A 132,083-nucleotide genomic window follows, 5' to 3' on the forward strand; every position below is an offset into this window, starting at 1 on the left:
CTGCCCTGCTATCAATCACCCCCTCACGCCGATGATTCGCAGTTATGGTGCCATTTCGTCTGAAGGGGCAGCACCATAAGCATACTGCTCGGGAGAAGGCAATGGTAAACCACTCCTACCAAGAAACTGCATGGCTCTGTGGTCACCAGGAGTCAACACTGACTCGGCCGCACAATCTTTCCTTTTCTTTTACAAAACAGTTGCTTGTGTAAGCCTCTTTACTGAAGATTTCTAGATAGCCAAGATTGTTACTGCTTTTCCTACCATGGCATAAGGAGGCATCAGCAGCTCTGCTTACAGATCCACTTCATGTTTTACAGCTGAGTACTTTAGAGAACATGAATTTACTTTGTTGATGCTCACTCAGGGTCTTCAGAACTGGTCTTGTTCCAGTGCTCAGCTGAGAAATATCAGGGAATGAAAATAACTTCATGCAAAACCTTTTCCACTTAAATTCTAACACTCATGTTAAACAATGACAGCAAAAGAATAACACTAGCTATTATGGTGCACGGGTCTTTAAATTACAGTCTCCCCCTTAACATACTGAATAACATACCTGAATAATCCACTTTTTCCATAGAGGTGTTGCCTCACTAACTGTTTAGAATGCTGGCATCATTTGCAAAATTTTAGCTTTTTACCAATTAATCCTGTACAGATGTTAAATTGACAGGTATGTAATTTTCTGGATTCTTTAAAAAAAAGACTGGTGTTACGTTGGCCACCTTCCAGTCAATCAGTAAGGAGGCAGCCTCACAGGCAAGTTACATATTTCAGTTAATAGCTGAGCAATTTCACATTTGAGTGCTTAACGAACTCTCGGGTGAGTGCCATCTGGCCCCGGCAACTTGTTACTTTTTAATTTGCCCATTAGTTCTAAAGCGCCATGCTTTGTCACCTTTGTTTGACACGGATCTTCAGATGCCAAACAAGGAAAACACAACAAGTATTCTGGGCAGAGTGGGGTCAGGAGTCCTACCCAACATCTTCTCCAGCAAAGACCAGGGTAAAATCATGCAGTCTCTCTGCAATTTTTCTGTCTGCCTTTAGCATCAAGGCCAGTTTCAGGGATCAGCACAGTTGAGGAGCTGCCTAAGGCCCTCAGAAGGAACAACTGCTGAATCTTGAGACCACTATTATATCCATAGGGTTCAAAGCATTGTGTTGTGGTGGCAAAGCGACTCTCTTGGGACTCAATAGGAGGGGGGCCCATGGAGGGCAGTTTGGCATGCATTTTGAATTTGGACTATTAATAATTTTCATTCTTGAAGGTTTTGAACCTAGTTTTTCCTGACAAAGAGGGGTATAATATATGGTGCTTCCGTCATTCAGATTTGTTTTTCTTAAAGTTAATTTGCACTCCTCCCCTCAACTTAAGTTGGCCTTCTTGCCTGAAAGCCCACAAAACTGCATGTTCATGGAGGGTGCTCTGTAGGGTGGATCCTTGCGCTCACTTGAAACAGGAATGATTGCAAGGACTCGCCAGAATGTGGTGTTGGGGCTGACAGTTCTGCCACTCTTGGGTTGGAGGTTCTTGTTGGATCATAAGACATCTCATTAGCACTGATTGACACTATGTCTTACAGTGCTGGCTTAAGGAATTGCTCAAATCTGGTGGCAATATTTTTCTCCCAAAGACAGTTAAGTGTTGTATTGAATGCATACTTGGATTATTATTAATCTATGGAATTCTCTGCCATGGGATGTGGTGATGGCCACCATTCAGCTTGGATTACTTTAAAAGGGACTTGGACAAATTCATGGAGGACAGGTCTATCTATTGCTACTAGTCCTGAAGGCTATCTACCTCAGGATGCCTCTGAATACCAGTTGCAGGGGAGCAACAGCAGGAGCTTTTTCAGACACTGACTTAACCCCAACTTAACTTTGGGAGGGTGAATGTGTGTTCACATATCAGCCAGATTTACCCCGAAGTCCATGCAATATTTCAGAGAGCACTTCACACACAATCTGGGTTTTCCCCTCTGTATTGGAACCTAGCCCAATTTACGTCCGGGGTAAAACAATCTTCTTTTTGTATGAGAGTATTCGTTATACCCCAAACTCGCAGTACAGCCTGGCAGAAAACTCACGGTAAAGCCTGTTGCCTGAAAAGCCTCCAAGATAGATGGCATGCCTTCATCTCTTGCCTGTGGGCTTTCCAGAGGCATCTGGTGGGTCATTGTGGGGAACAGAATGTTGGACTAGATGGGCCTTGGGCCTGATCCAGCAGGGCTGCTGCTCTTCTTCTTCTTCTTCTTCTTCTTCTTCTTCTTCTTCTTCTTCTTCTTCTTCTTCTTCTTTCATCATCATTATTATCATTACTGAAAAATCTTTCACAGGCAAACTCAACTGCCCTTTCTTCCTTGTGTCAAATTTTAAGCATTATTTCGATGTCCCTGTGAGCTACATGAGACAGGGACAAGCTTAGGTTTGCCATTGAGTGAATGCTGGTAAGGGGATAGGGATGTGCACTGAACCGTGGAACTGCGGTCCAATGCCAGAGGTGGTGGCTCTTTAAGGGTGGGGGAGGGTACACTTACCCCTCCCGCTGCTTTCCCCCCGCCGGTGCTCCGTTATTTACCAAAATCCATGGGGCGGCAGCATACCTCCCTGCCGCCCCTTCCCTCATTGTTGGCCGGAAAGGCGGAAGTATCATCTGTGCATGCAACTGCTGTACAAGTTGCACATGCACATCACGTGTGTGATGTGCAACGTATGTGGCACGCACAGACGCCTTTCCAGCCAACAACAGGGGAAGGGGTGGCAGGGAGGTATTACAATTGCCATTAGCAGTGGGTACTGGTTGTGGCTCCTTTTTGTTTTGAGACGAGGTCCTCAACAGCATGCATGCAGCCATGGGCTGGAATTCGGACCGTGCCTGCAGCCAGACATTTTTATGTTGCGAGAGTTAGGGAAACAGTGCAGAATAGCTAGAATATAAATGGTCACACAGAAGCGGTAGCCTAATCTATTCTGAAGTAGCTGCATATATTTGTTATTATGGTACGACTTGGTGAGCAGCTGGGTAGAATTCTGCCTGCTTGTTTTTCCTCCACAGGTGAAAAACCTGCTGACTTAATTCCTAAATGAAAGCTGACATTTCAGGAATGTTGGAGGGGGCCGGAATATCCCTGCAGGGCCCAGACCCACCACCTCCTTCTGTGGCTATAGCCCTGATTAGTACAGGCAAAATTAATGCCCACCAATTTTTTCTTTGAGAATTACCCAGAAAAACGGGGGCTGAAGAACAGGTGGCTGGCAGGTTTGACATTTGGAAGATGCCCTAGAGCTTTTGTGAACCTTTTTTGATCTTGAGTTGTCTGTTTTAAATAAGAACAAGCTCCATCTCCCACTGCAATCCAGGGGTGGGGGGAAACCACCCCTCTAAGCTTTGCACTCATTGGCCTGTGAAGGGGGAAAAAAAAGCAAATTACAGGCTCTTTTGTTTTCATTTGAAGCCCTAATGACAAATGAGGAAAAAATGGTAGCAATTAGTATGGTTGGAGTCTGGGCTGCATGAGAACACAGGGTTTCCTTTGCTCTAATGCATAATTAAAAGCTCTCATTGGATTAAAAGGCAGAGACGTGACTAGAATTTACATACTTGGGGCAAGAGTATGCAATTAGCAATTCCATTCCAAACCTGATTCTGAACTTCAGAATAAACAGGCTGCCAACTCTACCTCACGAATAGATTCTCTATCCTCTGATGTTCATCGCTTATTGGTGCCATTATAATTTTCTTCTCAATCTGCCTGCTGTTCTTCACTCTGTGCTGGAGTGAAGGGAAAATATTACCATTCAATGATTCGCTGTCCATGTTGCCTTATAAGGCAGGGCAAGAGCTTAATTCAAACTGCATTGACTGAGGCAGGTGGAGGGAGTGGGACCATGCCCACTGTCTCTGTCCCAGTCCTCCATATATTCAACAGAAGGTGTAGTATTCCCTGCTAAGCAAAGAGGGGCCTTTAAAAAGTGGTGATTCTCTTATATTTAGCAGGGGGAGAGCAACTGGCCCTATCCATCCACAGCACAGCATCCCTCCACTGGCTGTTGCTGGTGTCTGTTAGGGATTTGTACGGAACCGTTCGGGGGCTCCATTCTGGGAGCACCAAACCGGTTCTGCGGACTGGTGTTGGAGCTGGTTTGGAGGGCAGGGGGAGGAGCAGAGGAGGCACTCCTCCCTGCCAGCCTCCACCATGCCTCTTTCCTCCCACTGGCGCTCTCATAAAAAGCGGGCATGAAGGGCAGCATGCCTCCTTGCAGCCCCGCTCAGTGGTGCCCTGGAAATAGTTGATGCGTGCGGCGCCTGCTTTTTACGAGAGCGGCTGGGGGCGGAGAGGGCTGGGCAGGGGCTGGCAGGTAGGCAGCGCCTCCCCTGCCCCTTAAAGGAACCACCCCCACCCTCCTGAGTGTGCACGGAACTGGTTCCATACGCATCCCTAGTGTCTATCTTATGTCTCTCTTAGATTGTGAGCCCACCTGTATATATACTTTTGCTGTATACCCCTGCTAACTGAGCAAAGAGGCACCTTTTAAAAAGTGGTGATTATCTTTATTTAGCAGGGGGAGAGCAACTGGCCCTATCCAACCCCAGCACAGCATCCCTCCACTGGCTGTTGCTGATATCTACCTTTATGTTTCTTTTTAGATTGTGAGCCCCTTGGGGACAGGGTGCCATCTTATTTATTTATATCTCTGTAAACCGCTTTGAGAACCTTGGTTGAAGAGTGGTATATTAGTAGTAGTAGTAGTAGTAGTAGTAGTAGTAGTAGTAGTATGATTATACCAAACATAAGAACAGCCCTGCTGGATCAGGCCCAAAGCCCACCTAGTCCAGCATTCTGCTTCACAAAGTGGCGCACCAGATGCCTCTGGGAAACTCACAGGCAAGAGCTGAGGGTACACCTTCTGTCTGCTGCTGCTCCCCCACACCTGATATCTAGAGGAATCTTGCAACTTTGGAGAAGCCACTGCCAGTCTGTGAAGACAATACTGGGCTTGATAGACCAATGGTCTGACTCAGTATATGGCAGCATCCTATGTTGTCTCTTAAACTGGAGTTGGCCTATAGCCCTCAGACTAGTAGCTATTGATAGACCAGGAATTTATTTAAAGCCATCCAGGCTGTTGGCTGTTACCGCATCTTGTGGCAGAGAATTCCATAGATTGATTTCTGTGTGGTGTGAAAAAGTACTTACCGGTACTTTTGTTGGTCCTAAATTTATTGGCAATCAGTTTTATGGGAACTGGTTTCATGGGAATTGGCAATTTCATGGGAATCTACAGTGCATGACACGCTAGTCACAGAAGTGTGAGCTGGGAGGAGGAGCAAGACTGGTGGCCACTGCCGCCCCTCCATTTCCCAGCAACAGCAGCAGCAGCTGCACATGTGTGTGCCCCTCACCATGGTCTTCTCCTTCTAGCCAGGTCAGTGTCCTATCCAGGGTGGGAGGTGAGAGGCCAGCCCAGGGAAAGTGGCTCCTTCTTTGGCCTCCCTGCATCATCCATCCCCAATGCTATTGGCTCTTCTCCTGAAGCCTCGAAAAACCACCCTTCTCTACTTCCCCTCTGGCTAGCTCTCTGAGGCAGCGGGTGGGTGCGGAGTGGGGCAAAAGTGTGCAGCGACTGAGGTTGAGGGGGTTGTGAGGGAAAACGGGGGGAAAGATACACGCTTTTAGTTAAAAAACTAAACTGATATATTAGAAAGTGTTAGGAAATCTGAGTTATCTATGTAAGTGCTGCCTGAAATGATCAGTTAAAAGATAATTCCCCAAGTGTTGGTGGTTGATGTCCAGAGGGGGGAGACTTCACAGTGCGTCAGTCAACTTTTATACTTTGCATAACATGCGAATTAATTACAGCATATTTTGCATACTATGCAAATTAGGCTACCTGGATTTGGAAAGATTGAATATGGCAACATAAGCATCCCATTCTCAGAGAAAAATGTTCAAAGTTATCAAAGCTCCTCAAATAATCTCCTGCTCTATGAACAGGCCTGGTATCCATCTTAGGTGAAGGTTTGGCTGTCCCTGATACAGATTTAAGCTGAGCCTAATGTTCACGCTGCACCTTGTTATCCATGGATTCATGTATCTGCAGTCGGGAAAAAGACACCCGATCCTGGCATATTCGAAAAGGGTGGGGCATGCCTACCTCGTGTATCCACAGGTCGGAGGTGGCCAGAAATTACTGCGGAGGTCATTTCTGGCCACCATGTTTTTCAACGGAGCCACAAAATTGCTCCTGCCTTTGTTAAAAATAGATAAGGGGGGGTTGCTGATTTTCAGTCGATCTGGGTGCACAACACGACTTGAGGAGCAGCAGAGCATGGTAAGAAGCTCCTCCCTGCAAAAACTGGCCTATTTTCAGCCAACCAGGAACCTAACCCCCACAACCCCATCGCCCCCAATGACTTGATATTCGCAGTTTCCATATCTGCGGCTGCAGCCAAGAAAGGAACCTCCATGAAGATCAAGGTTCTCCTGTAGTGAATGCTTCATGTTCCCACCTGCCTGTATGTATCCCTTCATTGCCCTCATATGACAGGAATTTCCACACCCTGCCCTATATTTCTGGCCTGCATTCCCATTCTATATATATTCCGCTCTCTGACCTTTGCTCCTCCAACTCTACCACCTTCAGCTCCATAAAAAAACACCCATTCTCCCAAAACAACTAAGAGTTGCAAGAGACCATTAAAATTGTTCTGTTCTTCTTGATTAAACATTCAAATATAGCAATTAACCATGCAAAAGATGCCCCAAATAGTTCCTCTACCTTCACATCACCCAACCTTACATGTGCAGGAGCAAATCAGGTGTCACACACCAGAAGTGCCTGGAAGCGGGCAATGGTTTAATAAACCAATGTAGATTACTTAAGCAGGAAGTGAGCCCTTTTCTTCCACTCTGAGTACATTAATGAAATTGTCTGTAATAAATGTTGTAAGGAAATTTGCAAATGCTGTGTTTATTTCTGAATTTTCACCATTATTCTCATTCAGGCACATGCTACGCACTACCTGGAGAAAATCAGCTAGCATCCTGACCTCAAAAGGTTGGTAATTGATGTTTTTATGCTGATGCATTATGACCACCATCAAATGTGGACTTTAACTTGAGAGAGAGCAAGATATCAGTTTGATTCAGTGGTTGTAGAATAGAATCGGCCCTGCCTAGTAGATAAGTTGTATATTTGTTTTTCAGGAAAGGAATAACAGCCTCAAGAACAGATTATTGCTACAGCATATATGTTGCCATGGTCTGTTCAAGGACCATTTCTTCCCTTCTGAGTAATGTTGTAATTGCCTGCAATAGAGTTATAAAGAAATATTGCATGGGTTTAGCTTAGAATTTTGACCATCATTCTCATTTGCTCAATTGTGGTGTAGTGGCTAGAGTGCTGGACTAGGACCGGGGAGACCTGAGTTCAAATCCCCATTCAGCCATGAGACTTGCTGGGTGACTCTGGGCCAGTCACTTCTCTCTCAGCCTAACCTACTTCACAGGGTTGTTGTGGAGAAACCTAAGTATGTAGTACAGCGCTCTGGGCTCCTTGGAGGAAGAGCGGGATATAAAATATAGTAGTAGTAGTAGTAGTAGTAGTAATAATAATAACAAGAAGAAGAAGAAGAAGTGAATACATCAGGAGAGTTAGAAAAATCCTCAAGTCCAAACTCAATGGCGGGGACACCATACAAGCCATAAACTCCTGGGCTATACCTGTTATCAGATACACTGCAGGAATAATAGACTGGACCCAGGCAGAGCTAGAGACGCTAGATCATAAGACCAGGAAAATAATGACCAGCAATCATGCTCTGCATCCCCGTAGTGATGTCGATAGGCTATACCTCCCTCACAGCTCAGGTGGAAGAGGAATGCTGCAAGTCCATCAAACAGTAGAGGAGGAGAAAAGAGGTCTTGAAGAATATATAAAGGACAGTGAAGAAGATGCACTTAAAATGGTCAATAATGAGAAACTATTCAACACCAATGAAAGAAAGCAGGCCTACAAGAAAGAACAAGTCAAGAACCAAGCAGAAAAATTGAGAAATAAGCCCCTGCATGGTCAATATTTGCACAATATAAGTGGAAAATCAGACATCACCAAGACCTGGCAATGGCTTAAGAATGGCAACTTGAAGAAAGAAACAGAGGGTTTAATACTGGCTGCACAAGAACAGGCACAAAAGAACAAATGCAATAAGAGCCAAAGTTGAAAAATCCACAACAAACAGCAAGTGCCGCCTTTGTAAAGAAGCAGATGAAACAGTGGACCACCTAATCAGCTGTTGTAAAAAGATCGCACAGACTGACTACAAACAAAGGCATGACAAGGTAGCAGGGATGATACACTGGAACATCTGCAAAAAATACAAGCTACCTGTAGCCAAAAATTGGTGGGACCATCAAATTGAAAAAGTTGAAGAAAATGAAGATGTAAAAATATTATGGGACTTCCGACTACAAACAGACAAACACCTGCCACACAATACACCAGATATAACTGTAGTCGAGAAGAAAGAAAAACAAGTGAAAATAATTGACATAGCAATACCAGGGGATAGCAGAATAGAAGAAAAAGAAATAGAAAAAATCACAAAATACGAAGATCTACAAATTGAAATTGAAAGGCTGTGTCAGAAAAAGACCAAAGTGGTAATTGGTGCCCTGGGTGCAGTTCCAAAAGACCTTGAAGAGCACCTCAACACCATAGGGGCCACAGAAATCACCATCACCCAATTACAAAAAGCCGCTTTACTGGGAACAGCCTACATTTTGCGACAATATCTATAACAACAGCAACAACATTGATAATAAAATTCAGCCATCCCAGGTCCTTGGGAAGAACTCGATGTCTGGATAAAACAAACCAGTCAATAACACCTGTCTGACTCTGTAAATAAATACATAAATAAACAATAACTCAGTTGTGATTCCTAGAAAGAGGTCAATAAGCACATTAAGACCGATGAGTTATGTGTAAGAAGCATACCAGGATTCTAACATATCCTAAATAGCACTTTTGGAAGGCCCAAATTCTGCAGATGTTATGCAAAACAACCCCATGTGCATGCATATGGCCATCCTGTGCAATTTTCTTATGGGAAAATTTGTGTAGGCTTTTGTACAACTTTATCAAAATTTATCTCAGCAGCTGTGAGGACTGGAAACTGACCACAGCAAGACTAATTCATATTTATATAGCACTTTAGAGTGTTTACAGAATGCTATAACTATGTCAAGAAGGTAGATCAGTATTAATGTTTAGTGATGTAAATCAAGGCAATTTAGATAATTGATTTAAATCTCCAAGAAAAAATATAGGTTTAAATAATGTAAGGTAATTGAGATATACTGGCTGACATGACTGGCAACATTATCCTGTCAGGGTTACCTTTCAAGCTGTGCAGCAGCCCTGGTAGGTCGCTAACACTGACATAGGACTGTCCATCATGTTGGCTGCTAATTTTAGGTTCTTGGGTCTTGCCTGGTCTTTGACCATAATAAAGATTATGTATATATAAGTTAGTGGGTTCCTGCTAACATGTTTGTTTTGGCAGACATTTTACCTGTGGATTGAGTGATTTTTGTGCTTGCTCTTCTATGCCTGCCACTGGTTTTTATTTATTTATTTATTTATTTCATGATTTTCTGACCTTTTGTCTGTTTTTGTGGTGGTGGTATTTCATTGGGTTGTGTGTTTATCAGATATTTGTAAGCTGCGTTGGGCGTTGTTTAAATAACAGATAGGCAGACTATACATGTTTATAAAGGAGAACAAGCAGAGTAGGTTAAAGATTTGTTGGAAAATCATCCTTACCGAGTTTTACACATGCACATTAAGCCACCGAACAGCACAGCGGTGAAATGACTTGACTAACAAGCCAGAGGTTGCCGGTTTGAATCCCTGCTGGTATGTTTCCCAGACCATGGGAAACGACTAGCGATATAGGAAGATGCTGAAAGGCATCATCTCCTACTGCATGGGAGGAGGCAATGGTCAACCCCTCCTGTATTCTACCAAAGAAAACCACAGTGCTCTGTGGGCACCAGCAGTCAACACCGACTAGACAGCACACTTTATCTTTACATTAACCCTGATCTGCAGCATGGCTTGCTGTTCTACTTCAGAAGCAGAAATATCCCCCCACCCACCGCCAATCATTCTAGAGAAATGATGTGGTGTAGAGGGAGAGTGGCATTTAACTATAATAATTAATGTTCATGAAGAATTCAGTATCATAAAACGAGTGTGATGGGGAGAGATTCACAAACAGAACTTACATTTGCTGCCGCCTATAGGTTTTAACAGTATGATAGACACACCATTTCCTCTGATATGCATTTATTCAATGAGTCAAACCATTGGTCCCTCTAGAGCTCCGTATTGTCCACACCAGGACTGTACAACTTCAGCCCTCCAGCTGTTAGCTACACTTCCCATCATCTCCAGCCACAGGGGCCAATGTTGTGCAGGCCTGGTAAACACTGGCTGGCAGCAACTCTCCACGGTTTTGGTAAACACTGGCTGGCAGCAGCTCTCCAGGATTTAGGACAAGAGTCTTTCCTTGCCTTACCTGTAGATGCTGGGAATTGAAACTGGGACCTTCTGCATGTCAAGCAGGTGCACTGTCACTGAGTGACAGCCCCTTCAAAAACCTATTTGCCCAAAGTGGGATTGTGCATCAAGGACAAGAATGCCCCTTATCACGTCACCTTCAGCTGTCTTGAGAAAAAATGCCTATGATCTATCTTCAGCGTAAAGGTGAATTAAGGACTCTCAAAAACAACGAACAGTAAATGCATGCAGAGAACAAATCTGAAAGCTGCTTTCCTCATGCAGAGCACAGCGCAGAAGGAGGATTCTCAAACGAAGTTGATCTGCAGGGAGGGACTGAACAAGTGAAACATTGATTAAGATGTCAGACTTACACCGTGCCTGCAGCTTAGCAACTGTGTGTCCTGGGAGGAGCAGGACTGATCTCAGCACACTGAGCCCCTGGTGAAAGGCACCTTGTGTGTTCTCAATTTCCAGACACCGTGCACAACGCTCTTCTTCTGACAGTTTATGGGGGAGAAAAGCTGGGAAGTGTATATGTATGCTAGTCTACAGGTATGTTTATACAGTATAATCTATGACTAGTCCTCCTGGATCAAGCCAAAGACCTCTCTGATCCTGTATCCTGCTTCCCACCATGGCCAACCAGATTTTTCCAGGAAGCTCACAAGTATTAATGTAGTGACGCTGGCCCCACTGCTGGCCTCCACAACCCCTGCTTACTGCTGCCGCTGCTGGCTACCCCCACCACTGGCCTTTGTGGCCCCTGCTCACTGCCCCGATGGGTGAATAGGGGGCAAGTGGGAACCACAGAGGCCAGGGGTGGGTGGGTGGGGGGGCTGTGTGCTGCGGTGGGTGAATGTGGCAGCTCCCCCCAGTGGCCTGTGTGCAGAGCACAATGTGCAATTGTAGATTCGCCCCCATTCACAAGCATGGCAAGAAGAGAGTAGCCTCTTCTCTGCGCTTCTCTTTTCAGCAACTGATATTCAGAGAGATACCAAGACTCTCTTATAGTGTGCCATATATGACCAGCCATATATGTTTCTATAAAGGCACTGCAGTACTGACTGTCTCATTTTTACTCCGTTTCTTAACAATCCCTAGCATGGATTTGGCTTTTTTGTATTGCCATCCAGTGTTCCCTCTAACAGGGGTTCCCAGATGTTGTTGACTACAACTCCCAGAATCCCCAGCTGCAATGGCTTTTGCTTGGGGATTAGGGGAGTTGTAGTCAACAATGTCTGGAAATCCCTGTTAGAGGGAATATTGCTGCCATCACGCAGAGGCAATGTTTTCATTGAGCTAACAATCTCCATCCCAAGATCTGTCCTCGTTAGTCACAATTAGTTCAGCCCCCGTTCCAGGATTTTTTGTTCCACCCATGTGCATCACTTTACATTTTCTTATTCACCATTTTGTTGCATATTTGGTTAGTTTGGAGAGAGCCTTTCAGGTGAACATAGGAAGCTGCCTTATACCAAGTCACACCATTGGTCCACCTAGCTCAGTATTGTCTAAACTGATTAGCAGTGGCTTTTCCAATGTTTCAGGCCGGAGTCTCTCCCCACCCTACCTGGAGATGCTGCCAGGGATTGAACCTGGGACCTTCTGCATGCAAAGCAGATGCTCTACCACTGAGCTACAGCCCCACCCCTCACTTGTATAATATAATGAAGGATGATGTATAATATGGCATCATCTGCAAACTTGGCCACTTCAGTGGAGGAGAGGAGAGCTGGTCTTGTGGTAGCAAGCAGGACTTGTCCCCATAGATAAGCAGGGTCAGCCCTGGTTGCATCTGAATGGGAGACTTGATGTGTGAGCACTGCAAGATCTTCCCCTCAGGGGATGGAGCCGCTCTGGGAAGAGCAGAAGGTTCCAAGTTCCCTCCCTGGCAGCATCTCCAAGATAGGGCTGAGAGAGATTCCTGCCTGCAACCTTGGAGAAGCCGCTGCCAGTCTGTGAAGACAATACTGAGCTAGATAGACCAATGGTCTGACTCAGTATATGGCAGTTTCCTATGTTCCTAATGCTCCCCACTGTAACATCAGATCATTTATTAACAAATTAAAGTAAATACCAGACCCAGCACAGACCCTTGGAGCCCCCAGTGCTTCCTTCCTTCCGTCAGATCACATTTGGCCTTTGGTCACCTCACTAAACAATCTTCTGCCTTTTTAGATCTGAAACCAGTATTTCCTCTTAACAGGGAATCCCAGATGTTGTTAACTACAACTCCCATAATTCCCAGCCGAAGGCCACTGCAGCTGGGGATATTGGGAGTTGTAGTCAACAACATCTGGGATTCCCTGTTAGAAGGAAGGCTGTCCTCCTTTAATCCCACCTATAATACAACATGAGCCTTGGTGGTTTTTTTAAAGTGTGTGTGTGTGTATCTATAGATAGATATAGATATTCTTTCTGCGGCAATCAGATGCAAAGGAGGACAGGTCACCTGAATCTTTCATTGCTGTATGGAAGAGCAATGGTTAGCTGGTGCATCTTGTCATGCAGGGATGAGGAAAAACGTGTCTGCAGACATTATCTCTTCTAAACAATTATTAAAGGTACAGGACCTTTAATCTGCCTTTGCATCTGGTCATCCTCTCTGGCTTTTGCTATTTCTCTTTACTCTCTCTCTCTTCTCTTAAAAAACTCACAGCCCTCAACAACAATAAAGGCCCAGAAAATGGCGGTGCCAAAAGTGTACCCATCATAGGTTGGGATGCAGACGACTTGTGTGATCTGGACCACCAAAACAAATGAGATAGGCATTGTGCCCAAATAAGAACAGAAGAACAGCCCTGCTGGATCAGGCCCGAGGAGGCCCATCTAGTCCAGCATCCTGTTTCACACAGTGGCCCACCAGATGCCACTGGAAGCCTATAGGCAGGAGTCAGAGGTGGCCTGTGAATGCACCACTGGGAGGGTGGGGCGTGGTGGGAGGCACCTTTAAGAGTAAATGCATTAGGTGCTTACCTCTGCATCCACCGCTCCTGGACGCTGTGCAGAGAAGCGGTGTGCTGCCCAGCAACCCCTGCAGTGGGGAATCGCCACCACCACTCACCTTGCTGACATGGAGCCGAACCCCCGCCAGCGGCCAGGTGAGTGGCAGCGGCAATTTCCCGCTGCTGGGCGGCACACCGCTTCTCTGTACAGCGTCCAGCTGCGGCAGCTGCGGAGGTAAGCACCTAATGCATTTACTCTTAAAGGTGCCTCCTGCTGCCATCCAAGCAATGCGTTCACGGGCCACCACTGCCCTCCCTCCTGCTGTGACTCCCCTGCAATTGGTACTCAGAGGCATCCTGCCTTTGAGGCTGGAGGTGGCCTATAGCCCTCTGACTAGTAGCCAATGATAGACCCCTCCTCCATGAAGTTATCCAAGCCCCTCTTAAAGCCATCCAGGTTGTTGGCTGTCACCACATCTTGTGGCAGAGAATTCCACAAGTTGATGATGCGTTGTGTGGAAAAGTACTTCCGTTTCTTGGTCCTAAATGTCCTGGCAATCAGTTTCATGGGATAACCCCTGGTTCTAGTGTTATGTGAGAGGGAGAAAATTCCTCTGTATCCACTTTCTCCACAGCATGCATGATTTTATAGACCTCTATCATGTCTCCCTGTAGTCAACTTTCTTCTAAACTAAGTAGCCTCAGGTGTTGTAGCCTTGCCCCATAGGTTGGGTCATCTCGGAGTGACCACATTACTCCTTTGCTGATGGAGCGTAACTGGCTGCCAATTGGTTTCCGGGCAAAATACAAAGTGCTAGTCATAACTTGTAAAGCCATAAACAGCTTAGGCTCCGGTTATTTAAGAGAGCATCTTCTTCACCATGAGCCACAGAGACGGGCCTTCTCTGTTACTGGCCCGAGATTGTGTAATGTGCTCCCTGTTGAGATAAGATCCTCCCCATCTCTGGCAATTTAAAAAAAAATCTGAAAACCTATCTTTTCATCCAAGCTTTCCCAGCTTTTTAAAATTGTCTGTTTTAATTTTATGGTTGATTTTAAATTGTTGAATTGTTTTAACTTTTTATATGTGTTTTAATTGTTTTATGTTAACCGCCCAGAGACGAAGGTTTGGGAGGTATAGAAATTAGGTAGATAGATAGGTAGGTAGGGAGAGGGGGGGGGAAGCTGCTCTAGGCCCCTGATCATCTTGATTGCCCTCTTCTGCACCTTTTCCATTGTCCTTTTAAAGATGTGGTGACCAGAATTGTACACAGGACTCCAGGTGTGGCTGCACCATCGTTTTGTATAAGGGCATTAGAATATTAGCAGTTTTATTTTCAATCCCCTTCCTAATGATCCCTAGCATGGAATTGGCCTTTTTCACAGCTGCTGCACATTGAGTCAACACTTTCAATGAGCTGTCCACCACGACCCCAAGATCCCTCTCCTGGTCAGTCACTGACAGCTCAGATCCCATCCACGTATACTTGAAGTTGGGGGTTTTCGTCCCAATGTGCATCACTTTACACTTGCCAACATTGCAGTGCATTTGCCGTTTTGTCGCCCAGTTTGGAGAGATTCTTTTGGCGCTCCTCACAATCTGTTTTGGATTTCACTAGCTGAAAGAGTTTGGTATCATCTGCAAATCTGGCCACCTCGCTGCTTACCCCTACTTCTAGATCATTTATGAATAAATTAAAAAGCACCAGTCCCAGTACAGATCCCTGGGGGAACCCACTTCTTACTTCCCTCCATTGTGAAAACTCTCCATTTATCCCTACCCTCTGTTTCCTGTCCTTCATTCAGTTAGCAGTCCACACATGTACTTGTCCCCTTATCCCATGACTGCTAAGTTTTCTCAAGAATGATGAGGAACTTTGATGAGGAACTTTGTTGAAAGCTTCTTGGAAGTCCAAGTATGCTATGTGAACTGGATCACCTTTATCCACACACTTGTTAACACTCTCAAAGAACTCCAAGAGGTTTGTGAGGCAAGATTTACCCTTGCAGAAGCCATGCTGATTCTCTTCCAGCAGGGCCTGTTCTTCTATGTGCTTTACAGTTTTATTGTTGAGGATGCTTTCCATCAATTTGCCTGGAATGGACGTTAAGCTAACCAGCCTGTAATTTCCTGGATCGTCCCTGGATCCCTTCTTGAAAATCGGTGTTACATTTGCTACTCTCCAGTCCTCAGTACAGAACCTGATTGTAGGGATAAGTTATATATTTTAGTAAGGAGGCTGGCAATTTCACATTTCACAAAATGTCAGAGTTTCACAAAATAACCATCCTGGAGACTGGAGAAGAAGACCTAAATGGGCAGCAAAGTGGTGAGAGTGAGATACAAGAGCAGCTAAGAGCAGGAGTTACAATTTTAAATTACTCCTGAATAGTAGTCATCATGACCTCTAAGCCCTGGGCAGCCGTTATGGGATGTTATTAACTGTTATTAACCCAGTGAGTAATCTAAAGTAGACTGTGTTTGTGCCATAAATACCAAGTAGACCAAACATTAACTATGCCATTCCTACTTCTAAGAGAACCCATGCCATGTAAGTTGCATATATTGCCCAGCAAATCTCAACCCTAATAGGGAGGAGTTTTTAAAATAGCTATGTAAATAAATGGTTTGAGTGCTAGCCCCAAAGAAGAGCTATATGCATCCTAAGCTATGCCCCTATCTTGCATTTTAAAACAGTGGCTGACATCCTAGCAAATGCTGCGCTTGCATCATGAGCACAGTTGTGCTAGTGCAAGAAGATTGCATAGCCATGCTAAATCACTCCGATTTCTGGAATTGCATGAAAAGTCCCCTTTTTTTAAAAAAAAAGGTGTGTCACAGGTTGTGCACCTGTTGCACAAGCAAAAACATGTTTGTGCTAGCACAACACACAAGTTCCAGACCCTGGAGCAGGGCTGCACAACTTCTGCCCTCCTTCAGATGTTACAACTCCCATCCTCCCTGACTACTGCCACTGTAGCTGGGGATTATGGGAGTTGAAAAACAGCTGGAGGGCTGGACTAGCATGTCGGAGCTAGTGCAAGATCCTTGCTAGTAATACTGTTGTTGTTGTTGTTGTTATTATTATTATTATTATTATTATTATTATTATTATTCATTTGATTTCTATACCGCCCTTCCAAAAATTGTAATAACAATTAATTAATTAAACATTCATTTAAAACTATTTAAAAGGTGTCCTAATCATGGCACATGTGTATTCCTCATGGCCCTACCCAATAGTTAAGTTGATCAGACAAAATCATACCCTTATCCTGCTGCCAGAATCCTGGCTTCTCATTGGCTTCCATATGCAATACAAATTATTTGTCCTTACCTTTTAAAGGTAGTAGCAGCAGTAGTTAAAGACTCTCCATGGTCTTGCTCCACGCTGTCTCTTGGCTCTTCTTTCTTGTTACACCCCTGCTTATGACCTTCAGTCCTGCTCCACCTCTATCACCCTTGGCCAGTCAAAGGTCTCCTGCTGCTGCCCTCATGATTCCACCCATTCTTCTTTGGCCCTTCTCCCCTACCATGTGGAACTCCTCCCCTGAACGTTAATCTAACAACCCCCCAAACCAGCAACTTTTTAATGCTGAATATGTTATAGCACTATTTTGCCATGATTTAAATTTGAAGCAAGGCATTAGAAATATGAACGGCACCCTGCTATCAGCATAGGGACTGCGATGTCACAACACAGTAAGTGTGGAAGCACACTTCAGAGATTTGACGTGACCCTGCTGCTGCTGCTGTTATTAATTTGATTTCTATACCACCCTTCCAAAAATGGCTCAGGGCGGTTTACACAGAGAAATAAGAAATAAATAAGATGGATGGATCTCTGTCCCCAAAGGGCTCACATTCTAAAAAGAAACACAAGATAAACACCAGCAACAGTCACTGGAGGTACTGTGCTGGGGGTGGATAGGGCCAGTTACTCTCCCCCTGATAAATAAAGAGACCCTGTTGCAGGGTCTAATCTGGAAAGCGCCCAGGACAAAGTAGCCTAGCAGGAGCACAGCAAGATTGGCTCTGGGAAGAAAAGTGAAGAGGGGCCCCTGCCTCCCCACACCCATGTCCTTGCTGCAGAAGAACAGCAAGGGATACTTTGAGGGCGGGAACACATTCTTGGCATGCCCTTTCTCTAGCTCCTACACAGCTATCATCACACGCTCACATTTTAAAATATTAAATATATACCTACTGCAATCACATCATATATTCATACATCTACAATGTTATATTTGCCTGTTCATACTGCCTGTATGTCTCTCCCCACCCAAGCTTTAAACACATATAACTGCATTCGTTGTTGCATTCCCCATTTTTATATTAAATTCTAAATTTCTATGTAACTCTGTAAGGCACTGATAGTACCATAATAATAAACATCCATTGCGGCAACACTGGTAAAGTTTCTGTGGTCTATTTTGGGCTTTTCCAGAGTACAGGTTAAAGTACTACCAAACCATTTGGAGCAGACAGCGGGATCGGGATGGTAAAAACAAAAACAAAACCCATCCGTTTATTCCAAGCATAGTATGTGTGACAAAATAATTGCTTCAGAATGATATTTTGTAAAAGTTTATCCTCCAGAGGGCTAGCCATGTTCGCCATTTATTGCAAACACATTCACACAACCAAGAGTCTTATAAATGCTCTTAATGCTAGCAGATGTCATGTGATACACACTTTCATGAAGTGGCTGGCATGTGTGGGTGTATGTACACACATACAAATAAATTGTAAAGTGTGGGGCCCAAAGACCATTGAATGCAAGTGGTACGTGTATAGTGTATAGTGTGTGTAATGGCAGCAGTACAATAACCATACCCCATGTTTCTTAAAAGCTATTGTCCGTACCCAGCTATAGCTGCAGCCTTGGCATACACCCTTCAATCTCTTCCCCATGGTGCTTGTTGTTGTTGTTGTTGTTGTTGGTGAACCAGAAAGGTCTTGATGTTTTACAAAATCGCAGCAACCTGCAATTTGCTGGCGTCTCAATTCATGCGCTCCATGCAATCAAACACTTGGTACTTGGACAAATGCTAATGTTAAAAAGGGAGACTTACCAGCAGACCCAATCAAAGCCATTTTTGTAGCTAAATTAATTGAGCTCTTAATGCTTCTTGGAAGCATTTGGGTTTAATAATTACCTTTTATAACCTCTGTACTTAAGTGGTTGCCGTTTTCCAGCCTCCTGCTTTTCAGACATGGGCATTCTTCTACTCCGCTACTAGAAAAACACACTGGGAAGAGTGAAGGAAGACAGCAGGCAAGGTGTCCTGCAGTTTGGATGAGACACACACTGGAAGAGTGAAGGAAGACAGCAGGCAAGGTGTCCTGCAGTTTGGATGAGACACACACAACACTAAACACAGTAAGTGCCATTCCCGCTGCCCTGCTCAGGAAGAAATCCATTTGAATAATGATGAGTCTTGCCATTTGACTTCAGTGATTTATGAACTGTATCTAGATCTCCCACTCTTGCATTCCAAATCAGTGTCTCCTAAATTAAGAGCAAAAGAATACTTTTGGGGGGAACTCAAACTGTGAAATTTGAATTTGAAATGACTGTGAAATTTGAATATGCAGCCAAAGGTGTAATGCAAAGGTGTAATGCAAAGGAGAGGAGAGCTGGTCTTGTAGCAAGCATGACTTGTCCCCATAGCTAAGCAGGGTCTGCCCTTGGTTGCATATGAATGGGAGACTTGATGTGTGAGCACTGCAAGATGTTCCCCTCAGGGGATGGAGCCGCTCTGGGAAGAGCAGAAGGTTTCAAGTTCCCTCCCTGGCTTCTCCAAGATAGGACAAGATTTTTTTTATTGAACCAACAAACTACCAAAGCATACAGTACGTTGCCAAAGCACAATTATATACAAAGTGGTTGTTTGTACATGATATATCTACAAAGATTACACACAAGGATTTGGAAACCCACAAGGTTATGAAGTATATGCAGGTAGTACTGTAACTCGGGGGTGGGGGATTACAAGGCACATCAGGTAATCGGAGGGGTTACGTCCAACGTCCATAGGGCTGAGAGAGATTCCTGCCTGCAACCTTGGAGAAGCCACTGCCAGTCTGTGAAGACAATACTGAGCTAAATAGACCAATGGTCTGACTCAGTATATGGCAGTTTCCTATGTTCCTATGTTCCTAAAGCTTCATGTTTTATTTGGAAATAAGCCACATGGAACTCAGTGGAACATACTTCTGGGTAAACATGCATAGGATCAGACTGCACATTATCATCAAACATTGCATCTTAATTGTAGGACCTTTTCTCCTCTGTACTATGATAACTATATCGCACAGCAGCTGCTGTGTCAGTGACTTTGTCACGCTTAAGAATGCGACTTAACTAACTTAACTGTAGCATAGTAGCGAAGAGACCAAACTCTTCATAAGTTCTTCTGGGTTCAGATCTCTGATGCCATATCTGAAGGTCTTTCTTGGCGTGTGCCCATCATCTTGTTGGTGGTGGTGGCCTGTTTATAGAATGTTACTCCCAGGAAGGTTTGTCTGGTGCCTACTATGATGTCTTGTTGGCATTGGGCAAAAACAGTTTTATTTTCTCAGCATTTTAAACTTTGGTTGAATGTTGATAGATTCAAAGTTGGAAGGGACATTGAAGATCTAGTACAGCTTAGTGCAGGAAACTGAAACAGTATCCCCAACTGATGATTGTCTAGCCTCTGTTTGAAAGCCTCCAGCGAAGGAAAGCCTACTACTGCACAAGGCAGACCGTTCCACTGTCAAGTAGTTGGGAAGTTCTTCTTAATGTCTAGCCTAAATCTGCTTCCTTGTAATTTCAACCCAGCTGGTTCTAGTCCTTTCTTCAGGAGCAAGTCCATTTCTTCCATGTGACAGCCATTCAGATATCTGAAGAAGATGGCTGAAATAAAAGCCTCCCCATCTCTGGCAACAGTTAAGAAGATAAATTTTCCCACCCAGGCTTTTAATGAGACTTACGGTTTTTAACACTGTTCATTTTTAAATTATGTATGTTTTAATGTTTTTTAAATTCTGTTTTCATTTGTATTGTTTTATTGTAAACCGCCCAAAGACAGAAGTTTTGTGTGGTGTATATAGATATGTATTTATTTAAATACATTTATTTGAATTTATTTAAATATTAAATAAATAAATAAATATCTCCCCTTAGCCTTCTCTTGGCTAAACATACCCATCTCCTTCGATTGTACCTCATAGGGCCTGATTCCCAAACCCCTCACCATCTGTTCTCCTCCTCTGAACCTAGGTCAGTTTGTCTGTGTCCTTAAACTGTGGGGCTCAGAACTGGACACGGTATTCTAAATGAGGGCTTACCAGTGCAAAATAAAGTAGAACGATGACTTCTTGCCCCCTAAGATTTTAGCAGCTGCATCAAACTTCTGGCTGATGTTCAGCTTGCTGTCCACTAAGACACCACTAAGCTTCCTTTCACATGTCCTGTCCTGCAGCCAAGCCAGGTATCTCCCATCCTGTACTTGTGCATTCGATCTTTCAAACCCGAACGCAGGACTTTACATTTGTCTCTGTTAAATTTCGCCTGGTTGGTTTTGACCCAGTATTCAAACCTGTCCAGATTGGAGTGAGACTTGATTCTGTTTTCTAAGCTAGCCTCCTCCCACCCGACCCAGCTTCAAATCTTATTCCTCCTTTTATTTGTTGTTTTGCTCCACCAGTTTCATTTCTTTTTTTACTATTGTGGTTTCCCCCATCTTTTTAATGTTGTAAGCTGTCTTTGGAAATACTCCTATATATTGAGGGGCAGAAAGTATCATCATCAAAAGGGGACACATTTTGCAGGGGGTGACTTTTAAAAAACAACAACAACCCATGCTAGCATAGACCAGTGTAATTGTACACTTATTTATTTATAATTTTACTTTGTTCTTCCTTGGCAAACCTCACCAGGGCAACTTACATGGGGCTGTTGTATGATCTCCCATTCGTGCACTGACCAGGCTGAAACTGGCTTAGCTTTAACTATGCAGCTGCACTATCATTTACACTTTAAAACGGAGGAAAATAGGTTTTTAAAATCATCTCTCTGTTGTATATAGACTATATCATATTTCACAATATAATTGTTGTCTTGTCTCTGGCTGAAGGATTTGCTGATATCAACAGGTGTAGCAGCATCAAGTCAGCCAAATGGACAAAGAGAGCATAAGACACAGAAAACCAAGTTCCAACCAAGGAGCCGGTGAACTGTCTGTCGAGACGATGAAATCCAAATCTATGAATCTACAGAAAGAGGCAAGACTATAGCATATATTATCTTCAAAGATGGATTCTGTAATGTTTTAAACTCTGTAAACTGAACACTCCATAAATAGTTTGTATAGAAATGAAATTTTCTTACATTAGTATTTGTGAGTAATAATTCCTGTCCTAGCAATTGACTGGATAATATTTTCAAACGCATTTTTTACAACTCTTACTGGGGAAAAGAAGCAATTTCTGTGGCAATCTACCGGATGACCAGTATTGCACAAGACAGACATGCTGCTTGCTATTGACAGAACCGAACCGCTTTTAAAAAAAACGCTTGAGGATGATAAAACTATCTACTGCAGATCTATTTGTTTGTGTATGCTGTAGATGCCACACTGAATGACGCGTGAAAGGGAGATGTATGTCTGTTACATAGGAAGCTGCCTTATTGTATAGCAAATCAGAGCATCGGTCTACATTAGTCTACTATTCTGCATTGACTGGCAGCTCCAGGGTTTCAGACAGGGATCTTTCCCAGCCTAACCTGGAGATGCTAGAGATTGAACCTAGAAACTTTTGCATGCAAAGTGGATACTTTTTCACAGAGTTGGACCTTCCCCTGTTAATAGGAAGGGGGCGATGTTAGGAAGCCTCAGCTGAACCATGGCTCCCCTTCCCTTTCATTGCCCATTATCTGTCCCAGGATAGATGTGGGAGAAACGTGCCACATAAAAAACAGAAATCAGCCATTGTGCCCCGGTTCCAAATATGTTTCCTTAGAAATAAATCAAGCTAAGTTTAGTGGGACATGAGGCCAAACCAGACATGATGTGGTGTGGTGGATCCATTATTAGGCTCTCCCCTAATTGTTGTTTTGCTAATTGGCTGCTTTGAAGGTTGAGGGAGTGGTGCTTTTGAGTCACCCCTGCTAACTGAGGGGTGCGCTTTTTAAAGTGGCGATTCTCTTATATGTAGCAGGGGGAGAACAACTGGTTCTATCCACCCCCAGCACAGTATCTCTCCATTGGCTCTTGTTGGTGTTTACCTTATGTGCCTTTTTTTTTTTTTTTTTTTTTTTGCTTGTGAGCCATTTGGGGACAGGGAACCATCTTATGTTTTTATTCCTTCCTATGTAAAAAGCTCTGGAAACTTTTGTTGGAAAGTGGTGTATAAATAGTAGTAGCAGTAGTAGAAAGAGTGTTTACCCTTTTCCATGTTGCAAATCCCACCTCCAAGTGGCCATTAGTTCTGTTTTGGGCTGGGGGGAGATAAATATAGATGCTGTACCTGTCTCCCTCCCACCAACCCCTAATCTTCTGAGCCACTAATTAGCAAAACGGAAACTGTGGGAGATCCTAATCACCAAGTATAGTTTGACCCTTAGTATGTTTAGAATTACATCCTGAGACACATTCTCACTCCCACCAGGAGGCGGGATGGCGCTTGATAGCAAAGGCAATGTTAATCACATGCTATCTTGTCAACATCAAATTATCTAGGTAGGAGCTCCAGGATTAATGGTATAAACAGGCAAGCAAACTGTCTTGTGATGTTTGCACCTGAGTTAATAGTAGAATGTCAGTTGCAAAAAGTGGAGATAATGGTGAAGCCCTTTGAAGTCCCAAACAAACCAAAAAAATTTTCTGCTCCCTGGAATGTCAAGTTAATGTTTGCATTGCAGCTCAGGTTATTACTCATAATTGCTTTACCTGTTAATGGAGATGAGAAGCTAAACATATAGACCCATTATTCTTCCCCTTGAATCCATTTGCTGAATTCAAAATTAAGACTGCAAGCAGTTTTCTTGGCACTGAACATGAAACATTCTTGTTCAGTACAGAGCGTTTATAGCTGCACATTCTATACTCATCTCGGAAAGCTGGTTAGGCTTGCTGAAACCTTATGTAACAAAATCTTCCACTACAATATCATGTTCTAGCTGCAAAGCTTTGCAGGAGCAGAATGTTAATGGCTGAAAAGCATGATAGCCGAACATCTATGTTTGACCCTGGTAATTTGGACAGCAGCTTCATTTTTGTTCATTAGGATCACCTTCTTTACAAGGAGAATGTTTGAGCTTCCATAGTCATCTATTTAAGGAGAGCCCTGTTGTATCTGAACAAGAGTTCAGCAAGTCCAGAATCTTGTTTTCCCTGGTGGCCAGCCAGATACTTTCAGGAAGTTCACAAACAAGGTATGAAGGCAATAGCCCTCTGCCTTTCAACAACTGGTATTCAGACACATACTCTGCTATTATGGCTGATACCCATTGATTGACCTCTCCTCCATGGTTGGCTGCCATTAGAATATCTGATTAAATGGATGATGCTATAATCCAGCAAAGTAGTGTTTATGTTCTTGACCTTCATGACAAGTTGCCGTATGAAGAGCAGCAAAAAGTAGCTATATAGTTTATTGTTGTCTCCTGCAGTTTGTTGCTTCTATTTATAAGAAGCTGGCAATCTCATAAGATCTGCAAAATAATTTTTCAGGGACATGAGCGCTTATGAAGAGATGTGATGGCTATTATCAAAAGCTGTTAAGGCTCAGTTTTATCACCTTCCTTTATGAGCTTAGGCTGGTATGGTGTTCTCTCTCCCTCTCCCTCGTTATATTGCATTAAATATTAGAATGACCCAACCAGTGCTGAATTCACTTCCATTTCTTCTCCTAGGTGGGTCTGATAAGTGGAATCTGTGTCATTGTTGGAACAGTAATAGGTTCGGGAATCTTCATTTCTCCTAAGTCAGTACTGGCTAATGTTGGAGCAGTTGGACCATGTCTAGTCATCTGGGCAGCCTGCGGAGTTCTTGCTACATTAGGTAAACCCTCGCTAGTATTTCTGACTTCCTTGTTCCTTGCAGTGTAATGTTTTGTGCAGCCTTGTTATTTCAGCAGCTGACATGTTCCACAGCCTTACAAAGATGGAGAGAGTTGCACCCTCACAGAGAGGCTGCTGCAGAGCTCAGGCAAAGGCTTGCCATGCAACCAATTGTGCGTGCAGGAGATGGGAGAAGGGATTTTTGCTGCACTCCCCTCCCTCTAAAAGTCCTTTTTGGCTTGCAGAAATATGTCCCTGAGAATCATGTGACACTCAGGGATATATTTCTGCAAGCCAAAAAGGACTTTTGTAGGGAGGGGAGCGCAGTGGAAATCGCTCCCCTCCCCTTGGGCATGTAATCAGCTGTGTGGCAAGCCTTTGGCTGAGCTCCACAGCAGCCTCCCTATGGGGCTCCAGCTCTTGCTCTGCCCTCATAATGCTGCAGAATGTTCAATACAACAGCTGAATTAATTCCTGAAAGAATCCTCACCGTGTCAAATGTTCATAGTTTTTAAGCTGTTTATTTCTCCTTTGTTTCCCTGGTTTATGCTACTCTGTGCTGCAGCAAGTGATTAAAAAAAAACTGTAATATGTATATGTGAGAACTGGGCCTAAGAACTGCTATTTCTCATTGTCCTTAATTTGTTGTGCCCCCCCTCCCCTCGGATCATTCACGGCAAAGAATGATGACATGGACAGTGTTCAGTAGGCATCCTTGATTATACTAGCACAACCAGAGCTCTCACAAGTGGGATGGTTGTTGTTGTTGTTGTTGTTATTTTTACATTTATATCCCGCTCTTCCTCCAAGGAGCCCAGAGCGGTGTACTACATACTTGAGTTTCTCCTCACAACAACCCTGCGAAGTAGGTTAGGCTGAGAGAGAAGTGACTGGCCCAGAGTCACCCAGCAAGTATCATGGCTGAGTGGGGATTTGAACTTAGGTCTCCCCAGTCCTAGTCCAGCACTCTAACCACTATACCACGCTGGCTCACTTGATTGTATTTGTGAAGGGCAATGCTGTCTCCTCCATGTCATGCTTCTGTTGTAGGGACACTGTATTTTATCACTATAGCACAATTTTGAATTCCTGGGGAAATGCTATCAGTGGAGGATAGCATTTCCCCAGAAATTCAAAATTGTGCTATAGTGATAAAATGCAGTGTCCCTACAACAGAAGCATGACATGGAGGAGACTATATCTCCAACAACAAAACTAGCATTTAATTAGAATTGGAGCCATTATCTGCTTGTCTGCAGGGTAGGGGGATTTGCCATAGGCTCAGAGAATCTCCTTCCCTTTCCAACTAGAACCCTCCAAGACTCATTCATTCATTCATTCATTCATTCATTCATTCAATATTGACTTTCACTCTTTCTGTTAAACCTTTGGCACAATCTCCTCATACCAATCTCTTGCGGAAACTAAGCATAAGTAAGTTTAACTTACTTATGTAAGTGCAAACAATCCCGTGAAGTGATTTGTTGCCTCCCATGTGTCTTTTTATATTGTAAGCTCCTGAGGGCAGGGAACTGCTTTTTCATTCTCTGTAAACTGCCATGTGCATAGATGGGGTGCTGTATAAATACAATAATACTAAGGTGGGCAGCAGCAGCAGTCAGTGGGCTGCCGGCTTAAAGTATTTCAAAACTACATCTCTGCCTTCTTCAGGGGCGCTATGTTTTGCTGAACTTGGCACAATGATAACAAAATCAGGAGGAGAATATCCTTATCTGATGGAAGCATTTGGCCCAATACCTGCATACTTGTTTTCCTGGACCAGTCTAATAGTCATCAAGCCCAGCTCTTTTGCCATCATTTGCCTCAGCTTTGCAGAGTATGCATCAGCTCCATTTTATCCAGGATGTGACCCTCCAGTAGCTGTCACTAAGTGCCTTGCTGCTGCAGCCATTGGTGAGTACCTGGCTTTTGCTCAACAAGACCAACAGCTTGCTAGACACCGCTTGCTCCAGCCAACCAGCAACCATCTCTGGACAGAACTACAAAGCATATGGGTGAATTCGGCTCCTTGTGCATTGATGCAAATGTGTGGGTCAGTTAGACAACAGATGCATGCAAATGAGAGAGCTGCTGGTGCACTGCAGTGGCCCAGAGACGGAGCTACAAACTGGGAAGTCCCAGTTTGAATGTTCACCTCTGTAAAGCCACACTTCAGCCCTTCGATGTCTTTACAGGGCTGTTCTAAGGATTACCTTGAGACAATGTCTGTGAAGTACTTTTAACACTTGAAAGCAGTATACAAATGCTTTTAAAAAATTTTCAACAAAAGCCTGTGTGATTTACTAAAAAGATTGGATGATGTTTTATCCATTCAGTCTCTGTGAAGTGAGTCATGCTGCAGGTTGGTCATACACTAGTACCCTGATAAAGTGTGCCATCAAGTCAATTTCGACTCCTGGCACCCCTGGCACCCCTGGCACCCACAGAGCCCTGTGGTTGTCTTTGGTAGAATACAGGAGGGGTTTACCATTGCCTCCTCCCATGCAGTATAAGATGATGCCTTTCAGCATCTTCATATAACACTGCTGCCCAATATAGTACCAGCGGGGATTTGAACAGGCAACCTTCTGCTTATTAGTCAAGCATTTCCCCACTGCACTGCTTAAGGTAGTACACTGATGCAGCAAAGCAAATCCAAACACAGATGTCCCCAGATTCCCTTGCATCTGGGAAATCACAAAGTGCATCTGGGAAATCACAAAGTGCATCTGGATTTGTGGTGTGAATGGAAAGGTGTATTCCTATTTGTTACCTTGTCACATCACTTTAACTGACAGTGTGCTTCCTCTCTTTGTTCTGAATACCTTATAGGCCACCATGCACTAGTCTTCATATGAAACGGCCTTATACCAACTATTGGTACATGTGGCTCAGAATTGTCTATACTGAACTGGCAGTGGCCCTCCAGGGTTTCAGAGAGGACTCATAGGGACATAGGAATCTGCCATATACTGAGTCAGACCATAGGTCCATTTAGCTCAGTATTGTCTACCCTGACTAGCAACGGCTTCTCCAAGGTTGCAAGCAGGAGTCTCTCTCAGCCCTGTCTTGGAGATGACAGGGAAGGAACTTGGAACCCTCTGCATGCACACATGCAAATGCTCTTCCCAGAGCGGCTGCTCCATCCCCTAAGGGGAATATCTTACAGTGTTTACACATGTAGTCTCCTATTCAAATGCCAGCCAGGGTGGACCCTGCTTAGCTAAGGGGACAAGTCATGCTTGCTACCACAAGACCAGCTCTTGTCTAAAGACCAGCAAAGGTCTTTCATAGTCTTGACTGGCAAGGCCACAGATTGAACCTGTGGCCTTCTGCATGTGAAACCCATGCTCTTCCATTGAGCTATGTTAATATTTGTATTGTATAACTGTCTTATAATTTTATATTGTTTTAAATGTTTTGTAAACTGCCTTGAGATTGTTTTAGTGAAAGGCAGTATAAAAAACCATCTGTCTATCAATCAATCAATAATGTGAGGCTAGTGGGAGAAATCACAGAAGTTTGTGCCAAGGAGTGAACTCTAGTCTGGGGCACCCTGTTCAAAGCTGGGAGGCATTGTGATTGCTCAGACCAGTCATAAGTAATGCCAGTGTTTGATGCACAACCAGTGAACACATAGCCATCTTGTTCCCAAGATTGCCAGGCCTCTTTCCCTGGACTGGAGCTGTAAGGGTTCCATCAACATAGTGCAGTTAAGTTGCGTCTTTCACCCTAAACATAGTACATTATCATTTTTAAAATAGCACTTTATTATTAATATAACACCAGCAAAAGAGCATATGAAGCTACCTTACATTGTCAGACTTTAGTCTGTCTAGCCCAGTATTGTCTGCTCTGACTAGGCAGGTGACCTCTTCAGGGTCTTAGTCTTTAGTCTTTTGCAGCACTTGTTCTCTAAGAGTGCTTTCAGACAGCAATCAACTAGGCATTGAGAAGAGCTTTGGAGTAAATTCTAGGCGAGAGCTTATTCAACATCCACACATTCCCGTGGGATTCCATTGTCTTTTCCAGGGGGGTCTCATGCACGATTGGCATGGAAAGGCCAATTGCCAGGAACAATGTCCACAGTTCCAGCTGCTGGCCAGCTCTTACTTTCCAAGACTATAACCCACAGCTTTTTTATTCAGCCTTTCTGAGGAATGGGGAAGTGTGTTATGAATTCTTGTATTCACAGAACACAAGAGCTGACTGGCATGTGGTGCTGCAGAAACTGCATGAGGTCCCTGTGAAGAACTAACTGACTGGTTAAGAATTGTGTGTGTGTTTATATGTTGCTTGGTCTTGGGGTTAGTGAGTTAAAGCATGGCAGCAACAGTTGCCCGGTATTTAGATTGAAGTGTGCTGTAGAGTCAGTTGGAAGTTAACGGTCAAGGAAGCAGCTGGGAGAAAGGGACTCGGACTGAAGAACAGTAAACTGTAACTGCTTGTGCTTTGATCTGTGTATTTCATGGAGAGGATCAAGTTATGTTTCTATTTCTTTTTCTTTGTAAATTCATTTTTCCCCAAAAAATATTTTATTTCTTTCAAAAATATTTGGACTTTATCTATTGGAGTAATTAATACCTCATGCCTAAATCATCCCTGCATCATCAAGGGCAGTAGAGATATTATAGGAGAAGATTGAAGATAAGTGGCCGCAGTTGATACAGGTATGGTCCTGATCACCATCTGACCTATGCGTGAGATCCTGCTGGAAGAGATGGCGGAAGTTCACGGGAATGTGTGGATGCTGAATAAGCTTTTGCCTAAAATGTTCTTGCAAGGTCTTCTCAGTGCACCATTTGTTGCCATCTGGAAGAGCCCTTTTGACTGGGATCATCTGTTTAAGCAGGGACCGTCTGCATGCAAAGCACATGCTCTATCATTGAGCTATGACCCTTCCCTAGAGAAATTAACAAAATGGTGTGACATTTGGAAACCTGACACAAATTTTTGGACAGGACTTAACATCGGGGGAGGGGGAGGAAGCAAGGTTCTGAATATATTAGTTAATGAGAAGTGGACGTTGTGCCATCTGATTTGCATCCTTTCTCATTATGCTCTGTTGTTCCCTCCTTTTCATAGTGATAATTACTCTAGTGAATGCACTGAGTGTGAAGTTAGCAAGCTACATGCAAAATGTTCTTACTGGTGCTAAAATGGTGATTGTTGTAATTATCATTGTAAGTGGCATCGTTCTCCTGGCCAAAGGTATGTGAACGTCTTTTTGCAGATTCTAGGGGTTGTTGGTTTTTGTTTTTTTTGCAAAGTCTGGATTTGATCTGAGGGTTTCCTCACTTTCATTTGTTGGAATATATATAGCTTTTTAAAATTATTATTATTATTATTAACACAGTCAGTCATTATTATTAATTCGATTTCTATACCGCCCTTCCAAAAATGGCTCAGGGCAGTTTACACAGAGAAATAACAAATAGGATGAATCCCTGTCCCCAAAGGGCTCTCAGTCTAAAAGAAACATAAGATAGACACCAGCAGCTGTCACTGGAAGTACTGTGCTGGGGGTGAATAGGGCCAGTTACTCTCCCCCTGATAAATAAAGAGAATCACCACATTAAAAGGTGCCTCTTTGCCAAGTTAGCACTTTCCTTCTACAAAAGAAATTTTTGCAATTAGGAAATAGCAATTTCCTTCTACATAAACTGAGAGTTCATCACATATATTGAATATAACACACAATTTTGATAAAATAACATTTTTGAATTAGATTCATTTTAAAATCCAGCATAAATTCATTTTAAAATTCAGCATATTGCTCTAAAAATTGCAAGTGTTTTATTTTAATTTAATTTTTAAAGTCTAAATCCTGCATTTTAGCACAAAAACTTCCATGCCAACTGACAACAGAGATTAAAACAATATAATCAAACAATTGAATATGTGTGGACAGCGGCACAAAGCAGACCTCCTCTGATAGCCCAGCTATTCATTACAGTTTAGGTGAACATTCCACTACACAAAACTTTAGATTAGTGTGGGGAGGGAACAAGCACAGCTTATCTGCAGACTATCTCTGTTTTCTAGGCCTTCTGAGTATATGACTATTAAAGCTACTGAAGAGATTATACAGGCCCAAGTTATCTCAAAGGCCTGCATTGATAAACTAAAATTGTTTCCTCCACTCACAGTCCCTGTCTCATCCTGAGGCCTCTGGGGTTGCCTCTTAAAGAGGCAGTACACAACAGAATTAGCAATAAAAACAATATAAGCAGAAACATAAAACAAATCTACACACTCCAGCAATAAAATAATCAGTAGAAACAGAACATAGGCGATAACATACATAGGCAGAACGTCCGAACTGACCCGAACCACAACCAGTTAATATATTATCAATCATGCGATTAGAGGCTAGTTTGGATGTGGGGACAGGAAGAAGAGGCATGCTCCTATTCTTTCTTGCGTGATGGGCCCCAAACTGGCCCACTGGGTAGGAGTGAGGAGGCCTACAATAGAGAGATGCTCCTGGGAAATTATTATATGTGGTTTGAAACCCAGGGGGAGGGGAGGAAGCACAACGAAACATCACCCATAAAGGAAAAAAGACATTAACAATGTTGGGAAATCACCACTGATGTTTGTTTTGCAGGAAATACGCAGAACTTTAACAATTCGTTTGATGGTCCCCCACTTTCCGTGGGTGCAATTAGCCTGGCATTTTATAATGGACTCTGGGCATATGATGGATGGTAATATATTTTTATTACTGTCATTAGCAGTTAAAGTATAACAGTTTATACCTGACTCTAATCTCTCCTCATCACAGTGCCACAAAGCTCATGTTTGGAAATGTTGACGTTTTGAGTTCTTAATACTGAGAATCAAGATGACCGTGGGGAGTACTGGCAACATATCTTAAGTTTTGATCACTGGCAGAATGAAAAGGAAAGTCCTCATCTTATAAGGGTTTTAAGGGAGAGCCAGCATGGTGTAGTGGTTAGAGTGCTGGACTAGGACTGGGGAGACCTGAGTTCAAACCCCCATTCATCCATAAAACTAGCTGGGTGACTCTGGGCCAGTCACTTCTCTCCCAGCCTAACCTACTTCACAGGTTTGTTGTGAAAGAGAAACTCAAGTATGTAGTACACCGCTCTGGGCTCCTTGGAGGAAGAGCAGGATATAAATATAATAATAATAATAATAATAATATTAGAATACTTAGTATAGTATTCCTATAGATTTTTTTGAGTATGCAAAGCACTTCACATGTATTAATTTGATGTAATCCTTACAAAAACCATTGTGGGTGCAATTTTTGTAGAAATATGGGATATAAATTTAATAATAGTGGCTGACATAATGTGCAGCTTTACGGAGGCATACTACAGCACTGTGGGACTTTTACAGACTTAAGAGAGAGAGTCGGAGCTACTCAGAAGTGGTGGACATGTGGCCATGTTTCCCTATTTGGGACACTGGAGAAACTTTCAGAAGCCCCTTCTGAGCAGCCCTGATGTTCACTTTGAAGGTTGTGACAGCCTTGCAGTGAAGCATTACGCCTCCATAAGCTACCCACCATGTCTGCCTCTATTTTTCATAGCAGAGATATAGCTTGTGGTAGTGACCATGAATTGTCCCCTTTGCTAAGCAGGGTCTGCCCTGTTTTGCATTTGGATGGGTGACTACATGTGAGCACTGTAATATTCCCTTTACAGGATGGAGCCATAGGTCAGTGGAAGAGCATCTGCTTTGGATGCAGAAGGTCACAGGTTCAGTCCCTGCTAGCATCTCCAGGCAGGGCTGAGAAAGACTCTTGCCTGAAACCTTGGAGAATCACGGCCAGACAATGTAGACAGTACTGGGCTAGATGGACCAATGGTCTGATTCGGTATAAGGCAGCTTCCTATGTTCCTATCCCCATATTGTAGCTTGGATGTGGAAACTGAGAAGGCTTACCTAAAGTCACTTAGTTTGCTCATGACAGAGGTGAGATTCAGATGAGGAAAGTCCTGATTAGCCAAAGGAAGAATCTCGTGATGTTTGTGCCTTCCCTGGTGGTTTTTAAAATCAGATATGCTGTAAGCCAGTAAAAGAGATCTGTATGCGAAAAGCGGCTTCTGCTCAAGCAGAGGTGACACAGATGCAGGTATGCAATCCCAACAGTGGTCTTTCAGGTCCTCTTTCTGGCTGGATGGTTCTTTTGATGTGGATGAGGATGCACATTCACACCCAAGACACCACTTTATTCCATATGACCTAATTGTGCATATCAAGAGCTGGATTGGGGCCAAGTAAGGGCTGCCATAGCTGCTTGAAGAGAGGATAACAGTAAACTTTGCAGAAAACCCCAGAATTAGTTTTTTTAAATAATGAAAATGCTATCATTCAAACTTCATGGCTCAGCTAGAAGGTTGGTTCTGAAGGCCAGTTTTATATCTTATAGGAAGATAAGGCAATGCAATTTGTTTATTATACTTTCCCCCCTGCAGTCTTGCTTGATGGTACCCATACTAAGCTGTAGCAGGGTTTGACTGACCTGCACTGTTTGCAACTGCTGATTAACCATCAAAGCATTCTTATTCTTGGAACGGGACTGACTTCTGGACAAATTAAACAATTCTAACGCATGCATAACACTAGAGAGGGAAGCTAAAGTGCAAGCAGAAACAGGTGCAAGTTCTTAGAAGGTGACGGGGGACCATAATTTGGCTAAAACTTTGGGGGGGTGAGGGGCTAAGGCTTGTGGGCTTAATTAAGGCTCCCCTGACTTTCCCCTACCATAACTTGAGCACTGTTTACTCCATAAATAATGGTGTAAAGATGAGAAGATAGAGATGAACCTGAGAGATGAACCATATGAACCTTCCAGGGCCCTCCGCTCAGTATCTCAGGCCCTGCTCATGGCCTCACCACTAGCAGAGATACAGTTGGCGGGGACTAGAGACAGAGCCTTTTCGGTCGTGGCCCTTTGGCTATGGAACGCCCTTGCTGAAGAGCTTTGCCATGCTCCCTCCCTCAGTGTTTTTAAAAAACAATTGAAAACATGACTTTTTAAAGAAGCTTTTTAATGTCTCATCTCTGTTTATATCTGGTAGATTCTTTTGTTTTTATAGTACTTTTTTTTAGTTTTTAAAATAACTTTTAAGTTGAAACTTTTTAAAAAATGTAATTTTAAATGTTTTAACTTGGTCTTTTAACATGTTTAACTTAAAGTTGGTTAACTTCATCTTATTTTACATTGTATCTTTTTATTAATGTTGTGAGTCGCCCCGAGCAGTAGTGTACTGGATGGGTGGGGTAGGCATAAATAAAGAAACAAATAAACAAATTCAATATGCAGCTTGCAGGTCTGCTGATTATAGCTTCGGGAAACTGGGTGAATCCTCTATAATAAAAGCCCTGGGTGTGCGCCCGTGTCTCTGCGCCCGTGTCTCCTTCGGCCATTCTGGGCATGCGCAGAGCGCATGCCCAGAACATCCGAGGGAGATACGGCCGCAGGCACCAGGCAGCCATGTTGGCTCCCGTCTGGGTGGAGGAGAAGCGGCTGCCGCGAAGCCGGGCGGGGGGAAGAGGCGGTGGGGGAAGCCAGGTGAGGCGGCAGCGGAGCCGCGGCCGAGGCCTGGCGGCGGCGCCGAAGCCAGGCAGGGGGAAGAGGACCCCCCCACCCAAAACCTCCGCGGAGGACCCCCCCACCCAAACCAAAACCACCGTGGAGGCCCCCACCCACCCAAAACCACCGCGGGAGGCGGAAGGCTCGGGCGGGAGGAGGAGGCGGAGGAGGGCGGAGAAGGCTACTAGCGCCCGTTATTTCAACGGGCTGAAAGATACTAGTGAAGTATATAGTACCAAGAGGGACTGCTACTAAGTTAGACAAATTGGGTCATTGTTCTTTCCATGCAATTTACTTCAGAGATTGTTGGAACTGTTACATGGAGCTCTATATCCATCAAACACTGAAGGCATGTGCTTCCTATGTGGAACATCAGTTTGCATTTTCATGAGTACCTGTCTGTCTGAATTGATTTCAGATGTAGAGAACTGAGTCTTATGTAAGTGTTGGCATTTCACTTCCGATATTACTGACGTGGAGAGAGGCAAGGAAGAGTGGAGGTTGAAGATTCGGAAGTCAGTCCAGTATGAGTCAGAGGTAGAGCTTAGAACAGAGTTCCTCTATCCTACACCTATAGACTGAAATGAATTTGTTGTTGTCTTAGTAGCAAGATATTTCTGATACAGGACACAGATTCTATAGCTGATAAAGAAGCATTAACCAAAAATACAAATACAAATCCGGAAATCCAGAGAGCTTTCCAATTTTGTCAAGAGTGTTATAAGTCACACTAAAATAATGTCTAGTTACTAAAGTACATTACTTTAACCACATGATTGAGGCTAGCTTGTTTTTCATTCAATAGATAGCTGGATCAAAGCTGTGGTGTGTGTGGGGTTAAACCCTTTGCCTCTACCATGGTCTCAGTCTGGATTGGGGGGGCGGGGGCTTAATCTGTGATGCCTGATGATGTGGACAAGCTGCTTGGGGCGGTGCAGCCTACCGCTTGTTCTCCGGATCCTTGCCCAACTTGGCTGCTTCTATTTAGCAGGGAGATTGTTGGGGATGGCTTAGTTAATATCATTAACTCATCGCTGAGGGAGGGTAGGATGCCGCCTTGTTTGAAGAAGGCAATGATTAGACCACTTCTTAAGAAGCCTTTCCTAGATCCCTCAGTCATGGATAGGTATGGGCCGGTCTCCAATCTCCCATGGTTGGCCAAGGTGACTGAGAGAGTGGTGGCTAACCAGCTCCAGGTGGTTTTGGAGGAAACCGATTATCTAGACCCATTTCAAACTGGCTTTAGAGCGGGCTATGGGGTTGAATCTGTCTTGGTCGGCCTGATGGATGACCTTTACCGGGGAATTGACAGAGGGAGTGTAACTCTGTTGGTTCTTTTGGATCTCTCGGTGGTGTTCGATACCGTTGACCATGGTATCCTTCTGGATCACCTGGGGGAATTGGGGATAGGAGGCACTGCTTTGCAGTGGTTCCACTCCTATCTCTCAGGCAGATTCCAGATGGTGCAGCTTGGTGACAGTTCCTCTTTAAAATGGGAGCTATTAAATGGAGTCCCTTAGGGCTCCATTCTGTCACCAATGCTTTTTAATATTTACATGAAACTGCTGAGTGAGGTCATTAGGAGATTTGGTGCTGGGTGTTATCAGTATGCTGACACCCAAATCTATTTATCATCATCATCATCATCATCAAATGGCATTCACTCCCTAAATGCCTGCCTACAGGCAGTAATGGGCTGGATGAGGGATAACAAATTGAAGCTGAATTCCAAGCAAGATGGAGGTGCTCATTGTGGGGGATCAGAATTTAAGGGATGAGTTAGATCATCCTGTGCTGGATGAGGTTACACTCCCCCAGAAGGAACAGGTTTGCAGCTTGGGAGTGCTCTTGGATCCAGGCCTCACCATAGTATCTCAGGTGGAGGCTATGGTCTGGAGCGCTTTCTATCAGCTTTGGCTGATTCAACAGCTGTGTCCATTCCTTGAAGAGAACCATCTCAAAACAGTGGTGCATCAGCTGGTAACCTCCAGGCTCAACTACTGCAATGAGCTCTACGTGGGGCTGCCTTTGTATATAGTTTGGAAACTTCAGTTAGTTCAAAATGCGGCAGCCAGATTGGTCTCTGGGGTAACCCAGAGAGACCATATTATGCCTGTCTTAAAACAGCTGCACTGGCTGCTGATATGTTTCCGGGTGAAATACAAAGTGCTGGTTATTACCTTTAAAGCTCTGAACGGCGAGGCTACCTTAGAGAGCGCCTTTTTCGGTATGATCCCCATCGCTTGTTGAGGTCATCTGGAAAGGTCCATCTCCAGTTACCACTGGTACGACTGGTGGTGACTTGGAACCGGGCCTTTTCTGTAGCTGCTCCTGGTCTATGGAATGCACTCCTGGCAGATATCCGCAGTTTAGGCTTGCTGTCGGCCTTTAAGAGAGCCCTAAAAACTTAATTGTTTGGCCTGGCCTTCCAAGGCTTGTAAAGTGTTGTTGTTGTTTTTAAGTATTTTAAATGGTTCTAATTGTTTTTGAATTGTTTTTAGCACAGTGTTTTGAATTGTCTTTTTTAATGTCCTTTTAAAAGTTGTTGTAGCCTCTGGATGGGGCGGTTTATAAATGTAATAAATAATAATAACAATAATAAAATAATAATAATGTCACCAGTGAAAGCTCCCTTCCCAGGCAAATAGCTGTGGGAGAGCATTCCAGATTGAGACTGTGGGGTGATAGAGTGAACTCCACCACACCCCATTGAAAATCTGTGTCTGGGCTACATTGCTTCAGATGATAGATGTGGGGTGTGTGTGATGTCACATGACTGAATGCTTCTCTAAAAACTCCCTGCATGTAAAAAACGAGCATGTCATGGCTAGTCCACACTTCCGCCTGATGTGTTAGTTTTCTACATGAAATATCTTTCTTTAAAAAACAAATTGTATGACGATGCATTTGGTCATGTGAGCTTCACTTGCAGTCTGAAGGGATGCAGCCCAGATACAGATGGACCTCGTTATTCATGGAGATTCCATTCCTTGCTTACGACCGCAAATCACAAAATCATGAATAACGAGGCATTGTGTGTATGGGAATCAGGGGGTTAGTTTCTGGAGCCTGGAAGATGATCTAAAAAATCAGTAAAAAGGCAGAAATAAGGAATGCAGCACAGCACTGTACTTGGCCACCTCAGATCTTACACTCTCCCACTCTCTAGCTCCTCCCGTAATGTATACATTACTGTAAACATGAAGCTTCCTTACCCCACAGTTGAAGTTCAGCACTTAGCAGCACAAACTCCAGGCCTGACTGGTTGGCCGGTTGGCCAGAGAGGCATCACAGGATTGGAGCCAGTTCACGTGAACACACATAGGAGTTCCTTCACTACCACCCCCGCCACAACGTTCAAGGTCCATGTTCAAGGTCCAAGATTCAAGTTAAGGGTCCAAGTGTCAAGTTCAAGGTACAAGTGTCCAAAACCACAGAAATGCAACACACTCTACTGCGAATATGGAATCTGGTGCTTATTTTTAAAGCATGGATACACAAAAACGCAAATACTGAAACGGCATTTAACGAGGTCCACTGGTACAGGGGTTACCATATCAGTGGAAACTAGGTATGGAAACTTACAGACTACTAACGCTGGAGGAGTCTCAAAGACTTCAGTGGAACTTCTCAAGTGGCCTTATGAATTGCTTCATTCACTAGGTCTGGTGTGATTGAAATGGAATAGTAATTATGATAATATTTTGTATTACCACCAACAGTATTAATAATGAATGCTGTAGGACATTTATCCAAGGTTACAAGTAAATGTAATATAGGTGAGGAGAGCTGGTCTTGTGGAAGCAAGCATGACTTGTACCCTTAAGCTAAGCAGGGCCCGCCATGGCTGCATATGAATGGGAGACGATGTGTGAGCACTGGAAGATATTCCCCTTAGGGGATGGAACAGCTCTGGGAAGAGCAGATGGTTTGAAGCTCCCTCTCTGGTAGCATCTCCAAGATAGGGCAGAGAGAGACTCCTGCCTGCAACCTTGGAGAAGCCACTGCCAGTCTGTGTAGACAATATTGAGCTAGATGGACCAGTGGTCTGACTCACTATTTTGTTTTTTTATTTATTGTTGCATTTACTGTATATACCGCCTTTCATTAAAAGACAACCCCAAGGCGGTTTACAAAAGTTAAAACATACAATAAAAGACAATAAAAATATTAAGCTCAAAATATATATTTAAAAAATAGACCAAATTTAAAATCTATAAAATACTAGCATAAAAACATTACAACAGGTAAAAACACACAGAAGCAGCCACTGTGCGAAACAGGATGCTGGACTAGATGGGCCTTGAGCCTGATCCAGCAGGGCTGTTCTTATGTTAGCAGTTATATGGCAGCTTCCTATGTTAAGTGGCTTGCAGCATGTTTACCTGGAAATAAATCCCCGTGGGTTCAGTGAGGCTTTCGCCCAAGTAAGTGTGCACATTATTGCAGCCTTACCAAATAATGTCAGTGCTTCTTTGCTTCCAGGAATCAACTCAATTACATCACAGAGGAACTAAAAAATCCTTATAGGTAAGAAAAACTAATCCATACACAAATATATGCAGATTCAATTGATCTATCCATCCATTAACTAATGCTGATTTTATTAATCAAATCTTTCTTTAATCAGGTGACAACCCTACTAATAGCTTTATTTATATTTATATTGCTTAGGAATCTGCCACTATCTATAATTATTGGAATCCCATTGGTCACAGTTTGTTATGTTCTGATCAATATTTCATATTTTACGGTTATGACATCAACAGAACTTTTGCAATCTCAAGCTGTTGCTGTGGTGAGTACCTTATCATTTAAGCAAATGTTTATAGAAAAATGTGTTGTTTTTGTTTCAGGAATGAGGTCATCTGACAGAAATACAAACTTCTGTTATCAGATGTGCAATTCCAAACATGTTTCCTGAGAAGTAGGTCTCACTGAGCTCAGTGGTACTTACACCCCAGTAAATATGCTTTGATTTGTGTAATCCTAAACACATTAGGAAATGAACTCTCCTGGAAACAGTGGACTTCCATCTGAGCAGACGTGTGGGGATTGCACTGTTGATCTAGTTTGTTTTAAAGTACGCACACGTGTCTAAGGTACCATTATTAAAACAGTCAATGTCTAGCTATACAGGTTGAGCATCTCTTATCCGGACTGCTTGGGACCAGAAGTGTTCCAGATTTTGGAATATTTTCATAGTGTGCTAACTTGAGCATGGGATCCAAGTCTAAACATGAAAGGTTACTGTATTTTCCCTCTAGAGCCAAAACAAGAACATGAAAAAATATTAAAAAGCTTCACAATAAAAACAGAGCCGCAACTAGAAAGAATTACAGACAAATTATAGCATGTTTAAAAGCAGCAAAACTTGGAATCTGCGAGCAAGTGAGGGGGGCTCTCCTCCTCTCCTCTTCCACTTTTTAAATATTTTAAATCATCTTCCGCAATCTCAGCAATTTTAGCTGGGGTGACGGGCTCAGCATCTCCCCAAGGGAATGTGCAGCATCCAGCCAGTGGCGTCTCCTCATGCTGAGAGAGGGGAGGGACCCAGGCAGGAGGAGGACGATGAGGGGGTGGGCTTCCAATTGCAAAAGTGGTCTGCTTTTGCTTGCCCGCATGTTCTGCTTGTGGATCGGGCACACTTGAGGAGAGGAAGGCAGGTAGCTGCGCCTTCAGCTAGTTCTGTTTGGGAACTGAAGTGTTTTCCTTTTGCTATTGAGCTCTGTGTGTGTGAGAGCGCAATTATTACAGCAGTTGTCACGGCTTCTTAAATAAATAAATAAATAAATAAAAATAAAATAAAATAAAATTAAATTAAATTAAATTAAATGTTTGTCGCTCGCTGCTTGATGGCTTCTGGCATAAACAAGGTCCATCAGGATGGGACTTGCAATGGGACTTCTAAAGCTACTCGTCATTGTAGTTCATCAGAGGAAGGAAATCAGGAAATGCATATGAAAACGTGTAAGAATATCGCCCAGCTCACCAAGGTAATAAATAAATAAATAAAAATTGTTTGGCGCATGCCATGGTGGTTTCCGGATTTCAGAGCATTCCAGATTTTGGATGTCCGGATAAGGGATACTCAACCTGTATTTGTGCATATTCTTCTTTGCTCGTTCCCTCTGCTGTCTTCCTTGTCCCAAATGCTGCTAAAAATGTAGTTTGTAAGCTCCTTGTGTCGGGGGACTGTCTTGTAGCATGTATACTGGGAGTTGTTCCGTGAACATTTGCGTTGAGTTCTGGTTCAATCATCAGTATTTTATTTATTTTTTGCACTCTGCTTGTTCCAGTTCAGACAGTGGGCAACTTCTTGTCTAACTTTGTTACAATTAAGCATCATTGTAATCAATGATACAGGGTAGTCATGACTAACTTACCTTGTCTCATTGACTTCAACAGTGCTTAGTCATGACTAACTGGTTTGGATGTTGCCTAACTTTTATGTTGCCTAACTTTTAAAGGAGGCTCAGTAACTGGTTCAAACATGTTGAACTGGTTTAGATATCATTCGATTCATGAAGAATAAGATCAAACTCTTTTGCTTACCATGTAAGCAAGTCAGTTCCTTCCATTGTGCCATAGAAATAATAATCAGTTGACAGCCCGAAAGAAAACAAGCGCATTATAACAGAGATATTCTATTTTTTAACAGTCAATGCATATTTTTTCATGAAGCACCTTTATTATTCCTGCATCTCAGCATGCCTGGTTGGCAGGCGACTGTACATAATTCTAATTCCTTCCATCACAGACATATGGTGACAGGGTTCTTTATCCTGCTTCTTGGATAGTTCCTCTCTTTGTGGCCTTCTCTACTATCGGAGCTGCCAATGGGACATGCTTTACTGCTGGCAGGTAAAACTCTCAACTACTTGATATGCAATTCCAACATAAGATGTGAACTTTTTCTCAAACCTTTTAATAGGACTCTGATTTGCAATCTTCTATACATAAAATAAAATTCCCCATAAGATCAATATAAATCACAGTAACAGCAGCTGATGAAAGGCATGTGTGCCACAGAGGTCAGTTGGGCTTTCAATGACAATGCTGGATCTGTCGGCATTTCCAGACTGTGTCCCTGATCCTTTAGATGGAGTGCAACTCCATCTGGAAAAGATTGAACATCACCTCTAACATCAAACAAACCACCCACCAGCAGAACTGTCAGTCTATTTGCCCTCATTCAGTCCGTTATTGATCTCAGACACTAATTCAACACCTCCACTGACTCACCAGCATCGGATGAAAATGAGAAACAGAGCTGGGTGTCATTGGCATACTGATGGCATCATACTCCAAATCTTCAGAGGACCTCACTCGTTAGTTTCACGTAGAAGTTAAATGACATGGGAGCATGGGTAATTAGGGCATTGCTAGTTGCTAAACAGGGGCAGCAGGGAAATGCTTGACTAACATGCAGAAGGTTGCTGATTCGAATCCCTGCTGGTACTATATTGGGCAGAAGCAATATAGGAAGATGCTGGAAGGCATAATCTCACACTGCGCGGGAGGTGGCAATGGTAAACCCCTCCTGTATTATACCAAAGAAAACCACAGGGCTCTGTGAGTGCTAGAAATCGACACTGACTTGACGGCACACTTTACGTTTAAATGGGTGATCCTCAAACACTGGAGGTGTAAGGCCCCACCAAATCTCGAGAAATGGATTGAAGAAATGCTACTAAACACAAGCAACCTTGGAGCGATCCCACATCTATGGAAGCGAGGAAATATGGAAAAGGGTGAGGATGTGTGGGGTGAGTTCTTGGAACTATACACAATCTAGATGCCGCTTTGATCCTGCTTCTAGTTATGAATCAGGAGTGTACTGTACGGTGATGTATTTTTTTTCTTACATATATTTTTGTTTGTTTTTGTGTATGTTTTTGTGTTATGAATATTTTTGCTTGTTTTAACCTATTTTTATACATGCCCAGCTTGATCACTGTGATCAAGCGATCACAGTGCCTCCCCTCTCAGAACTTTCAAGTCTTTTCTACTAGAGAGCAGATTTGTCCCCTGGCTCTCCTTAAACCTCCCTTCTTCAGAGAAGTCTCTTCTGTTCACTACTACTTTCTAGATCCAAGCCCATCTTCTCCCCTCTTCACTGTCTGTCGTCCAGCTAATTTCTGTCCCCCCTCTGTCTTACTCTTAACTGTCTTCTCCCCGATATTCCTGCAGAGGTCTCACTACTACTGCTGCTGCTACTGTCATCATACTTACAATCACAGTTTACACCCAGTTCTATACATTAACATTTAAACACCTATAAATAACACCTTTAACAGTAGCAAAATACAAACTGGCAGTTACTTATGCCAGGAGTTGTCACATTATGTTTTAGACTGTGTCTTTTGGGGGGCCAGCCTTTGCTATCATGTTAAGTAACACAGGCTCCCTACACCCCATTCCTTTGCCATGTGTGGAAGGCTTAGGAGATATAAACAAAAACTGGGGCTATTCTCACGATTAACAAAAATCGGACTAGGAGAGCCTAGCCCGATTTTTGTTAATTGTAAGAACCACCGGGCTTGCAAGCAAGCCCGGTGGTTCTTGAGCGGCTAACCCGCTCAAGTAGCTCGCCCCTTAGCCCAGGTTTGCGGAGCTAACCTGGGCTATCTGCTCGTGAGTAGCCGTGGTGCGGCTCTGCACTGCAGCTACTCATGAGTAGACCCCACCCAGGAGGCGAAAAGCCACCTCCCGGCTCCGGGGGTCTCCCCAGTATGCCCTGCGCGCTTGCTGCGTAGCCCCCGCTCCCGCCAGCCCCTGTCACGGAGCCGGCAATCGTGTGGGTGGCCAATCCAGCCGCCCAGGGCTCTCTGCCTGGTTGTCTGCAGGGAGAGCCGGCTTAGTTGGATCGTGAGACCCGCCTCACTGCCTTACAAACTGAAAAGATAATCTAAGGCGAGTTCATTAAAATTTACAAGCTTCAGAACTTGTCTTTGTTGTGGGAAGCGTAGGAGGAAATGGGGCCATAGCTCAGTGGAATAGCACCCGGATACTTGCATGCAGAAGGTCCTAGGTTTACTCCCTGGTATATCCAGGTAGGCTTGAGAGAGGGTTGAAGCCCTGGAGCTCTGCTGCTAGTTAGTGTAGACAATATGCACTAGATGGACCAATGGTCTGACTATGTATATGGCAGCTTCCTATGTTCCTAATATGGGCTCTATCAAGGAGGGATCACAGTGCAGCTAGTGGTGTCCTATTTCCCAGATAAACAGGTCATTACAATCCTAAAACAAATAATGCTTTTAGCGTTGGAGTTGATTAGTCATATTGTTCTTGGTCAAACTGCTACCAATATAACTGGCACATTTTTTTTTTTAGTTACATTTTTATCCCACCCTTCCTCCAAGATTAGGATGGCATCCATTGTTCTTCCCCCACCATTTTACCCTCACAACTACCCCAGGTAGTTTAGGGCCAACAAAAGTACTTAATTTTCTGCCACAGGATGTGGTGTTGGCCACTAGCTTGGATGGCTTTAAAAGGGGCTTAGACAAAGTCATAGAGGGCATGTCTATCAATGGCTACTGGTCTGGTGGCTGTGGGCTACCTCCAGCCTCAGAGACAAGATGCCTCTAAATACCAGTTGCAGGGGAGCAACAGCAGGAGAGAGGGACTGCTCTCACCTCTTATCTGTGGGTTTCTCAGAGGCATCTAGTGGGCCCACTGTGTGAAACAGGTTACTGGACTAGATAGGCCTTGGGCCTGATCCAGCAGGGCTCTTCTTATGTGAGGTAGATTAGGGTGAGAGATAGGCACTGGCACAAAGTAATTTTTATGAGCTTTTTGGCCTGTTATCCTCCATTGCATTTTGACACCCCATTAAGAATAATTAACCAGAATGATTTTCCTTTTTAGACTTGTTTATGTCGCAGGTCGTGAAGGCCACATGTTAAAGCTGCTCTCTTACATCAGTGTTAAGCGTTTAACTCCAGCACCTGCTATCATATTTTATGTGAGTGTGATTTCTGAAGTGTGCTTAAGACCTTTTATCTGTAAAAATCAGATTTTAAAATTGCTACAATCTGGCTCTGAAATTTAGTTTCTTTGATCCTTGCTCTGTGACCACATGATGCTTACTGTTTTTATGCAAATATATCTCTCTGGAAGCTTTGTATTACAAGAAAGCATCCAAGCATTAGAACTATAAATTCTCAGCTGCTGTGGGAAGACACCTCGTGTGGGTTATCATCCCGAACTCGCTCGAGAGAGGCAGGACTATGTAAATAAGCTACCAAGCCTATAAAAGCCTCGGGAGGATAGCCCCTCCCAGTTTAGTTAGTCCTGCTAGTGCTCCAGAGAACAAGTAGACAGAGAACAAGCCTTTCCTGACTTTTTCCTCTCCACATCTGGTAATTCCGTTCCTTTCCCTTTCAAACCTCTTCAAGCCTTTTTACCTCAGCTTTGCCTTTAAACAAAACAAAACAAAAACAACCACCTTCAATCTCTCTTCTCGTGTTGCCGATCCTGTCACTTACCGCTAATCCTCTCAACTTCTTTCTCCTCCTGCCTAGAAGGGCCGGCATTTTCCAGGGCATTATGCCCAGGGCAAAAAAATTCTACGTCAGCAACGAAAACAACAAAGTCCCTGCACCACTGCGTGCAGGTACTGGCTGGAGAGAACGGCCTGCCCCGGGCCACTGTGCCTTCGTCGGGCGCGGCTGCAAGAGACGACGAGCAGGGCTCTACAGACCTCCGACGGGGCGGCAGCGGCAGACAAAAGTGCGCAAAAACGCAAGGCCCCAGTCTCTTCTTCAACAGACCCCGAGCAGCAAGCCCAGGCCCTCGGCAGGGCGCCACTTAGATCCGCAGCGGGAGAGAAGGCAATGGTAGATTTGGCAATGGGCGCAGCAACCCCCTCTGAGGTCTCTGAAGCATCCGATGAGAAGATATTGCCCAGCAGCCCATTAGGAGCAACCCAGGCGGGGGAACCCCTGTAGTGGAACCGCCCCAGCAATCACCACCCCAACTGCAACCTCAGGCGCCTGTTCTACAGGTAGAGTTTCGCAGCCCCCCTACACTGATTGCAGTGAGCCAGGGGCAGGGAGGGTCAGTACCCCCAGAACTACCCAGGGAAACGGTTGTCTCATGCCCCCCTCCAGTAGGTGAAATATCTGATGAGTTGCGCTCTGTGATAACTACCCACTCTGGAAAGCCAGCATTTGAACAGGAGGCGCCGCAGGCGCAAGGCACCCCCGATCGTCTCCTTTTTTACTTCAGACTCCTCAGGGTCTGGTTGCTCTTCTCCCTCACCTAAAAGGAGAAAGAAGAGTCATAAAGCCAACAAAAATAAGGAGCGCAGGAGGAAACCTAAACAACCTTCCCCTGTCCATTCTTCCAAGGACTCAGACTATGCTTCAACTGATCCTCGACCAAACAGACCGGTGGACCCTATACAACCACAGATCCCACAGAGTCCCACAGGGGGAGGAGGGGACCCCTTGGTCTGGGTCATGATCCCACTGATCCAGACAGGGAGGATGGGGAATGGTCAGATGGGAACAGGGCTGAACCTTTACCTTATTCACGCAGATTGTTTCCAGCTGAAGATTCTGCTAACCTGTTTGTTAAAGCCTTGCATACCTTAGGTCTAACAATTGAAGGTTTACAGGACAATACAGCCCCAACAAGGGAATCTCTGGTGCTTCCGACTACATGTACACCTGAGCTTCTGTTCCCTTTACCTGAGACTTTCTCTGAGGTTTTGAAACAAGAATGGCAGGCACCCGCTATCCAGAAAAAGACTACGTCTTTGGCTAACAAGCACTATGCATTCTCCACCATGGCTAGCAATTTTTTTCAGACTCCTCCAGTTGATGCACATGTCACAGCCCTCACGTCGGGGGCGGTACTTCCCCGGGACGGGGAGTCTGTTCTGAAGGACCCAATGGAAAAGAAGCTGGAGTTTCATCTGAAAAAGAACAACGAGTGCGTATCACCCTCAGTGCGGGCTTCTATAGCTGCCTCTATCGTCTCAAGAGCATCTCTGCTTTGGACAGACGAACTGTTGCAATCCCTCCACCCGAACCATCCAGGCAGAGACAAATTGCGCTGAAATTACAAAAGGCTCAAGCGTTCATAGCGAATGCAATGCTGGATTCTATGCGTTTTGGTGCCTGGGCAACAGCAAATAATGTGGTAGCCAGATGAACGCTTTGGCTAAAGCATTAGCAGGTGGACGCTGCGTCTAGATCCAATCTATCCACGGTTCCCTTTACAGCAACCAAACTTTTTGGGGATGAAGTCCTCAAGGATATCCTGATTGAGACAAAGGACAGGAAGAAGGTCCTTCCTTCAGCCACAAGGAAAGAGGACAAGCGGCCATACAAAAGGACCAATCAGCCCTTTCGATCCTTTCGTCCCTACTTGCGTAACAATGATAGGGACAAAGACAACAGGAACCAAGGCAACAATTGGAACAGACCACAATTTAACAAGTCTGCCTCCTCCAAGCAGAATCAGTTTGGACAACAAGCCAAGCCCTGTCAAACCTTGTGACTTGTCTGGAGTAGGAGGTCGCCTCTCTCAATTCTTTCATGCTTGGGAGGGCTCTGTGTCAGACCAGTGGGTCCTGCAGACAGTGCTACATGGCTGCGAAATCGAACTAACCTCCCGGCCCAGGGACAGGTTCATGCCTACTCCTCGGTCCAAGTCCCATCTGAAGCACTCAGCCATGCAGCAGGCCATCAGGCACCTTCTGGCCATCTCTGCCATAGAACCAGTTCCTCAGGATAAGCTTTGTCGCGGAATTTACTCAATCTTATTTACTGTGCCCAAAAGGGACAGTACTTTCAGGGCAGTATTAAATCTGAAGTATCTCAACCGCTGGGTACGGAAAAGAAAGTTTTGCATGGAAACTCTGCGTTCTATTGCAGAGAACCTACATCATGGGGATCTATTGTCATCCATCGACTTGACAGAGGCCTACATCCATGTGCCAATTCATCATCGATCCAGACATCTGCTTCATTTTTGCTACCAGGGGCACCATTACCAGTATGCAGCAATGGCCTTCGGCCTTTCATTGGCGCCAAGGATTTTCACAAAAATAATGCCCCCCCCCCGGTAGCCCACATTCGACTTAAAAAGGTCAGACTGTTCTTTTATTTGGACGATCTTCTTGTTCAGTCAAAAGAGACTCCAAAAAGGGACATCAACATCACCTTGGACGCCCTGGACTCTCATGGCTTCATAGTGAATGAAGCCAAAAGTCACCTATCTCCAGCTACTTGACTGTAGCACCTGGGGGTCATCATCGACACGATACAGGACAAGCTTTTTCTTCCAGAGGAACGCAAACAGAAGCTCATGGGCCTAATACAAGAAGTGTATTAGCTTCAAAAGATTCCAGTCAGAACCCTTTCCCATCTATTGGGTCTGATGGTGGCAACTCTGGAAGCTGTTCCCTGGAAGCTGTTCCACCTTCGCCCCTTACAATGGTTCTTACTGCCCTTCCAGGAAGACATCACGAGCAAGAGTCACAGGAGGGTCTCTCTGCCACGTCATGTGCAGGATTCTCTGGGGTGGTGGTTGACTCCTCACAACCTGAACAGGGGGAGACCGTTCCTAGATCCACCCAGAATCATCTTAACAACAGATGCCAGCCTTCGCGGCTGGGGGGGCTCACTGCTTGTCCAAATCAGCTCAGGGCACTTGGACCTTGGAAGAGAGAAAACACAGCATGAATTGGCTCAAGCTGAGGGCCATTCGCTTGGCTCTATTGGCCTTCAAGCCTCTGATACGGGGAAAGGACATTCTAATCCGTACAGACAACATGACAGCCAAAGCGCATGTCAACAGATGGGGGGAACCAGGTCTCAAGCACTCCACCAGGAGGCAACGCACTTGCTACAGTGGGCCGAGATCCATTTGGCATCAATAATAGCTCACCATGTCAGCGGATCGCTCAGTGTACAAGCAGATTGGTTGAGTCGTCAGGAACTACATCCAGCAGAGTGGAAACTCAGTCCCAGAGTATTCAGGAAAATCACCAGGAAACTGGGTTGCCCACTTCTAAATCTCTTTGCATACAGTCTCAACAGCCAACTACCACACTTCTTCACTCGATTCCCATATCACCAGGCAGAAGCAATGGATGCCATGTCAGCCCCGTGGCTGCTAGGGCTGTTGTACGCCTTTCCTCTGGTTCCTCTCCTGAGCAGGCTGTTGCGGTGCATTCGTCTGTTGCAAGCACAGGTTCTGTTGGTTGCACCGTATTGGCCCCACCGACCATGGTTTACTGAGTTTCTACATCTTGCAGTGGACGGTCCCTTCTTCCTTCCGGACACGGACGATCTTCTCAGCCAGGGGCCAATTCTGCATCACAATCCCAGCTGGTTCAAGCTTGCTGCTTGGCGACTGAGCACAACATCCTCAGTCGCCAGGAATATGAACCAAATGTCCTGAACACTATTTTGGCATCTAGACGGTTGTCAACGAACCAAATATACCAATCCACATGGAGCGTATTCCTTCGTTGGTGTGGTAGACGTAAGCAATCTCCAAACAAATGTTCCTTGCCAGAACTTATGGCATTCTTACAGGACGGTTTGGACAAAGGTCGCAGCGCGAACACAAACGCAATGCAGCAGCGATAAGCCCTCTCCTGGCATCATTCAAGGGAAAGAATCTATCTTCTCACCCCAATTTGAAAATATTTCTGAGAGGTGCTACACTTATTTCTCCACCAGTGGTTCACAGGTTTCTGATGTGGGACCTTCACAAGGTGCTGAGGGTGCTTCACGCCCCTCCCTTTGAGCCCATATGTTCCATTCCTTTATGCATTCTGTCCATGAAATTGGCCTTTCTGGTAGCGATTACTTCAGCCAGAAGGATTTAAGAACTCAAGTCTCTTTCAGCTCACCCCAAGTTCTGTATATTTTCGGCGGATTCAGTTATTCTGATTCCAGATCCTTAAGTGCTCCCTAAAGTCGCTTCTATTTTCCGCAAATCGCAAAATTTGATATTACCGTCATTCTGCCCAAAGCAATCACATCCCAAGGAAAAAGACTGGCATAGGTTGGATGTGAGACACTGTTTGAGAACTTATCTATCCAGAACTGAAGCCTTTAGAGCAGGCCTGCTCAACTTAGGCCCCCCAGCTGTTTTTGGACTACAACTCCCATAATTCCCAGCCACTGTAGCCAATAGCCAGGGATTATGGGAGTTGTAGGCCAACATCTGCAGGAGGGCCGAAGTTGAGCAGGCCTCGCTTTTTGTGTCATACTTGCCTTCCACCATGGGCCAGTGGGTATCATCAGCCACATTAGCCCGCTGGATTAGAGCATGTATTGTATTGGCTTGTGAGGTTCAACACCTGCCAACACCCTTGAGGATCACAGCGCATTCCACCAGAGCAGCAGCCACAACAGCGGCGTTCTCTACCAACACACCTTGGGAGGAAATATGCCGGGCAGCTACTTGGTCCTCTCCATCGACCTTCACAAAACATTATAAAATTGATTTGCTGCACTCTTCTCAGGCTGCATTTGGCAGGCGTGTTCTCCAGCACGTTCTTCCTTCCCAGTAGCCAGGATGTCTCCCTCCCAGGGTCTATCAGCTGTGGCATGTCCCACACGAGATGTCTTCCCACAGCAGCTGAGAAAGGAGCATTGGTCACTCACCGTGAAGGCTTCTTCTAGCGGCTGTTGTGGAAGACATCTCGACCCACCCGGGACCATACAGGCTTCTGGGACTCGCTTTTTCTATTCTGATAACTGTATTAACTACAACTTGTACTTCTTCCTTTCTAGAAGCTTAGCTTGCCTACTTAAACTGGGAGGGGCTATCCTCCCGAGGCTTTTATAGGCTTGGTAGCTTATTTACATAGTCCTGCCTCTCTGGAGCGAGCTCGGGACGATAACCCACACGAGATGTCTTCCACAACAGCAGCTAGAAGAAGCCTTCACGGTGAGTGACCAATGCTCCTTTTCAAATCAGCCAGAGAGATAAAGACTCTTCTTTATGTTGATTACAGCTCATGTTTGACAGGAGGTTTCCCAGCACAATCATTAACACTAACCATTAATTAGCATATTAATCTTTGTGTCTCTGTACCCTTAACACTGAACTGTGTTTCTTTTTATGCCCTCCCCATCTCGTTTGCTTTCAGGGTGCAATAACCATTATTTATATTATCCCAGGAGATGTCAATACACTGATCAATTACTTTAGCTTTGCAGTCTGGATATTCTATGGTCTGACTGTGCTGGGACTCATTGTCATGCGTTTTACAAGGAAAGAATGGGAAAGGCCTATCCGGGTAAGTATCACACCCTAATGCTTCCCTTACACAGGGCTGTTATGATAGCAACTTGTGCTGAGTCTGGAGCTTACTTTCAGAGTGCTGCAAACATGTTTATGCTTATGCACAAAGTGTGCAACCTGTAGCACGCCTCATCATGTTTTGCAGGAAACTTGCAAACACAATCTTCTTGCATTAACACAACTTTGTGCAGTGTTAGTGGCCTCTCCTGGTCCCTCATATCAGTTTCCCAGATAGCTTTAAAAGATGGGTTTCCTTTTCTGCAACATTCTAACAACTATAACACCCACACAAACAAACCCGCCACAAAGTACTTTGTACATTATTTTGTATTTAGTATTCATTTATTTAAAAGATTTATATCCTGCTTTTCTGCCTGTAATATGGAGACACTCAGGGTGACTTACATAATAAAATAAATGGTTAAAGAAAAGGTAGAAGATGAAGTCAATTAAAAGAGTAGGAAAACCAAGAAACATCAGACAAATGTATTGGAAAAGCAATGTTTTTGCATGGTGGTGAAAACCAGCAATGATGAGGACAACTGGAGCAAAAGCAGGATGTACGAACAAACTATCCTTTTTGTTCAAGCTTTGGAAACATGAGCAGACCTGCTGGCATTGTCCATTCAGTCCTTGAATTTCTCATGACTAATTATTGCATCGTTTTCTATCCTGCAGGTTCCCATTTTCATCCCAGTCATTGTAACCTTAGTTTCTGTTGTATTGATCCTGGCTCCGATTATCACCAAGCCTGAGCTTCCCTATTTGTACTGTGTCCTATTTATCCTTGGTGGACTTTTATTTTATGTGCTTTTCATCCACTTCAAATTCAGTTGGGCTCAAAAGATCTCAAGTAAGTGTGGATGTTTACTGGCAATTTCTATCAAACAAGAATGGGTTGTGACAAACTAATCTGGACCGAGTCATGCCACCTAGATGAGTTCTGCCACCAGGGTACTTTCCAGATTAGCCGCTCAACAGCGGCAAAATGCTTCCGTTCAGGCAAATCATATTCAAAACAAAAATAGCAAACAACCCAAAAAAACAGCAACTTTTTAATACCGAATATACGTTATAGCACTATTTTGCAGTGATTAAATTTGAAACAAGGCATTAGAAATATGAACGGCACCCTGCTGTCAGCGTAGGGACTGCGATGTCACAACACAGTAAGTGTGGAAGCACACTTCAGAGATTTGACGTGATCCTGTTGCAGGGCCTAATCTGGAAAGCGCCCAGGACAAAGTAGCCTAGCAGGAGAACAGCAAGATTGGCTCTGGGAGGAAAAGTGAAGCTGGGTCCCTACCTCCCCACACCCATGTCCTTGCTGCAGAACAGCAAGGGATACTTTGAGGGCGGGAACACATTCTTGGCATGCCCTTTCTCTAGCTCCTACACAGCTATCATCACACGCTCACATTTTAAAATATTAAATATATACCTACTGCAATCACATCATATATTCATACATCTACAATATTTTATTTGCCTGTTCATACTGCCGGTATGTCTCTCCCGCCCCCGCCCCCCTACACCTACCTCAAAATCTTCCATGGGAGTCCTTGCTTGAAGTCAAGATGAATCCTCTGGTAAGGAGCCCATGGCCTCAGGCCAGTGAGTGAGGGAAGCATGAGCAGGTGGGTCGAGATGGAACAGCGACTGAGCCAGTGGTGCCCTGAGCCAATACAGCCCCCCCCGGACATTTGTCTCCACTTACTAAATTATAGCTCAGTCTCTGCAGTAGAGCAGTCAGCTTCTTAAAAAGGAGCAAGCAGGGGCGTAGCTTGGGGAGAAGGGGCCCGTGTTCATCCCTCTCTCTGGCGGCCCCCCAGAGTGAGGGAGATAATGAAGAAAATAGGGAGGGATGGAGCTAGAGGGCCCTCAGGAGCTGGGGGCCTGTGTTCTTTGAACCCTTTCGCTCAATTATAGCTACGCCCCGGGAGCAAGCAGAATGATTTGAAAGGCATTTATTTGCACTAAAAACAGATACAGAGTATGCTCAGCATTGGGCCAGATACTATGCAATGTACCTTGTAGTGGAGAGCCTCCTGGCTGTGAGATGAGTGTGGTTAGAGGTGGCTCATAGGAATGAGCACGAACCTGTTCTGAGGCAGTTTTACAGGCCACTGAACAGGTTCGAAAGACCGGCGGTTCAACCAGTTCGAAGGGGGGGGGGAGAGATACTTTAAGGACTGGGGAGGATGCACACACCCACCCACCCCTGCCACGTTTCCCCTGCCGGTGCTGCAGTTTAAAAAAGTCCGGTGGGGCAGCAGCGTACCTCCCTGCCGCCCTGTTGCCGCCTCAGACTGGAATTGTGCAACGTGTGCACGCATGTCGAGTACTTCCAGTCCAAGTGGGCAATGGGGCAGCAGGGAGGGACACTGCCATCCTGCCACTCTTAAACTGCAGTGCCGGCGGGGTGTGAGAGAGTGCAACCTCCCCAGTCCTGAAAAAGGTATCTCCCTCCCCACCCCTTCCATCTCTTCTGGCTCACAGCACCAGCTCCTCGTTTAGCTAAGCATATAATGGATATTTCTGCATATCACTAGAATAAGCTATTTGAGATAGCATCTTAACAGTACACACCTTTAAACCTTTAATTTGAGGTACATTTTAGGCTAGGCAAGTAAGCTTTCAATGAATTGGAGCAACAGAGGATCAGATATGTGCATTTTTCTACATTCACAGTGCTTTGATTAAAAACCAGCGTGGCACAAAAGGCATCCCCCCCCCATGCCCCACTCTGATATTGGTACTCTTTTATTATATTACTTGAGTAGTGGCAGCTCCCAACATTCCTGCCAAAGTTGTGGAGCTGTTGGAACTCAAAATGGTAATGGTGCACATTTGCTGCGCTGACCTTGGCAGCAGTGGGAGCGAGGTGGATGTCTGGCCCACACACTCCATCTTCATTCCTTCCTGAACTCTGGTTGAGCTCAGAGTCTTGCGAGCCAGCTGGGAAGGACGCAGTCCGGCGTCCTCCATTTCTGCTCATTTGTGGGGCACGGCCGTTAATGACAGCAGTGCAGGAGGCAGAGAGCCCGGAGTTCTCGTGGCCAGTGGAAAGCCCGTTCTGCTTCCTCTCCTCTGGAGAACAATATGCTTGATAGCCCAGCAGCGCTCCATAGGCATATAGGGAGATAAGGGGGAGGAAAAAATAACAAAGTTTGTTTTGTTTTGTTTTTAAGAGCAGTTAGAGAAAGAGACACTTAGCAGTAACGGGGACAAGGTAGTAAAAAAGTAGGCCAATAGCTTGTAGAATATAGAAAAGTAAAGAGAAGACTATGGAGATCTGCCTAGGAGTGCAGCAGGACTAAAAGAACTGGGCGGAGTTATCCCTCTCAGGCTCTTAAGGCTTGAAATATTTTCAGTTAGTCCTGCCTGGGAGCATGTGGGAAGGTTAACTCAATCAGAGATGTCCTCTGCTCCAAGCAGCAGAAAATGATTGGCCTAATTTCTGGACAATTATCCAAACATTTGGCAATGAAAACTTTTAAAAGCGCATATAACTGTGAACCAGGAGCAACTTTGTGCAAAAGGGAGCTCTAAAAGAAAAAAGCAACACTACAAAATCAATTTCTAAAGACCTCTAAACATAGTAACTTGTGTACTTCAGGGCCCATCACAATGCACCTTCAGATGCTTTTGGAAGTTGTCCCGCCAGAAGGAGTTCCAGAATAAAGTTTGTTTCCTCATCCTTAAAAAGGCAGGATCATGAAAACAGCTTTGCAGACACGCTGCATCTTCTGTGGTTATGGACTTAATAATGGACTAAGGATTTTGAGGCTTGGGGCCTTTTCAAATATAATTGACTATAATGGAAATGTTTCCACCTCCACCTGGACACCTTCCTTTTTCTGCAGCAAGTTGAAAGAACAGTGCAGATAGAATTACAGTGCCATCTATCTGCAAAACAAACATGGAAGAAGAAAATAGACACTCTCAAAGGAAATGACAGACAAGGACTGGTGAAAAGAAAAATGATCAAAAGATGGCAGAAGCTGTAACTCAAAATATTTATTACTTTTGAAATTGAAGAAGTCTAAGGAAAGTACTATACTGGAAGGGGCAAAGTTCACAGGCTAAGCTCCTGATCAAGTCTCTTGCTGCCCAACTACAAAAACCAGGTTGTCAGAATAACATTGTGGACATGGTGTGTTAAAGACGTATTGTTTTTTGGACGTTTATTTGTGACCTGTCATGTGGCCTAGGGGCAGGCCACCCTGGCTTCATAATATAGAAATTTCAGACTTGCCTTGACCTGTAGGAAGTGGGAAGGAGGGGTACAGCCCCAAGTACAATTTATTGGGGATCACTGGAGTTGTAGTTCAGCAACTCCTGGAGGCTCCCAGTTTGGGAACCCCTGTAATATAATAAATTGTTTCTAATAACTCCCAACAAGCAGGGTTGAAGAACACATTTTATTTGTTTAAGGCACAAACTAAGGCACACTTTTTTCATGGCATATTATGGGAAAGCCAAGTATTTTGAACACAGTTATGTTTATGATAGTTAAAAATAAATAAATGCAACAGTAGTCTGGGTGTCTGTGGAACATTATGGCATGGGTGTGTACTAAGATGCAAACTAAATGTTACACAGCAGATGCATATATCGGTCTCCCATCTGCTTTTGGATTTGCAGGAAGAAAGAAATAGGTACCATATATTTTCTTATCTGAAAAGTGGGTGGAGGGTAATTTTGAATCAAACAACAGAATGGAAAAGCAGCCCCCTATCCCTTGGCAATTATTTTTCACAAAAAACCTGTTAGCAGTCTGTAGCACATGTCTGCTATGGACCATTCAGTTTGACCTTTGGTCTAAATTAATGTGTTGTACTATTAAACCAAGTGTTATGCTGTAGTGAATAAACGGTAAAGTGATATGACAGTTGCATAGTCAAGAATTAGACTTCTTTGCACATTTTTACTGAAAGGAAGCAAGCATACACTGATGTCACTGCAATTTATTCACTTCAGGTTTTAAACTCCAAACATGTAACAAAAGAAAATCTCAACTCTTTCCAACATATTTCTTGTAACACTTGCGAACAGTGAAATATTCAATTTTTGAATCATTTTATGGAGCAAACCACTGTCTAATAACTGTACTGCCACCAATCTGATAACACAGAGTGGAAATCATTTAACTAGAGAATCAGATGTAGGCACTTTGATGACATGTAGAATTAGTGCACACAGTACCTCCAACCTGCACAGCTAGTGTGAAAACGTGCTTGCTGACAAATCAAACTGAAAAGCTAGTCTACTGACTTTGAAGCTGCAGTGCCTCAAGGTTCTATCCCCCCGCCAAAAAAACCCCCGCGCATGCTATCATCAGTCAGTCTGTCTTAAAGGTGCCACAAGACACACCGTTTTTGCTGCAACAGACTAAGATCGCTACCTCTCTGGAAAGTGTTGCTTTATGTTGCACTTTGTTAGTGCTCCTACTCAGCATCTATCTTGGCCCTAGAGTTAACAGCAACAGACTTAGGTATCAACTCTGAGCTCGTTTGGCTCAGTTGTTATCTAGGATAAGCAGCTGTATACCTGAACTAGGGATGTGCATGAGCGGAGGTTCGTGCACAGGTTCAGCACCGAACCGGTTTGGATGAGGTCCGAATTGGTTCGGAACCGCGGGGAGCAGAGAGGGATCTTTAAACGAAAGGAGAGTAGATCCATACCTGCTCTCCACCGCCACATGCAGCTTCCTGCTGCGGTGGCATTTGTCCCAAGTACCCGCGTGCAGCACTAGCATGCACATGGTGTCTTGTATCTGCTCCCCTCCACATGGCGCCAAAACAGTTCAAACCTCATCCAAACCAGTTCAGTGCTGAACCTCTGCACAAACCTTAGGGCGTGGACGCCATGCATGCTAACATCACACATGGGTACTTGGGACAAGTGCTGCCAAAGCAGGAATCTGCATGTGGTGGCAGAGAGCAGGTAAGGACCTCTTTAAAAAAAAAAAAAAGATACTGCCCCGTGGAACTGGTTCAGATAAGGCCAAACCTCAGTTTGTGCACATCCCTAACTTTGACTATCCCCAAACCATGTTTCTAGCTTGGGGCAAGTAACCTTGGCTTTCCCAGTTGTGGTTGGACTACAACTCCCATAATCCCTAGCTACATAACACATAATGCCCAGCCACAACAGCAGCTGGAGAGTCAAGATTGCCTATCCCTGCTCTAGCTGTTCATACTACAAAAACCAGGTTGTCAGAATAACATTCTACAGTTTATGGTGTCATTCATGAGTAACAAATACTGTGTCTGTAATAACCCTACCATTATCTAATGGCTTTCCATCGTGTAGTTTCAGGCAGAATTTAGTTATTTCTGCTGGCTCGGGGTGCGGGGTGGGGGGAAGGGATGTTTGGATTGCACAAATGATGCTCTACAATTCCACACAAAACACATTCAACTTGGAAACAAGAACATGGAGAAAGTGCTTGAAACATTTTCCTCAATCAAGGATATGTTTTAAGCCAGTCAACTATTTTAGTGAATCCCCACCTTCCTCATGCTGGAGAGGCTGGTGGAACAGCACAGGGCTCTTCATGAGATGACCAAGGAGGGTGGGCACCTGCATCCAGCAGGAAGCAACGAGACACTCTTGGTATTTGTTCTCAGAATCTGAAAACAAATTTCTTTCTTCACAGACTGCTCTTCTATAGCAAGTGCCATAGTTTTGCAGTTTGTAATGCATCTTACAGATAATAATTGTGCCACTTTCTGTGCATCACCACAAAGGACTGTGTGAATCCTTATTCATATCTTCAGGGGTGTACCAGCCCGCCGGTGGCCTGTGTGCGGCTGCGGCAGGTGCCCCAATAGCCCTGCCCCGTGTCTGATGTCAGACGCAAGGGATAGCCACGCCCCCGCGTCTGACATCAGACGCGGGGGTGTGTGGTCTGGGAGTTCAGAATCAGAAGCAGCTTAACTGCTGAAGGGGCCGCACGGCCCCTTCAGCAGTTAGATGAAGCCTGGCACTGCGTTTGCAGCGCAGCCCAGGAGTGGCTCTTCCCTGCAAGGTAGAGCTGCTCCTGGGCTGCGTTGCAAACGCAGTGCCAGTCTTAGCTCCCAAAGGGTCTGCGCGGCCCCCGCTCAGGAGCTAAACTACCACCCCCGCGTCTGACGTCAGACGCAGGGGGCGTGTCGGGGCCGCTCTTGCGGCCCCTGATTGGCCACCGGCCCGGGTTCTTTGAACCCGTTGGCCCAATGGTGGCTCCGCCCCTGCATACCTTAAAGAAACTAAGATATTACAATAGATGTGAGGCTGCCAAAAGCAAGCTTAGCAATCTCATCTTCACATTTACATCTAGTGATACAAAATGGTCAAAATTGTAAACAGTGGCTAATGAGGAGTGGGAAACAGGCAGCACAATGACATCATGCCATCCTTTTGGTATCAATACAGGGAGGGGGCTCGGGACTGTTTTGAAACACATCACAAAGCCTAGATCCAGCCTTGCAGTCTACCATTTCAAACAGATTCCTATGTCTGACCATTTTTATCTGATGGCTTGAGAGTTTGCTTTGTTTTATGTGAAACACACTCCAGTGAACCACACAGAAGGAATTTCTAGCAGTTTTCCTTCACACTTACAAAATGTGCTCATTTAACAATCATACTTTTAGATATGAGCATTTCCCTAAATGTCTTCCACAAACATGTCCATCTTGATCATATGTACTTTGAACTATCCAAATTGGGTTCAATGAAATTTACTTCCAAGTAAGTGTATTTAGGATTGCAGCCCAAACTTTTAAGCTTCCCCGCCCTATGTCAACTGTGTTTTCAAAATCATGGTAAAAATTCACACTAAGTAGGTGTTCTTATGTGAATAAGGGCTGAAAGATGGAATCCTAACCTCCAATTCTAAAGTAGAACTAAGAGTCAGATGAATCATCACTCTCCGAATCGATGTCTTCTGAGCAGTCCTCCATTTCCTCATATGCCATCGTAGCAACCTGGTGCACTTTCTTAGGAGCTGTGGCTATTTAAGGAAATATCATGTTATACACACACTTCTAAGTCAGTTCTCAATATTCTAGCATATTATGTAAAGCACACTCTGAGATTATCGGTCTCAAACATGCTGTTTTAGCCCTCTAAGCAGATATCAGCAATATATCCATTCATTCCTATCCTAAGTTGGAAAGAATGGTGAAGAAAAATGCCGTGAGACTGCAAAGCACAGAGGGCTGAATGTTTAGTGTACAAGCACCGAATATGTTTACCTCTCATTATGCAGCCCCATCAATGCATACATAGTTGAGACGTTTTGTCCCAACCTACATCACTTTACACTTCTTTACAATGACCCACATTTGATATTTTGTTGCCTATTCATCCAGTTTGGAGAGATTCTTTGGCATCATGTCTGCCATAATGACAGACATTTTGCTAGTTGCTAATTTATGAAAGTTAATGGCTTACCAGCAGGAAAAGGACCTTTTTCCTCAGAATCTTCAAAGTGATCAAAATCAAAAGACACATTAGGATTCTGTTAATAGAAACAGTTAACAGTTAACTTCAGTATCCAATGTCAATGCCCTAAGAAATGCCCCATCCTGCAGCCTTGTGCTGGGGGATGGGTCTTTGCCCCACCCCCACCCCCCTAGCAACAGCTGCAAGGAACTCTCGACGCTGTCCCTCGCTTCCCCTCTTCAGTTCGTCTAGACCAGCTTCCCCTTCCTCCCATCCCCTAGGGGCTTTGCTGGTTGTCCCTTTGGAGGCCGAGTAGGAATTTTTGGCCCCTCAGCTGATTGGCAGTGTTGGGGGGTTGTTTTGCCTGCTCCGTTCTGTCTTTCCTAGTGCTAGTTAGTCTTAGGTCACAACTGGGCAGGTGCAGTGTGGGCTGGGTGGATGTGTAGAAGGGCGAGCTCGGATGTGTAGAGCTCGGCGAGCACCCTTGGGCAGTTGGAAAGGGTGGACTGGTCAATCGGTCATAGGGAACATAGGAAACTGCCATATACAGAGTCAGACCATTGGTCCATCTAGCTCAGTATTGTCTTCACAGACTGGCTGCGGCTTCTCCAAGGTTGCAGGCAGGAATCTCTCTCAGCCCTCTCTTGGAGATGCTGCCAGAGAGGGAACTTGAAACCTTCTGCTCTTCCCAGAGCGGCTCCATCCCCTGAGGGGAAGATCTTACAGTGCTCACACTTCTAGTCTCCCTTTCATATGCAACCAGGGTGGACCCTGCTTAGCTATGGGGACAAGTCATGCTTGCTACCACAAGACCAGCAATCCTCAAGGTCCTTAGAGGCTTCGCAGCTCGGGGACTTTGATTCGCCATGACACCTGCTTCAGGGCTTCACAGACCTTAAAGGCTAAGCAGCTTGAGGTGTGTGAAGCCCTAGAAGTTGCCCTGACCCTTTGGGGTTGGCAATGATGGAGATGAAGCAGGATTGCACTACTTCTGTCCTTGAGCCAGGGTGTGTCACCGATTCAAGGCACGGGCAAGGACAAATGTCTGAACCTGGCCTTTCATAGGCCCACACTGTTGGGGGTAGAGTTTATTCCACACTCAGTTTGCTAATTTGATTATTTAATAAAGTTGTGGCCCCTTTTACCCAAATGGAAATGTGTCCTGTGTCTTCCTGTGGCTGGGGTGTGGGGGCAATGGAAGCTGCTTTTGAATTTACAGCTTACTTTGTGTTTCAGCAAGTTGCTCCAAGGTTCTTTTTTCTCTTTTTCAGCTATGATCATGGGCTCTCCATTCTTAAGTATGCAAGATGACTTTTCTTTGAGAATGTTTTCCTGCAACTCCATGTCAGCCAAATAAAATTTATCTCCTGCACAAGCACTGAATATGTTTTTAAAACAGAAGATTATAAAGGTAACAAAGTCAGCATACTTTGACTTTACATTGATAACATCGTTTTCAATTTACCTGAAAGTGATCCTGTGTGTGAAAAATTTGCAGTCATAGTTGGTAATATTTTGTAATATTATCTTCATGACAATGCAACCTTGCTTTTCAAACCATTTTACTGAAGGGAAAAAGCTGAAAATTATTGAAATGGTGGTTATAATAGTATTGATTTCAAAATTATACAAATTTTAGATATCCTGGTAGCACTTTAGTTTATTAATGACAGATGCTATTGCTCAATCCCACAATAAAATGAATTTCAACACCAAAAATGGAACAGAAACAAAATACCTCTGATTACCAGGTGACGAGGCAAGCACCTGGAGATGGCGATCTCCATCATGATCTGCTTGTGAGCCTCCTGGGAACATCTGGCTGATTGCTGTGGAGGGACTTGACCCATGTGGGGGGAAAGTGTCAACATTAGGTGATGGGAACAGAGAAAACAAGACAGAATTGTTTGCAAAAATAGCTTGTGGGATACGTAAGGGAACCTGCTTGAACTATGAAGCTATTCTCATAGGTAGCAGGAAGCAGGTGAAGGGAGCCCAGCCCATTCCTGCTGCTCGTGTGCAGCGAAAGGAGCTGCAGGGCTCCCGGCGGTGGCAAGCTGGCTTACGGAGCCCGCTGCTTAACCCGGGTTTGGGGCACGAGAGCTCCTGAAAAGCGAGTTAAATGACCGTGTGTCTTTGTAGCAAGGCTCTGTGCTGCACGGACTCACAAGTAAGCCTCCCGGCATCGGGAGGCTCCCCAAAAGGCACCGCACACTCGAGCGGTGCCTTCCGGGACTTCTGGGGGCCAGGAGGCCCCTGAACCGCACCGTGACGGAGCTAGTAATCGTCTGGGAAGCCAATCCGGCCGCCCAGGCTCAGCATACCTAAGAGACCATCTCCTTCATCCGTATGTTCCATCACACATAGTTAAGGTTGACAGAAATGCTCTCTTAAGTACATCATCCATATGGCAAGTCAGACTCATGAGAACCTGTCGAGATTCATTTTCAGTCTGACCCCCAACTGTGGAATTCTCTTCCCCTTGATGCTTGCTAAAGGCCAAACCCGTACATCCCAAAGCAATTAAGACATTTTAATTCAAACCAGCTTTTGAATTAAAAGCCAGTTTAATTCCAGGGATAGAGGACAACCAGGTAGCAGAACAAGTGCAATCCACCCTGAGCCTTGGACAGGGCAGCCTGTAAGTCTAATTATATAAAATGTTAGTACCATGTATTACATAGCTGAAGAGATTCTTCTGCTCCCCTACTTTTGGTCACATCATCTAAAATTAAGGAATAAGACAAGTTCAGTTTAGACAGTGCTAAGAACACACTTATTTGGTGTATGCAACCAAGAAATATATATATCCCAGTTATGTCAATAAAGCAATTGAATTGCTATATTCAGTTCACATCAGGAGTTCAGTGAACCGCCATACTGGGTATGTTTGATGTATGCCAGAAAACTTGCATTTATATAATAATTAGGTCCAATGACTGACTCAAACATCATGACTAAATTACTACTACTCAGGATTCACTCTAAAGACCTACTACATTTCAATAGTACTTCCTCTAGTAAATTTAGTCAGAATGTCAGGCAACAAGGTTAAGAGAATGCTATATAGTACCACTGCAGACTTGCATGAAGAAAATACCCAACTTTAAAATAGGTTTATTACTTTTTCACAAAAGAATGCTCATTTATGATCAGAATTAGTAGAACTTACCAGAAGGATTTTGCAAAGCACTATCATTGATAATAGAATCATTCTCTTTTGTACCCTGCATATTGGATGTGACTTGTTCCTGGATGCTCTCTGAATTGAGCATGGTTTGGTCCAAGATGCTCTGTGAAACAGACGTGGTCTGATCACTTATTCCACACTTCATGGGATGTATTCTAAGAGGGGGGGAAACACGAAGAGGAATGTAAACTTCACAGGAAACCAAGAATCTGGCCTTCTCCATGTCTGATACGCAGTGGTTCAGACACTGGGCAATCTCGGTCTTTAAACCAATAAAAAGAAGATTTAAGCTCAAAGCATTATATGGAGTTCTGTAATTATCAGTTTTTTAAAAACCCTACAGCAGGGTGTGTCAAAATCACCATCCTTAAAAGCTGCTCTTTAAGACATTAGGTCTTTCTCCATGGGTGAAAATGTAGCTTGAAGGGGTAATTTTGAATTTGATTTTTAAGTTTGATTATGCATTCTTTCTGTGCCCCAGAATTTTATGTTAAAATATAAAATCACATAGGAAAGAACGTAAAACTTTGCTTATCATGTAGTATGAGCCTTAGAAAAGAAACTGATATTGGCTTCATTTAGGAATGTTGCCTTTTCTTCCCAGTTAATTTCTGTCCTAGCAAAAGACAATCAGACATTCCATAAGAGGACAAGATTCTGGAGCTCAAACCATTCAACAAGGAAGCAAGTTCTAAAAAAGGAAACTTGGTTTCTTCTTTTTAACAAATGAAGTTCTATAAACAAATTACAAACAAACAAGGTTTGTATGCACTATAATTAGAACCTGACAGGGTTACTTTAAGATAATAATATAGGCAAAAGGATTGCATTATCTGGAGTTCCAAAACCTTATGGTACTAAAAATTAATACCATTGTTGGTGTTGATGTGCCTTTCAGGATTTAGGGGTGTTAGTGACTTTCTCTGAGTGGAGTGAATGTGCCAGGAACATTAGTGGAGTTCTTAAAGTTGGGGCCATAGTTAGGGGCAAAGGACTCTCCTAATACCTTATTTTTGGGGTGCATCAGTGCCTGGACTTCTGCAACAAACAAGTAATGAGCATCACTTACAATGCAGGTAAGTCTTTTTTCTCAAGGGCTACTTCAGCTTCTCTAAATAACCTCTGGAGCTCTTGTGTGTGTTCTGGGTTGTCAACTCCCATTCCAGTAGACAGAATCACAGTGCGAATACTGTATTCGTTGATAGACGTTTTCAGATCTAGAAGTCTGGTGATCCGCACCTGGAATTTAATATGCAAATAAACAGTGTTTTCTGTAACAGCGTCTTATGCAGCTTCTACCTTTTGCTGCACCATAGCACCCTTTCCCCAACAGCTTGTCTTTCCCCTTCCTAGTTATGGCCATAATACTAAACTGCTTTTCTTACCATTCTTCCCCAACTCTGCACCACCCACTGCTGGAGCAGCCAACCACCCAGAATGACCCTCTAGCTATGGCCAGCTTGACTGGGACTGTACTGGACATCGATGTCACCAGTGAATATGGGAGTCACAACAGAGGAACAAGTTAATTGGGTGTTACCCAAGGTGGATACCTGTACGAAAACATGGACAGCTCAAACTTGTCATGATCAAAATGGACACACACACACACACACCCTTATTTGCACATGCCTAACTATACAATATGCACTTTGGTCACTTTCTTAGTTGGGAAGCTAGGGGCCAAAATCTCCAGCTGGTTTAATATGTGAACTATGAATGCATTATTACCAATAAAATTAGAACTGTGTGCTGAGCGAAGTATATTGTGACAAGTGTTATACAACTGTCAGCTAAAAACTGGCAAGCCAGATGTTCTGGAAGATTTTCCAAAATTTGTACTGTATAGTTGAATTAACTTTACTTTGGATTTAGAAGCCTCAAGTGAACCACTTCAAGGGATATCATAATTTGTTTTAATTAATTAGGTTGTTAAATACAAGATGGCAATTTCAAGTCTAATATTAGAAACCTCAAAATCACTGCATAGTTCCTCTCATGGTTCTTAGATTTGTATATCCCAAGGCAAGAGGTTTAACAGTGTAGATACAATGTTGACATTTGAGGTAAGTATTGGTCAAGATTATCTAGACCCATTTCAGACTGGCTTTCAGGCAGGCTATGGGATGGAGACTGCCTTGGTCAGCCTGGTGGATGATCTCCAATTGGGAATTGACAGAGGGAGTGTGACTCTGTAGGTCCTTTTGGATTTCTCGGTGGCCTTCGATACTATTGACCATAGCATCCTTTTGGAATGGCTGAGGAGATTGGGGGGTGGGAGGCACTGCTTTGCGGTAGTTCCGCTCCTACCTCATGGGCAGAATCCATATGGTGTCTCTTGGAGACAGTTCTTCAAAATCTGAACTTTCATATGGTGTCCCCTCAGGGCTCCATATTGTCTACGATATTGTTTAACATATACATGAAACTGCTGGGAGAGCTCATCAGGAAGTTGGGTGCAGGGTGTTATTAGTATGTGGATGACACCCAAATCTATTTCTCCATGTCAACATCATCAGGAGAAGGTATAACCTCCCAGAGGCAGAGATAGGCTGAATGAGGGATAAACTGAGGCTGAGTCCAGATAAGACGGAGGTACTTATTGTGTGGGGCCGAAACTCAGGAGACGATTTTGATTTGCTGGTTCTGAATAGGGTCATGCTCCCCCAGAAGGAACAGGTACACAGTCTGGGGGTGTTTCTGGATCCTAATTTATCCCTGGTGTCCCAGGTTGAGGCAATGACCAGAGGTGTTTTCTATCAGCTTCGGCTGATATGCCAGCTATGTCCATTTCTTGAGATGAATGACCTCAGAACAGTGGTACATATGCTGGTAACCTCTATGCGGCACTGCTGCAATGCGCTCTATGTGGGGCTGCCTTTGTACGTAGTCCAGAAACTGCAGTTCGTACAGAATGTGGCAGCCAGGTTGGTCTCTGGGTCATCTAGCTACATTGGCTGCTGATAGGTTTCTGGGCAAAATACAAGGTGCTGGTTACTACATATAAAGTCCTAAACAGCTTAAGCCCTGGATATTTAAGGGCCTTCTTCACCATGAGCTCCATCGCCCATTAAGATCGTCTGGAGAGACTGTCTGCAGTTGCCACCAGCTCGTCTGGTGGCTACTCAGGCCTGGACTGGCCTTCTCCATTGCTGCACCTGGGCTTGGAATGCGCTCCCTGTTGAAATAAAAGCCTCCTCATCTCTGGCAACTTTTAAAAAGGCACTGAAGACACATTTATTCACCCAGGCTTTTAATTAGATGTATAATTTTAATACTTTTAATGTGGAGTTTTAAATTATTTTAATGTTTAAATTATTTTAATTGTAAACCGCCCAGAGACATAAAAATACGGCATAGGTATAGAAATACGTTAAATAAAAACAAACACAGGTTTAGCACAGTGCAACAAGCAAACCTGAGAAACCTAAGTATTCCAAACTCTTTCAAACAACAATGACCAATTTCTAAGTGCTTGAGACTTCAGTGACTTTTTAAAAAGAAAAAGGGACAGGAAGGCATCTTGAGCATTCACAAAATTAGATAAATACATTCAACATCACATACCACTGGATCCACCCAAACTGTGTTTCCCAAGGTAAGTACAATTTTTGCCTCATGTGGTTTTCCTCTGATCTTCTGATTAATGTATCTAGTAACCTAATTTTAAAAAAACAAAAAACAAATCCTAAGACAATAAATGTGCATCTCATAATGATCAAAGCACCATTTTAATACAGCTCACAAGTCTTTTGGTAGAATGTACTGACAAGATTCTGAGTGAAAGATGATCCTTTCCACTCGGAGGTCCACTTCAGGTGGAGTTACCTTCCCCTTTCTTAGAATAACTGGTAACATTTACTTCAAAGACTACTCCTTAATGAACACATTGGAAGGGTTCACTCCAGTTTATTTTTGCAAAAGGTCACGTTATGCATACAACCAAGAAACAAAACCATCCTTAGTAATCACTGGACTCAAATAGGCATTCACTGCAGTTTGTTTATAGTGTGACAACTCACTATAACACCTGGAAAAGGATTAGATTTGTAATTCTTTATTACAAAGACAGGACAGACACAGTGAACAGAGAGAGGGTGGGAGAACTTACTTTTGGATTCCACTCCATTTCATTATCAATGGGTTTAACCCTACAAACAATAAATTCTACAGCTTGAGGGGGTAAAGCTTGAAATCTTTCAGGCAAGTAAAGCAATTTGTAATTTTGAACTTGAGCAGCTCTGCCTTCATCTATATACTTGACTTGAACAGAATAAAACACACAACTTTCTTCTTTGGATGCCACTTCCAACACTTGAATCCTTTAAGAGAATGAAAAAGAAAATACTGGAAAAGGACTTCAACAGCTAAAATTAAAAACAAAAGGTGTTACTGTTTCCAGAAGCCCAGGCTCAGTGGTTCAATTAGAAACATTTTTACACATTTTGTTTGGCCTTCTGCATTTCTTAAAAAAATAGCAACCATGGAGCTTCTGATCTGGGCCCGTGTGTGTGTGTGTGTGCACGCACGCGCATGTGTACTGACCACCCCCCATCACCATGCTACAGTCCTGAACCAGACTGGGTCCTCCAATTAATTTACAAAATGCCACTCGTGGAAGGCCAAATGAAGCATTTAAAGCCACACCTTGTTTGGCCCTCAAACTAGGGATGTGCACGGAACCGGTTCAGAGGCCCTTTATGGTTTATAGGCTTTACCTTTATAGGCTTTACCTCGAAACCCTTTATGGGCCTCCGAACCAATTTGAATGGTGGGTGGTTCCGCCGGTTCAAAGGCGGGGGTGGGGTGCTGCTTTAAGGGGCGGGGGAGGGTGCACTGACTCTTCCCACACAGAAGTTCCATTTTTAGAAAGTCCATTGGGGCAGCAGCGTACCTCCCTGCTGTCCACCCCCCTTTTACCAGAACTAACTGGAAGTATCTGGTGCACCGCATGGGCGTGTACACAGCGGGTGTGACATGTGTGTGCCAGCGCATCAGATACTTCCGGTTAGTTCTGGTAAAGGAGGCAAATGGGGTGGCAAACGGGGTGGCAGTGAGGTACACTGCCATGCCGATGGACTTCCTAAAAACAGAGCGCTGGTGGGGGAAGAGCGGCGGGAGGGGTAAGTGCACCCTCTCCCACCCTTAAAGCACCCCACCGCCTTCAAACCTCCCCCACACTGTTCCGTGAACTTCCCTACATCAAACTGCTGTTCAGTGCTGCTAGTAAAATGCAGCTCTCCCATGTTGTGGTGCCACAATTGCTATGGACAGTCTGTGTGTCATGAGACTGCGTGATTGTCATAGGAACCTACTGAACGGTGTTCACATGATATCAGTGATGATTAGACATGCAGTTCCCCACTCTTCCCCACCCAGTTTTACCAGCACAAATCTATTATATTAATTCTCCTGGATGTGCCTTGGAATGTGCGTCCCGGAGCCCAGCTGATTGGCTGGGTGGCGGACACGCCTGATTGGCTGAGGCGCACCCAGGAGGATGGGTTGCCGTCGCGGCGACCCAGCCATGGAGGCCAGAGGTGGTGGGCCCGGCCCGGCCGCAGAGGCAAGGCTGAAGAGGGGGAAAAGAAAGTGGTGAGGGGGCAGAAGTGGCAGTGGGGAGGAGAGGTGACTGGGCCCGGAAGCAGAGACTGGGGCAGAAGGTGGGGGGAGAGGTAACCACCGGCCCCACAGAACACACAGATGCTCTGTATGGGGTCAGCTAGTGGATATTTAAAAGGTTCATTTCATGCTGAAGGTTCATTTCATGCTTTAAAAAGTTATTTCAAGGCTGAGCTTCACATTAGAGTTATTTCACATGATCCTGCAGTAACTTAGAAAGAAAATAGTGGAGGACATGAACAAGGTTTTATAAAGCAGTTTGATCAGAAGTAAATGGCAGATTTCCAATATGCTTCTGCATATTACATTGCTAGTGTCCTAAATATCCTCTAATTGCTTAGGGCTGAGTGTTTTTGGCATAGACAACTACCATACTGGTTCATTTTATTGTAATTTCTTCATAGAACAAACGAAGTATTCTACCTGTGGAATGTGTTTTCTTCATGTAATGCATATATTGCTAGTTTTTTCACTGTGTCAACACAAACGCAATTGCAAGATTTCTTGTAATACTCCTTCATCTCTTCTGCAAGAGCTATATACTGATCCTTTTGTTTACCTACTATGCGGCCAAAGTAGTTTGTGGCATCCACAATGAAAAGAGGCAGTATCTGAAAGAGCAGAAATGTAAAAAAAAATATTGCTTCTAAATACTCAATATGAACTGTCTCAAGTCACTGGATTGAAATGCCTGCTGAACTTGCCTTTATTTCTGGCATCCTTGAACTTTTTTGTTAATTGATAATTTTGATAATTTTTGTAAACCGCCTTGGGGTTTTCTTTTAATGAAAGGCGGTATAGAAATGTAAAAATAAATAAAAATAAAATAAAATAATCTCCCTCCTCTAGCTTTCCCATCTACTCCTCTTCTTATGTATAACTAGTCTTTTGGACCCAAACCAGATATGACTGCAGCAGCTCTGCATGCTTAAACTAGAATCTGCTGCAATCACATCGAAAATGGATTTTGCAGGAAGCAATTTAAAGTTCAAAAGGATGCACAGATGAGAAAAACTGAACCTCCCTGCACCTCCGTGTGCTTTTCTCTCACTTCTGGTCTTAGTACCCCAACTAGAAAAGGTTGCCTGGGGAGATAAGCTGCGAGAGGGAAGAGGTTTCAGCTCCCCTCACTTGCACACCTCTTGCAGCTGCTTAAACCTGTCCCTTCTGTTGGGATAGGCAATAGCTGCAGCCTAACTTACTGTGTATAGCTTGCATTTAATCTGCTATGAAGCCATTGGGGGCACTGTCACTTCCTCAGCTGGGCTAGCTAGGAGTTTCAATTATCCTTCCTGTTTGTCCCGGTTCTTGTGTGTGAGACAGCAAGTTCTATACTGATCTCTAAGACCCACTTTTGTTTGTCTCACAAGTTATTTTAAACCTTTCTCTGGTGTTTATTCTGAAACCAGGCAGAGAGCTCATATTCTGCAACAGGTTATGGGCCCAGACTTCTTCAGAGCAACCCAGTATACAGCCCAGAATGACCTTGAAGGGCAAATGAAGTAGCATGGAACGAGGAGAAATCACAAGGAGATGCTTTGATGCTGAATGCAAATAAGCAAAGCTAGGATTTTATTTTTTCAAAAAAAGGCTTGCAGTTCTGAATTTAAACTCTCTGTGGGAAAGCTGAATGGTGGAAATTATCAGCTATGGAAGTTTAAAGTAGAATGCTTCTAAGGATGACTTGTGGGAGTTACTAACACAGACAGACCAGCAAAAAAAAAAAAAGAAGAAGCAAAGGCAGTAAATACTCCCATGGAAACTAGTTACTTAAAGGAGAACAAAGAACAAAGTACATTTTTGCCAAATCAACAACAATATAGATAAGTAATTGGGAAATTATTATACATCGCCACTGTCACATGACCCGACATTGCAGCAGCAACTGGGATTTTATGCAGGAAGGTCTCAGCACCAAGTCAGGAGGACTGGAATGCAGCGAAGAGGAACCTAAAAGGAACTTTGCACCTTAAGCTATGCCTTCCAGCAACTTCTGGATGCAACCTAACTGGATATGTGGACGCAGATTGAGCTGGAGACAGTTCTGATAGAAAATCTACCAGCGGTTATGTGTTTTTGCTTGGAGAGAGACTTATTCGTTGGGCCAGCAGAAAACAAGCTTCAGTAGCGCTTTCTTCTACAGAAGCGGAATACATCATAGCTGCACAAGCTAATCAAGAAGCAATCTGGCTATGACAACTATTGACGGACTTGGGTCAATGTCCAAGAGAACCCACACAAATCTTGGAAGATAATCAAAAGTATATTGTACTTGCACAGAGTTAACCCTAGAACCAAGCATATAGATGTGAAGTATCACTTCCTGAAAGACTTACAGGAACAAGGCCTCATAGACCTGCAGTATTGTCCAACTGAGAACATGATAGTGGACATTCTTACAAAGCCTTTGGTCAGAGAGAGTACTTGTAGGATGTCAAGGGTAAGGAACTCAGTAGGCTAATGCTTCAGCTGTTGAGAAAGGGTGTTGGGATATGCAACAGCTGCAGCCTCTTACTGTGTATATCTTGCATGTAATCAGCTATGAAACCAGAGGGGGCACTGTAGCTTCCTCAGTACTGGTTGGGCTAGCTAGGAGTTTCTATTCTCCTTCCTGTTCCTGTCTATTCCTGTTCCTGTGTGTGAGTCAGCAAGGTCTATACTGATCTCTAAGTGCCTCTTTTGTTGGTCTCACAAGTTAAATTATGTTAATCCTTTCTCTGGTCTGTGTTGTGAAACCATGCCGACAGCTCACATTCTGCAACACCCATTTTCAACATCCCCCATTTTCCATATGACTGCAGCAAATGGGTTTAAAGCACATTCATCTGCTGCCATCATGTCTAGTTTGGTTCTTAGATCGTAAACTTGGAAGTAGAGCTTGTACTGTTATTTTGGCTTACATATAGCCTAGTACCCACAGGTGCTCTAGAAACAAACAATAATAAATGAATCACTTACAGATCATAAAGTTTTCAACTCATCTTCCTACATCAGTGGCAAAAACAGGTTGCTTACCTATAAACCTGTGACCTGTAGCTTGATCTGTTGGATCTACATAAGCCTGGGTTCTGCACCTGTGCAGGACCTCACGGGTGGAATATCATGCTCATGCTCAACATGACCGTTTAATTCATTGGAGCGCCATTCCTTGGTTCCTGAATGACCACTTTCATATGACAACCATTTCACTGAGCCTTTGAGTACCTCTTTCCATTCACTTACTGCTGCGGGGAGGATGGGAGGGTCTTCTGAATGTCAAGAGACCACTTACGGATAATAAGTTACAGGTGAGCAAGCTATTTTTACCATTTATGTAGGAAGCTGACTTGGAGATTCCATTGTTATACTAGCAATAATCCTTAGCCAATGGAAAATGAGAATATCTGGAAGAAGCCCTCAATGAACCTATAGCAACAGAAATCTTTTCCAGGAACTCCAGTGTCTTCTTTCTGTCTTGACCTTCTCTGTCAAATTATATCACAACATATTTAAGATGCAAAAATGAAACATTGTTTCACTAACTTACTGTTACATTTCCAGTTGTGGGAAGAGTTTCCTCAGACAGTTTGCGAGGAAAATCTGTTTTTAAGTTAATTCTGTGTCGATCTGGACAGTGTTTCCCCCACCTGTATGACCATAAAAGTGACAGAAAGAAACAGTAGGAATGAATCATTTTTAAAGTAGCAAATGCAGCTGCTATATGGACAGGCTTTTGCGTATAGCTCAGGAATTTCATTTGCCTGAAAAAGATAATAAAAGCATGGAGTGCATTAAGGTAATAAGCAACAGAACTACACACATGGCTATCATGAAAAGCAGCCAACAACCACAAATTCAAAAGCAGTAATTCGCACACTAGGGCACACTCTCTGTCATAACACAATGATTAAACAAACAGCTCCTATGAGCCTAGAGGCACCTACCCATTGCATTCCTGTCCAATTCATTGCTCAGGCTTTTCCTTCTCCCAACCAGTGTCTGCTGCCTTTCTTTTCTTGATGCAAATGGATCATTCACTCCCAAGAGTGAGAGTGAGACTCAAAAGTGCTTCAAGTAACAGGTGTGAAATTTGTCTTATTCTAAAACTAAACTTTCAAGCATAAAGGAAAAGTGAAGCATGGTTCCATTCAAAAGAAATGCCTCAGTTTGGGAAAACACTGAGCATTGGTTACTCACAATGAAGGCTTCTTCTTGCTGCTGGATTTGAGGACATCTCACGCAGGTTATCCTTCCCACATGCTCCAAAAGGCAGGACTATGTAAATTATGTAACTCTTTAAGAGCCTGGGAAGGAGGAACCCCACCCAGTTCGGAGTAGCCACACCCAAGGTACATAGAGAAATGCAGGAGAGGTACACCAATAGATGCGGACGCCCGAGTCAAGATGTTGGAAGGTGAATTTACCCGTGATGGGTTTTGTGATTAATTAGCAGAGCACTAAAGGAGCTACCCACTCCAGTTACAGAGCAGAACAGAGTTTAGTTGTTGCAGCTATTTATAGAAGACACATGGAGATTCTTGTAGAATCTAAATACTAAGTAGATTTATTGGTGAAGGTCTATTGACTCCACCCAGATTTCACACCATAGCATCTCAAAGTCTCCTTACCTATACAGAATGCAAGGTTGCCCATTTTTCTGTGCCCTTACTTACTCTCCCATTGTTTTCCTTTCACTCTAGATCAGGCTTCCCCAAACTGCGGCCCTCCAGATGTTGCTGAACTACAACTCCCAGCATCCCTAGACACAATTTGTTGTGGCTGGGTATGCTGGAAGTTGTAGTTCAGCAACATCTGGAGGGCCGCAGTTTGGGGAAGCCTGCTCTAGATTATACTACTGTAGAATAAGCTAAACAGCTGCAGTTTTTGCATCCTGTACAAACCTTGTGCCCCTTCACTAGGTATTTCATTATGACACTGCTGAACATATCAGGCACTTGGCATTAACAAAGAAGGGGAAGGACAAAAAAATTAACCCAAGTGAGGCATTACCCCAAAGTGTAGCTAACATATAGTGGACAAACAATATCTATTTTTGCAAAGATGTAATGTGATATGCATTGGACGAACGATTACTTAAAATGGAATTTAAAAGCTGCTATTATTAATATTAAGAAGAGTTTGGCTCCTTACAGGCAAATTCCGTATCTCTTAAGGTACTGACAGAGTGGCCTCCTACTCTTAATGTCTTCTTTGGCCTGAAGCACTCCAGCTGTAAAGTCACACAATTCAGGTGGAATTTTGGCTTCTGTACGTTCTAAGTAACGCAATACTCCGGCAGCATGGCATGCACTCTTTTCCGTCAACAATAAGATAGATTTTGCTTTTGACAGCCCATGTTCCAGAAATGCAACCTTTATGAGGGAAAGATGGAACAACTGTGAGTAGACGTAGTTACACATAGGCTTTATTTCCAATTAGGAATGAGGGGAATAAGCTGAAACCTTCATGGAAGAAGTGACTTTGAAGGCAAAAAATACCACAATAGTACTCTGCAAGAGAATTTCAACAGGATCGCAAAGGAACAAGCAAATCAGACTGAGTGGAGGCATTTGGGTGTCCAAGAGTGATAGAACTGGCAGAGCAATGGTCACAAGCTGGGACTTATTGGGAGATGAGAGGAAAAAGAAGGTAGGGGCAATCCTGTTAGAGCCTTTTTTGTTTGATATTTCCAGGATGTTATCTCACAATGATAAATGGTTCGCTAGGATTTTTGCAGACCTTTTCTACTGAATTTTGGAAGTTAGCGGACATGCTGTATAAGCGTGCACCGAATATTCTTGGAGTTGTAGGAAAACTGAAGTGTACCACACGCGTTCCATCAGTAATTCCTAGGGCTGGCAAGCAGTCATCTGTTAAGACTAGAAAGAAATCAGAAAGTGCATCATTCAAAAGCAATCAATGACTATTTCTTAAGAACAGAAAGGCAAAATAGTCTCACATCAGCATTCATTAATAGAGCATTGTATAACTCCACACCTAACAAGCATGGACTCCATCTCATCTTCTGAGTTTTAAGTTACAATACTTATGCAAGTCAATTCCTTGCTTAGAATAATGACACTGATAAGTCTACTTGTGAAGAAAAGTACCAACATGTCAAGTCCCATCTTTTACATAAAATTATCAGAAGCACTAAAAAATTAGAATAAAGTAAGGTACTGGAAGCAGGAGCAATCCATAGAGAGACCTACCATATAATCTTTCTCTGTTAACTGATTAGCCTTTACCCAATCAACCCTTCCTCTGATTTTTAAACAAAAGACTGTTCTATTTTATAAATTGCCATCGTTTATTTGAAGCAATGCCGCCCTTCATTGTTAATTTACAACAGAACTTTGTAAATTAAAACTGGCATCTACTTAAGTCATGACATGAAAAACTGAAAGTCACTAGGATTTTGCAGTCAGACACAGGGCCTCAAAGTGAACCCATCAAAGATGACAAGATGAAGAAAATACTTACCCAATACAACATGTGTGCCAGAGCTAAATCTTTTGTTCCACTGCTCTAGAATGTAATAAAAATGAACTCCAATTCCTGGGTGTATTTTAAAGCAAAATATTGATGTGCTCTCCACTGCCTGATTTAAAAAAATAAGAATTAACAATTATAAAAAGAATAAAATCTTGATCACTGAAAAAATACCTTAACAGACAATTTAAAATAAAAATATAATTTTACTGGAACTCTACTGAAAAGACAGGTTGCTTACCTGCAACTGATGATCTGGTAGTGATCCGTTGTATTCATAATAGTGGGTTCTGCGCCTGCGTAGGACTATTTGGACAGAATTCGTTAGCTCCTTGGGATGCTTAGCCGTACCCCTTGCACGTAGTGCAGTTCCATTATTTTCAGCGGTTAGACGCTTCTCACCTCTGTTCTTTGAAGACGGCAAAGGTTATGACCTTAGTTTTTTGGTAGTTTATTTCAAGTTGTTCACTCTTGCAGTACTGTGACAATATCACCAGCACCCTTCTGAGGCCTAGAAGGGTCCTCAAAAGGACTGCAGCAGCATCTACATAGACTAGGGTAGAGATGGTTCTTCCGGCCAACTTGAGAGGGTGGAAGTCAGGGTTGTTAAGGCAGCTCACCATGGCATTGATGTAAAAGTTGAACAGAAGCAAGGCCAGGATACAGCCCTGTTTGACTCCTTCTGGGTTGATACCGAGTTTGTAAGGTGTCCTGGGGAGGGGGGGATTACATCTCGCTCTTAGTATTGTGGAGGGCATGGATCAGATAAAGCAGATGTTGATCGATTGTGGTAGCGTCAAGCTTTTCCCATAGCTTAACTCAGGAGATAGAGCCTTGAGGTCTATGAAGGCCGTGTAGAAGGAGGTAGAGTTTTTAGAAGAATACTTTTCAATGAGATGTTGGAGCAGCAGACACTGATCAAATGCCTTCCCTAAAGCTGCTTGTTTGTCTGCCAGCAACTCTTCTTGCTCCAACCAGTCCTTGAGTTTCCCATGTATGTGTCTGGCATACAGCTTACTGACGGTGTCAAGTAAGCTAACTGGCCTATAATTGGCCCTTTTTGAATCTGGGAATGATGATCGCCAGCCCCCAGTCCCTGTGAATGCAGCCCTGGGGGTCATTATGGGTAAATAACAAGGCCAGGACTGTGGCCCACCACTCCAGGTTACTTTTTATAAGATCAATAGGGATGAGGTCCCCCTGGGGCTTTTCCCACTTTAGACTGTGAAACAAGGGACTCAACCTCTGAGTGTCTGGTGGCCAGCTGGGCAGATCTTTTATATCCTCTAGATGGGTACCCGAGTTCCCCATGATGTCTTCATATTGTTTCTGGAAGTGCAATTCCCAGCTTGCTGGAGGGATGTGGGAGTCTTTCTGGGCCAAGCCACTGCAGGAAGAGATGGCCGTGATGCACCAAAATGTGGACGAGTCTTTAACTTTGGCTGCCTGGATAAGTTGTGACCAAGTGGTCCTCATGGCCTCTCTCTTCTTGGTTGTCAATAGATGTTTATATTGTTTTTTGAGGTGTGAAAGATGTGAGAGGCCCTCCATGGTGTCTGCTCCAGTGCCAACTCAGTAGGTAGATGTAAGGGCTTCCCTGGCTTCTATACAGTCCTTATCAAGCCAGGGTTTGGATGGGAACCCAAGTGGCTTTGGAGCATAGTCAACTTTCCTAATTAAATGTTTTTGTAACTCATGTACTAAATCTTCGTATGTCTCCAGGTGGACAAGAGACAGATCCATTGATGTGACGTCTCGCTGGTAGGTCAGGAAGGGTTCCCACTGCAAGCAATTCCTTTATTGTTTGATCAAACTGGGGTGTCCATTTGGCACAACATCTACCTTGGCCCTGCAGTAGAATACTGGGAGTGTAGCGAGTCTCCAGGTGTAACTGTTGGAGGAGGAGTGAGAAGTGGTCATTATCTACGTTAGGCAAGACTTTAACATTTACAACAAGGGAGCAGGTTCCCAGTAACAGCAATATAGTCTGTGGTGCTTGTTTTTGAGGTGGATAAATATGTAAATTCTCCTGGATGATCACTCCCAGTGAGCCATTTAGAATTTGAAGGTTAAGTCTGGCAGCCGTTTGTGCTAAACAAAGTCCTGCAAAATTTGCTCTCAGATCCTTTGAGGAGTGGGAAAGGGGTAGGAGCTCAGACTCTGAACATGGGATTGTTAGCTGATGTTGAGTAAATAGAGTGAAGTCGCCAGATCCCATCCTAGCATTCAAGTCACCCCCCATCACCACCAGCACTTTGGGGTTGGCCAGAAGAAGGTCATTTGTGTACTGCTCAAGCTCAGTCCATACACAGCAGATTAAAGGTTTCCGTTGCTGTGGTGGTAAATATACATTGATTCGTAATAGCAATCTGGGACCACAATGGATTAACAAGGCCATAGTGTATTGCTGAAGTGAGGTGAGGGGTGTCAATGCTACCCACAGGGAGGTGGAGACCAGTGTCGCCAATCCTCCTTTGAGCCTTCCATGCCCTATCCCAGGTACCGCCCCCAATGAGACTGAATGGTATCCATTGAGTGTAAGGTCGGCTGCTGTCCAGGTTTTCTGAGCTAGAATTATGTCAAATTGAGAGAGGAAGCCGTTGCAGTCTATGTCTCTGCAACGACCCCATCCTGCCAGGTTCCATGAAGTAAGATTGATCCTATACTGGTCAGGAGGATGTCATAAAGTCAGGGTGGGTGTAAGGTTTAGTTTTTCATCAGGATGTCCACTGAGGGACTGCAGCTCATGCTGGGGGTAGTGGGCAGAAGGACCTCCATTAGTGCCCATCCTGATGACCACCCGGGGGGGGGGGGGGCTGATGTGTCACTCTGGAAGCCAGGCGATTTCTTCACTATTGGACCTGGCTCCATTCCTGAAGGCTCAAACAGAGGGGCCATGTGTACTCACTGTGTTAGTTTGCTTGGCTAGCACGCTCAGCATGCTCTAGAGGTAGTGTGCCATCTCCCCGTCTTGGTGCATGAAGCACAGTCGATCATTAAGGAGTTTTGAGGTGGATGTTTCACCATTCTGTAAAGTTCTCCAGTCATTTTGAGGTTGGCGCTGTTTGGAGAACTTCCCATGCTGATTTCGCTGCTTTGGATATGACTGTCAGCATTGGTAAAAACACTGGCTGAGTTGTGGATGCTGTACTCAGGAAGTTACAGACAGGGTTGTCAAGTTCTTGAGTTTGTTTCTTCAGCTCTAAGCCTAGAGCTTTAGCCATCTCTGTTATTTGATGATGGTAAGAACGCATTTCTTCATTTGGTGATGTATTTATTACTGGGACAATTTTCACTGGTGGATCATCAGGATATTCTGATGTTTAGAACTTGCCATGGAAGAATCGGAGTTATAATCATCTGTCTGGGCCACCTTGCCTGTTTGAGTAGGTGTAGAGGTGGTTGCTTGTACCACTGAGTTGGCTGATTTTTATGCCTATCTAATGTTTGTGTTGCCATAGAATTGCATTGCCTAGACAGTGCTCTCACCACCTGAGCCTGTGGATTTGTGACTTCCCGAGGGGGTGGGTGTTGACTTGAGTTGTCATTGGTTTCATTATATTGGCCTGTTGGTGGGCTTTCCAAAGCTTGTACTCATAGTAAGTAGTAATATAGAAGCCCCATTGACTCCGCCTGTGTGTGGGTGCCATCACCCCACCCGCCTTCTGTTATCAAGCCATGCACCATGGTGTAGTCCCTTGGAGTCTTCCAAGCATGCCTGGAATTGGCTTGTACCACAGGCAACGAAATTGTTGTGCGTGGTTCAAATGCCCAAGTCGATGGATTTTTCAGGAATTGAGTTCTTGGAGGAGATATACTTGGTGTCTTTGGTACTGTGTCCCATCAAGATCCTCATCATCATCGAGGCCTTGGCTGATGAAGCCTTGGAATGTTGACGTCAACGGTGTGCTCTCATTTGAATCCAGGAGACGCATTAGCCTTTGTGAATCCCCAGGTCCCAGCACAGCCTCCATTTCATCAGCATCATTCTTGATATCGAAAGTGACTGGTGAATGGGCTGCAGCAACACCACCCTGAGCCCTCAGCATTGAGGGCAATGGTGACTGATCCGCCATCGGAGCTGGAGACAAAGAGTTGTCTCGATGTAGAGACTGTGGCATTCTTACAACACCATGGGGTCGATGCCATGTCGTCATCATCAAGGAGAACAACAAATGTTGATTCCCCGATTTTGAAGAGATGACCTCGATGTTGTCTACGACCCCAAAGGGGACAGTGTCGATTGGGTTGTTTCTGTTTGCTGCAGCAGTTTGGGCTTTAAGCCCGTGTTTCTTAGGAGGTGGCTCCTCCTCAGTATCAATGTCTTTATGCTTAGATTTGTGCTTCCACCGATGTGAACCACCGGCTGGGGTTTTTGGATATTTAAACTGCACCTCTGCTGTTAAGGTCTACTCCCCCACTGTCAAGGATTTAGATTGCCCTCTCGATGCAGTCCCCGACACTGACACTGTGCTCGAAGTTGAGACTGATGGCACGGCGTATCGGCTGGAGACACATGTCAGCATTGGAGTTCCCGGTCTCATAACATCCTCATATATTGCTGCTCTCAAGCACAGTGCTGAGTTTTTTTGTGTTGGTATGAAAACATTAAACAGATCTTGCAAGTGGAGGTATGTCCCTCACCCAAACACAACAAGCACATATCATGGCCATCTGCTGAGCCATGTTTTCTCTTTCAGTGTTAACATCTCTTAAAGGTTTTTTCTTGTTCATTTTTTCCTCATCTCACATTCAGATTTTTTTTTTTTTTTTTTTTTTAAACACCATATCTGATAGACAAAAGAAGCATCAGTGGTCTAGGTCTAAACCAAGTTGTCCATCCGATCTGCCATCTATGTTGTCAGATAAGAAACTGCATTATCTAATGTTCCGAAGTCTGAGGGGGTAATTTTCAACTGTTTTTTCACTTTTTTTGTTTAGTTTATTCTGAATAAATGAGGAGCCACGTAGCTGAGGTAACAATGCAATGATGGTAAGAAAGGAACTGAGAGGAGAAGCGCCTAACCACAGAAAATAACGGAACTGCACCATGTGAAAAGGATGGGGCTAGGCAACACGAGGAGCTAACGAATTCTGCCCGAATGGTCCTGTGCAGGCACAGAACCCATTATTATGAATGCAATAGATCACAATTCAGATACTCAGGATTTAAAAACTTGTTCATGTGTTATTTTCTATTTTCCAAGGTCCAACATTATTCAATTTAATACATCCTTTAAATGAAACTCAGAATTGTTTAGAGAAACATTCATTTCTATATTTGATATATGAACTTTTTGTGACAGAGGATAAATAATTCAGATTCATTTGGGATGTGTGTCAATTCAATGTACAGGTCCCTTGTTTCTATCAGGGATGATGAACATTTTGGCTTTACTTCACCTAAAAAGTGCACAGTTTGTGCTACCAGTTTGCACTGTTTTATTCCCACAATGCAACTGCAGTTGTCTGTCTCCATTCTTTAGAGCCCAGAGATGCCAATCAACTTTCTCTGCAAGGGGGAAAAAGAGTGCTGTACTATGGCAACCATGAATATACTCCAAGTTGGATCCAAAGTTCCCGTATGCGATCTGAAGGAGTATGTTTGCATATGGTGGGATTGTTGCAGAATTTCCTACTTGTCACACTGTACACTACTTTGGAGACTGGCTTTTTGTAGGGCTTTAGTGACCTTACGTCTGCCCAAATAGAAGTGCCTTTTGTTCACAGGGTTCTCTAGATCCAATCATTTGCCTTTTAAAATATGGTTATTTAAGACCAAAAGGAGGGAGAGCATAGGCATAACTGGCATAGCTCTATGTTGGAGATGAACTTCCAGTGCATCGACCTTTTGCACTAACTGTCCTAATGACCACTAGGGGCATTGAGAGTAGAGACAGTGAGTCAGGGTCTCCCTATCTGTCCCTACTCTATGACCCCTGAACTGACTCTGCAGCACTTCCTGTGCTGAGTCACAATCCTTCCTTTCTTCCTAGAGAGCAGATGGAAACATCTCTCGCTCTCTCCTTACCTATCCATTATGTTGTCCTTTAGATTAGATATAGGTCTTTCCTATCTAAGTGTATTTAACCAATAAATATTTAGTGTTTAGTCATACAAGGATCACCATGTGTTTTCTCTAAATAGCTGCAATATCCAAACCATCCTCTGCTACCAACTCTGTAACTGGAGTGTGTGCTCATTCCTTAGTGCTCTGCTGTTTTACCTATTGTGGGTAAAAATCAACAACCTCTAACACTCTGAGCTGCTGATTCTGACAGAGAAGTATACAGCTGCAGCTAACTGAAGCTGTCTCTTTAAGTTTCAAAAAAGGAGGCAAGACTGTTTGATCAACAGGGATGAATGTAGGTGGGTAGGAGCCAGTCTTTGTAGAGAAGAGGCCCTCTACAGTTCCTGATATCTATTTTGCTCAAATGCTACATTCTAACCCTCAAGGACTCCAAAAAGCATCTAGTATCTATACTTTTTAATAATACACAATGGAACAGTAGGGCTACTACACCACCCAATGGATCAATAAGCAATGAATTGGCTGAATACATTTTAAAAAGCGATGGTTTAATTTCTTACTTGATCTTGCATTGAGAAGTTGGGATGTGCATGAACTAGTTGGGCAGTCCTTTCAGGATCGCTGAACCAGTCTGGAGGTTGGGCTGGTTCGGCGGAGGGGTTTACCTTTAAGGAGCAGGTAAGGTGCTCATCCCACCACCGCGTTTCCCTCACCAGAGCCAGCTCCAAAACCGCTGGCGTGGAGCAGCAGCATACCTCCTAGCACGTCACGCATGCACACCGGCCACTTCCAGTCTGACCCTGACTGGGGAGGCAAGGAGGTATGCTGTTGCACATCCCTTTTGAGAAGTCGGTCACCCAATTCCCTACCCTCCTATTTATTTATACTTTTAGCAGTGGGTGGTGAGAGAAACAAACCACAGGTCCTTTCCCCAACTATCTTCCCTCTTATAAATCCCGCATATAATCAGAAGGCCACCCATTGATAGCATCCAAGACATATCAGACTGAGTTCTCTTTTAAAGTCTGAATCTTTAGGAGGGGAAAATACCTTGTAAACAATATCTGTTTCTTCTACAGAACTTGTGAAAATCAATGTCTTCTGAGCATCAGTAGGAGTAAAATCCAATATCTGAAGTAAGGTGGCGATTCTGTCACACTCAAGGCAGACTTGAACCACCTAGGGTAATATTCAGTATAAAAGGTGTTAGATTAAACCCTCTTTTTAAAAAGCAAAAAGCAAACTTTTCTTTCAGTTTTGATTCTGCTTTATGTTATATTAGAGAACATAAGTCAATAACTATGTATGGAGCTATTGGCAAAGCTAAATATAAACATTACTTTGTCATGATAAACAGGACTATAAAGACAATTGTTACTTTTGTCTGACCAAAACATTGTGGTAGAGAACCATTATGAGCTTTAGCACTGCACATACAATTTTTTTTCAAGCAGGATGCTTATAAGTAACCTGTTTGAGAAATCCTCAGTACGCCCCCAAAAATTTATTTCCCTTATTAACGTTTTTGTCAGTTTATAAAAAAAGATTTTAGACTTTTAACTGACATCGCTAATGTACTATGTTAAATCATAATTACAATGTTACGCAAGAACTATTTTTGAGAAAAACACAAAGTCTTATTGGATTCAGCAATATAAAAGTAAAAAGTAAAGTTGCATCAGTGTCGACATTGAGTCAGTGTCGACTGCTGGCAACCACAGAACCCTGTGGTTGTCTTTGGTAGAATACAGGAGGGATTTACCACTGTCTCCTCCCATGCAGTATGAGATGATGTCCTTCAGCATTTTCTTATATTGCTGCTGCTTGATATTGGTGTTTCCCATAGTCTGGGAAACATACCAGCAGGGATTCGAACCAGCAACCTCTGGCTTGCTAGTCAGGTCATTTCCCCGCTGTGCCATTAGGTGGCTAGAATCCAAGTACTATATGTTAATGTTTTAATATAATACTAATAATGAAACTATATATTTGAAAGCTATCCTAGCTACATAAACTATAGTTAATCAAAATCAATTAAAATATATCACAACAAAGTTTATGAAAAATGAACAATAAGACCTCATAATAGCAGTCACTATATATCTAACTAACACCACTAGATCCAATAATTCATTTCCAAAGTACCAAATTGTCAAAAAATGGGAGAAGTATAGACAAATATTCCCATGGGATTGCAGTATCATGTATTAAGAGATGAAATATCCAGGCCATCTTGTAATACTGCCAAACACGTTTTGACTAACCTCAGTCTTCCTCAGTGGCAATTTTGAAAGAATGTATTATACATTCGTAGATACACAGACAGAGATATTTTCTCAAAATTGTAACTGAAGACGACTGAGGTTAGTCATAATGCCTTTGGCAATATTACAAGACAAACTGGATACTTCCATCTCTCAATTTGATTTATACTTGTCCTGAATTATTGATTTATACTTGTCCTAGATTCTAGTGCAGGGGTGGGCAAACTTAGCCCACTAGATGATGTTGAACTACATCTTCCCCAGCGACAATAAATTGCAACTGGCAATGCTGGGAGTTGTTGTCCAAAAAACAGCTGGAGGGCCGGGTTTGCCCACCCCTTTACTAATGCATCAATAGTCTGCAAGTTTCCTGAATACACTGGATTAAGAAAGTCACAAATACACTATGAAATATGTAAAAGCATCAGAATCCCAATCTTTTACCTGCTGCACATTCCCATATATGGCCGCTTCTTCCATGGATGTGATCACAACATATGGGTCATTCATGAAGTTTTTGGTTAAGAATTCTACGTTTTTGTTCCAGTGGTTTCCAACAGCAACAATCTGCTGAGGTGCAGATTCCTTCTCTTCAGCACTCAAGGTGTTTTTATAATACTCTAAAATATGAAACATCTACCAAAACAGGAATTAATCCACATAATTATCTTTTCCCTCTGTCAAGATACTTTATGTAATGCTACTGCTAGATGTGGCAATGGAAAAAGAAGAATCAGTTTATTAAGTTGCCATTTTGAAACCAATCATTTGGTTCAAGTAGCAGCATCAGCTGTGATCTCTTCTCTTCCCACTAATCCACATGAAAAAACACAATCCCAGAGAAAAGGAATCATGCTTTGGCAATGTATATTTGGGATACCTGACACTGAGTGCAGTTGACTTTATTGGGGTTGCCAATTTGGCTTGGGTTGATTGTGGCTGTATCTTTTTAAAGAAGATCCTCAGACTGTACAATGAAGCATATTACTATATAATAAAAGTCGCACTCACTTGTTCACTGGCATTGGAAAACAAGACCTCAACCTCATCAAACACAAGGTGACAAATCCTAAGGAAGAGTAAACTGTGGCATTCAAGCAGCCGCAGGAGGCTATGCGGGGTTGTTACAATGACCTCACCTATAAAATAAAGGAGAAAGTTGTCACCATTCGTTCTCACTTAAAATTTCAGCCATACAAACAAGCTAGCAGCCTGCCCACGCATATAATTTGGTAAATCATGACCCATAAACAACCCAAAAGAAAATAAAGGAAAAAGGAAAGGAAAGGGAAAGAAAAGAAAAGTAAGGGGGAAAGGGAAAATAAGTGCTTCAGTTTACAGAAGCTTCCGAGCCAGAATGGGAACCAGGTGAATGGTTATTTACAATCATCTTTAAACTACACTGTCAGCTAAAGATATGGATAGCATTGAATATGCTAAGGACGTGAATCCTGACTTCAGCTTCCTTTAAATAAAAAAAGCAAAGGAATAGAATAACCCCACCATGTTTAGAATAATTTTGTTTTCCAAAATTATGGAGAATAGCTGTTCCTTCCATTGTTCCCATATAAGGCACAAATTCTCTTTGTGTACTTTTCCAAATCATTTGAAAATTGTGATAAGCAACTAATAGGTTACAGACATGGAGTTGTTAATAAAAGGAATGATGAGCTGTGCAAGTCCTACACAGGATTGTAAAATCCTACTACATTGCTGAAATGTCCCGATAAATTAGACTATTTATAAACAGGTTGCTTACCTTTAACAGGTGATCTTTCTGGTGATCCATGTACCCTAACAACTTGGGTTCTGCACCTGTGTAGTAAGCCTCATGGAAGAATTCCAAGCTCCATGGGGCACTCTTCAGCTTTGCAAAATCACATTCATGGCGTGATTTTCAGTGGGAGAGCACCTTCTCCTCAGTTGCTGATCAGCCACTGTGATGAGCGAAGAATGTGGACGAAGTCAGGTAAGCTGGTATTACTGTGTAAGTATCCTACAGTGGGGCAGGTGTTGTGAGTGAACATGGATCACCAGAAAGATAATCAGTTACAGGTAAGCAACCTGTTTATCTTTGAGGTGATCCATGTTCCCTCACGACTTGAGTGATTAGCGAGCTCATCTAGATGGTGGTGGGTGCTAGGGTACAGTTAGAGCACCTTTTTCAGTACCACCAGATCAAAGTTGGCCTCCACCGCTGAGCAGATGTCCACAGCATAATGTTTAACCAAGGGCAGACCTGATGACTATGTAGCTGCTTGGCAGATGTCTTTCATGCTGGTGCTTGACATGTGGGCTGCTGATTTGGTCACAGCCCTATAAGGGCTGAGTGCATCTTACCTGACCTGCTAATAGCAGAGTCAACCACCAGTGAGTCTGGAGGAGGGTGCTAAAAGAGTAAAAGGGCAGGAGTCCACTTGGATTCTATGTAGGCTCTCCAGTCATTTAGATGTTGTGGGGAGACCGGTGGTGTATTCCAAGATTTGGCCACAGATCTTGGCTAGAATTGGTAGCTTTGGAAGATGAGATAGGCTCATATTCACCTTCAGAGTGCTCTTCTTATCCGACTGGTGTTTTTCAGGTGCTGGAGAACAGTGGACAATCTCCAGTTCAGGGTCAGTGTGGGGAGCAGGAAATTGAGAGGATTGCTTTTCTTTTTCGGGAACTGCATCTGGAATTCTTGGCCTTTTGAAGGGAGAGTCAATTATGGGCAGAGGTGTGCATTCTTTTTCCCTGGCAGGGCCTCCTCCGAGATCTCCTCTAAGTTTCATTGATTTCTGTAGCGGATTAAAGCCTTTGTTTCAGAGCAAGCTCATGTGAAGGAAAGAAATGCTGACTCATCCCTGCAGAGCTTTCTGACAAAGGCTACTCCTTAAATTCTTCTTTATTTCTGGTAGGTTCTAAAGGCTGCCGCCACCACCTACTTATTGACAGAGCTAGCTGCACACACACACACCAGGCTTGGGTGGAAAACCCAGGGAAACCTCATTTTACTATTGGGAAAGTACACAAAAATCCTCCACGTGCAAGCCCCATTTCAGCCCCCTCTTCCTCCCGAGTTAAAAATCCACTCGGATGAGGCTTGTAAAAGTTTATTCAAATGCCACAGACTGCTTCCGTCTGAGGCTTTCCCAGCTTTTAGTTACAGGTAAAAAAAATCGTGGTTACGCAGTTGCAAGGAACAGGAATTTAGGAAAATATAAAAGCACAATTAAAACTTAAGTCTTTTACATGTAGAAAATTTACTTAAGTCTTTTACGTGTAGAAAGGAGGCGATTGGCTGACAGAGGGGGAGAGTGCTCCGGAGCACCAGAGACTTTTGCAGGGTGGCTGAAAAACAGTTTTACAGTTGGCTTGGTGGCCCCCTCAAGCAGCAGGGAGCTCGGAGGCTGGGGGCGGTTTTGGGAGCTGGACAGTTGGCTCTGGGGGCTGTGAGCAGCAGGCGGTTGGCTGAGCTGCGCCGTGAAGCGACAGGGAGCAGGGAGTTCGGAGGCTGTCAGGCAAGCGGGCAACAGTCCCTGGCAGTGGCAGGGGGAAGCAAGGACTGCGAGACTGAGATAGAAAGACAGAGGACAGAGAGCGCGGGCGAGAGCGTTGTGGGGTGGGATGCCACAGGCTCAGTGCAAGACTACACAGATGCTCTGTGTAGGGTCAGCTAGTAATATATATTAGCGATAGACATGGGCCTGCAATTGGATGTCGGCTAAAGCCATTCTTCCTTTATCACATCAGTGTATAGGTCAGGCATAGGTATCAAAACCTCCTTTGTCCTAGCCCTGGGAAATACCAAGTCCCCTTTAGTGGAAGGTTCAGCATTTTTGACATCCTTGGATTTCAAGCCAATAGCCTTAATAATTTTGGTTATAAGAATAAAATCCTCTGCCACAATTAATCTTTGGGAGACTGGGGTGGGGTCTGTGTCTTCTCCACCTGACCATTCACCCTCCTCCCTATCAATGGGAACCTCTGGGTCTGGATCAGGGTCCTCAGGGTTGGGTACAATGTCCTCCTGATCACAATCTGAAGCCTCTGAGGAATGCACCTCCCGCCTCGCAGCCGTGGCTGGAACCCGCTGAATATGTTTAGCTTTTGGCTTAGCCTTCTTAGAAGTTGGGCTAGCAGAGGTGCTGGATGCAGAGCTAGGACTAGGTGATCTATGCCTAGTGCCCCTCTTAGCATTTTTAGGTTTCTTGGGAGGCCGCACCTGGTATACTGTGTCAATAATTGCGTTCTTAAACCAGGCCTGCCATTCCAGTGGTATGACTACTTCAGACACTGCTCCTGTTGGATTAACGGATTTTTTTATAGTCAGACTTATCCTGCTCCTGAGCTGCCTGTGACCCTGACGCTTTTGGGGATGATGATGAGTGGCCCTTCTGCCCCACCCCCACTCGCGACACATTAGTGGGCTTTTCTGAGGCCGGTGCCATTTTTAGGGCTGAAGATGAAGAAGCCTCCATTTTAAAAGACTCACTTGAAGGCCGATCAGCCTAATCTCTTCCGAAGTTAGGGGAGGGTTCAGTAGTGGGTGCCTTGTAAATGTAATGCCCTCTGAGGCTTGGCAGGCTGCAGAGGTGGCAAAGCATCGGGCCGCGGATGATCGCGTCTCTCGGCCTGAAGGTGGGAGACGCGCAGCTGGCCCAACGGCGTGTGGCTCAGGAGGCGGAAAACTTTGGGAGGCAGGGACTTCGGGTGGCTGAGCGACGGCCAACAGCGCTGCCAGATGAAACGCGGAAGCACAAACGGGCAATCCGTGGGCAGCCATTGCTGCCGCGTTCAGAGAGCTGATAGCGGGCCTCGAGCACCCTGGCCTGAAACTCTTTTGTGGTCCCCTGGGCACCAAAACTCTAATAGTGCCTCTGTCCCCTGGCTCCATACAACGGGGTGGGTGCGGGTGAAAGAAGCGATAGAAGATAGCCAGGTTTTTAAAAATTATTATTAATTAGGAGAGATAGTGATTAGAAAGGAGGTTCAAGGTGGAATTGAAGGGAAAAAATGAAGGAAAAATACCAGTAGAAAGATGCAGAGCTAAAAGAAATGCTGCCTGGAGCTGCCGAGGACAGAAAGAACTGGGGCGGGGTTATCCCCCTCAGGCTTGGGTAGGCATGTTTTTCTTTTTAACCATTTAGTTCCTGTCCTGCCTTGGAGCTCCTGAGAGGGATAACCCATAGAGATGTCCCTGGCAGCTCAGCAACTGAGAACCTTCATGATGTGAGTAGTGTGGTGGTCAAGAAAGAACCAAGGAGTATGTGCTCTCTTGCCAAAATCAATGGTTGCACCATGCATGCCATTTGACAAAGCTGAAGAGTGCCTAATGGAGATTGGAATTCTGCAGGGCTTACTGCACAGACACAGAACCCAAAGTTGTGAGGGAACACGGGTCACCTCAGAAGTCTTTGAGGTTTTATTTTGCAAATTAAAGCACTCTATCTTAGAAACAGCAAGACTATGTCAAATTTTTAATCATTAAGTGAACGTTACACTCAAAAGTTAATATAAAATCATACAGTATCACACATCTATGTTCCACACGTTTATTCATTCATATTTTCAACATAATCAGGATATCCTTACATCCTCTTGGAAGCCTCACATTCTTGATGTCTTCCTTATTCATTCCCAGTAAAAGCAATATTGGGTGAAGAGGCCTTGAACAACGACTGTATATTTCCAATAACTCAAACACCTGTTCTGCTTTCTTCTGTCCAGAGCATATGACAGATGCTAGTGGCTATATATAAAGACACATCATTCAATACAGTTTAAGACATCTCATATCAGAAGCTTATAAATCTGAAAATCTATTTTAAGAAAAAGCCACAGAATTCACTGGTCACCACCACTCCCACAAAGTTATGATGAGCTTAACCATGTGAACAGAGAAAAAGATGTCTGCCACCTCATGCAATTACAGTCACAAATAGTGCTATGCTTTTGCATACCATCTTTCAACCAGACCAACACCACATATCCTCATTTCTCCCATCTGTATTTACACAAAGAAAAGAAATTCAAGAAAGCAGCCACAGCAAGTGAGCCACATCTACTTAAAACCCATCCCATAGTTCTTAAGAATTGCAAAAATTCAGGAGGTGCTTGGGCACAAACAATATTCTACTTACACCATTCCTAGCTGGCAAAGACACGTAGCAACTTCTCGACTGCAAAAATGTAATAATTGGTGGAAGATACAGAAGTGGATCATTTTCAGGAGAAATGACAACCGAATCATATCCACGAGCTATTGGTGGCCAGCAATAAGACTGTGAATGATTAGGACTTAGGAACTGATTCCGGAGCAGCTCCTATGGGGGGAGGGGTGGGGAAGACACATTATCACAACAAACATGCATGTATTTGTTTACAAGAAATAACCAAGATTAGGAGTGTAGTCAAATGAAGCCGGACTATGCATGTAGCCTGAGGATTCATGTTAATGAAATGGCTTCCTCCTTCACAGTGCATGCAGGTGATGCAAACACTCTAAGGAAACCACTCCCTACATGCACCATTTGGTCCTATGCACACATACAACTTCGCTAGATGGTAGCCCACATATTCTGAAGATGCATGGTGTAGACAATCTGGGTTCTTCAACATTCTGTATGAGAAATCAATACAATTTTATTAATTTAATGGAGGGAGGAGAGAACATGCGCTCTGGCTGGGACAAAAAGTGTCAAGCAGACATTACTTGCGAGAATGTTATAGTATAGCTACATACTATAATCAAATGCTCAACCCTACACACAGGACTAATGTTACTGAATACTTTCAACCTTTTGTATCCAGCAACCCTAATGGGAAACTGCTGTTGTGTGCCAGCCAGTTTGCATCCACTCTGACTTCAGTTGGGCTTGCATGTCTGCCAAATTGACAGACATGCAAACCCAACAGAAAGTAGACATGTTTTATAAAGCTTCATGTATTTTGTTCCTAAAATATTCAATAGCCCTATTGCAAGAGCTCAGGACAGGTTACAATATGCCCATGTTGCACTTCCTCTTCACAGTCATCCTGTCAAGTAGGTTGGAGCAAAGGATAGTGACTTGCCCCAAATTCAATCCATCTAATCCAATCCTCTGAAACACAGTGAAATAAACAAGATAAGTATAAAGCTAATATTCCCATTTGGGCCACTGCAGCCAAAGATTGTGCAACAGCTCTGTATAATGGCCTACGAACTACTGTTTCATATCATACTTTGAAAATTAATTGTTCTCTGAATGCAATGGAAAACCACAGATTATTTAAAACCACAGGAGATGCTTTCAATCTTTCCCCAACTGCATGAAAAAGGTAATAGGAGATGCGAACCCGAGATTTAGTTCTAGTGAGTTCTCATGTTATCTGACCACACCCAATGATTTGCCATATGCAGTTTTCTGTATTTAAGGAAGTCTAATAATATACAGTTTAGCTACTGTTACCTTTTTCAGAGCTGGAAATAGTGGTGCTGTTTCAAGAGATAAGCATGGCTCAATCACATTACGCAGAACAACAGGAGGATGTGCACTGACATTCAGCTGAAACTCCTAAAAAAGTAAAAAGCACACACACACACTCATCAAAAAAATTATGGACAGTAAATACAAGGGCTTGCATTAAACTTTCTATTTCATGCCTTTTAGAATTTCACTAAAGAGATCTCATGAACACCAGTTCTACATGTATTAGGGATCTGAAACACAGATTACAGGAAGAGTTGACTTATTCAACCTTCAGTTATCCAATTCTGAAGTAACCTCAAATTGCTTCATATCTATATGCTCTTCTGTTTACCAGAATACTCAATGAGCTGACAGGTAAGCTGATATTAATAGCTCCTAGAACAATTTAAAATGGCAGTTGCAATATCCCATCACCATCTAAAGTATTTAGCAATTCAGTTTTAAGATAGGACTAATCTGGTAGTATGACCATACATAGCTCACAGTCCAAACAGAGTGAAGTTTTTGCCACAAAGTTGTTAATTTCTTAGAATACCTCAGCCTCATCCTGTCTGTCAACAGCTTTCAAAAGTTCAGGATTTAAGAACTGAAGAAGCCTGGAAACATACAAGTTCATTTTTCAAATACAATTTGTTACCACAGACCAGTTTATTAAGTCTAATTATTTTCTTTATTACATGTTTATCCCATCCTTCCTCCAAAAAGTTCAGGACAGGAGAACACAGGAACACAGGAAGCTGCCATATACTGAGTCAGACCATTGGTCTATCTAGCTCAGTATTGTCTTCACAGACTGGCAGCGGCTTCTCCAAGGTTGCAGGCAGGAATCTCTCTCAGTCCTATCTTGGAGAAGCCAGGGAGGGAACTTGGAACCTTCTGCTCTTCCCAGAGCGGCTCCATCCCCTGAGGGGAATATCTTACAGTGCTCACACTTCTAGTCTCCCTTTCATATGCAACCAGGGCAGACCCTGCTTAGCTTAAGGGGACAAGTCCTGCTTGCTACCACAAGACCAGCTCTCCTCTCCTTAAAACTTAAACAGGGAAGGGCTGTTTCCTTCATATCCTGCTTGTGAGCTTCTTGGAAACATGTGGCTGACCACCGGAAACTGGATTAAATGAACCTTTTGACATTTTAATTCTTAGGTTACATAGGAAGCTGCCATATACTGAGTCAGACCAACATTGGTCTATCTAGCTCAGTATTGTCTTCACAGACTGGCAGCGGCTTCCCCAAGGTTGCAGGCAGGAATCTCTCTCAGCCCTATCTTGGAGAAGCCAGGGAGGGAACTTGGAACCTTCTGCTCTTCCCAGAGCGGCTCCATCCCCTGAGGGGAAGATCTTGCAGTGCTCACACATCAAGTCTCCCTTTCATATGCAACCAGGGCAGACCCTGCTTAGCTAAGGGGACAGGTCATGCTTGCTACCACAAGACTAGCTCTCCTCTAGTCTAGAGAAGAGTGGGGTAATCTTCTTGCCCTTGAGAGGTTTAGTATAACAGGTTAACAGCATGTCTATAGCTCAACCTGATGTTCCCTTTCCTTAGGGGAGGGGTAGAGTTGATAACGAGAACAAATTCTGATTAGCTACCATGGTCAACTAAACTTAAGACCTTAAGTCTTAAGTAATGAGCCAGATACAGATTTCCATGATGTGGAATACATCTCAAGAATCTCATTTCTTGAGATTCAAAAGGTGAAAAAAAGCTAACCAGCCTCTGCTAAGTGATTATTCAGGTGGTGATTCTCTTTATTTAGCAGGGGGAGAGTAACTGGCCCTATCCACTCCCAGCACATTACCTCCAGTGACTGTTGCTGGTCTCTATCTTATGTTTCTTTTAGATTGTGAGCCCTTGGGACAGGGATCCATCTTATTTATTTTTATTTATTATTTCTCTGTGTAAACCGCCCTGAGCCATTTTTGGAAGGGCTGTATACAAATTGAATTTAAAAAAATTAAAAAATAAAATTAAAAATTAAAACAAAAAAAGAAGAAAAAGGAGGAAGAGGAGGGTGGTGGTTTAAAGAGGTACTAAAAGGTAGTGGAGGAAAGCAACTGTCCATATTCAACCCAGTATAGTATCCCTCCCAGTGATTGCTTCCGTTATTTCCCCTTCTGTTTCTTTTTGGAGTGTGAGCAACTTTGAGATAAAAACAGGTTGCTCACCTGTTACTTATGATCTGGTAGTGATCCGTTGACATCCATTAGAAATAGGTTCTGTGCCTGCGCTGAAGCCTATCGGTGTGGACTATCACAGCTCCTTTCAGCACTTGCGCCTCACCCCACATGACCACGTGGTTATTTAAGGCAGGAGGAAGCACCAGAACTTCAGTTTCTGGACAACCACCAGAGCAAGCGATCATCTTTCTAGTTGTTGGTGAGTTCTATGATGTAGACTTGCAGAGGGGAGGTTCAGGAGGATGTCAACAGATTACTACCAGATCATAAGTTACAGGTGAGCAACCTCTTTATCTAGTTTGTGATCCGTTGAATCCATTAGAAATGGGTGTTTAGTTAACTCCTTTAGGAGGCACGAGCAGTAGTCACTGTAACACCCGTTTAACTTGATATAGGTGTGGCTGTATGTGGCACTTCCAACACGCACTATGCCACTGTTATGGTTAGGATAGGGCGGCTTTGAATCCTCATTATTTCCTATGGCGGAAATATACAAAATCAGTAAAAACTTTTTTAAAAAAATCATTAGAAATCAACCAAGTGCCCCACTGCCTTGAAATGTGGGTGGTAGGTGGCACCCATGGAGACCTACCCACCAACCAAATGTGGTGCCCCTAGGACCTTTATAAGTGGTCTGAATTATGCAAATCGAATCTGGGGTGATTCGGGGAGACAGATTTGGACACAAAACAGATCAGCAGTGATTCAATTTGGGCACAAATCGAATTGAAAAAATCTGCCAGATGTGCAGCTGTAAGAGCGTAGCACACAGGTGGGTATTGTTGAGAAGTAGAGTTCACAGAGGCTCGAGCCACTGAAGAGGACTCATGTTCTGCAGATTGAGGAAAACCCCTAAAGTTCAAGGGGTAATATCACTGAAATCCAACATCAATAGTAAAGACTGTGCTGTATTGGGGTCCAAAGCTCCATCTCTATCAGCATCTGCTGAGTCAGCATCTTGATCTCAAAAATGATTGGTACTTGACAACAAGGAATCACTGTTTCTGTCAAAATTGGGAGCTGAGTGTTGAGGGGAAATCTCTCACCATTGGCACTGTAGATTTAATTGGAGTCGGTGCTGGGGAAAGAGAAGCCGCTCTCGGTGTCAACACAGACCTCGATCCTGATGGAGCTGGATCTGGCATCTAAGGTACTTTCTTGAGATAAATGATCTCAGAACAGTAGTACATCTGCTGGTCACCTCCAGACATGACTACTGCAATGCGCTCTATGTGGGGCTGCCTTTGTACATAGTCCGGAAACTACAGTTAGTTCAGAATATGCGGCTGCCAGATTAGTCTCTGGGTCATCTCGGAGAGACCATACCACTCCTATCTTAAAACATCTACACAGGCTGCCGGTAAGTTTCTGGGCAGAATACAAGGTTTGGTTATAATCTATAAAGCCCTAAATAGCTTGGGCCCTGGGTATTTAAGAGAACGTCTTATGAACCACACCGTCCATTGAGATCATCAGGAGAGGTTCGTCTGCGGTTGCCACCGGCTCGTCTGGTGTCTGCTCAGGGACGAGCCTTCTCCATCGCTGCCCCGAGGCTTTGGAACACACTTTCTGCTGAAATAAGAGCTTCCCCATCTCTTACAACTTTTAAAAGGGCAGTCAAGACACATTTGTTCACCCAGGCTTTTATAATTAGATACTCTCTTAATTGTGTTTCAATAGTTATAACTTTTAATTTTAATTGTTGAAATGTTTAAATCTTTTATTGGCTGTTTGTTTTGTAAGCCGCCCAGAGAACTTGCATTTTGGGCGGAATAAAATAAAATAAATAAAATAAAATAAAAGTCTCGAGGTTGAAGGCGGTATAGCAGCTCCTGTGCCACTCCACCAGACCCAGAGGGTGACTCCTCTCCTACTACCTAAACACATGGTGACGTCCAAACAAACTCAGAAGAGAGCAATACACCACACATCAGCTGCTATTCAGAAGGTGGCACAACAATAGTTGAACGTGTTGGCATAGATGACTCTCTCGATGCCAACGCTGTTGACGTCTACTTGCTCACGGCCAAAGTAGAGATTGGCTGCATTGATGTCGATAGTTCAGGAGCCAAAGAGCTTGGTTCCGGTCTTGTCACTGATGTTATTATAACATCTTGAGCCGATGAAGGAAAAGGGGTTTCTCCCGATGCCAACGGTTTTTTCTTTTTTGGCAGGCTCCGATGTTTCTGCCATTTTTTCTCCATGCTTCTTCCGTGGCTTGGGAAACTTAAACAAAGGTCTCAAGGGTTTAGACTGGGCCAAAGCCTCAGCCCGCGAGCCAGACAGTTTAGAAGACAATTTTGCCCCTTCCTTAGATGTACTCAGAGGACTCAAGACATCATCAAAGAGCAGCCCAGGGACAGTTACCTGTTACGAGTGTGCTTCGAGAAAAATTGGCAAACTCTACATACATTGTGGGCTTCTCCTAGGCATATTAAGCACAAGTCATGCCCATCTTGAGAGGGCAGCTTAGTATTACACTCCGTACATCTTTTAAACATTTTAAAATCTGATTTCTTGTCTGACCATTTCGGGATATCTATAGCAGTTGTCAGTGTTTCATTAGCAGTTAGCCAAGTTATCCGATCTGTTGCCTCAGTCCGTTAACAAGTCAAAATATAGTCTTAAGCAATCCAAAATCCAACAGCCGATAAATCAGTCCGATAATTATCTCTCTCTAGAAATCACAATGGAAAAAGAACCAGGACGAAGGAGCCGCAGTGACTGAGGAACCAATCGCGATGGCGGTCATGAAGGAACTGAAGTGCTGGCGCTCCCCCCCACCTTAAATAGCCACATGGTCATGTAGGTGGGGTGCAAGCATCAAAAGGAGCTGTGGCAGTCCACACTGATAGGCTTCAGTGCAGGCATAGAACCCATTTCTAATGGATTCAATAGATCATGAAACAAATCACACAATTTTCTCATTCCTTCTGTTATATAAACATTTTGTGAACTCTTTATTTAAAAGCGGCATACTGTATAAATAATATGTCAGCAATCAACTACTTTTTTAAATATCTGTTTCCATTATCTGGAACACACCCAAAGGCTAGAAGCTTTTTTAAATATCCAGAATTTAAATACTGCTCACCCTCAGAGCTTATAAACATGACAAACTGCTCAATTCAATGCCTAATTTCAAGAGTGGCAAAAGGGAAGACTTACTTCACAGAGATATTTTTCTCTAAGCCTTTCTCCATTTCCTCCTGTATTTTAGTAGCTTTTGTAGATAAGCGACTAGAAGGAAACACATAATTGTTTGAGAAGGCTCAACAGGGCAATAAAAGGCTTGGCTGGGAGCCAAACAGGACATTTGGATCACTGTACTTGAAGACTGGGGCTTTTCTGGGACTCACTTCATGCTGCAGGCCTTGCACCTCCTGAAAAGCTGCTCAAGGCTTAGGGGATGACCTTTACAGCAGTTTACAATACTGTGTGCGTTGGGGGGGAGGGGGGCAGTGGCAATATACCAGAATTATAACTGGTGGAAATGTGTATGTAAGGGTTGAGGCTCCTGATCTGGGTCTCCGGGGTTCAAACCAGGGCAACAGAAAGCAGAGATAAGCCACCTGCAAGCCTAAGTGCCTGCGCCAAAGGGATCAAGGAGTTCAACAAATCCAGATGGAAGAATGTTGGGGTACAAATTATATAGTGACATTCCCAGCAAAGTGAAATGTAAAAAGTACAGTTCCAAACTTCCCACATTTATGCCCTAGGAGAGTGTGCATGGCAACTACCCTATCAAGAGACTCATGTTTAATAGAACTGTGTGTGCAAGTAATGATTAACTCAATTTTTTTGCATGACCACAGCATTAATTGAAGAGTTCCATCTTTGAAACATTAAATGTTATTTTTCTGTTACCACAACTTTTGCTGAATCAAACATGAATGCTTAACCTGAAACATTAGCTTGGTATATTATGACAAAAGTGTAGTAACTTTTATATTTATATTATTAAAAATTAAAGTTAAACCATAATATCCATGCCCTCTGCATGAGTAGAAGCATCATCAGCTCATGTCACAGAGCTGGTTGTGTGAACATATCTGAATATTAGCAAGACGTATCAGAAGTAAACGACGCATTGGTTCACTTACCACAAAGGCTTCTTCTGGTTGCTGGAGTCAGGGACATCGCTATGGATTATCCCCCTCAAGTGCTCCAAGGCAGGACAGTTTTGATTAGCTAAAAAGAACACATGCCTACTTGAGCCAGAGGGGAATAGCCCCACCCAATTCTTTCAGGGCAAGTTATGAAAGGTGTCACATACTGTTTCCTCTAAGGCGTACACATGCTCACACATTTTCTGATGTCCGCTCAGTTATTTTAGGATCCTGCTCAGGAAGGCCCCACCCTGAATGCATGTGCGCACACACTGCCTTGTTACTGCCTCCCAGAACAAAACTCATTCCGCACATAGATGAATTTTTTTTTAGAGAATACTGGTGTTACAACAATTTGTCATGCTAACAGGAAAAAACAACACACATAACCACTGTAACATACAGCAATAAAGAACAACCACCAAACAAGCACAGTGAACTAGTAGTGTTAGAGAAAGAGCCCATCTGGTAAAAAATTGCATATTATAATGTGTCTCTTATACCAAAACCACAAAGGGACCCGCAGCACTGTGAAAACTATAGACCAATATCATTACTGAATGTTGATGTCAAAATCCTTGCTACAATCTTGGCAACCCGTCTTAATAGCTGTGTACATACAATTATACATCCAGGACAGGTTGGCTTTATTCCTAAGCAGCAGGGAGCAGATAATATACGTCTGGTTCATAATCTTATCAACATTACGTCCCGTAGGACCGACCAGGCTCTGCTGCTGTTCCTTGATGCTGAAAAGGCCTTTGATAAAGTACACAGATACTTCCTCTTGGCAACTCTTGAGAAATTGAGATTCCCGACCTCTTTCGTAAATTGTGGACAATCTATAAAATGCCTTCAGCTAAGATCAATACTAACGGCCAGCAGACGGGACCCATCTCCCTTCAGTGTGGGGTCAGACAAGGCTGTCCCTTATCTCCTTTGCTCTTCGACTTGGCCCTTGAACCTCTGGCGTGCGCAGTGAGGCAAAATGCAGATATTAAGGGGATTGAGGTAGATGGACAAGAACATAAAATTGCATTATATGCAGATGACACCCTCTTGTTTCTTTCCAAACTACAGGAATCCGTCCCCAAACTTATGGAATTACTATACCAATTTGGGGACCTCTCTGGATACAAAATTAATTGGCACAAATCCGAGGCCATGTCCATTGGGAAATTGCCCCTCTCTCATAGGGATATGCCTAGGCCCTTTACTTGGAAAACAGACTCCGTGAAATACTTAGGTATTCTAATTACTAAACAACCTAATCTAATTGTCAAAACTAACTTAGATAAAATACTTTCACAGATTAAGATAGACTTCCTCTGCTGGGCTGACCTTCCGCTGAGTTTGTGGGATAAGATAGCTGTTGTAAAAATGAATGTTATGCCCAGATGTATTTATATTTTAAGAGGGCTTCCGTTGCTTATTCCTCAAAGATACTTTAGAGAAACTGACAGAGCTGTGAGGAGGTTCCTCTGGGGTAATGGCAGGCCTCGGGTTGCTTTTAATAAACTCCTGTTGGCTGCAGACAAAGGGGGCTTCAACCTAGTGAATCTTAGATTGTACCATAACACGTTTTTAATTGCACAAGCTATCCATTGGCATGCCAACACAGATGGGGAAAGGCCAGAATGGGCTCAAGTGGAGCTAGCAGAACTGAAACCCTTGGAGGGATGGGAAGCACGTGGCTCCAGATATCTTAAACATCCCCACTTACCAATCCCCTACTATACTAGCAGCCCAACACACCTGGAAGGAACTGGCAAGGCAACTAAACTTCGATCCCTATGCCCACATGGATATGACATTGTGGGGTAACCCACATATATTGATAGGCAAACAACCAATTTTGTGGAAACATTGGATTGATAAAGGGATTTACTGGTTATCACAGCTGTTTCGGATTGGCGCTTGGGCGGGGGAGGAGTGTCCCCGCCAGCCAGCTAGGGACTCCTGGCAGGGGCAGCCAACTTCCCGAGGGCTGTGGCTTGCCGTTCTGTGTCAATTGGGGTCGAGTCTTGGCGTCCGCGCACTAGCGCGGCCCTCTGCTGGTTACCCGCAGTGGTCGGGAGCAGGCCACTCTCAGCCAAGGGTACCACCACACAGTGGCGGAGGGACCGGCTTGCTCTCACAGGCTCTGAAGCCTTCTTGGATTTGGGCGAAAGGCCCTGTAAAATTCCCCCTTTGCGAGACTCCATGAGGCAGGTGGGGGGAGAGGAGGAGGAAAGAGCGGGAGGAAACGAAAGAGCAAAGTAGGTTTTTCTGGTTTGTTTGTTTTTAACAGAAGTAGAATAAAGGAGTATTAAAGGCAAAAAAGCAGGGTAAAAAGAAGAGATCCAAGAGAACGAGTAGCAAGAGGAATCATGAGACCTAGGCTTGAGCTCTGTTTGCTCTGGAGGACCTTTATAGGCTTGTTACTTAATTTGCATAAGTCCTGCCTCTCTGGAGCGAGCACAGGATGATAACCCACAGGAGATGTCTTCCCACAGCAGCTGAGAATGTGAAAATTTAGGTAAGAAAGGGGACTAGAAAAGGATTAGCAAAAAGAGAAAAAGCCAGAAGAGAAATTCTTAAGGCTGCCTGGAGCAATGCAGAACAGAAAGAACTGGGGTGGGGCTATCCCCCTCCGGCTCAAGTAGGTGTGTTTTTCTTCTTTTTAGCTAATCAAAACTGTCTTGCCTTGGAGCATGTAAGGGGAGATGTCCCTCACCCCAGCATTGTCCTTGACCCATAGAGATGTCCTTGACCCTAGCAACTGAGAACGAAAGTCAGCCACTAGAAGTACACTGAAAAGAGTGTAATTGCACCTTCTGCTAAATAAAGACATGGTAAACTTGAGTGACATCACGTGAGAAATCTTAGCACTTAAGCTGTATCACTGAATTCACAAATATTTAAATAAAATATATGCCCAAGTATCTTCCTGACGGTTAAGTGAGCCAAACTAACTGGATTTGCACAGATTAAATTTTTCTCTATTAAATCAGTAAACTGTTTTATTTTTATGTCCTTAGCTTACTGAAAGTTTCAACATGGACCAACAGAGGAGCAAAGGAAAAAACGTACCTGTCTGTCTGCACATCAGCCTGTACAGAAACTGTTATGCCTTTTTTCAAAGGGGCAACAGCCACCATTATTTCCTAAGTAAGCACACACACAAAAGTTATATATATTCCATATGTTTGTTATTTACAACTTAGGCACTTCCTTGCTTCTTACTGAAGCCACCTCAGTGCAGAACTGGAAGGGAGAACAAAGCAGTTTGTACTGGTCTGAAAAACAGCACAAAGTGCAGGAATATCTACCAATGATGCTATTTCTCCCCAACCCCAATCTCTCACTCATATGGGATTATACTGGACTGTTACTATGTAGCACCAGCTTCAAGTCCCAATGTCATGGACATAGCTCACCTAGGGCAGGTGTGAGCTTAACTCTGCATTTGCACCAAGAAAACAGGATTGAATAGAACCTCCACCACCATTTTAAGACAATGAATATATTCTAATTTATCCTGAAACATGACCATCTTTATTTTAGTTTTTCCAAACTGACTCAACTGCTGATTCAGTAAAAATCAGTATGGGGACAGCTTTAAACTCCTCATTTCTCTGAAGAACAGTGGTTATGCACATATCCTGTGCAGCACAATCCTATATAGGTGGACCTCCTTATTTGCGGGGGTTCCATTCCACAGCTGTACCGCGGATATGCAAACCATGAATAAGGAAGCATTGATCCCTACTGGATCACGGGGGTTCTGTTCCCGGTCGGCCATTTCTGGCCAAAAATGTACCAAAATCGGCCAAAGATCAGCCGCTTTTCACCCAGGTGTGTGTGTGTTCTTATCTTTCTCTGCCATCCCCACCCCCCACCCCCGAGTCACACTGTGCCACCAAATGGCTGAAAATTGACTGAAAATTGTGGTTTTTCTTTTTCTTTTTGACAGGAGCCATTTTGTTGCTCTGAGTCCTAAAACAGCAGATGGAAATCACCTCTATGGTCATTTCTGTCCACACCCGACCCACAGAGAAGCAAGGTCAACGTGTCCGTCCCCCGACCCCCACGCCAAGGTTGGGTTTCATTTCCCTGACCACAGATATACGAAACTACGGATAACGAATCCATGAGTAAGGAAGTCCATCTGTACGTGTTTATTGCAGACATAATATACTTAATACACAATAAGCTATGCTCAGGGGCGTATCTAGGGTAGGGCAGGCAGGGCACGTGCCCCAGGCGCCACTTGAAGGGGGCGCCATTTTGTGAAATTTTTTTAAAAAAATTTAATGGCTGCCAAAAACAAAATGGCCACCGTGCATGCTCAAATGGCCTCTGTGAGGCCCTAGGTCATGCCAGGCTTTGCAGAGGCCATTTGAGTATGCGCAGTGGCCATTTTGTTTTCAGTGGCCACTTTTTTTAAAAGATTATTTTTAAAAATGACCATCACACATGCTCAAATGGTACTCTGTGTGCATGGGATAACTTCTCAGAGATTGGACTGCATTATAGTCAACATCAACACTCTACTCAGCATCTATGTAAGAGGGGGTGCTGAAAAGTTCTCGGCCCAACCCACTTCCCAAAATCTGAGCATAATTTTGTCACTGTAGCTGGAAAGAGAGTTCTTTTATCTTGTAAAGTGCCAATTTGCAGGATTGTAGCGCTAGATTTTGAATCTTTTTCAGATCATTGAAAGAACCATGTCAATGAAAAGTGTGGAATTTTAAAGTGTTGAACTTTGGGATGCCATGTAGTTCCTGTTCCTGCAGAAGAAAACTCCAAAGGAAATCCATGAGTGTATTATGCAAACATTGAGTGACAAGTGCCCGTCCTACTCAATTGTGAAAAAGTGGTGTGCCAACTTCCAGCATGGAGATTTTGAGATCGAAGATGTGGCAAGATCTGGGAGGCCTTCAACAGTGTCAACTCCTGAAATTGTTGATCATACTCATGACCTGATTTTGGCAGATCAGCGAATCTTGGCTAAAACAAAAACTGCTGAGACACTAGAGATATCCAGGGAACGCGTTGGGTTTATAATTCATGAGCAGTTGGGTATACAGAAGCTGTCAGCCAAGTGGGTGCTGAAATGTTTGAATGCCAACAAGAAACGATATCGAGTGGACACCTCCAAGTTGGTTTTGCAGCATTTTGAGCGATCTAGTGATAATTTTTTTGAATGACTCGTCACTGTTGATGAAACATGGTTACACCACTATGATCCGGAGACCAAACGACAGTCCTTGCACTGGCGGCACTCAAGGTCTCCACGTCCTAAGAAATTCAAGACGCAAAAGGTCAGCAGGAAAGGTCATGGCCATGGTCTTTTGGGATAAGGAAGTTATTTTGATGAATGACTATCTTCAGAAGGGCCAAACAGTTAATGCAGAATACTACTCTAACTTGCTGTGCTGATTAAAGGAGGTGTTGAAAGAAAAACGGCGAGGGAAGCTGCAGAAAGGTGATCTATTTTTGCAGGACAATGCACCTGCTCACAAGGCTAGCAAGATGATGGATGTTTTGAAGAATTTGGGGTTTGAGTGCATAGACCATCCACCCTACTCACCAGATCTTGCTCCATCTGACTATTTCCTGTTTCCAAACCTTAAAAAGAGTTTGGAAGAGGAAATTTCCGAATGATTCGGAGGTGACAGCAGCACCAGAGCAGTATTTCAGTGACCAGACATCCAATTTTTTTTTTAACAGTTAAAGACACTTGAGAAATGATGTGTTGAACTTCGAGGTGAATATGTGGAATAGCATGTAAGTTTCATGACTCTAGGTCATTCCCTACTTGGTCGGGCCTAGAACTATTCAGCACCCCCTCGTATTTGGTTTGAATGTATTAAAAGGGTTCTAGAGAAACAATAGGTAAGAACCATAAGTGAAAATAGAAAGTTAGAAGAAGAGGTAGGCCGGAAAAAAAAAGAAAATCAGAAAAAGCAGATAGAGTGGCCATTCGGATAGGGTTGCCATCATCCCCAGATTTCTGGGTATCTCACAGATTTTAGGCACATCACTCAGTGCCTGTTTAGCTCATTAGCTAGCCTGGATTCCTAGCTTGCTTGCTTTTTCTAAAGCTAAGCTCTAGCCCTTGTAGAAGCAGAGATATGGAGCAAAATGTGCAAACATTCAACAATCATTGGAGGCAAGCGAAAGACACAATGCTGGCTGGGAGAGGTTTACAGCAAGTAAACCCCCTGAGAAACATTGCCTCCCGCCCCGCCCCCCCAGCAGAAGAGTTTGCCTTTTGATGTAAATCACTGCCAATGTGTGTAATTTGCAAGGTTTTGAACTTTACAGTACAATCCTATTCATGCCTACTCAGAAGTAAGCACTACTGGTTTCAATCAGACTTTCTCCCAAGTGTACATAGGATTGCAACTGTAATTGAAAAGCTCAGTGTAATTCTTTGTTCTTTCAACTTAGTATAGTCTTCATTTGTTTTCTATAGATATTTGATTGTGTTTTTGTTTTGCTTCAAGCCAGCCACCATGAGTTCTCCCTGCCCCCTGCTCTTTTCCAGCTTATACTATTCTAAATCAAAATGAATTGTGGTGTTACATTGTATGTGCTGATCTCAGGATAAAAATGGTGACAAGGCTCAGGCATACTGAAAACCTTAATCCCTAGCACCAGTTTTGTAGGGTCAATTGTAGAATTTAGTTGTGATGAAAATACTCAGCACAAGCTTTGATTTGGTATCTTCAACAATAAATTCAGGTATTGGAAAATGGAGTGGAGTGGCAGTCTGCAGTTGACAGTGTAGTCTACAATCAGCATTGCACACAGCTGATTAGACAAGGTTAAAAATGGAATGTGTGGAATAGAAAGTGTTGGGATATAAAGTCTGGGTGTTTAATGCTGCAAAAGACAGCCAGGTAAAAAGTTCCTCCCCAACTATTGTTGGTAGATATCCAGCGCAGGTACAAGTCAAACCAGACAATGCCAATTTGCATAATATGCAAAGTAATAATAATGTGCTCTCTACATGGGGCTGCCTTTGTACATAGTCTGGAAACTGCAATTGGTACAGAATGCAGCAGCCAGACTGGTCTCTGGGACAACACAAAGGGACCATAGAACACTGTTTTTGAAAGAACTGTACTGGCTACTATGTTTCTGGGTGAAATACAAAGTGCTGGTTATCACCTATAAAGTCCTTAATTGCTTGGGTCCAGGCTATTTAAGAGAGCACCTCCTTTGTCAGGAATCCTGCTGCCTGTTACGATCTTCAACAGAGGTCAGGTTACCGTTGCCACCAGTTCATCTGGTGGTGGCTCAGTGGCTGCCCCAGGGCTTTGAAATATGCTCCCTGCTGAAATAAGAGCATCTCCTTCTCTGTTTGTTTTCAGGAAGACCCTCAAGACTCTCCTGTTCTTGCAAGCTTTTAATTAGAATTTTAATAATTTTAATTTGTTTTAATAACTGTTCTATACTATTGTTTTTATTGTATTATGTTACATGTATTTTAATCTGTGATTTTTTAATATCTTAAATTTTGTACACCACCTAAAGATTTACATATCAGATGGTATAAAAATGGTAGATAAATCAATCAATCAATCAATCTGTGAACTAGTTTGCATAATGTGCAAATTAGGTTGCCTGGATTTGGAGAGCTTAAATATGGCAACCCTATCTGTGGAGCGTAGGCAGGTCTAGAGAATTGAAGGGGGACTGCCCCATACACAGACTTAAAGGTTCCTTTCATTTGAACAGTCCTGCCTCTGGAGCAAGTGGATGGAGATAATCCACAATGGGTGCCCTCCTACACCAGCAGAGAATTTGCTGCCATTGGTAGGGCTGGCCCTAGATCTCCTAAAGGTTTTACAAAAATTGAGCTTTCAATCCCTTGTGAAATATGACATTCCATACTCACAGATTCAATTTCTTCATTATGTGATGCAGCTTCATGTAGATTATTGCATGTTGCGTTCTCAATATAACCAGAAGCTCCAGCAGCTAAAAGGAATGGACAAGTAAGTTTCACTGCATAAGCTGAAGTTAATTTTTAATAGGGCTCTTATTTCATTTAAAAAAAAAAAAAGATTACAGCCACCTGAATTTTTTTTTTAATGTCCTTATGGAAGATGCTCTCCAGAATTGGAGAAGATTTTAAAGATCTTATGATATATTCAAAGTTTATGGCCAATTCCAACATAAAATTTGGATAAAATGCATGAACTACATAAAAAACAAGGATCTAAAGCGCTATTTCAGGTAATTTATTGTGGCTGGGGATGATGGGATTGTATTTCAACAACTGCTAGAAAGCTAAAGTAGCCTACCTCTGCTCTAAGCAGTGGGAAGCAAAAGGACACAAGTTAAAACAGTGCTATCCTACTGCACAAATATTGCCTTACATTATGCAAAAAAGAAAAAGTAACCCAGATGATGATGTCAGGAGCATAGCACACTGAGTTTCACATTCCTAGCATTTTCAAAGCTATGCCAATTTTTATATTTTGGCTCATTATGCAATTTAAAAAATATTTTAAATTAATCACTTCTAGGTTATCAGACCAGGAAGCTTTCAGAAAGTAAAAAGAACAGTGTGTGTTCTCTCTCTTTAGGCCATGAATTATATTCTATGTGGGTTGGGTAGACTAGGGGAAAGCAGCTCATATGCAATGGCATTAAGAGGAAAACTGAGGAAGAGCACCCCTCCCATCTGTTGCTTCCCCCACAACAGATGCTTCAGACTCACATGTTTCTGAACCCTTTGACTCCTCAGCCTTCAACAACATTGGCCACAGAATAAGTGCAGGATTGATCTCCTCCAAAAGAGATTCTGGTCTAAAGGATGGGTGTTTCTTTTGTTCCTCCACAGTACTAAGTGTTTCATCTTCCATCATCTCATAGTAAGCGAAGTTCTTTGCAACAAGCTCATCATTCACACATACCTATGAAGAAATTAGATGAGAAGATTTAGGAGAGCACTCAATGCAGCTTTTTGTTTATTTACTAATGGCACGTTACCAATGTAAATTTGAAAGGCAATTGTAACCACTTCCAAGATGGGAAACTGTACTGTGGATGGAGAAAGCAGAGTAGCTTCCTTATGAAAATGGAGGTGGGAACAATGCCTCGGAGGAAGCACCTTCTTGGGGTTTGCTGGTAAGTTTGGCTGTTGATGCCCTTCTGGTACTACTGGTTGAGCAGTCGTGGTATGTGTTTGGCTCGCCGTGGTTGCCATTTCCACCACCTTAACAGGGTTCTTCGATAGTAGTGAGTATCCCCACGGGGGATACGTGCAATCTACCAGCGCGACTGGCTTAAGTTGAATACTTCTTGTTTCAGACTCCATTCTCTTGGGTGCACTTCTGTGTGGCTGAGCAAGTCCGCAGTGGAATTGAGGGCTCTGCTGACATGATGCACTGTTATAGAGGCCAGGTTGATTTCCACCCATAGGATCAGGAGAACTGCCTCCTGGCAGTTTGATTTGGTTCCGATTTGGCCATTAACGTGAGCTTTTGCTGTGGTATTGTTGCTACAGACCAGAACAAGTTGTAACAGGAGATGCCTGAAGGGCATTAGAGCAAGACGAATAGCCCTCAACTACAACTAGTTGGTGCTGTGCTTCTGTTCTACTTGGGACCATTTGCCCTGTGCTGTTAGGTGTTGACAATGCACTCCCCAATTCCCTCATCTGTGAGGCTTGTATCAGTTGTAAGAATGGTTTTGGGAGAGCTCAGGAACCCTTTCCTTTGTGAGAGGTGGGTTGAAAAGTCCACCAAGAAAGGGACTGGAGCGTCTGTGTTAACTGAACATTCACCTGGCTTCGATGTGCAATGAGTAACTGGTACGGTAAAAGAAACCATTGGAAGGGTCTGATATGGAACCTGGCCCAAGGAACTGAGTCCAAAGAGGCTACCATCAGCCCTAGTAGATGAGCAAGGGATAGAAAGGGAACTGATTTGCGAGCTTTGATGGACTGAATGACATAAACAGGTTGCTTACCTGTAACAGATGATCTGGTAGTGATTCCGCAACATTCATAATCATGGGTTCTGCACCTGCGCAGACCTGCTCCGGGTAGTAGTCGTTAGCTCCTCGAGATGCCTTTAACAGCCCCTGCATGAGCCTGCAGTACCTATATCGGGGTTAGGCATCCCACTCTTCAGTTTCTGGCTGACCGTCGTAGCATGTAGCAGCTAATGCATGAATTCATAAGTGACCAATAGTATGCAGCTTGCAGCGGGGCCGGATGGGCAGGTATTATGAATGTCGCGGAATCACTACCAGATCGTCTGTTACAGGTAAGCAACCTGTTTATCTGGATAGTGATTCCTTGCAACATACATAATCATGGGTGTTTAACGAGCTGGCTCCACTGGTGGTGGGCGCTGCATACTACTGTAACACTTGTTTCAACACTTCTCTGCCAAACTTGGCCTCCACTGTAGACCGTAGGTCCAAGGCATAATGTTTTACAAACGTGTGGTCTGTAGCCCAAGACACAGCAGAGCAAATATCTGTCATCCTCAGACCTGCCAAATGCGCTGCTGAAGTCGGGTAAGCTCTTGTTGAATGTGCTTTCACGAACCGTGGGGCAGTCTTTCCTTGGTACTCATATGCAGACTTCACTCCACCAACCAGGCAGAAATACATTGGCGGGATGGTTGATGTCCCTTGAACGTTAGGAACAAACTATTAGTCTTCCGAAACGGCTTCGTCTTTTTTAAGTACTAGAGGAGTGCTCTTCTGACATCCAAGGAGTGCATTGCTCTCTCCAGAGGAGAAGATGGATTTCTGAAAAATGTTGGCAGGACAATGTCACAGTTGACATGAAAGTCAGTCACAATCTTAGGCCGGAATTCCGGATCCAGGCACATCACTACTTTCTCTGGGTGAATCTTCGTATAAGGTGCATCCATACAAAGAGCAAGGAGTTCACTCACCCGCTTTGCTGAGGTGATGGCAACCAGAAAAAGGGTCTTCAGCGTCAGCAGTCTCAATGTAGCAGTTGACAGGGGCTCAAATGGCTCCTGTGTTAAAGCAGATAGCACTAGGGATAGACTCCATTTTTCTACCACTGGTCGAACCGGTGGGTATAAGTTATTTATGCCTTTCATGAAGTCTTTAGTTCGTGGATGGGTAAACACCATCTTACCATCCCATCCCTGGTGGCCGGCTGAAATGGCAGCTATGTGCACCTTGACAGAGACATTGGCTAAGCCTTGGGACTTCAGGGACATGAGGTACAACAGGACCTCTCTTAACATGGCATCCTTTGGTCTGAAGACCCTGGCTTTAGCATAACTTGTGAATCTCTTCCACTTAGCCTCATAATTTCTCCGTGTAGATTCTTTCCTGTTGTTCAGTAGGATGCGTTTTAGAAGCCTACCCTCCATGCTGTTAGATTGAGGGTTGCAAGGTTCAGATGAAGGAGCCTCCCGTCATCTTGGAATATGAGATCTGCTCTCCGTGGCAATCTCCTGTAATTGGCACCTGCTAGACTGAGTAATCTCGGGAACCACAACCGCCTGGGCCACCACGGGGCAATGACTATGGCCTTGGTCTTGCCTTGATGCAGTGTGAGTCCAGTGGTACTGGAAGGCATCTCCCCTTGAGGCTTCTCCCAGTCCCATCCTTGTACAATATTCTGCACATTTTTTGTTTTCTGCCATTGCAAAAAGCTCTACTGTTGGGGTTGCCCATGTCCGGAACAACTCGGCCACCATCTGTGGGTGTAGCTGCCATTTGTGTTGGTACAGGGACCCTGCCCTGCACAATGCATCTGCTAGCACGTTTTCCTTGCCCTTTATATGGATTGCCTGCAGATGTATCTTTTTTGCAATGCACCAATTCCACACATGTAGGCTCAGCCGACACAGAGTAACAGATACCGTGCCGCCCTGGTTGTTTATGTATGCAATCGCTGTAGTGTTGTCCATCTGTAAAAGAATCATACTGTTGTGAATCAGACTGGTCTGATTTTGTAATCAGATTCGTCTGGGGAAGGCAGTTAGGGCGAGGACTGCAGCTGCTCAACGCGGGCACATAAGATGCTCAACGCGGATGCAGAAAGGCCCAGCTGAACACCATTACCCCAAAACAGTTTGGGCGAGAAAGGAGATGGTGCCTTTACAGGAAAAAGGAACAGAGTATAGGAGAGAGAAAGAAAGAATAGAAACTGAAACAAGGCACGTCCCAACTGCTGAAAATAACAAAGGCACGAAGCATGTTCAGGGCAGCTGGAGGCATCGCAAGGAGCTAGTCAATCTATCCATGAGGTCCCTGCACAGGCGCAGAACCCATTCCTCATGAATGCAACGGATCACGATTCAGATTAAAGGTGACGCAAGAGAAAAAGCTTCTAACTAGAAGGAGAAAGGCTGTCTCTGGACGTGATTGCAGGACTAGAACTGAACTGGGTGAGGTCATCTTTCCCAGACTCTTAAAGCTTTTCAGCTAATAAGACCTGCCTTTGGAGCATATGCGGAAAAGATAACCCACACAAGATCTCATTGTCCAGCAGCAGAAATCAGTAGGCTTGTTCAGAAACCCTGGGATTTACTAGGTCTGAATGTCCTGGCAAAATTCTGACATGTCTGAAACAGAATGGAAATAGAAAAGAAAAACTTCCCTTTATCAGCAAAGGGGATAGGGCAGTATGTTAGCCAAAGGCTCATGAACATTGGCAAGAATCAGGATTTAACCAAGATTTCACATGACATCTAATCAGGTTTCCTGTTATATCTGGCTTGGTCCACAGAAGACAGTTCCTCAAGGATGGATACATAATGCTAATAATCAGCAGCAAACAAACTCCAGGAAAGAGTGCTGCAGCTGCAGGTTATTGTTCACTAGTAGAGACTGGAACAGTTGCTGTCATTCACACATCTAGCAAACTGCACAATGAATGTTGCTGTCATTCGTTGCTGGCAAACTGCACATCTGCGTTAAAATATTGTAGGCAAACAGATTTGCAAATGTGACCTGTCTCACCTTTTCTCCATTTATGGTGACATAAAGATAGACATCAAAGCTGTCTTCTTCAACACCACATAGTTTGGCCTCAACCTGGGTGGTTGCTAAAAGTAACACAAAGAGAGGCATTAATCATCTTTCTCTGTTCCCTCACAGTTCATTGGCTCTCTCCCAGTTAAATCTAACCAATGCATATCAGTGAGGAGGCTGCAGCAACTTTACACCTTATATCTATGGAATCAAGGGGAAACAGAAAACTCTACTGGCATAGGGTGATTAGCTAATTTCCAAATGAAATCATTAAAAATATAATCCAATACAGTACACTTGATCAACTGTTGCTTCAGTTGGGCTAGAAATGATTGCATTTCATTCCTGTATGTGTGAAAATCTCCAAACAGCTAAGTACTTCTCTGAAATCCCACAAGTAGCTTCTTGAAAGACACTCACAGAAAATTTCATTTCAGGAAAGTGCCATGTTGAGACAGGACAACTTGTTTTCACCCAGTTACTTCATTTCACAATGTTTACACATATAATTAGCAAGCACTGGCCAACATGCAGAACGCTTTGCTGGCACACTTAACATCATACAGCACTAGCCCTCATACTGTTAACCATACTCTCCAAACTGTGGATACTTTTGTGCAAAAGCAAAAATACTTTTCAGATCTTCACATTTAAAAAACAGGTTGCTTACCTGTAACAGATGATCTGGTAGTGATTCCACGACATTCATAAACATGGGTTCTACACCTGCGCGGATCAACTTCAGGTAGAGTTCGTTAGCTCCTCACAACACCCTCAACCACCTCCTGCACGCGCCTGCAGTACTCCTAGCGGCAGTTGGGCGTCCCCTCTTCATTTTCTTGATAACCGACTAAGAAGACCCCCTTGATTCAGCTTGAGCTTGGTCCCTCTAAGCTTCATCTGTTTGTTTCTAGCTTGCAGTCTGCAGAGGGGATGGTAGGGCGGGTTTTATGAATGTCAGGGAATCACTACCAGATAATCTGTTACAGGTAAGCAACCTGTTTATCTGGATGGGTGAATCACGAGCTATCTCACAGGTGGTGGGTGCTGCGATCTATTGTAATACTCTTCAGAACGACCCTGCCAAACTCAGCCGCCACTGCAGACCGAAGGTCCAAGGCATTGTGTTTGATGAAGGTCTGATCTGAGGCCCAGGAGGCAACTGAGCAGATGTCTTTGAATCTTATGTTAGACGAGTGTGCTGCCGAGGTCGAGTAGGCTCTTGTGGAGTGTGCATTTATCGTACTTGGAGTCGTCATCTTTTGGAGATCATACACCATTTTTATGGTCTCCACCAGCCAGAATGACAGACATTGTCGATATGGTTTTTGACCTCTGCGCTGGCCCTTAAGAGTCACAAACAGATGTTTTGTCTTCCTAATCCCTTGTGTCCTCCTTAGGTAAAAAAGGATTGCTCTATGCACATCCAAGGAGTGCATGGTGCGCTCTAGAGGCGAGGACGGGTTTCTGAAAAAGGTAGGCAGTATGATGTTATTGTTGAGGTAGAAGTCCGAGATGATCTTTGGCCTAAAGTCAGGATCTAAATGCATTACCACTTTTTCTGGGTAGATTTTAGTGAATGGCTCGTCCATGCGAAGCACTAGCAATTCGCTGACCCTCTTGGCCAAGGTAATGACGACCAGGAACAAAGTTTTTAAGGTGACTAATTTCAGGGTCATTGCCATTGGTTCGAATGGTTTCTCTGTCAATGAGAAAAGCACAAAGACTCCACTTTTCAATTGCTACCCTGATAGGCGGGTATAGGTTGTTTATCCCTTTCATGAAGTCTTAACAGCAAGGGTGCGTAAACACTGACTTGCCATTCCAACCATTGTGGCGGGATGAACTGGCCGTCATGTGCACCTTAATGGAGACATTGGCCAAACCCTACGACTTGAGGGAGGTTAGGTATTATTATTATTACTACATTTATATCCCGCTCTTCCTCCAAGGAGCCCAGAGCGGTGTACTACATACTTGAGTTTCTCTTTCACAACAACCCTGTGAAGTAGGTTAGGCTGAGAGAGAAGTGACTGGCCCAGAGTCACCCAGCTAGTTTCATGGCTGAATGGGGATTTGAACTCAGGTCTCCCTGGTCCTAGTCCAGCACTCTAACCACTGCACCACGCTGGGCTCTGTAGAGTAGTACCTCTTGCAAAGTGGGGTTCTTTGGTCAAAAGTGCTTGGATGCTGCATAAATGGTGAACCTCTTCCATTTGGCCTGGTAGTTTCTCCTAGTGGATCTTCCTCAATAGCCTATCCTCCACGCCGTGAGGTTCAAGACGGAGAGGTTTGGGTGCAGCAGTTGCTTGTTATGTTGTTGGAAGATCAGATCTGGCCACTGGGCAAAGTCAAGTAACCTTGGGAACCACAGCTGCCTGGGCCACCTGGACTCAGACTCTGCCAAATGCTTGGCATTGGCCAGCTGTTGCATAGCTGTACTCCAAAAAGTGTACTCAAATTCGTGCTGGAATTCTGCAAGAGTGAGCGTAGTCAGTTCCTCAGAGAGTTTCTGCCACAGGCAGTGTGTAAACTTAGAGAGGCATGTGAAGTAGTTGGCTATTTTGATGGACAGGCAGGACATGGATTATGTCCATCTGCCCAGGACTTTATCTGCCCATCTTTATCAGACAGCGTAGTATGAAGCCACCCAGCCCTAGATGTTGATGCGCCATCAATCACAAAGGAATTCGGCACTAGATGTTTGTGTAGGTATTCCTTCTCCTCCTGAATCCTGTAGAAGGTCTCCAGCGTCTTGGAGGTCGAAGTAGACATCTTCCCAGGCAGATTTCACTGCCTCAGTGATGACTGGCAGCATAGGTAGGTAAACAGGTTGGAGTCCAGGAGTCTTTTTCATGAAAATTATAGAACGGATCATCGGGTCAGCATTTTTTTGTTTTAAGTCCAGACCTAGAACCTCTGCCATTTCTGGTGGTACGTTTTTAACTCCTCTGTCAAGGAGACGGATAGAGGCACCACAACGTCTTGGCTTGGTTCTGGCAGATGCCTTTCCTAGTCAGTTTTGGTTGTGTTTTAAGCATAGCTTTCCTCATACAAGGACTCTGAGGATTCAGAATAGGGGGCAGGAAGATGAGCAGTAGGTTGCGTACCGCTAGGAGAGGATTCATATCCCGAGGCAGGTACGGGTTCTTCTCTGGACTCAACAAGGTCTGAGCCGTTTGTGTGGCTGTGCACGATGGCAGTGGTGGAAAGCTCTCCTGGATGGACAGTTTTTGCTGCCGGCTTTGATGGTGGACAACCCACTGATTGAGCCGAGGAGTCCTTGTATGGCTGTGTGTCAGGCTGCATCACCTGCATCATGGTGTGTGTCCGTCGTTGCCTCCAAAGTTGCCACTCTTTGAACATCGAGTATTTTTCGGGGGACAGTGTGATGGGATTGTTGCCCTACCCCGTGCCCACCCACCCCCCATGGGGCAGCTGGCCCGGTGTCCTTGTAGGGCTCACAAACAATGCCATGGGGGCCCTCGGTATTGAAGATATCCTTTGGTCCTTAACATTGTCGTTGATGTCAAGACCAGGATGCAAAAAGAAAAAAAACCTGAAAGTGGAAGTCGATAGGGTGATCTCCTTAGAATGGAGAAAGCGAACCATATCAGGATCTGGTTCCGAGGCCTCATCAGGGCTATCCAAGGTCTTCACGATATCGACATCCATATCGACCTTGTCGACGTTGATGACAGTCTCTACGTCGAAGTCTTCAATGCCGGAGGTGGTGATGTTGCAGCCTTTGGTATTGTAGGTGGATGGACCGACATCCATGATAAAGTCTTTCCAACTGTTTTGGAGGTTGAAGTCGAAGAAGTCTTTGGCACCAAGGAGGCTCTCTCTCTCTCCTGGTGGTGACATTTGTGCATCTCCCTACCCGGCCTTGATGTCAAGACCAAGCATGGCGCCGATGGGGAAGGTTGTGGCATCGGTGACAGGGAAATTGCACTATGTTGCGGCTCTTGCAGGCCCGTCAGGGACGGAGTAGCCTCTGAAGCGTGACTATGGTGCTGCTTCTTGTGCTTCTTAAGAGGTGGTGCTTCCAAAGAAGACTTAACCTTCCACTTGGGGCTCGACTGCGGGGCATCTGGCCATCTAAAGCGGGTTTCACGGCTCGATGTTGAAGGCGTTTGTGCCGACCCTGGGAGTTTTGACTACAATGGTACAGCAGTTCCTGGGGCGAGCCTCAAGCTGGAACTCAATGGTGAAGGGCGTTCATCAAGGAGACCTTTAGGCGCACGGATCTATTTTTGAGGGTCTGTCTGGAGAAGTCCAAACAAGTGGCACAAGCCACTGTCATATGCCCTTCCCCTAAGCACAACAAAGTTGGCGGCCATCTGTTGAGGGGAGTTTGCCCTTGCAGCCCTCGTACCTCTTAAAGGTGGTTTTTTCTTGTGATTTCCCACTCATGGGATATAAGGAGCTGTCACAAACAGTCCAAGGTCAAGCTGTGTTTTACGTTATTTAACTAAACCGAATCATTAAGCAAGTCGTCATTGAATTACTGTTCTGTATGTCAAGCCGACAAACCGATAATCAATTCCTTTCCTTTTTTTTATAGGAGTAACGTGAAGAATGGTCTAACTGTCCGAAATCTAGCCATAACAACTATCTGAAATTGAACTTCAACACGCTTGAGGAGCTGAGCACTATCCGAAAGTCTGAATGCTAAGGCAGTCAGAAAGAAACTGAAGAGGGAACGCCCAACTGCCGCTAGCAGTACTGCAGGCGCATGCAGGAGGCAGTTGAGGGCGGTTGAACTCTACCTGAATTTGATCTGCGCAGATGCAGAACCCATGTTTATGGATGTCGTTGGAATCACTATCCAGATCGATGTGTTTCAGATCTATTAGAGCTCTTCCAGAGTGTGGACAAGTTCCAGAAAGTATTCTGGGACTAGTGCTGCATGGAACATAGGAAGGTGCCTTATACTGAGTCAGACCACTGGCCCGTCTAGCTCAGTACTGTCTACACTGACTCTCCAAGATATCAGGCAGGAGTCTTTCACAGCCCTATCTGGAGATGCCAGGGGTTGAATCTGGGACCTTCTGCATGCAAAGCAAGTGTTCTACCACTAAGCAATGACCGCATCCCCATGGGATGTTAGGAGCATAAGAAAGTTGCTCTGCATGTCAGCCATTGTGTTCCTTTTCCTTGAAATTAATTCTTTGGGCAGTGGAAGGATTTACAGTGCCAACACTGGAAAGCTTTTGGCATGCATGTAGTTTTGTGGTAGGATTCCATAAAAGTTGATTGTTGACTTTAAAACTCAAAGCCTAGGCTCCCCAAGAATCTCTTCCCTTTTGTAGTCTGCTGCCTGGCCCAAAGAAGCCCACTATGACATCAGACGGACATCCAAAGGGCTGTTACACCTTTGCCTGCTCAGACCCACTGTTACATCAAAGCAGATTTGTCACTCATTACTAGACATTATTCACAGCTAGTGGAACCAGTAATAATTTACATATTTTGTTTAAGTCTACGCAGGTGCATATGTATTTTTATACATTCATATGGGCCCTTTATCTGGTATTCTGATTACTACTGTATTTTGAACACCAAGTTCTCCAACCATCTTTGCTTCATGAGACAGTGTTATTCAGGCATTCTAGTCTAACCTCCCAGAACAATTTTCCAAATACCTAAGCATTCCTAACAGATTAGTACATACCTTCATACAATATGCCATTTCATATATTTTTCTTACCATTCAGGAGGTTTTGGAAGTACTGAATAGCTGCAATATCCCATTTGTTAGCAGGGCTACAAAAAAACACACATTACTTTGCTGAAGCATCTTTACACAATAATGTACACTATATGACATCTATGAAGTAACCCAGAATGTTTTATGGACTTCAAAACAAACATATATGATATGAAGCCTGTCCCAACAGCAGTATGCTGCTCTGGCAGATATAAAGAGGAATAATTGCACAGACTGGAAACCATTATGCAGAGAAGTCCTTCCTTGCAGTCCTTCTGGATGGGGAGTGTCATCCAGAGTACTCGGTGCAGGGTTTGTTCTACAGAAAACGTAATGCTTTAAAATACATTACATAAGCTCTCTCACACACCATACTTACACTGTCTCTGCATTGTCACTACAATAGTTGACCCGTAACGTTACTGGTTTTGTACTGTGTAGCCTGAACTTCTTTGCTCTGTAGGGTAGTCTCATAAATGATTCTAAGGCAACACAAATCCTTAAAAACAATCAAATTTCAGGATTATTACAAGGCACCAAAAGAAGCCCTCTCAGAAATGAATGCTTGGGCAAAATATAAACATGAAATATGAATGTCGTTTGTTTTTCATCTTAGCAGACCTATAACATAGGCCGTTATTCCCATTTCCTAAATGCAGAACACTAAGAGGGGAACATGGCCTATCAGCCAAATCACACTGACAGTATATTTTAGATTCCATATAGGAATCTGTTATGGGGCTAGAAAGACCAACACTTGGGGTGGAACAAGTTTTCTTTATATCCTGGGACTTTAGATCTGATAACTTTTCCATTTCCCCCACACTTTGAAAACAACTATACCACCCCTTTGCCTCTACTCTTGTATAAGCATGCACACATTGGTCCAGAAGGTATAGAGCAGCAGTTTGAGGTTTCCTGTAGCTGTTAGAATCTCTTAAGGATCCTGTGCGGCAGGCCCTCTGCTCTTGCCCACTCCTCACAGCTGTTATGTCCCTCACTGATCTGATGCTTTGGCCACAGAGAGGACCTAATGAAATAAATGTTTTCTCACACTTCTCTTCACCATTTTATTTTTTTATATCTATTTAAACTTTGGGAACTTTTTTTGAAAAGCAGTATATAAATATTCACTGTATTCCATCTTGTTGCCTAGCACCCATTGAATGAACTCTCCTCCTGAGATCAGCCACAGTGACCTGCCCAAGAACATCCAGCAAGTCCAAAACTAAGCTGAGATTTGAATCCAGATACAGATATCACCCTATCAACTGAATCACACTGACTCCTACAAATATCGTCATTTACAGCCTTTTTAGGTATGCTAGTAGTCAGCCACAGAACATTGTACACAATCATTGCCCTCAAATTTTACTCAAAATAATTACATACCTGTCTGCTTTCATAGGAACCCTCTTGGCATAGTCCACAAGAAAACATTCAATAAGGTAATCTGTACTTGATATGATTGTCTTAATAATTGCTCTGCACCAAGATTTCAGTTCCTGACAATAAATGGCACAAACCTGAAAAAGAAACATTATATGCACAGTCTTATACAAACTCTTTACTAGGTTTTGATAAGACAGGTAATTCAAGGCAAAATTACAGAGGGTAAAAATGCATGTATGAGCTGTATCTTTCACGCAATGCTAGAAGACAAATATAGCAAACTTCTGTAGAAATGTTGCCATAGGTGTCTAAACTTAAATGTACACTTATTCAAAAGAGTAAAACATGAATACCTACTATTACATTCAAACTTCTATTTTCATGCTCTTAAAGCTTAGGAGAAAATGTAGTGCATTTCTATCTGCATGAGAAACATTACAATTAATATTCTAACACTAACATTAGGTTCTGGGTGAAACAGATTGTCTAGATCCATTTCAAACTGATTTTCACGTGGGCTACAGGGTGGAAACTGCCTGGGTAGACCTGATGGATGATCTCCTATTAGAAATTGATAGAGGGAATGTGATTCTGTTGGTCCTTTTGGATCTCTCAGTGGCTGTTGGTCCTTTTGGATCTCTCAGTGGCTGTCGATACCATTGACCGTGGTATCCTTCTGGAGTGTCTTGAGGTGGTTGGGAGTAGGAGGCACTGCTTTGCATTGGTTCCACTCCTACCTCTTGTGGAGATTCCAGATAGTGTTGCATGGAGACTGTTGCTCTTCAGAACAAGAGCTTCTGAATGGAGTCCCACAAGGCTCCTCCATACTGTCTCCAATGCTTTGAAACCACTGGGAGAGATCATCAGGAAGTTTGCTGCAGACTTCCATTCTATTGCTCATCATCATCAGGAAATTTGTCAACATCATCAGGAAAAGGCATAGCCTCTTTATATGCCTGCCTGGAGGCAGTGATGGGATGGATGAGAGATAAACTGAGACTGAATGCAGATCTGTCTCAGGTTGAGGTAGAGGTCAGAAGTGCTTTTTATCAGTTTCAGCTGATACGCCAACTGCATCCGTTTCTTGAGATAAACGACCTCAGAACAGTAGTGCATATGCCGGTAACCTCCGTACTAAATTACTGTAATGCACTCTATGTGGGGAAGCTGCAATCGGTGCAAAATGCGACAGCCTGGTTGGTCTCTGGGTCATCGCAAAGAGACCACATTACCTGTACTAAAAGAACTGCACTGTTTTTAGGCAAAATACAAAGTGCTAGTTGTAACTAAAAAGCTCTAGACAGCTTAGGTCCAGGGTATTTAAGATAACATCTTCTTTGTTATGATCCCCACCACCTATTGAGATCACCTGGGGAGATCTGTCTTCACCTGCCACCAGCTAATTTGGTGGCTACTCAGGGACAGGTCTTCTCCATTACTGCCTCGAGGCTTTGGAATGTGATCCCTGATGAAATAAGAGTCTCCCCATCTCTGATAACTTTTTGAAAGGCTGTTAAAACACATTTGTTCACCCAGGCTTTTAATTAGTTATAGACTTTAATATTGTTTTAATTTCTGCTGTTTTACTATAAACCAGCCAGAGATGTGGGTTTTGGGCAGTATATAAATATGTTAAATAAACAAACACACCAACCAAATATTAGTTGCTTGATACTTCCTCTCAGTTCCCTCCACCCCCAATAACAAATCAAGTACATAAAATTACCTGTCCTTCTTCTAATACGGATGGCTTTACTTCATCCACATATCTGTAAGATTTGTTATAGAACAGATTCATATCAGCCTGGAGTTTTTTATATTCCGCTTCATTGTCTAAAAATTTTCCACCTCCTTTTAAGTGGACCCAGAAGCAGCTTGGATTTTCAATCTAATCAATAAAGCAAGCCATGGTTAAAGTCACACTAAAAACATATTAATACCTATTAACAGCCATTGTGAATCTGTATCCTTTCAAACACACTACAATTTATCAAAAGAGTCACAATACCTTAAGTATTAGGACTTCAATCATTTTCTTTCTTTAATGACCTTTTCATCTATGCCAACGAGATCCACACACTTTGTGTACCTTTCAAAATGCAACAAAGCACCAAGTTCGTGAATTGCATTCATAAGCCCACATAATTCTTTAACACGTAATTTTGAAGTTTAGACAACCCAGTTACCATTTGAAAGGTTATCTAGTTCAGCAATGCATATCAATATGAACGAGGCACAGGAACTGCTCCAACAACTGCTACCTGTTTATCAGCAATATATGCCCCAATTCTGTTCAAGGAACTTTCAGCAAAACAGTGAATTCAGTTCTACCAGAGAATTATATCACGGTGCTCTCTTGACAAAATCCTAATCCTATCCTTCGAGATAGGAGAGAGATTAAGTACTTCCCCACTCCAGCCTACCTGCTCATCCCTAGGCTACCTGGGAAGCCTACCTGCTCATCCCTAGAACATTATTAACCCCTTTCCCTGCAAGAAATAATACATCTCTTTAGCGAATGCAGCAGAGCTAATGAGGTGCATTGGACCTATTATGTGTTAATTTTATTACACCGAAGTTGTTTCGTTTAGCACAAGTGCTAGAATAATTGCTTTTAGCTGTTTTAGAATCAGGAGGGTCCCTCGCTCCTCGCAAGCATGCCTCGCGGGTAGCCGAGTCACCGCCCGCCCGCCCGCTCGCTTTTCTGCAAGGACGGGCAAGCGGGGTCCGTTTGTGCCCACCTATCACGGCTCTCCTCATCGCTGTTTATCTACACAGCCGCCCTCCCTTCACACCGCAAAAGAAACCACGAGCAACGGTTTCCCCCGCAACGGCTGCTCACCCTTCTTTTGCCCTATGCACGAGGCGCCGGCCGGGACTCGTCTCCACGCGCATGCTCAGTGCCTGCCTACTCTCGCGCCGCAGTCTCGTGTGGGCGTCTCTGGCGCCCTTTTTAGCCTCACAGATTTAAGGGTTCGATTTGCATATAGGCGGGGGCGCGCGCCTCTCTTATGTGTGTTTCAAAGGAAAACGGTGCAACACTTGAAATAGTTTAAAACACATTGCCTATGCTATTGAAAAAGACCGTTTACTCCAGGCAGAACATTAATATATATATATAAATTTTCTGCCTGGAGTAAATGGTCTTTTTCAATAGCATAGGCAATGTGTTTTAAACTATTTCAAGTGTTGCATAGTTTATATCTATATCTATCTATATCTATCTATCTATATATATAAAGTTTGTATAGTGTGTGTGTGTGTATATATAGATATATATATAACATAGTGTATATAAATATATACACACACACGATACAAACTTTATATATATAAGTTTGTATAGTGTGTGTGTGTGTGTATATATATATATATATAAATATATAACAGTGTGTGTGTGTGTGTGTATATATATATATATAAAACATAGTGTATATATATATATATATACACACACGATACAAACTTTATATATATATAAGTTTGTATAGTGTGTGTGTGTGTGTGTGTGTGTGTGTATATATATATATATATATATATATATATAATAGTGTGTGTGTATATATATATATATAAAACATAGTGTATATATATATACACACACACGATACAAACTTTATATATATATAAGTTTGTATAGTGTGTGTGTGTGTGTGTGTGTATATATATATATATATAAATAACAGTGTGTGTGTGTGTGTGTGTGTATATATACACACACACACACACACACACACACACATTTTTTAAATTGTACTTGTGACTATTTTTCGATGTGATAAATATCTATCTGGGTGGCAGAAGGCTGAATGGGAAGGGCAAACATTTATTTTATTATTTGTTTGTTTATTTGACACATTTGTCTACCGGCCCAAACGCAAGTATCCGGGCAGTTGACAACAACACTACAACTCAACTTCTGCCTAAACCCCTCTGCCCTGAAGTTAAAATTTTTACCATAATTTCCAACCATCAGTGCATATTATGAGATTCAGTGTAGTGTAGTATAGTTAGAGCACAGGAATAGGATTGCAGGCCCCGAGTTCAAATGCCATCTCAGCCATGGAACTCGCTGGGTGATTGGGCCAGTCACCTAAGTCTCAGCTCTGGGTTCTTTGGAGAAAGAGTGGAACATACATGTAAATAAAGAAGTAAACATTTTAACTCATGTCTCCATCATGCAGCATCAACTTTTTATCTCTCTGTACGGCAGTGCATGCAGATTATGTCCCCATCAGGCCAGTTAGCTTTCACTGGGCCCGTCTCAGGATCAAGTGTGAGGATGAGTGGCGAGGAAGCCTTGGAAAGCATACCTCTCCTGCAGACGGATTGTGTACCTCCCCTGCAGGCGATCACCCAGTTGTTACTGGGCGCAGGGATTGCATGCCCAAATGCTCCACCACTGCCCGCCCCTCGGCCGCGTGGGAGCCAGGATGTGTTGTCCTGTCTCCTGGAAATCCCACAAAGCACCACGCTAGTGGTCGGCTACCACGGATTCCTGCGGGCAGCCACGCCTGTACTTAACTGCCCTAGTCTGGTCTTGGCTGCTTGTGAGAACAGCCTCATGAGTAATCTAGGCTGAGTGGTCAGCAAAGGGACACAGAAGTGGCTTTTTAGCTTACCTTCGCCCAGGTCCCTTCTGCCTAAACCCCACTGCCCTGAAGTTAAATTCTTACTATAGTTCCAACCACAGGTGCATACTAAAAGGTCACATGTGCAACCTCGTTCTATGTTTACTAGAGAGTAAATCTCACATCCCACTCATTTCAATTATCCTTGCCCCAAATAAATGTGCATCTGATTGTAGCTCAAATCCTATGCACTCCTACTTGGGAGTAAGTCTCACTGAGTTCAATTGACACTTATTTACAAGTGAGCATGCCAAGATTTGCAGCCTTCAAGTGGAGGCAACACAATATAACTAGCCAACTTGACTTGCTATGGAGATCAAAGTTGTGCTGGTTGCTGCTTTTTAGCCATGTCTTGCTGAACTTTAGTAGATACCTTTCCTTTTTTTCCACCCACATTTTTAACAAAACAAAATTCACACCCTTTACTTGAAACAATATACAAGAGTATTGTTTTCACTATTTCAAATCTCCTCCAGATGACAATTCCATACAATAAAATTTCAAATACAGTTCTTGCTCATATGCTTCTGCCACATCATTATTACAGTGCATCCAGTATACTGTTGTGTAGAAGTTGTACTATCCTCTGCTGCACACTTACCTGGAAGGAGATGAACTCATGGGAACTGTGACTTAAATCCAGTAAAACAGGATTGGGCTGTGGGAGGGGGGCGCTAATGCAACCACAACGAAGTTAACTTTCTTTGCATCTGCTTCTCTTCATTGCTCCTAACATGCTGAGAATCAGGGATTGTGGTGTTGTGTTCTAAAGGTCATGGTATATTCTGGTTCCAAATATAGGAGATAAATTTCTCGTTGAAAGCAACCAAATGTATTGAACTGGTCAGATAGAGAGAGAGAGAGAGAGAGAGAGAGATTATTCCCCAAGAGCAGAAGGTTTCAAGTTCCCTCCCTGCCTTCTCCAAGATAGGACAAGATTTTTTAATAGGACAAGATTTTTTTTATTGAACCATAACTGGGAGGGAACGGGGAGGCAAAGGTTACCGAGTGGGAAAGTGTATAAAGGCTTTCATTTGAGTCCAGAAAGAGCAATGGAGTGCCCTTTAACCGTAACAGGGCTTTTTCTGGAGAAGGTCCCACAAAATCAGCCTCTGCTCAGGTGCAGGGGCGTATCTAGGGTGGGGCAGGCAGGGCACACGCCCTGGGTGCCACTTGAAGGGGTATGCCATTTTTTAAAATGAATTTTTAAAAAATGGCTGCCCAAAACAAAATGGCTGCCGTGCATGCTCAAATGGCCTCTGCAAGGCCCTAGGGCGGCCATGCCAGGCCTCACAGAGGCCAATTGAGCATGTGTGGTGGCCATTTTGTTTTTGGTGGCCTTTTAAAATTATTATTATTTTTAAAATTTATTTAAAAATTATTTTTAAAAATGGCCACCGCACATGCTCAAACGGTCCCTGCAAGGCCCTCAGCCCAGGACAGGCTGAAGTGGTGAATTAAGAGGCCATCGGGGGGAGGGGAAACCTTTGCAGACACCCCCTTCCATGGCCTTTAGGAAGTCCCCCGAAGGGGATACAGGTAAATCTTTTTTAAACAATTAATATAATTCAAGTCACTGTACACATATTCAGTTTGGCACTATGTACAGAGAATCAGGGCTTGTGAATACTGAGCTGAAGCTTACGAGCTAGGATTGTATTCATTTGCTCTTACTTTGCTTTTTGTGATAAGTGAGTTAAATGTGATGTCTTAATAATATGGCTATTAATGGTGAGTTTGTCATTGAATCAGTGTGAAATCCTTAGTATTAAGGCCACTGAAAGTTTCTTGCTCTCTTTCTCTCATTTTAACTGTCTTTCTGAAATACTAGAATATAGTACAAGCAGTGACACAGTTTACTCTGCATATCCTTTAATTATTTTCAGAGTATTCAGAGTCAAATTCTCCATTTATTTTTAAAACTTATGTAATAGTGATGCTACAATGCATAGTAGAGAATGAGACAGGCACTTCTGTTTAGTTTTCCAAGTACACCTCCAAATAGTATTTGGGTGTTTCATGAACCCCAACATACTGAAATGTGTAGTTTTCCAGCATTTTTTGTTCTGGCTACATCCACTGCTAAATAGTTTTTGAAATATTAAAAGATTAACAAGCCTGACTTGTATTTTTCAGCTGATATTATGGTAAAGTTATCTGAAAGATGGGTGTCAGATGTTTGGACAGGGGGCGCAATTTCAGTGCTTGCCCTAGGCACTATTTTCCCTAGATACGCCTCTGCTCATGTGGCTGCAGGCTTTTAAAATAGCTTCATGCAATTACCCCACAGGAAAAGATCTGTAATGGTGCTTGTACCATATGTAAAGGGCACTGAAGGGATTTAGCTAAAAGGCTTCATCATGGAGAAAATGGGTCTGGAGCTGGCATAAGAAAGTGGGAGGAGGTTTAACAAGCAGCAGCGAAGAAGGGGGAAAGGAGGGTTATGTAAAAAAGGAGAGTTATGTAAGAAGTTTTGTTTCTTTTGATTGCTAACCTCTTGCTTGAGGTTTTCCCACAGCTGCAGCTGCAAATCTTCAAAAGGGAAGATTTTGAATATTGAGGGGGGGTTGGTTGTTTTTCTACAATAATTCACTCGGGAGAGAAACTACATCAATGTTGAAAAAGGAAGATGAGAATTATTCAGTGTAACTTGAAAGCATTATGTTTCTTGTTAAATCCTAACCAGAGTTCTAATGAAGGTGAATTTAATGTGTGTGTGGTTTAACCGGTGCCCAGGACTATGCTGAGTATCCAAAGGAATACTTTGGATACTCAGTTTAACCGGTGCCCAGGACTATGCTGAGTATCCAAAGGAACCAATTCCTGGTTGGGAGAGGCTTCCCATAGGCAAACTGTGTACAAGGAGGGTTTCTTCACTGGTTTTGGTTTAATTTATTCCCTGGTTCCAATGGCCTCTTCTTGCCTTCCAGGGCTGCTCAGGCTAACTGCCTCTCACTCCGGAGTCCAATTCGAATCATAATATTCTCTGGCCTCCTGGAACCTTGAAAGGCCTCAAGAACGCTCAGAGGGGAGCAGATCTCTGCCTGCACCCCCAAGGTTCCAGGTTCAGTTCTCAGCATCTCCATTTAAATTGACCTCAAGCTGGGAAAGACCCCTGCCCCTTGGAGAGCGCTGTTGGTTACTGTTGATCACACTGGGCTAGAGACTAGTACCCTGACCATGGCAGCCGCACACACACCGTCTTGTCTGCCACAGGCAGTGGGGACTACTATCTTTATGGAGAGAGATAACTCCGCTAACTGAGCAAAGAGGCACCTTTTAAATGTGGTGATTCTCTTATATTTAGCAGGGGGAGAGCAACTGGCCCTATCCATCCCCAGCACGGCATATCCCTCCAGTGGCTGTTGCCGGTGTCCATCTTGTATTCTTTTTTTTTAGATTGTGAGCCCTTTGGGGGAGAGGGAGCCATTTTATTTATTCATTCATTCATATCTACTAGCTGACCTGGCACAGAGCATCTGCGCCCCTAGTTCTCCCTCTCTCTCCCCTCTTCAGCCTCATTTCTTTCTCCTCCCCTCCCCAACCCATTTTCCCTCGGCGGCTGGGCTGCTTTTCCTCAGTGGCTGCCTGCTGCTTCTCCTCGGCCTGCCATTTGCCGGCCTCTTCTCACCGGCCAGCCGTCTGCCGTCCTGGTGGTGGCTGCTTTCCCTGTGCAGCCACCTGCCACCACCTGCTTCTCCTCCTGTCCCCGTCGCTAATCCGCAGCTCTTTCGCGAGAGCTGTCACGCTTGGGATTAGCAACGGGTATGCCTAGGAGAAATAAATATATAGATATAAACTGCTTTGGGAAATTTGGTTGAAAAGCGGGATATGAATATTTGTGTTCGTTGGAGGCAAAATTGGATGGGAAAGTAATTATCAGGGGATGGGATCACCAGGCATTTAGCAATGGGGTTCTGGGGGAGAAGAGAACAGCAGGAAGCCCCACAAGACCAAGAGCTGGATGGTTTGAGGGTATCTCCCCTGCTTTGAGGAGGGGAATGCATTGAAGATTTCCAAGGTCAATCCCAGACAAGATGCAGCTTGCCTATGAGATGCAGGAGCAACTGTGAAAGAAAGCCCTTCAGGATGGAGATACTGAGGGTGGGATGAGTGTGCCGGTTCTCAGCCTCAGAATTGTTGGGCTTCCTCACCTGAAAAGTGTTACAGTACTCAGGACATATCAGCAGAGAGGTGGGTGTCCCATAGAACTCTGCCCCCCTTACAAGCGACTGAAGCCATGGGTTCAGCGGGAAGCCTTGGGGCACTTGTGTCTCTGCCTCACCCCTTCCCATCTGTAAGGCATCAGGTGGACCTTCCTTGCAGGGCTGTTGTAGGGATGGCTGAAATCAGGGTTCCCTTTTCCTTACTTACAGATAAGTCCACAAACAAGAGGCCATCTGCTAGCTCAGCCTTTCCAACTTCGAGCTCTGCAAGGGAAAGAGGAGACTTGCCATGCAGCATCTGCAGGACACCAACAAAGACCATCAGCAACACTTCCCTGCAGTCTACTGTCTCTGACCTCTCCATTGAGTGCATCCAAGGGAGGACCAGCAGGGACAGCAATTCTGCACCTTCTCTCCTACAGGGAAGATCTGAGGAAACCCCAGCAAGAGAACCAGAGGCCTGGCTCAATGGCAGCTTTCCCTTTCCATTTTCCCAAGCCTTTCTTTGGGCCATTGGCCTCCAGCATCCACACATCCATGCAATACCTTCTCCAGCTGCAGCCTCCAGGGCAAGCAGAGATCCAATGACAGAAATAGTTTGCAAAACTTTGTATGAAGAAACAATTGTTCTTCTTGCATACTTTTGTTTTTCTTTTAATCTAATAATAAACCCTTGTTGGTGAAGTGTGCTACTCTTCATTTTGGGTCTACCTTAGTCACACGTTTCTGGAGCCTTAGGAATGCTCAGCCCCTTCTAGGGAGGGTTTTGCCACTTTATCCCCCAGGGAGTTATTTGCACTTGGCTTCAGGGTAAACGTTGAGCGAAGCCACTTTAAGTACAATCACGGCATTGAGGGAAGCAGTCCCTTCCCTCTGCTCTCGGTTTTGTTTTGAAACATGTCCACATGACATGCTCCGTGTTTCCCTTCTAGCCAATGGCAGGGAGGGGAGAGGTAGATAGATCTACATTTCTGAAGAGTACGCCTACCATGCTAATGATTGTACGTCAGTGCCTCTCCCATTTGCTCTGGCGTTTTCAGAAAAAGTAGCATAAAACCAGTATTTTAAAAACCCGGACATACGTTGAGATAAGCTACAATTTCCATAACAAAGCCCGGTTTGTGTGTGGAGTGGGTCCAAAAATCTAGAAGCAACTTCGAGGTAAGTTTGGCTGGTGTGTGAATGCACACTCTCTTCTGAAGGAGATTCGGGGCAGAAGCCCTGTGTGTAAAGCCTCCAGGAATCTTATATGGAGAGAGTGGTTTGTCCCACATTAAAATAAAGTGGATGGTGGCAGCCTACTGTGAATCCCTTACAGTCAAGGATTCACTCCAATGAACTCCCACCGCCTCTTGTAGGAGCTATGACAATTGCCTTGGAGCAATGTACATTTAGGGAACTATCTCATACTTGTTTTATTGCACACCCTGCTGAAATGTTCTGCTTACACTCTGGAATCCAATGACATGAATAGTCATGCTCAATAACCAAGAAACAGTGAGAAAAATAAGATCATGTAACTTACTGCTTTACACACACAGAATTACTTGGTGATCAGTATTTAAGAAAAACTACAATACTTTTAATAAGGGCTCTCTGTGTTGAAAGAAAAATTGGCTTGCTCGGTTTTGTGAAAATCCATTATTGACTGTTTTGAGAATAACTTTATTCAAACGATAACAGAATATTGGTTATCATGGAATTCCTTTTATGGAATTATGGAGGAATGACTGTTCAAATTTGTCTTGACAATAAATGTTTAGTAATTCATTTGAAATTAACAGTGATAGCAAACCATCAATCAAGCACAATAGAGGACCTGCATTTTCTGTCAGAGCACATTATTTGAATCTAGCAGTGTGATGCAATGTATGTGTACTTGGAAGCAAGTTCTAATTGAGTTTAATGGAGCTTACTGCATACTAAATGTGTTTAAGATTGCCACCTCAGGCAGTGATGTCTATCCAGTTTGTAGTTAGAGCTGAAAGATACTTTCCCCTTGAAGACCTTCATAAGCCTTACAGCAAAATAAACAGGGACATTAAAATATTGAATATGCCCAAATGTTCTGTGCACCTTTCAAAATCCTTTGTGCAACAGAAGCAGAGGAAGGCAACTTGTACTGAAGTTTAGTTGCAGTACAATATTGCCTTTCAGCTCCCCAAAAATATAAAACCAGGGAGCTAGAATTTTGGAGATATATTACTCATTGTTTGCACCATGAGTAATTTATCTCCAATGTCCCACTTCTACATTTTACATTTCCATGTTTGCACAATTTCCCTTCCTTTACTTTTTATGGGTGATAGCCCTTATCTTTCCCTAGTCTTAGTTCCTGTCCATAGGTAGAAAAGGAGAAAAACCTCTTACACCCCAGAAACAAACAACATTCTTTTAATGGTGTTTCTATTAATATTCTTGAATGCATCTGGCTAGCAAACCCTGATTTGGGTATCCCATATACATAGCAAGAAGTTTTAATTTCACCTTGTAACTTCTAGATTTTTTAAGTAATCACCCAGCAAACACTCTGGCATGCAAACGTGAGAACTGTTCTTAAATTGTGAATGTAATGAAAATATCAGAACATTTCTAATGGCCAAGTATTAGCAATGATGAAAGCAACCAATATTGCTGAAAATAAATATTTATTTCAACAGAAATGCAAATAAATTAGCTTTAGCGAACACAGCTAACCTAAGTGCGTATCACTTGACGTTCTGAAATATAGGAATTCAAACCCCAACCACCCAATGTAATATAATTAACTTTAGACAGCACCAACATGTTAGTGTGTCTAGAAAAACACCTGCTAGAAGTAAAAACTTCTGCACTTTAGTGTAATCGATGGCACTTATAAGACACGTCTGTAAGTACCATGTAAAGACACACCAAGTCATACTATATAAAACTGCAATTATAGCAGTTATTTGGAAGCAAGCCCCACTGAATTCAGTGGACTTTACTTTGAAGTAAATAGGGTAGCTAAATTTTAAGCAGAATAGTTGCAAGATATTGAACTATATTGATCCTGAAAGTCTTCAACTCATGTCAATATAGATGAATGACCTAGTCCAGCCATGCCCCCAAACTGCCCCACTAGCTCTTCAATGACCTAAATCCATCAACGTGTAGATTAAGGTCAAGTTCTTAGCAGACAGATGTCCACTCCAGAAATGGCACGTTTGCACCAAATTTGAGAGAGAAACAGTTAGAGTCATGCCTAGAATGAAGTCTACATCACTTATATCAGGCTTGAGGTATGTGGATAAAGTGGCACAGAAGCTTTGATACCTGCTGCTCTCAAATACATGAGTTTGGGCTTGAACCTCCAGGCTAGCTAGCTCTGGAACTGTCATATCAGTCTGTATATATATGAAAATGGAAACTAATGTCAATGCCCAAAATAATACTATAATCTACTATTGTGATCTTTGTTGTTTCTCACTTTAGAATCCATCATTACTGGACGGATGTGTTTATATTTGGGCTGGATATTCACATGGACAGCAACATTAAGGTCTTGTGTCACTATCCGGTGAAGTCTACTGGCCCCTTTCATTAGATCTTCAATCTTTTTCTCTGTTGTCAACACTGGCTTCCTTTCTCCTGTAAAATCGGGATCTTCTGGATATAGCTCATCACCTAAAATATATATATAATTTAGTACTCTTAAAATTATACATATTACATACTTCAGTGATCTACATTCTACAAACTTGTACCAACTTATAGCAATTTCGCTATTACATCAGTGTCCACATGTTAAAACTGTGCTTGACAAAATTTTTCATAGCTCTCTCTACATACAAAAACATAAGTACAGTATTTTAAGATGTCACAAATAAAGCCGGGCCTCCTCCTATTCATATCAAGGGATGTATCATCAAAGCTGTAGAATAAACTGGAAAATAAAGAATTTTTGAGCTCGCCTGCAAATACATGTAAGGTAACTTAGATTTACACATGACCGAGCACCACTGAAATCACAAGATGACATCCAGATTAACACATTACAAAACACACAATGATTTTTGCTGATCTTCCCTTCCCTCTGAAGCCAACTGTGCCTCCCAAAATATGTCCTAGATGGCCTTGTGGTCCTCAGGGGCATATTTTCTGCAGGTGTGGTGGGCTTCAGAGGGAAGGTGAGATCAGCAAAAACGCCCTCACCTTGTAGATTGCGTGCAGCATTAATCTGGATGTCAACAACTATATACAAGAGAGGAGTGATCTTGAAGTCATAACATTAAATTCATGGCCACACAGGAAATGTTGCCAACTGAAAGAGAAAATAAGCAAGGATACTTGTTTTAGGGTTGCCAGTTGCAGCCTAGTGATTTACGTTAAAGCTTTACATTCTTCAATGAAATGGAAGATGAGGCAGCCATAGCTTCTCCTGCGCATTTCCGCCCATCCCATTTTTTTGTCTGCTTGCTTCTCCTACTGCTCCCATGCTACAGTTGTTGGTGGAAGCAGGGTATGCGGAGGGAAGGGAGCAGAAGCTGCAGTGGTCTTGTTTCCCATTTCACCACACAACCTAAAGGTATCGTATCAAACTTTGGGTTTCAACCTGGCAACCCTGGCTGTAACCAAGTGCTTTTTTCTCCAATGTTATTGAAAGAGCAAAGAACAGAAAGAAAATTAAGAGTCCCAGTCTGAAGTTTTCACACAGAGGTAAACACTGACATCACTATCTGAAAGGGACCCCACTGCCTTCAGAATTGTGATGTGTGTGTGTGTGTGTATGTATATATTTATATTTATACACACACACAATTGTTTTTAGTGCCCAGCTGCAATTGTGTCACAGCCATGATTTTATAGAAATATAATTCAGCTCAGAAACAGACTGGAGCCCTTAATATAATACCTACAGACTGAAGCGGTGGCTAACACACCAGGCACCTCCGAATATACACCCTTCACCCAGAAATTGCAAATAAACCATGGAAGTCTGCTTCAAAATACTGCCCTAATAATGCTCAATGAAACTGGAGGGCAACTGCCCTTCCCCATGAAAGCACAGACTATCACTGCTTAAAGAATCAGACATCCCATAATTGTCTACCTGGTAACAGCTGCATGTGACCATCTGAAGCAATCAACATAACAGACATCCAATGCTCACATCCTTCTAAAGCTCGTTCAGAGCCAAACCTATGTAGCTCATGAAGTGATGGGAAGTTGCAGAGTCTACATAATTCATAAAACTGAGGAGGTGCTATCCAGATGTCTTGAGACTTAAAGAGTTCAACAGCTTTTGGAGGTGTTGACCACTGAAAGAGAATGAATAATAAGCTGATTGCCATCACTTATAGCTTCCCAATGAAAGGAATATTCTGAAACACCTGATTCGGGCCATGAGTGCACTATTAAACAGTTGTGTGGATTTTCTACCACAGTTCTAGAATCAGTTGGGCTAACTGTAGTGGAGTTACAAAGTACTTCGAGGCAGTGTTTGCAGACCTTGAGAGAATGATTACACAAGATGCTGCAATATTGATTCTCCATCTTGGCTCCCAAGGGCACAGAGATGATCTTGGAGAGCAGGTGTGCACTGGTGCCAACCATAAAAAGTATGTTAAAAATCTGCACGTTTCAACAGCTGTATGGAAATCCAAAGTGGACTGAACCATGACACTTAATTAGAAATGTTTGCTTTGGCAATATCTTTAACTTGAGAGTTTTAATAACACTTTATTTGAACAATACTAAATGTGTCGACTTCTCTTTGTTCCAAGGGTCTAATTATTGTACTATTTGAGGTTAAGAAAGTCTTCTTCAGGTCATATTATTTTGTGATCCATTTTAGTCAGGGGGGAAAAGGAAGCTTTGGGCATTGTCCAGAAATGTGTGAACAAATTGATTGGTTGGCTTATGAAGCAATTTATTACAAGTAACTTCAACCCAGGGATCAGATAAAGGCACTTTGCACATCTTGGTACTCCTTGTCATTTCATTTACTCAAAGGGGCACTAAATACAAATGTTGAGGCTGTGAATGCAGTACTATTTTTATTTATTTATTTATTTATTGTTAAATTTATATACCGCCTTTCATTAAAATAATCCCAAGGTGGCTTACAGCAGAATTTAAAACAAGATCATAAAAATGATACAATTAAAATATAAGCTAAAAATATAAAAACAAATCTGATTAAAAATTTAAAACACAAGCATAAAACCAGTACATAATACAAAGAGCAGCAGTAGAGATAATCATATAAAAGCCAGGATTTAACATGCTTTCTAAAAGCTGTGATGGAGACTGAGGAGCGAATAGCCACTGGTAGAGCATTCCAGAGTCTGGGGGCAGCAACAGAGAAGGCCCTGTCCTGCGTGCACAACTACCGAGCCTCCCTCATTGTTGGCACCCGGAGCAGAGCCCCCTCAGATGACCTTGTCAAGCGGGCATCAACCCTTGGGAGCAGGCAGTCCCTCAGATATCCCGGGCCCAAACCGTTACTAAGCATTTGTACTAGGAATTCAATAAAGTCATTATTTTTAGGATTAGGTTTGGGGACTCTATATATATACCATACTTAGTGCTCATCCTTGGAATGGAATTTCAATCCCAAGGCTCATCTCTTGAATGGGTTTATTTATTTATACTCCAAAAGTTCTAGGTGGTTCACAAAAATAAACACAGTAAAGACAGTAAACAGTGAACCCTATATAAACACTAAAGCTACAAGTCTATGCTCAGTTACTTTGGAATAAATACCACTGAACTCAGTGGAACTTACTTTTGAGTAAACATGTATAGGACCAGGCTGTACAGCTGTAACTCTATGCACACTTGAGGGTAGGTTTTGTTGGATTCTGTAGAACTTACTTAGAAGTCAATGTGCATAGACTTGGGCTGTATTTTTAAAAGTTGTTTGTAGAGGGCTTATTTTATGTTATTTATTTATCTGATTTATACACTGCCCATCCAAAAAATGGTTCAGGGCGGTTTTCTAGTTCTTATGAATGAGTACAAGGCTAGGAACCTGTGAATGATAATATTATTCTCAGTCAGTCTAA

At 43.6% G+C, this 132,083-nt stretch overlaps 3 protein-coding genes, 1 long non-coding RNA gene and 1 other non-coding gene across 14 annotated transcripts in view; 2 read left to right on the forward strand and 3 right to left on the reverse strand.

The window, feature by feature from the left end:
• Positions 1–12,152: 12,152 nt before the first annotated feature.
• On the reverse strand, positions 12,153–12,224 carry TRNAA-UGC (transfer RNA alanine (anticodon UGC)). The gene has a single exon. It is a non-coding gene; the product is annotated as a tRNA-Ala (tRNA).
• A 9,466-nt stretch (positions 12,225–21,690) lies between these two features.
• Positions 21,691–54,719, forward strand: SLC7A9 (solute carrier family 7 member 9). Its single transcript, XM_053270877.1, has 12 exons — positions 21,691–21,795; positions 24,428–24,575; positions 26,246–26,488; positions 29,660–29,785; positions 31,185–31,284; positions 38,631–38,675; positions 38,820–38,943; positions 40,906–41,009; positions 44,022–44,118; positions 50,275–50,424; positions 51,108–51,282; positions 54,049–54,719. Exons 1-12 carry the CDS (start codon positions 21,691–21,693, stop codon positions 54,111–54,113), a joined length of 1,482 nt encoding a protein of 493 aa, XP_053126852.1. The 3' UTR covers positions 54,114–54,719.
• Positions 52,382–119,189, reverse strand: TDRD12 (tudor domain containing 12). Of its 9 annotated transcripts, XM_053270870.1 has the most exons (35): positions 119,000–119,076; positions 118,267–118,347; positions 117,985–118,146; positions 116,259–116,392; positions 115,246–115,365; positions 114,867–114,922; positions 109,142–109,227; positions 104,898–105,093; positions 104,070–104,152; positions 99,251–99,324; positions 95,238–95,309; positions 90,430–90,490; positions 89,874–89,978; positions 88,566–88,748; positions 88,018–88,174; positions 83,455–83,582; positions 82,888–83,079; positions 81,230–81,358; positions 74,140–74,257; positions 73,396–73,535; positions 72,808–73,028; positions 71,204–71,303; positions 68,101–68,288; positions 66,167–66,377; positions 65,623–65,715; positions 63,125–63,294; positions 62,038–62,210; positions 61,536–61,590; positions 60,604–60,705; positions 60,331–60,444; positions 60,090–60,243; positions 58,875–58,904; positions 58,306–58,431; positions 56,948–57,067; positions 52,382–54,338 (listed from the first exon to the last, which is right to left on the reverse strand). In XM_053270870.1, exons 2-34 carry the CDS (start codon positions 118,288–118,290, stop codon positions 56,990–56,992), a joined length of 4,035 nt encoding a protein of 1,344 aa, XP_053126845.1. In that variant the 5' UTR covers positions 118,291–118,347; positions 119,000–119,076; the 3' UTR covers positions 52,382–54,338; positions 56,948–56,989. The 9 variants fall into 9 exon arrangements, with proteins under 9 accessions (XP_053126845.1, XP_053126843.1, XP_053126842.1 ...); XM_053270868.1 differs by lacking the exons at positions 52,382–54,338; positions 119,000–119,076 and adding an exon at positions 119,101–119,189 and having other exon boundaries at positions 55,385–57,067; XM_053270867.1 differs by lacking the exon at positions 52,382–54,338 and having other exon boundaries at positions 55,385–57,067; positions 119,000–119,123.
• A 4,013-nt stretch (positions 119,190–123,202) lies between these two features.
• Positions 123,203–125,739, forward strand: LOC128334281 (uncharacterized). 2 transcript variants are annotated; one of them, XR_008311242.1, is made up of 2 exons: positions 123,203–123,588; positions 125,266–125,739. It is a non-coding gene; the product is annotated as an uncharacterized LOC128334281 (long non-coding RNA). The 2 variants fall into 2 exon arrangements; XR_008311241.1 differs by lacking the exon at positions 123,203–123,588 and adding an exon at positions 124,698–125,083.
• A 1,947-nt stretch (positions 125,740–127,686) lies between these two features.
• NUDT19 (nudix hydrolase 19) overlaps positions 127,687–132,083 on the reverse strand; it is a 5,753-nt gene continuing 1,356 nt past the window's right edge. The window contains exons 2-3 of the mRNA XM_053271396.1: positions 130,127–130,334; positions 127,687–128,700 (exon numbers count right to left, since the gene is read on the reverse strand). Coding sequence (XP_053127371.1) covers positions 128,468–128,700; positions 130,127–130,334 — 441 coding nt within the window. The 3' untranslated portion in view covers positions 127,687–128,467. The remainder of the gene's footprint in view (positions 128,701–130,126; positions 130,335–132,083) is intronic.

This window comes from Hemicordylus capensis, chromosome 9, assembly GCF_027244095.1.
Source record: "Hemicordylus capensis ecotype Gifberg chromosome 9, rHemCap1.1.pri, whole genome shotgun sequence".
Classification (NCBI taxonomy): domain Eukaryota; kingdom Metazoa; phylum Chordata; class Lepidosauria; order Squamata; family Cordylidae; genus Hemicordylus; species Hemicordylus capensis.

Coding starts and splice junctions, on each gene's coding strand:
- SLC7A9 (XM_053270877.1), top strand. CDS start 21,691: ATGGACAAAGAGAGCATAAGACACAGAAAACCAAGTTCCAACCAAGGA. Junction 38,676..38,819: donor GAACTAAAAAATCCTTATAG/GTAAGAAAAACT, acceptor TATATTGCTTAG/GAATCTGCCACTATCTATAA. Junction 44,119..50,274: donor CACCTGCTATCATATTTTAT/GTGAGTGTGATT, acceptor GTTTGCTTTCAG/GGTGCAATAACCATTATTTA.
- TDRD12 (XM_053270870.1), bottom strand. CDS start 118,290: ATGATTGAAGTCCTAATACTTAAG. Junction 89,979..90,429: donor ACAGACAGGATGAGGCTGAG/GTATTCTAAGAA, acceptor TTACTTTTTTAG/GAGTTTCAGCTGAATGTCAG. Junction 68,289..71,203: donor CCACAACTGGAAATGTAACA/GTAAGTTAGTGA, acceptor CTGCTCTTTCAG/ATACTGCCTCTTTTCATTGT.